This window comes from Myotis yumanensis, unplaced genomic scaffold (assembly GCF_028538775.1).
Source record: "Myotis yumanensis isolate MYYU_CA2020_CCGP unplaced genomic scaffold, mMyoYum1.0.hap1 SCAF_1, whole genome shotgun sequence".
Lineage (NCBI taxonomy): Eukaryota > Metazoa > Chordata > Mammalia > Chiroptera > Vespertilionidae > Myotis > Myotis yumanensis.
Genome location: NW_027223752.1, coordinates 83,290,269 through 83,430,379, shown reverse-complemented (window position 1 = coordinate 83,430,379; position 140,111 = coordinate 83,290,269). Strand labels below are relative to the sequence as shown.

The window sequence follows — 140,111 nt, the reverse complement described above, 5'->3', positions numbered from 1 at the left end:
CAGGATTCTGTTTGTTCTTCTGGTTGAGAATACACAGAATCAGCAGCTGCAAGCTCCCTAGCCCTCCCCAGATTCCCTCTTGTTTCTCCAGGTGTTTCATGCACTGAGGGTCATACTGCTACAGCCATCTCTCCAAGAGCCTGCAGATCTGTCTCCCTCATTTCCTCTGCCACATCAGTCATAACTGTTTACCAATAGTCTGCCTGCTCTAGGCCGAGGTACTGCGTGTGATGCCTTGGTCATCACAGAGCAGTCACTTGATAAATATTTGTTGAATTGAATTGATAGGAAAGGCTAAAGTCATTTAGGTTTTTACACCTTAACCTGTTTCCAAATCAGATTTGAGGAGCAGCTGGTCAGGGCCAGGTTGAGCCAAAAGCAAGAAGAGACCATTTATGCCTCTTTGTGCTGCCACATCCAAATCCACCAGCTAACGAACCCTAATTCATCAACTCACTGCTGTGATGCGGAGAGAAGAATCCAGACTAGAGGAGGTCATTCTGGTCAATTCTAGAGGCATGGAGTTCTGGCTTAGAAGGAAGCAACTCACTCCTCTCCTCCCCAGCCTTACACACTGACTTGGTTGTGCTGGTCTAAGACAAAACGTGATTAGTAATCTTTGCCCCCTGCTTCCCTTTTAATATGGTTAGAGGGTGCAAAAGCATTGGCCATCTGGTACCTGCCCTTTCTGGAGGTCTGAAAATCACAGGATGGAGCTGAGCAGGATAGACCCTGAGTGTTGTATCTTTACTTGGTCATTATGTAGAGAATCCAATCCCAACCCCATAACAGTTATAGTGCTGTGTCTTGGTCGTAGAAAACAGAACTCCAGGCAAAGCTTATATTCTAATACTTTATTGAAGGGCAAGGCAGCAACAGTGAAAAATAGAGAGTGAGGGAGGGAGAGCAAGCAAATTCAAGGGGGCCAGTTACAAGCCTGTCCACAGTCTCACAAGAAACACTGCCAGGTGAGAAGGGAAGAGTCCCAGGGCAAAAACTGAAGTGTTGACTTTACTAGTACAGGGGAGCACTAACAGTTATTCACTATAACAGAAGGAAAAACAGAGTTGGGACCCTATGTAGGGTCCATAATATTTTTTAGATTGCTTCTATAGTTTCTGTACAGTCGGAAACAAGATCATCAGCGAACCATGAGAAATGGGAGAGGTTGGGAGTTTGAGGGAAAAGGAGACATTATGTAATAATGGTCTATAAGAATACAAGAAAGTGAATCAACTAGGGAAGTGAAGCGGGATTGAAAGAGGACAGCACTGAAGAGACTCCTAAGGTTACTGTCCATGAATTTAAAGGAAGTTCCTTTACCATTGTTGTCCACAAGAGAATATCATTCCCTTGTCTTACCATTTTTGTACCATTTTTCCTACTTCAACTTTTTCTCTAACAAATATCATTTGCTGATGTTGCTGTCGGGGAGTTAATGGAGAGTTATACTTATGCAGGGTTGGGATTTTTCCCAAAAACTTCAAGAGAAGACGAGAAGAGCAAGGGAACAACTATACATACAGAGAAGTGACTGTAAGATGGAATGTAGATTCTAAGCCAGGTAAGATAGAAGCTGAGGATGTGGAGGGGAAGGGGACCTGAAAAATTGGCAGGTCAATGGATAGTAGATTCCATTATGGTTGAGAAATGATTGAATCGGGCTATGGGAGGAAGTGTGGTACAAGTTTAGTGAAAGAGTGGGATGCTTATCATCAGTATATCAGGGAATGCTGTTATTGGTAAGGCGTGATCTCAGGCAAGAATCTGGGAGTGGGTGGGTTGGTGGAGGGAGAAGAAGGATCACTGGATTGAGATCAGGAACTAAGAAGATCATCTCTGTGGATATTAAAATTTCTAATAATTAAGACAGGCCTAGTACTGAGAAGAGAGGCAAATAAGCCAGTGCTAAAATCTTCAAGAAACAAGGAATTATAAGCTGGAGGTCAGATGACAGCAAAAGGTAGGGTGACTCCAGCAGACTACCAAAAAAGACTGGTGTTCACAATATGCAAATAATCCTTAAAAATCAATAAGAAACAGACAAACAATTCCATAAACAGAATGAACAGGCAATTTATAAAAGAGGACCCATTAGACTTGTAAAGAGAACCAACCTCACTGGTAAGCAAAAAAATGCAAAGTAATATGAGATGCTATTTTACAGGTATCAGAACGACAAATATGAAAATGTCTGAGAGCATAAATATTAGGAATGAGGTGGAGGAACAGGAGCTCTCATACGAGTATAAATTGGTACAATGGCTTTGGAAAACAAATTTGGCAATGTATAGTAGAGATCAAGATATGTGTGCTCTTTGATCCAGCTTTCCCCTTCCAATATAAACTCTAGAGAGAAGCTCACACATGTGCGGTGCAAGGAGATGGGCATGAGGATGTTTGTGACAGCATTACATGTGCTAGGTTATAAACAACCCAAATGTCCATAAGAGGACATGGATAAGTAAATTGTGTATATGTATACAATGAGGATGCTCTGTCCTGTGCAGTGAAAGTGAATGGACTATCAATGCATGTGTGAGGTTCAATTCCAAAAACATAAAGTGGACGAACACCAGTGAGTTGTAGAATTATATTACCACTTTTGGTAAAACTTAAAAGCAAGCAACAATGTGTACTATTTATGAATGCATGTATAGTAAAAATGCAAAAACATGCCTGGCCAGTGTGGCTTAGTGGTTGAGCATCAACCTATGAACCAGGAGGAGGTCATGGTTCGATTCCTGATCAGGGCACATGCCTAGAGTTTCTGGCTCAAACCCCAGTAGGGGGCATGCAGGAGGCAGCCAATCAATGAGATCAATGATTCTCTCTCATCATTGATGTTTCTCTTTTTCTCTTTCTCTCCCTTTCTCTCTGAAATCAATTTATATATATATATATATATATATATATATTTTTTTTTTTTTTTTTTTAAGCACAGACAAGAATGATGCACACAACTTTTGAACATTGGCCACCTCTGGGGAGTGTGGAGAGAGGGAAACGGGGTCTTGAAGAAGCAAAGTCTTCTCTTTGATTTGCAATGTTGTTGTTTTTCTGAGGTCTTGACCCCTCCCTGGGCCCCCAAATTATTAGTGAAGTCCTGGTAACCCAGGCCCTCCCCTGTTTAGAAGAATCTCCCCTCTTCTCCACCCTCACTCCATTACTCTCTCAGGCAGAGACCTCTCTCTTTCTTCCCTCTTCTTGACTGGGTTTGCACTTTTACAAAAAACCAGAAGAGCATTTGGCTTTAAATGCTTTTGGCCTTCCCTCTTGTGAAAAAAATCCCAGGAAAGGAATTACAAAAGACCTAGATACAAAGGACCTGTGTAGAGTAGGTTGGGGTGAGGTTGTGTGGACGCTGATAAATGATATGGTGAGAGAAAAACATTGGTACAATTAATAAATTAACATCTCAAAAAACAATCCTGGTGCATAAACATAGCCTAATATTTTTATACTAGAGGCCTGGTGCAAGAAATTCGTGCACGGGGCGAGGGTCCTCTCAGCCCAGCCTGCACTCTCTCCAATCCTGGACCCCTCAGGGGCTCTCTGACTACCAGTTTAGGCCCAATCCTGGGGATTGGGCCTAAACCGGAAGTCGGACATCCCTCTCACAATCCTGGATCGCTGGCTCCTAATAGCTTACCTGCCTGCCTGCCTGTCACCCTTAACTGCCCCCCTTGCCAACCTGGTCGCCCCTAACTTCCCCCTGCTGCTGGCCAGGTCACTCCTAACTGTCCCCTCCTGCGGGTCTGGTCACCTCTTACTGCCCCCCTTGCTTGCCTGGTTGCCCCCACCTGCCCCCCTCTGCTGGCCTGGTTGCCCCCAACTGCCCCTCCACAAGCCTAGTCACCCCTCACTGCCCCCTTACTGGCCTGGTCACCCCCAACTGCACCCCCCAGCCAGCCTGGTCGCCCCTTACTGCCCCCCCCCGCCAGTCTGTTTGCCCCCAACTGCCCCCCCCCCACCAGCCTGGTTGCCCCCAACTGCCTCTCCCGCTGGCCTTGTCACCCCACCCAGCCTGCTTGTTCAGTCATTTGGTCATCCCTCACTAACCCCCCTGCCGGCCTAGTCATAGGCAGCCATCTTGTGAGGGCATGATGGTCAATTTGCATATTACCTCTTTATTATATAGGCTTTTCCCACCAGGACCCATTTTTATTTAGATAACTCCTTTCGTTTCAATTTCTTATTAGATAACAAGAGCCCCGGTGCATGAAATTCGTGCATTGGGCGGGAGTGTCCCTTGGCCCAGACTGCACCCTCTAGAATCTGGGACCCCTCGGGAGATGTCCAACAGGGATCGGGCCTAAACTTGCAGCCAGACATCCTTCTCACAATCTGGGACTTCTGGCTCCCAACTGCTCACCTGCCTGCCAGCCTGACTGCCTGATTGCCCCTAACCACTTCTGCCTGCCGCCTGATCACCCCCTAACTACTCCCCTGCCAGCCTGATCTCACTCTCAACTGCCCTCCCCTGCCAGCATGATCTCGCCCCCAGTGACCATCCCCTGATGGCCTGATCTCAACCCTAACTGCCCTCCCCTACTGGCCTGATCGCCCCTAATTGCCTCTACCTTGGTCCCCACCAAGATGGCTTTGTCTGGAAGGAAGTCAGATGTTTGTAAGATGGCCGGTTGACCTTGTCTAATTAGCATATTTCCCTTTTATTAGTATAGATAGATTATATAGGATAGGATTGCTTAAATGGCTGGGGGGAAGCCTTTTTCAGCAGGAGGAGATGCTCTTTGCAGACAAAAACACGTAATTCCTATATCTGGACTGATAGCCAGCCATATGCACTATATTGCCAAAGCGGTCCAGATTAGGTCCTGATTGGTTGGTTTCTATGCCAGTCAGCATCAAAAGCTCTGCCTCCTAGGCAGCCATTGGCTCCTGGCATTTCACCCAGACTAGGTTCTGATTGGTCGGTTTCTACGCCAGTCAGCCTCTCTGGGCCTATCTCTGGGCTTGATCAAAGAGGCAGGGCTGATCAGCAGCCCCCATGGAGGCCAGAGAGAAACAGAGGTGGGGCTGTTGGTGAAGCTGGGAGAGAAAGAGAGAGGCAATGGTTGATCAACAGCTGCGACAGAGGCTGTGGATCAGACCCTGCCTCTCTCTCTGAAGGCCTCTCTCCGGGCCTGATCAGCAGCCCCCTCAGCAGTCACTGATGTGGTCCTTAGGGACCCTGGCTCTTTATATATATAGACTAGTGTCCTGGTGCACAAAATTCATGAATGGGGGGTGTCCCTCAGCCCAGCCTGCACCCTCTCCAATCTGGGACCCCTCGGGGGATGTCCGACTGCCGGTTTAGGCCCGATACCTGTGGGATTGGACCTAAACCGGCAGTCAGACATCCCTCTCGCAATCCAGGACCGCTGGCTCCTAACCGCTCACCTGCCTGCCTGCCTGATTGCCCCTAAACACTCCTCCTGCTGGCCTGCTCTCCCCCAACTGCCTTCCCCTGCTGGCCTGCTCACCCCCAACTGCCCTACCCTCCTGGCCTGATCGCCCCTAACTGCCTCAGCCCCGCCACCATGGCTTTGTCCTAAAGGTCTCCCAAAAGGTCTCCCAGTCTAATTAGCATATTACCCTTTTATTAGTATAGATAGAGGCATGGTGCATGGGTAAGGGCCAGCTGGTCTGCCCAGAAGAGGGTCCCAGATCAGGGTGGGGGTCCCCTTGGAGGGCATGGCTGGCCTGGGCGAGGGGCTGGGGCAGTTTTCAGGTCGGCCACACCCCCATTGGGGTGAGGGTCCCTGCGGGGAGCATGGCCAGCCTGGGTGAGGGGCTGAGGGCTGTTTGAAGGCTGGCCACGCCCCCATTGGGCCATTTGGGGGTGGTTTGCAGGCCGGCCAAACCCCCGGCTTTGTCCAGAAGGACATCTGGAAGGTCTCCAGAAGGTCTCCTGGTCTAATTAGCATATTACTATTTTATTAGTATAGATTCTGCAGAGGCACTGAAAAATTCTGATTTTTTTTCATTGTCTTTTTTTCTAAGGATCTTTTTTGAAAATATGTTTTTATTGATTTCAGAGAGGGGAAGGGAGAGGGAGAGATAGAAACATCAATGATGAGAGAGAATCATTGATCAGCTGCCTCCTGCATGCTCCCTACTGGGGATCAAGCCAGCAACCCAGGCATGTGCCCTGCCCAGGAATTGAGTCCTGACCTCCTGATTCATGGGTCAATACTCAACCACTGAGCAACAACAGGCAGGGCTTTAAGGATCTTTATAAGCCAGGAAACTTTTATTTAAATTTGTCATTTACCCATGAACATTTATAATAATGCTTTTTGTGTGTTAATCCTCACCCAAGGATATTTTTTCCATTGATTTTTTTTTAGAGACGAAAGGAGGGCGGAAGAGGGAGAGAGAGAAATATCAATGTGAGAGAGACACATCAATTGGTTGCCTCCCGCACATGCCCTGATCATGGCCAGGGAGTGAACCTACAACCGAGGTACATGCCCTTGACTAAAAATCGAACCCTCAACCCTTTGGTTCTAGGGATGATGCTCTAATTGTTACCAGTGAAAGAACAAGAGGAGGTAATGAGATCTCTGTTCTTGTGTTCTTGATGGAAAGATTTCAATCAAGAGGCAGTGTAGAAAAGCAAGCAAGAATGTATTGCCCACAGCAAAAATATACTTAGCAGAGTAAAACAAGGAAGGGCAAAGAAGCAACAGGAGCACCTAGGCTGGGCTGCCTTAGCTCACTGGGAAGTCATGGAATAGGGGGCCTTGGAGAAAGGTTCAGGGGCTTAGCCTGGGATGAGCTACCACTGCCCATTGCTCCCCTAGTTGCAAGTCTCATGGGGTCCCTTAGAAGTTAGGGGACACATGCCTATGGGGGAAGGGGAGGTGAGAAGGAGAGAGGGAAGGTAATGCCACAGATATGCTCCTTGTAGGGAGAGTGCTATGTTTTCATTTTTTTAAAAAGATGAAGCAAATAGGGAAAATATTATTTGCTAAATGTGGGAGTTGAATATATTATGTTGTTCTTCCACATTCATTTGAAATATTGCACAATTGAAGAAGTTTATGGCATATATAGAAGGACAGACAGCACTTTCAGGAACCAGATAAACACATTTTAATCTCTCTGTTCAGTGTCAACTTGCAAGCATTTCTGGAGGACCCAAAAATTGCATAACCATGCTCTTAGTGTCAGGAAATCTGCAGAGTAAGTGGAATTTCCAAACACATGTCACAAGTATGAACATGCCATTCATAGAAACACAATTCATCATGACAAACATCAAGAAGATCTAGAAATGCTTTAGAAGTTCAGGCAACACACACACACACACACACACACACACACACGCACGCACGCAGGGCTCATGCCCACTTCCTTATCGAGGTCCCTTCTCTCTTACTGCCATCATCACCCCGTGCCCCCTGTCTGTACTGTCCCTGGGAATGTGAACCCCTGTCTTCCTCCAGGAACTTTTGTTACCAGGAACCTAGTTGGGGCAGCTTTGGAGGCAGGATATTGAGGGATTATTCAGGGACATTACAGGTGATTCTAAGGATGTCACATTATCTTAGATGTTCTCATGATTCAACAAAGGGCTTGGGAGTGTGGTGGGCAGGGAACAGGGTGAATTTAGGGGAGTGTCCAGAAAGACAAAAGGGAAGAGGATGAAGCCCTTATATACCAGAATAACAGGGCCATCAGCAGAGTTCCATGATTGCTCTGGTCCCAGGCTTCTGTTCAAGGATTGGAGACTTAAAATTTCCAGGTATATGTTGAGGGGAGGGGGGGGGGGGGGTACTATACTTTAGTGTTCATTTATATTTTGTACATAGGTCAGTGAATAAGGATGACCCACATAATTTCTGCTCTTCAGAATTTATTGAGATTTCCTTGTTAATTATTACGTAAAATACTCTATAATCTTACTTACATCTTATCCATTAAAGTGTTGATTTCAGAAAGATATATGTTAAGTTACCTGGTAACTTTATGGGTTTGTCAATTTTAAATTTATGTGTTAAGTTCTGGACGGTTTTCTCAGTGGTTAGAGCACTGGCCCTCGGACTAAAAGGTCTCCAGGTCGATTTTGGTCAAGGACACGTGCCTCAGTTGCAGGCACGTGCAGAAAGCAGCCAATTGATGTGTCTCTCACTTCGATGTTTCTCTCTCTGTGTCTCTTCCCCTCCCTTCCACTCTCTCTAAAAATCCATGGAGAGCCCTGACCGATTTGGCTCAGTGGATAGAGCGTCAGCCTGTGGACTGAAGGGTCCCGGGTTCGATTCCGGTCAAGGGCATGTACCTTGGTGTGGGCATATTCCCAGTTGGGGGTGTGCAGGAGGCAGCTGATCAATGTTTCTCTCTCATCGATGTTTCTGACTCTCTATTCCTCTCCCTTCCTCTCTGTAAAACTTCAATAAAAATATTTTATAAATAAATAAATAAAAATCCATGGAGAAAGTGTCCTTGGGTGAGGATTAACAACAACAAAGAAAGTTAAACTTATGTGTTAAGTACATAACAATAACTACTATAATTTTTGTTTTATGTATAATTTATTAATATAAATTATTAAACTGTTTTCATTTTAATACCTTTTCCCTTGAATTATATTTTGTCTAATTATAATATTATCTTACTTACTTGTCCTTTAATATTTGCCTGCTATGTCAGCATCTATTTCTTTTTTTTTAATATATTTTATTGATTTTTTACAGAGAGGAAGGAAGAGGGATGGAGAGTTAGAAACATCAATGAGAGAGAAACATTGATCAGCTGCCTCCTGCACACCCCCAACTGGGGATGTGCCCGCAACCAAGGTACACGCCCTTGACCGGAATCGAACCTGGGACCTTTCAGTCCGCAGGCCGACTCTCTATCCACTGAGCCAAACCGGTTAGGGCTGGCATCTATTTCTTTATTGTCAATCTTCCTTAGCTATTTTGTTCTAATTGTGTCTGTTGTGAATTATATTTAATTTAGCTGGGTTATTAAAAGATTTAATTTGAGAGACTCCATCTTTTAGTATGTTAACTTAACCCATTTGCATTTATTATGAACATTCATGTACATTTGGACTTATTCCTGAAATCTTATTTTGTGTTTTTCATTATGCTGTTTTTTTCTTCTTTTCTTCCTTTTATTGTATTAATCCAAGCTTTGTTTTTTAAATACATATTTTTTAATTGATTTCAGAGAGAGGAAGGGAGAGGGGGAGAGAGAAAAAAACATCAATGATGAGAAAGAATCATTGATCAGCTGCCTCCTGCATGCCCCTTACTGGGTATCAAGCCCACAGCCGGGCATGAGCCCTGACCAGGTATCAAACTATGACCTCCTGGTTCATAGGTCAATGCTCAACTAGGGAGCCTCAGTGGCTGGGCTAACCCAACTTTCTTCTGGTTTTCTTGTGGTGACCTCCCCAGGGGCTGATGCTCTTACTCAGGGGGTGCTTGACAAAATGGCAGTGATTCAGAGGAGAGTTCTAATGGCCTAGGCTCCTCCAAATGCAAGTACCCTGTTCTGACAATTACCCGGGCCCCTCCTACTCTTTCTATCTGTTCCTTCTGAGCTTCGGGGCACCTACAGCTGCTCTCACCTTTTACTGCTGTTCTCCCATGCACTTGTTTTGAACTGGGGCTTTCTCTAGAAAGTTAACTTTATCTATCTTTCAAGAATTTCTTATAATTTTATAAGTTTTTTTGTGATTTTTTTTTTTTACTGTATTGCTTTGGTTTTGTTCCCTTTCTTCCTTCTTTAAAAAGTATCTTTTAGTGGTAAAGGGGAAGAAGAGAAGGCTGAAGTACATATTTAATCTATCACTTTTATTCCATCACAGCTTATTTACTTTCAGGCTTATTTACCATATTTTTCTATATAGACATTTATGCTAATATAATTTCAGCCATGCTTTGTATAAGTTTATGTCATGATTTTTCAGTTAGCATTTTAACAAAAACATTTCAGTATTGTTACAAACTACTTATGAACACCCTTTTTAATGGCTACATATATTCCATCAAGTAACATGCATCCCATATTCAGCGTTTAAGTTTATCTATTTTTTCAACTATTACAAATTGGATGATAAAGGTCCTTATTCATAAATCTGTTTTTATATGTAAAAGATTTTAGGTGAATTTATTCACATCTTTAAAGGTTTCTTCTTAAACACAGTCACACTCTGAAGCCGTAGAGGTTAGGGATTCAACATATGAACCTAGAGGCAGGAGGACACAATTCAGTCCATAACATTTCTTGAGATCAACAGCATTGAACTTGCTTGGAAACCCAGAGATTTAGCTAGTAAGTGCATGGTTGTTTAGAGCTTTTATGTTGAATACAGATGTGAACTTGTCTATTTTCAGAGCCCTATGATTTTGTTCCTGGGAAGGGTTAGGTTAGCTTTCCATATTGTGCAACAGCTTAATAAACTGGGATAGATCACTCAGAAAATGGAATAAGGATTAAGACAAAAAAATGAACACTAGAAAAACAATGATTGGCTATTTTAGTCATGAGGGCCTAGAATAAAGTTTATGGCTCCCTGAGTGTGATCATCATTTATTTATGTCAAAATACCATTTTGTAAAAACCTCCACAAGCTTTTTTCCCTCATAAGAGAAAGTCCAAATTCCCATGGTGTTACCACACCATCCCACCTTACCTAGGCCCTCTGCTCTGTCTCTGCTGGTCACCTCTTTGTTCCACCCCAGGAGCAGTCCTCAACTAGTGACTGACAGGAGCTGGATGTGCCCCTGTGCTGGTAACCGACTGTCTGGTTTGTCTAGGACTTAGCAATTTGCTGGAATGTGGGCCTTTCAGTGCTAAAACCTGCAGTCCTAGAAACAGGGATTCTTGGTCACCCTAAGTCCAGTCCCTTGTCCTCCCTAGCCAGGTAGCTCAGTTGGTTGAAGCATCATCCCATACATCAAAAGATTGCAGATTCAATCCCAGTTCAGGGCCCATATGGGGATCAATCAATCAATTGATGTTTCTCTCTCACATCCATTTCTCTCACATCCATTTCTTTCTCTCTCTCTCTCTCTTTCTCTCTCTCTCTCTCTCTCTCGTTCTGTCACTCTCACTCTCCCTTCCTTTCTCTCTAAAATCAATAAACATATCCTCAGGTGAGAATTAAGAAACAAAACTATTACTCAGAGTTCCTCAATAAGATTGACCTTCAGTTACCAATAGACATAACTCACTTGATAATGTACCATTTATGGGCTATCTTCCCTTCTGTTTCACTCCTTCCACTCCCCTAACATTGCTTCCCAAGGCCATCTCCAAAAAAACTACTTGATTTTTTAGTGTGATTCTGAGGTAGCCACCCCAAGACAACTATTGTTCCTTGATCTCCCCATAAGATGGAGGGAAGGTTTGGGATGAAAGGTGTGGGTTTAGAGAACGTTACTGAAGAAATGAGGTATTGCTGAAACAGTTACAATGAAACAAGTACCATAGGATCTTTGGGCAGGTGGGGCTGGACAATATGGCCTGGAGTTCAAGAGATGTGAGGTATAGGCCCTATGAAAGATTTTTAAACAAAGGGGGAGTGGCTGGACTTTTATCTCAGTTGGATCAGAGTCATTTGTGATGTGGGAAAACAACTTGCCTCCCAGAAATGCTGACACATCTGGTATATCTGATGAGGGGACAATTGCTGTTGCTTCAGGTGAGGAGCTGAAGGAAGAGGAGTTTGCAGCAGGTGGGGAAGGTGACAAGAACTTGGACCTGGGTGGTTGCAACAGGCTGGGGAAAGATAAGAAGAAAGGCCAATGCAATTTCTTTGTGGAAGAATAGATGTATGGAGAGAAGTACAAAGGTGACTCTCAGAAGACCACAGTGATATTCCTTGTTAGGGGCTGGGGAGGTGAGTCAGGCAAGTATCACTCAGGCATCTACCAGGGACCCAGCATTGCAGGGAAGCCCATTTGGGGAACTGGTCACGGAAAGAACATGAGCAGCTCTGTGCTTTCCTGGTAAGTTTAAAGGACGGTAGGACACCTATCAGAGGCTTCAGTGGAACCCTCCCACGAAGGATGGGTGGAGTCAGATTCTAACATGGTTCATGATGATTGTCTTCCCAGGTTCTTCCCCAGCTTTGGGTCCAGGAGAACAGAGGCCAGACAATGACTAGCATGTTCAGGGCCACGTCTTGGGCCTTTAAGGGTCTTCAATGCTCCTCAGTCCTTCTCTCAGCAAGAATGAGCAGCAAAACAGCAGATAGAAGCTCTCCACTGGCTGGGAAATTGGCTGTGGTCACTGGGTCCACAAACGGGTGAGCGAATGGGAGTCCATGTAATGAACAGATTTAGAGTCCCATCCCAGGGCAGGGGATGTCCTTCTCACACATCCTTCCTGACACCCCCATCTCATTACACAGCTCTGGCGTTTATCATTAACACCAACTCAGTGTGTCTTCCTAAAACATCCCGTTTCTAAGTTCCAAGAATGATAGATTTGGAAAATCAACTGCTTCCGGTTCAATCAGAGCAGTGTTTGAATCTAATCTCTGCCACTTACTGGCTGGGTAACCCTAAGGTATTTAACTTACCATTATCAGGGCAGCTCTCTCTCCCCATCCTTCATGGGCACGTGGCCATGGGCTTTTAGGGTCCTGGTCTAATAGGGAGAAGCCAGAGACCTATTGGTCTCTCAGACTTAGGCATTCCATTGACTGCAGCGTGTTCACTGGCAGTAGGGCACCGGGCAAGGCAATGTCTCATGATCAGCTCAGAGAGCTCACATAGATGACCCTCTCCTGGCCACATCTCTTCCTATGTACCTCCAATTCCACTCATCCTCTAACTGCCATAATGGGCCACAGTCTTTAATGAGTCATTACCACAGGCAGGAGGGGGAATTCTGGTGTTCAGGGGCTCTGTCTTCCTTTTAGCCTTTCATGGTCAAATTTAGAACGCTTTATTTTAGAACTGTTAATATCCCAGACTTCCACATCACCATGATGTTTTATTTTTTAATATGTTTTTACTGATTTCAGAGAGAGGAAGGGAGAAGGAAAGATAAAAACATCAATGATGAAAATCATTGATTGGCTGCTTCCTGCACGCCCCTTAATGGGGTTCCAGTCAGCAACCCAGAAATGTGTCCTGACCAGGAATCGAACCATAACCTCCTGGTACATAGGTCAATGCTCACTACTGAGTTAAACTGACTGGGACCCAATGATGTTTTATTTTATTTTTTTAAATATATATTTTTATTGATTTTTTACAGAGAGGAAGGGAGAGGGATATAAAGTCAGAAACATTGATGAGAGAGAAACATCAATCAGCTGCCTCTTGCACACCCCCTACTGGGGATGTGCCTGCAACCAAGGTACATGCCTTTGACCAGAATCGAACCTGGAACCCTTCAGTCCGCAGGCTGACGCTCTATCCACTGAGCCAAACTGGTCAGGGCCCCAATGATGTTTTAAACCTGCGTGTCCCCAATGCCCAGCCCTCATCACAAATGAGTAATTCAAAACTCTATGTTGCCCCAGCAGTTTCTATAAGAGAAGGGACGTATGCCTTCTGCCCTTGATCACAGGTACTCAACCAGCCCAAGTCAAGAGTGCTTCAGACCTCCTTAAAGTAAGGAGACGGAGAATGGAGGCAGAACATGCTCTCAGCATCAAAGTTTTTAAATTGCAGGACAGAGGAAAGCTTTAAGGCTTATAGAAAGTGCAATTTACACCAGAGGCCTCTGGCTGGAACCAAGGGAGAAAACACTGGGCAGTTAAAGATTCTCTACCATTCACGCTGGATGCCCCGCACATGTACACGTGTCCTGAAGAATCATTACTTTTTAAAATTCCCTTCAATTAAATTATGAAAATTTTCTCATCCATATGATTATTATACATATAGTTGTGAGTTAAGTGGGTTAGTCTTGGTGAAGGCCTGATATATAGAAAATGTTCAATAATTCCTCTTTCCCACTGGAAAGATTTGGAGGCAGTTCTTGAACCACACTGTGGAACTCAATTTGTGTCTCATGATCAGCCTCCCAGGAGGCGGGTGGGGAGGGCTGAAGCCATCATAGCCATCTCTGCCCTCAGGATTGGCTTCGCCATCGCCCGGCGTCTGGCCCAGGACGGAGCCCATGTGGTGGTCAGCAGCCGGAAGCAGCAGAACGTGGACCAGGCACTGGCAACGCTGCAGGGGGAGGGGCTGAGCGTGTCTGGCACAGTGTGCCACATGGGGAAGGCTGAGGACCGAGACTGGCTGGTGGCCACGGTGAGGAGATGGGTAGGGTTTGGAGGTAGAAAGAGGAAGAGAGGTTATTTTAAAAACATAACCTGATCAAATGAACAAGCAAACAAGCTCAGGAATGAAGGCTGACCATGTGCTCGGCATTGGTTACTCCAGAGCCTGAACAGGTTTACAGATCTGGGTGGAGAGATGTTTTAAGTCTGATGAGGAGAGACAGCTCTCCACCCTCACTTGGTGTGGTCCCCTCCTGGATTTAGCCAGGCAGAGACCCAGGGAGAGCAAACAGGAAATACCTCCCACTGCAACAGAAAACTTCTTCTGCTTCCTGACCCTGGTCCTCATTGCCCCCTTCTCCCTGCAGGCCCTGAGACATTCTGGGAATGTTGACTTCCTGGTGTGTGTGGCAGGAGTCAATCCCTACGTGGGAAGTACCTTGGAGAGCAGTGAGGAGGTCTGGGACAAGGTGAGGTCTGGGGACACCCGGTAGGGCTGACGGATGTCATCCTCACCCTCTGCACGACCCTCTTTCCATCTCAGCTCCCACACACCTTCCCCTCACAGACTCATTGGCACAGAGCAGGCCAGGTGCCTGGACTCTGACACTCAATTCCCCATCTGTGAGATGGAGGTAGGAGTGTCTACACCAAGCATGTCAAACTCTCAGCCACCACGAGTTTGACATGCTTGCTACACTCTAGTTCTGATCCCCACTGTTCATGCGCTCCCAGTTTGCTGGGAGAGTCCAACAGAGAACCAGATCATCACAATAAATGTGGGGTACAAAGAAGGGAATGACTCCCTTCCTTGCCTAAGAATGCTTTATGTCCAAGGCTTAAAGCCTGAAATCCAGCTGTATTAGTTTCAGAGGGCTGCTGTAACAAAGTACCACAACCCAGGTGGCTTACACACAGAATTTATTGTCTCACAGTCTTGGAGTCAGAAGGCATCAGCAGGGTTTGTTCCTTCTGATGGCTATGAGAGAATCTATTCATGCCACTCCCCTAGCTACTGGTGGTTTGCTGGCAATCTTTGATGTTACTTGGCTTATGGAAAAAAGCATCACTCCAACCTCTGCCTTCATCTTCACATGGTATTCTCAGTGTATATGTGTGTGCATGCCTGTGCATGTGCAAACTTGCCTTCTTAGGACACCATTCATTTTGAATTAGGGCTCATTCTATGACCTCATTTTAACTATGTCTGCAATGACTCTAGTTCCAAATAAGGTCACATTATGAGGTACTAGGGGTTATGACTTTACCAAGAGTTTGGGTGGTACACGATTCAGCTTATAATACCAGCCTTCCGCAGACTCAATTGGCCAGTGCCTTCTCAGACTCAGATGGGGCATTTTTGTCTAACCGATACCCTTACAGACACAGGGAGACATTCTGCAGACTCTGGGTCTTATGCCTACAAAGGCTTCCTGATCCCCATATTCCTGCTTTTTCAGGATGCCTCCCCCCGCCCCCCATGTATGTCAAAGAAAGCCAGCACTCTCCCCACTTCCCATTGTCAGAAGCCATCACGCCCATGTTCTAATGTGGTGTATTTGCTAATACAGTGAGAACATGCACTGGACTGAATGTCTCTCCTCCCCCACCCTCATTTGCTCTGATTTCAGATCTTGAATGTCAATGTGAAGGCCCCAGCCCTGCTGCTGAGCCAGCTGCTGCCCCACATGGAGAACAGGGGGTGAGGGCAGGGAAGGGGAGAGGGATGGAGACATTAAGTGTCAAATATGAAGCAGAGGTGGTAAAGAGGAGCCAGGTGTTGAGTTAGATCTTTCTTCTGGGCAGCAGGCTTAGCTGAGCCAGTAACACAGGAGAAGTGAGAATGCCCATGGAATCTGGCAAGGACTCTACTAGAAGTACTATAAGGGATCTACAGACAGAAAGGTCCGGAGTCCTCACAGGTGTCCTGAATCAGAGGAATGCAAGTGGTCTCTCTAGAATAGTGAAAGTTTAACTTCATATTTCTAGGTCACAAAAGAGAAAAAAATCCAGTCTTCTTGCATGAATACCCAGTTTCTAGAGTGCCCAGAAATCAGCAGGGACTGGAAGAGAGAAATGGAATTCTAATGACAAGAAGGCCCAGAGTTCCCATCACTGTCCTGGAGTTGGGGAACTGAAAGTGGCCTCTCTTAGGCTGCATGCAGCAGGTCAGGGCACAAAGTCCAGGTTGATGGCACTGAGGCACCCTGCAGCCTGTCCATAATAAGGGTAGTGGAGTTTCCAAGTCCCACTCAACTCTTATCTCTCAAACTTTTTTTTTTTAAATATATTTTATTGATTTTTTATAGAGAGGAAGGGAGAGAGATAGAGAGTTAGAAACATCGATGAGAGAGAAACATCGATCAGCTGCCTCCTGCACATCTCCCACTGGGGATGTGCCCGCAACCCAGGTACATGCCCTTGACCGGAATCGAACCCGGGACCCTTGAGTCCGCAGGCCGACGCTCCATCCACTGAGCCAAACCGGTTTCGGCTCTCTCAAACTTTTTTACTCTTGGGCTAGCCATGTCCTTCATTATCTTCCCCATCATCCCTGCTCTGTGTGTGTTGCACTGAACAACCTTTAGATCCAGGGTGAGTGAAGAGAAGAGGTCAAAGACAAGGCTGGACAAGCAGGATGTTGCTAAATTATGGATAGCCTTGAATGTTGTAATAAGGAATTTTGTCAACATTTAGGAGACAAAGGTGAAAATTATATGATTGTTTGTTTTAATTATTTTAGGCATACTTCATCTTCTTCCTAAATTAAAAGAGAGCATGAAGAGAAAACATTTGAGGAATAATGAAAGCATCTTGATTTACGGGCCTGCACAGAATAGACACTGAGGGAAAGGGAATGAGTAGGTAAAGGGGAAAAGAGAGGCAAGAGTGCAGATTTCTCAAGAGGACCAAACAGGTTCCAGAAAGGAAATTTTAGTCTACAGTGTCTGATGTGACAGGAAACTGGAGGGTAGAGAAGTGAGGTCTGAACAAGGGTCATTAGACTTGGTGAGTGAGGGAGCACTGAGGATCCTTAAGAAAAACTTTTCCAGAGGATTTTGGGGTAGGGTTGTGGGGGGCGTGGAGCTTCTGAGATTAAGATTCCAAAGGATCCACTGGGAAGTACTTTGAATATTACTCTTAAGCATGCCTAGATAGAACACCCTCAAAGCCAGTAAATGGAACAATAGTCTAGAATAAAGGCAAATGTTGGTTGTATTTGATAAAAGTGTTCATACTAGTTCTCCTTAGTGGATTGAGCATCCAAGTGTGGATGAAAACACAAACTTGGGGATTGTAATGTATGAAACAAGGTAAAAAACAAAACAAAACATAAACTTGGTCCTGGTCCTTAGGATACTCTAGGGTCTAGAGTCTAGGCCAGAGGAGATAGGCTGAAGGAAGGCAGGAGCGGGCTCTAATCTGAACCTAAATTTCTTTCACTCACTTTCATGGACCATAGTCTCCACTTCCTTTCCTGCCCAGATGTGTCTATTTGCCTCACTTATATGTGGCTACATTGTATTTATCCCGTCTTTCTCTTCCCAGGGGAAGCTCTGTGGTTCTGGTCTCCTCAGTTCTGGCATATATACCAGAAGCTGTAAGTATAACCTTCCATGATGCTAGATGAAAAGGAAGGAAACAGCCCCATTTGCCAAGAAACGTGGAGAGGGCCAGGAAGATCCCAGAATAGGCCATTGCTGGTGGGGCACACCTACACCCACATTTGATCAATGGGTGTCTCAGACCCTCCTTCTCCAGAAAGGACACACATGGCAGGCTTTTAACCTTTCTTTGTGAGATTCTCACTTATCTCTGCATTGCTGAAGAGATATATTTATACACACAGGCCTAGGGATCCAATAGAAACTCCCCTCCTCAGTTACTTATTTGCCATCCACTTCCCTTTGTGTTCACAGAGTCTAGGGGCCTACAATGTCAGTAAAGCAGCCATTCTGGGACTCACCAAGACCCTGTCATTGGAGCTGGGACCAAAGAATATCCGGGTGAACTGCCTAGTTCCAGGACTAATTGACACAGCCTTCAGCAAAATGGTAAGGACCAAAGACAACTTCTGCTTCTGCCACACTGAGTGCCAGGGTCCCTTCCCCTACCAGGCCATGTCCCAGAGACACCTGGCCCTGTGGCCTCTTGTTCTGATGCTCTGGTCCACCACCTTTGGGATCAGCGGCAGAATCAGGATTGTAGTCCTCTGTGAGGGACGAGCCCAGAGTGTCCCCCAGAAGTCCCTCCACAAAGGTGTTTATGGGGTGGAGCCATTGTGATTCCACCTGGATGAGCAGCACTAACCTTTTGACTTTTCCTTTAGCTGTTTGAGGATCAAGCCTTTTGGAACCATATGAAGGGGTGCCATGGAATACAGAGGTAGGTTGTGCATGAGGCAGTGTCCTTTTTAGATCTGGGTTCATGTAACTTCAGACCTTCATGATGAATAAAGATCACCATCACCTCTCTGCATTCCTCTTTCTGAGATTTGGGCCCTGGAGTGAGTAAAAGTCCCTGTAGAGCCCACATATCTCCACTTGCAGCCTTTCTCTCATGACCATAGGGGTCTTGACTTCCCAGCATCTGACAGGAGTCCAGGGCTCACAGGAAGCATCATCACTCTCAGCCCATCTCCTCTTTCCATACAGAGTGGGTCAGCCTGAGGACTGTTCGGGGCTGGTGTCCTTCCTCTGCTCTCCAGATGCCAGCTACATCACCGGTGAGAGCATTGCGGTGGCCGGCTTCTCACCCCACCTCTGAAGGACATGAGCTCAGAGCTCGGGCTTGCCTCTCATTGTAGAAGCGCCCTGTGGCTCTGGGGCCACCATGTGGGGACACCTCTATGAATGATGAGCCTGTGCTTCAAATACACACTTTAAGTTCAACATAATCAGAGTATGAAACAATAAAGAACATCAGAAAAAAAGTTTACAGCATGAAACTGTCATTAATATTTTCACTTTTCTTCAGCCCTTTCCCACCTTGGTAATTAAGAACCATGGTCTGAGAGAGCATGGTTACCAGGAGATCAGAGTTCTCAGGGATGAAAGTCTGGTCCATTCTATGAGGGATGAGCAACCTAGACCAGAGGATTGCTGACCAAGGGTGAAGGGAATTTATAAAGGGTGTAGACTGAGCTCATTCCTGGCACACTGACTGCCTCAAGCACCTGCACCTACCAGCACCATGGGAAATTGCTTGGATGTATACAGAAACAACCCAGAAATACAAGGGAGTTCATGTGAGGAGAGGCAACCCTCTCCAACAGAGGAATGGAGTGGATGAATCAATGCGGAGCCTCCCCAGTTGATTTTTCAGAGTGTCAGGCAAGAATGAGACTCTGGCCAGGCCAGTGCAGTTCCGTGGTTGAGCGTCGGCCTATGAACCAGTAGGTCACAGTTTGATTCCAGGTCAGGGTACATGCCCAGGTTGCTGGCTCAATCCCCGGTGTGGGGCGTGTAGGAGGCAGCCAATCAATGATTTTCTCGCATCGTTGATGTTTCTATCTCTCCCTTTCCCTTCTTCTCTGAAATCAATAAAAATATACATTAAACAAAGAATGAGTCCCTGTTACTCACAGTGATAACCTTCACAATAATATTGACATTTTTTCTTCCTTGTCTCATTTTTCCCACTTGTTTCTTGACCTGGGTCATAGTTATATAGGCATTGGTTTTAAAATACTTAAACTCTACATTTATATTTTATTACTTTTTGTATATATATTACATTTCTCAATTAAATCTTACAATATACTAGGTGTGAGTAGGACTTTGCCTTTGATTCATTGTAACATCAATGAAAGAATTCATATTTAAAAAATAATAAATAAGATGACATATAAGTTGGAAGGGAATAAACAGAGTTAGACTACTTTAGGTTCATATACTGTCTATGTGTCAGTCAGAATCCTAGGAAGAAACAAACAAACTTTTAAACTGAGTAATTTGAGAAGGGTTTCATAAAAGTATCATTTACAAAGCTGTGGACAGGGTTTAAGGAAACCAATAGAGATATCCCAGAGTTCCGCGCTCCGCCAGCCCTTCCGCCGCGGCAGCCATGGCTCTGCGCTACCCCATGGCCGTGGGCCTCAACAAGGGCCACAAGGTGACCAAGAATGTGAGCAAGCCGAGGCACAGCCGCCGCCGTGGGCGCCTCACCAAGCACACCAAGTTCGTTCGGGACATGATCCGAGAGGTGTGTGGCTTTGCCCCCTATGAGCGGCGCGCCATGGAGCTGCTCAAGGTCTCTAAGGACAAGAGGGCCCTGAAATTCATCAAGAAAAGGGTGGGGACACACATTCTCGCCAAGAGGAAGAGAGAGGAGCTGAGCAATGTCCTTGCAGCCGTGAGGAAGGCAGCAGCCAAGAAGGACTGAGCCCCAGCCCCTCCCTGTCTGTGTGATAAAACCTGTTCAGAAAACAAAAACAAAAACAAAAAAAAAACAATAGTGGGGAGCCAGCACTACCTCTAGGCCCAAAGGAAAAGAGGAGAGAACAGATGCAGGAACCAAATGGGGTAGCTCTAAGGAATAGGCCAACTGACAAATATCCCAGAATTGGGTAGAGTCCCAGCCCACGCATTGTGGCCTAGCAGAGGGAGTTGGGGAAATAAATACCCAACCAGAGGGAAGGGGGCCAGTTGATCGATCTATTCAGATCAATCTCCTGAGGCACAGAGCAGAGAGAGGATGGGGGGAAATTGGCTATGGACAGGTAAACAGAAGCTATCCAGCTAGAGTAGGAGGATGGTAAAGTTATTAATCTTAGATTTTGACAGTTAAGCTAATGCATTGTAATTTCTAGAGTAACCACCAAATGAAACCAGAGATATTATACCAAAGTAGCAGACAGAGAAAAATAAAATGACTTTAAAAAATCAATCCAGTGTGGTGAGGGCCTGGGATGGGCAGGAGCTAGGTGGAGGAGGGAAGTGGGAGGAAAATAGAGGACATCTACTTATATAAAAACCCTGGGTGGTGTTCATCATGATCAGAACTGCAACCAAGCGGAAGGAAGTCAGTCCTATAGGGGTTGTCTTGGCAATAGCTGCACCCTCCCCCAAGCTATTTCCCAGAGCTGTTTCCTGGAAGGGCGGGGTTTGAGGCAGGAACCCGCCCTGGGAGCATGGAGGCATATTTTTATAAAGTGTGCTGAGCCAGCACAGCCAAGGGTGAACCTGAGTGGGGGGGGGCTGAAAGGCTTAGAAAAGACAGACAAAAGAATGAAAGCCAAATCTCAGTGGGACGCTGCTTCTCTGAGAGATAGTGACCACACCCACAGCCATGCCTTTATTTTATAGCAGATGCAAGAGGCAAAGTAAGGGCGTGACCAAGATGTTTACAACATTCTCCTGAGTTTCAATCCTACTCAACTACATGCACCCGAACTCTATCAAGCCTACATCACTCAGGCACATGGGGCCATGTGTTTGACAGTGTCTGACTTCCTTCCGCTTGGTTGCAGTTCTGATCAAGCTTACAACTACAGCTGTTAGCTATAATTGTGCTGGGAGGGCCCTGCCCTCCAAGCTGGGACTTGCACATGGCAATGAGAGGACTGTGCTCTTGCATCAGTCCAAGGCTTGAACCTGTCCAAAACACTGTAGCATCTCCCCACAATAAAGTTTTAATTCTGTTTCTTTGTTACTAATGTTGTGGCTCCACCCCATAACAAAGAAACAATTTCTGGAGGATGTGGCCCAGGAATCAGGATTTTACAAAGATTCCCAGGTGATTCTAATGTGCAGCCAAGGCTGAGAACCACTGCTATAGATAATATTAAAAATGTATCTGAACATGCAATTCTTTGTCCAAAAAATGAGCATGTTCAAAAATTAAATGAAGAAAATTTGGATAGATTGAACCAAGATGGCGGCATAGGTAAACACCGGAGACTGCTGCCGCAAACAACCACTTCAAAAATACAACTAAAAGACGGAACAGACATCACCCAGAACCACAGGAAAGCTGGCTGAGGAGAGACTCTTCAACTAGAAGGAAAGAGAACAGCAAACAGAGGCTCAGAGGCGGCGCAGTGTGGAAAATATAAAGGTACCGAGGTGCGCGTGCAAAGCGGGCTGGTGGCTGAGGGCGCGGTTGTCGTTTTCGGTAGGGAGGGAGTCTCAGACTCTGGGCTCCAGATCCAGGCAAGTCTCTAGGGACTCAGACTCAGACGGGAGAAGCGGGATTGTCCAGCATCAGTTGGAAACTGAGGGCAGCTTTCTCTCCGAGGTTTGCAGCGGCTGCCGGGGTTCTGAGAAGCAGAGCCTCTGGGAAGGGACTGAGAGCAGCCATAACTGCTCCCTCCACCCGCCCTGTTGATCCCCCCCCGCCCAAGCCCTGCGCAGAGCCATTTGCCGGATCGCCTCAGGCAAAGGCTAGATTAGCACCTCCCCAGAGGACAGAAGTTTTCCACACAGCTGATTCTCACAGCCAGTCAGCCTGTTGGTCAAATCCCTCAGTATTAACTAAAAAAATCAAGGCTTAACTAGAACAAGACTGCGCACAAAGACCACAAGGGGGTGCACCAAGAAAGCATAAAAAATGCGGAGACAAAAAAACATGACAGAAATGGAGGATATGGAGCTAAAAAACGCAATTTTGAGGGCTTGCAATAAACTTGTGGAGAGCCTCACAAAAACTAATGAGACCCTCGATGCTACGATAAAGAAACTAGAAATTAAGCATACACAGACTGAAATAAAGAATATTATACCCAATAGCAGACCAGAGGAGCACAAGAATCAAGCCAAAGATTTGAAATTCGAAGAAGCAAAAAACACCCAACCGGAAAAGCAAAATGAAAAAAGAATCCGAAAATATGAAGATAGTGTAAGGAGCCTCTGGGACAGCTTCAAGCGCACTAATGTCAGAATTATTGGGGTGCCAGAAGATGAGAGACAGCAAGATATTGAAAACCTATTTCAAGAAATAATGGCAGAAAACTTCCCCCACCTGGAGAAAGAAATGGACTTACAGGTCCAAGAAGCGCAGAGAACCCCAAACAAAAGGAATCCAAAGAGGACCACACCAAGACACATCATCATTAAAATGCCAAGAGCAAAAGACAAAGAGAGAATCTTAAAAGCAGCAAGAGAAAGAGACTCAATTACCTATAAGGGAATACCCATACGACTGTCAGCTGATTTCTCAACAGAAACTTTGCAGGCCAGAAGGGAATGGCAAGAAATATTCAAAGTGCTGAATACCAAGAACCTACAACCAAGATTACTTTATCCAGCAAAGCTATCATTCAGAATTGAAGGTCAGATAAAGAGCTTCACAGATAAGGAAAAGCTAAAGGAGTTCATCACCACTAAACCAGTATTATATGAAATGCTGAAAGGTATCCTTTAAGAAGAGGAAGAAGTGCCAAAACCGGTTTGGCTCAGTGGATAGAGCGTCGGCCTGCGGACTGAAAGGTCCCAGGTTCGATTCCGGTCAAGGGCATGTACCTGGGTTGCGGGCACATCCCCAGTGGGAGATGTGCAGGAGGCAGCTGATCGATGTTTCTCTCCCATCGATGTTTCTAGCTCTCTATCTCTCTCCCTTCCTCTCTGTAAAAAATCAATAAAATATATTTAAAAAAAAAAAAAAAAGAAGAAGAAGAGGAAGAAGAAAAAGGTAAAGATACAAATTGTGAACAACAAACATGCATCTATCAACAAGTGAATCTAAGAATCAAGTGAATAAATAATCTGATGTACAGAATGAACTGGTGATTATAATGAATCAGGGACATAGAAAGGGAATGGACAGACTATTCTTGGGGGGAAAGGGGAATGGGAGATGCAGGAAGAGACTGGACAAAAATCGTGCACCTATGGATGAGGACAGTGGGTGAGGAGTGAGGGCGGAGGGTGGGGCGGGAACTGGGAGGAGGGGAGTTATGGGGGGGGGAAGAAGAACAAATGTAATCTGAACAATAAAGATTTTTTTTTAAATATATTTTATTTATTTTTTACAGAGAGGAAGGGAGAGAGATAGAGAGCCAGAAACATCGATGAGAGAGAAACATTGATCAGCTGCCTCCTGCACATCTCCCAGTGGGGATGTGCCCGCAACCCAGGTACATGCCCCTGACCGGAATCGAACCTGGGACCTTTCAATCCACAGGCCGATGCTCCATCCACTGAGCCAAACCGGTTTCGGCTGAACAATAAAGATTTAATTTAAAAAAAAAAAAAAGAAAAGAAAATTTGGATATACTCGATGGAGATTTTCACACATATTTGAGTGATGATTCCATTGATCCCACAGATGATGCTGAAAAGGAAAATTTTCCCATCAAATTTCTTAATAGTATTACTGCTTCGGGAATGCCTTGTCATAAATTAAAATTGAAAGTGGGTGCAATCATCATGCTTTTGAGAAATCTCAGTAATAAATGGGGTCTTTGTAATTGTACCAGATTTATTATCAAAAGATTATGACCTAACATTATCGAAGCTGAAGTATTAACAGGATCTGCAGAGGGAGAGGCTGTTCTGATTCCAAGAATTGATTTGTCCCCATCAGACACTGGCCTCCCATTTTAATTGATTCGTCGATGGTTTCCCGTGATGCCAACATTTGTGATAACTATTAATAAATCACAAGGACAAACTCTAGACAAAGTAGGCATATTCCTACTTGAACCCGTTTTTGCACATGGTCTGTTATATGTTGCTTTCTCTCGAGTTTGAAGAGCATGTGATGTTACAGTTAAAGTTCTAAATACTTCATCACAAGGGAAATTAGTCAAGCACTCTGAAAGTGTTTTCACTCTTAATGTGGTGTACAGGGAGATATTAGAATAAGTTTAATCACTTTATCAGTCATTGTTTGCATCACTGTTGTTTTTGTATCATGTTTTTGTTGTTTTCATATCATGTTTTTGTTGTTTTCATATCATGTCTTAGTCGTTTTTATATCATGCCTCTGTTGTTGTTATATCCTTTTGTTACTGTTTATTTATTAATAAATTTACATATTATTTTCATATACATTTTACTAATTTCCTTTCATCTCTCACACTTCTATTATAGAGAAAGGGCAAATAGCAATATTAAAATATCTCTGCTAATTAATTCCCTTTTTAAAAAAATATATTTTATTGATTTTTTACAGAGAGGAAGGGAGAGGGATAGTTAGAAACATTGATGAGAGAGAAACATCGATCAGCTGCCTCCTGCACACTCCGTACTGGGGATGTGCCCACAACGAAGGTACATGCCCTTGACCGGAATCGAACCTGGGACCCTTGAGTCCACAGGCCGATGCTCTATCCACTGAGCCAAATCAGTTAGAGCAATTAATTCCCCTTTTTCTTTTTCTTTTTTGTCTCCAAAATACCTTTTTTAAAAAATTTTGTTTTATTTCTTAAAGTATTACAAAGAGTATTACACATGTCTCCTTCCCCCACCCCTTGACATTCCCCTGGCCTCCCCCACCCCCCAGTGTCTTGTGTCCATTGGTTATTCTTATATGCATGCATACAAGTCCTTCGGTTGATCTCCTACCCTCCCCCAACCCTCCCCAGGCTTCCCACTGTAGTTTGACAGTCTGCTCAATGCTTCTCTGCCTCTGTATCCATTTTTGTTCATCAGTCTATAATGGTCCTTATTATCCATAAATGAGTGAGATCATGTGGTAATTTTCTTGGCTTCCCAGGGGCCTTACAGGGGCCGTCCCAGCCTCACAGGGGCAGTCTCAGCCTCACGGGGGCCATCTCAGCCTCATGGGGGCTGTCTCAGCCTCACAGGGGCCATCTCAGCAACACGAAGTTTGGCATTCTGTCTTTTGTTGGGTGGCTCTTGCTGGACAAAATCTCCAGGCGTTCTTGCTGGCTGAATATCTGGTATGCTTGCTTGGATTTCCTTTTCTACTAAGTGCACAGACTGCTTGTCTGCCGTTTCCCAGCGTCCCATGTGAGACTGGATCTGGTGGACCTGATTGTGCATTTGCTGGTACAGTGGTTCCACGTCGCCGGCCCAGCCGGGTCCCGCTCCAGCTTCCTCCAAACCTAATTCTGCTTCTTGAGTGTGTCCCTTATGCATGTGAGAAGTTGAAATCTGCAGTTTGTTGGGTTGGGCTGCAAAAGTGCAGGAGGTTCCTTTTGTGCCACTGGCACAGCTTGGGCAGGGATGTAAATTGAGTAGGTCAGGGCCTCCGGGAATCACCAGGGTGAAGCAAGGGGCAATGGCGTCTCCACAACTCCTCGCCTCTCCACGACTCCGAGTCTCTGTGTCCCCGAGTGACGGCTAGCAGCTCCACGAGACAGCCACCCTCGCTCTCCTGCCCATTGCAAGGCTGTCCCGCCTCTCCCCATAGGGGTCTGGGACCTCAGAATCCCACCCCAAACAAGCTCAGTGGATTCGAGAGTTTGTAGCCCCTTCCAATTGAAAAAAACGCGTATCCAGTTGCAGCCCGCCTGGTGTGCGACTCCATCCCTCCATTCTTGGCACCTCTGCACATCCTACTCAGTCTCAGTGCTCTTCTTTCTTTCCTTCCAGTTGTAGAGCTTCCACTGGGCCAGCTTTCCCATGGTTCTGAATAATAGCTGTTTGTCTTATAGTTGGTAGTCTCGATGTTGTTGTGGGAGGCAGCACGCACAGGTCTATACCTTACGCCGCCATCTTGGTTCTCCTAATTCCCTTTTAATGTGCATGAATTGTGTGCTCCAGGATACTAGTCTGTAATAATGTCAACAATAAAAGGTAAACTTAATCCGACCAGCCATTGTGGCTCAGTGGCTGAGAGTCAACCTATGAACCAGGAGGTTACAGTTTAATTCCTCATCAGGGCACAGGCCCAGGATGTGGGCTGGGTCCCCAGAAGGGGGCATGCAGGAGGCAACTGATCAATGATTCTCTCTTATCATTGATGTTTCTATCTTTCCCTCTCCCTTTCTTTCTGAAATTAATAAAAAAAAAATAGATTAAAAAACAACCTTTAAAAATGAAAACAGCCCTGACTGGTTTGGCTCAGTGGATGGAGTGTCAGCCTGCGGACTGAAGGGTCCCGGGTTCGATTCCGGTCAAGGGCATGTACCTTGGTTGCAGGCACATCCCCAGTGGGGGCTGTGTGGGGGCAGCTGATCAATGTTTCTCTCTCATCAATGTTTCTGACTCTCTATTCCTCTCCCTTCCTCTCTGTAAAAAATCAATAAGATATATTTTTTAAAAAAATGAATACAAACCCTAATGGGTTTGGCTCAGTGGATAGAGCGTCAGCCTGTGGACTCAAGGGTCCCAGGTTCGATTCTGGTCAAAGGCATGTACCTTGGTTGTGGGCACATCCCCAGTACGGAGTGTGCAGGAGGCAACTGATCAATGTTTCTCTCTCATCGATGTTTCTAACTCTTTATCCTTCTCCCTTCCTCTCTGTAAAAAAATCAATAAAATATATTTTAAAAAAATAAAAATCATCATTCTTCCCTTTAAAAAAAATGGAAACAAAAAAATAATCAACCCAAAATAAAGCTTAAAAAGAAAATACCAAACACCTAGGATAAGTAGAAAATAAAAAATGAGAGGATGTATATAAACACAAATATATATATATATAATGCTCTACTTTAAAAAAATTATCAAACTGGGTAAGAAAGGAAGTACGGAATCCAACCATATGTGTCAACAATAAACACATATGAAACATTAAAAATAAAATCTCAAGTATATAAGAAGGTTGAAAGAAAAAGCATGGAAAAGGGTATAAATACTGTGTCGAGGGCCCCTAAGATCACAGTCAGGCTTGATGATTCACTAAAAGGACTCACAGGACTCAGAAAAGTTGTAATACTCATAGTTTATTACAGTGAAAAAATACAGATTAAAATCAACAAAGGGAAAAGGCAAATCGGATAGAGCCCCAGAGCAACCAGGTGCAAGCTTCCATGGGTCTCCTCATAGTGAAGTCATATGGGAACATGCTTAATTGTCCTAGCAACGGTATTAACAATTACATGCAAAGTGTTGTCAACCAGGGAAGCTCACCCAATCCTTGGGGTCCAGAGTTTTTACTGGGGGTTAGTTATGAAGCACTCACATGAATGATCTTAACTACTCAATCTCCAACCCTCAAGAGATCAAACTAATACAGTGTGTCCCAAGGCCTCAGGCACACAAAAACACTTATGAGGAAAAATACTCCCAGTTTATTCTCCAGGAGGCAGTCATGGGCCAGTACAAAAAACAGGCCAAATTGGGGAGCGTGTAGTTAGACCACACAGGCCTGCTGAGTTAACCCTTTCCTGCACACATATAGATGCTTTAAAAAAATTTTATAGCAAAAAAACATATTATTAGGTATAAGGAAGGTAGCTTCATTTAAAAAGATTCAACTCAACAAAACAATACATAAAATTTAGCTTACAGACCTGTTGAGGTGGCTCAGTTGGTTGAAGCATTGCCCATACATCAAAAAGGTTATGGGTTCCATTTCCAGTAGGGGCACATACCTAGGTTGGGAGTTCAATCTCTGATTGCAGCATGCATGGGAGTATCAATTTTCTTCCTTCCTTCCTTCCTTCCTTCCTTCCTTCCTTCCTTCCTTCCTTTCTCTCTCTCTCTCTCTCTCTCTCTCTCTCTCTCTCTCTCTCTCTCCCTCCATCTCCCCCCTTCCTTTCTCTCTAAAAATCAATAAAAACATATCCACAGGTAAGGATTAAAAAAATATTTTTTCAGCTTACATAAACATAACCTTAAAACACATAAAAGAAACTTGGACAGAAATACAACAAGAATTAGGAATCATGTTGAAAATATCCATACACTTTTCTTGGTGACTGATAGCATAAGCAGATCAAAAGTCACTATGACCATACAAGATTTAAATGATGTGATTAACAAATTTGATTTAATGGCTATCTATAAGATCATACCCAACATACACAGCATACACATTATTTTTACAAAAACTGACCATGTTCTAGACCAAAATGTAAGTCTCAAAACTTTTTCAAATTATTGAAATTATGTAGATTGTATTATTTGACCACAATGCAACCCAACTAGAAATAAATAATAAAATGAGAATTATACTGCCCCCATGTGTTTAGAAATTAAGGATATACTCCTAAATTACCTTAGCTTAAAGAAGAAATTATAAAGAAAATTAGAAAATATTTAGAAGTAAATAATAAGTAAAATGTTCACTATCTAAACTTACCGATTGCAGTTTAAACAGTACTTAGAGGGCAAGTTATATCTACCTTATTTATATTAGAAAAGCCAAAAATTAATAGAATAAGCATCACAAGAAGTCTGAAATATACGTGTATATATATATATATATATATATATATATATATATATAAAGTATAAATAAGAATATAATGAAAATGTGAGTGGAAATTAGCAAATAGAAAACATGTAATAGAAAGAATTTTTAAAAAGAGTTGGTTCTGTGAAAAGACTCAGTAAAATTGACAAAAATCTGGAGAGAGTGATTAAGAAAAAAAAGTTAGTGGAAAATAGTTAATATCAGGAATTAAAAAAAAGAGGAGTAATAAAAAGGCTTTAGACATTTGAAATATTAAGATATTATGCTAATAAATATGAAAATTTAAATAAAATGGAAAAACTTCTAAAAAAATAAGCTGACTCAGGAAGAAAGAGAAAACTAAGCAGTCCTATAACATAATCAAAATCTTCCTACATAGAAAACCTCAAGCCTAAATGCTTTCACTGATGAGCTCTACAGAAAAAAGTGCAAAGATGATGTTACTGATGTTATTAAATATAACAGAAAGAGAAAATGTCACACATTAAGAATATTTTAGGTACCAGAGCTGCAGCCACCAAGTCCGTATCCTACATCATGCGCCACCGAAGCCCGCCCACCATGCACTTCCGGTTACTTTTGGTTCTAAGTCCAAAATGGCAACACTCAAGGATCAGCTGATTGTGAATCTTCTTAAGGAAGAACAGAGCCCCCAGAATAAGATTACAGTCGTTGGGGTTGGTGCTGTTGGCATGGCTTGTGCCATCAGTATCTTAATGAAGGACTTGGCAGATGAACTTGCTCTTGTTGATGTCAAGGAAGACAAATTAAAGGGAGAAATGATAGATCTCCAACATGGCAGCCTTTTCCCTAGAACACCAAAAATTGTGTCTGGCAAAGACTATAGTGTGACTGCAGACTCCAAACTGGTTATTATCACAGCTGGGGCACATCAACAAGAGGGAGAAAGCCACCTTAATTTGGTCCAGTGTAACGTGAACATCTTTAAATTCATCATTCCTAATGTTGTAAAATACAGTCCCAATTGTAAATTGCTTGTTGTTTCCAATCCAGTGGATGTCTTGACCTATGTGGCTTGGAAGTTAAGTGGCTTTCCCAAAAACCGTGTTATTGGAAGTGGTTGCAATCTGGATTCAGCCCGGTTCCGATACCTGATGGAGGAGAGGCTGGGAGTTCACCCATTAAGCTGTCATGGGTGGGCCCTTGGGGAGCATGGAGACTCTAGTGTGCCTGTATGGAGTGGAGTGAATGTTGCTGGTGTCTCCCTAAAGAATCTGCACCCTGATTTAGGCACTGATGCAGATAAGGAACAGTGGAAACAAGTTCACAAACAGGGAGGTCAATCCAGACACACTGCCACCCAGAGGCAGAGCCACAAATTGACTCTTCTGTAAATACAGATAAGGCAGTAAGGGGAACCAATACGGTCTGCCTTAAAATCAGGACAGTGGCTTACAACACAGAGGAACAGTGTATCAGAGGGAAATTCAACATTCTCCTGAATTCCGGGCGTGCCAAAAAGAAGAGTAGAAGATCTGAAGCACCTGCATTACTGCACATTTTTATTTTTATTTTTTTAATTACTTTTTCACCTTTTAACTAAGAAAACATTTTTTTCCTCTTTTTTTTCTTTTTTTTATTCTTCTTTTTTTCCCATCACCTGAATTTACCCTTTCAATTACTACATTTTTATTTTGAACTAGTATTATTACTGCTACCATTTTACCATTTTTTAAAGTGTCATTTTATTTTGTCTTTATTTTATTTTGGGACTAATGTTCTCCATTCTATTTTCATCGTTCCTTTAGCAACATTTCTCTCTACCTCAATTTTGCCTCTGTGCTAAACCCTCTTTTCCACTTTTTCCCTTTTGTTGTCCTGTTTCTCTTACCCTACTCCAGCTTTTGATTTTCCCTATTCTTTTTACCCCCTGTCAAAATTTCACCCTACTTATATATCCTTTGTCCAATCCCCTGCTCTAAATCCTTATACACCTTTCCCTTATCTTTCTTCACTATCCAATTTTTTTTTCTTCTTCTTCTTTTCTCTCTCTATTGTTTTATTGTTGTTTGCTTGATTGACGAGTATATTGGGGGTTTTTTTTAGGATTGTTTGTGAGGTTATTCTGCTTATTCTTTTTATCTTTCTGCCCCCTCCCCCCCCCCCCCCGGGTTATTTCTGTGCTTCTGTTTTCCCTTGCGTCGCTTGATATTATTGGTTGTTGGTAGTTTGTATTCATCTCCAGGAATCTGTTGCTGTAATTTGTTGGGATTAGTGGCGGTTCTATAGGAGTTTTCTCCTCATATAAATAGTCTCTTCCCCTCTTATACTTCATTCTCTTTTCTATCTTACTTTTTTTTTCTTTTCCTCTTCTTTTTTTCCCTCCCTTTTTCCATTTTCATTTTTGCACTCCTTTTTTTTTCTTTATTCCTTTTTTCTCTTCTTTCTCTCTCTCTTCTATCTTCCTTATCTCCTAACTCTCTTTGCTTGGGTGGCCACCTTTATTTGGGGTTATTAATATCGTAAATACATTCGTGTTCAGTGCCTGGTACGTTGTGCCTTGTTGTGTTGTATTTGGTGCCTTTAAATCAATGCAGCAGATTCAAGCAACAGCGGCCTCCTAATCACCACACGCTCTGTCTGGGGAACAGTTACTGTGTGTGAAGCCTCCCTCCACCAGCCAGAAGAGCCACCACAGCTGTGAACAGCACCCACCAGAGGCCCTGCTACCAACGGAGGAGCAGCTGTTACCACAACTGCCCAAGGAGCAACCACAGCCCGAGGAGCCACTGCCACCCAGGGAGCAGCCACTGCCACCCTGGGAGCAGCCACTGAACAACTCAACAACTAGATATGTCAGTGAGATCAAACATGGGTAGACAAAGAAACCCCCAAAGAAAAGAAAAGGAGGACTCGCCAGAAAAGCAGCTAAGTGAGACAGAGGCATGCAACATGACGGAAAAAGAATTCAGAATAAGGGTCCTAGAGTACATGCACAGGACGGAGGGAAAAATCAATACCATATGCAAGAAGCTACAAGAAACAGATGAAAAAATCAACAACTTAAGTAAGTCCCAAGAAGAAATGAAGAGCGACATAGCTGCAATAAAAAACACCATTGAAAGTATCAACAGTAGACTAGGAGAAGCAGAGGACCGAATTAGTGAATTAGAAGACTAGGAAGCAAAACACACTCAAACTGTACTGCAATTGGAGAAAAAAATTAAAAGACAGGATGAGAGCCTAAGGGAGCTTTGGGACAACATGAAATGAAACAACATATGAATAATAGGGGTGCCAGAACAACAGAAAGAGGAACAAGGATTAGAAAACCTATTTGAAGAAATAATATCAGAAAACTTCCCTGAGGTGGGGAAGAAAAAAGTCACACAAGCCCAGAGAGTCCCAAACAAGGTGAACCCGAAAAGACCCACACCAAGACACATCATAATTACCATGGCAAATGTTCAGGACAAAGAGAGAATCTTACAGGCTGCAAGAGAGAGACGGAAAGTTACATACAAGGGATCTCCCATTAGATTATCAAATGATTTCTCAACAGAAACACATCAGGCCAGAAAAGAATGGACGGAAATCTACAAAGTGATGCAAAGCAAAGGACTGAATCCAAGAATACTCTATCCAGCAAGACTATCATTCAAAATTGAAAGGGAAATAAGAAGCTTCACAGACAAAAAAAGGCTAAGGGAGTATATCACCACCAAGCCAGCCATACAAGAAATGCTAAACGGACTGGTGTAAAAAGAAGAAATAAAAAGCTCAGAAAGAAAACAGCCACACACAAAAAAAGAAATGGCTACAAACAAGTACCTTTCAATAATAACTTTAAACGTAAATGGACTAAATGCTCCAACCAAAAGACATCGAGTGGCTGAATGGATAAAAAAACATGACCCATACATCTGCTGTCTACAAGAGACCCACCTCATTAGAAGGGACTCACACAGACTGAAAGTGAAAGGATGGAAGAATATCTTTCAGGCAAATGGAAATGAAAAGAAACCTGGGGTAGCAATACTTATATTGGACAAAATACATCTCAAAGTGAAGGCCATAACAAAAGATAAGGAAGGCCACTTCATAATACTAAAGGGATCAATACAACAAGAGGATATAACCCTGATAAACATATATGCAGCCAATGCAGGAGCACCCACATACATAAGAAAACTCCTGGAAGGTATCAGGGGAGAGACTGACAACAATACAATCATAGTAGGGGACTTTAATACACCACTGACATCACTGGATAAATCCGCTAGACAAACAATCAGCAAAGAAACAGCAATCCTAAATGACTCACTAGATCAGATGGACTTAATTGACATCTTCAGAACACTTCACCCCACAGCTGCGGAATATACATTCCTCTCAGGTGCTCATGGGACATATTCAAAAATAGACCACATATTGGGTCACAAGCAAAGTCTCCACAAATTCAAGAAGATTGAAATCATAAAAAGCATCTTCTCAGACCACGATGGCAAATTTGTTAGAAATAAACTACAATAAAAACAACCCAAAATACTCAAACACTTGGAAGCTGAATAGCATGTTATTAAATATTGATTGGGTTACCAATGACATCAAAGAAGAAATTAAAAACATCCTGGGCCGCTCGAATCGAAGATGGCGGCATAGGTAAACACCGGAGATTGCCGCCGTGGACAACCACTTCAAAAATACAACTAAAAGTCGGAGCGGACATCAACCAGAACCACGGGAAGGCTGGCTGAGGAGAGTCTCTTCAACTAGAAGCAAAAACAACAGCATTACGACGCTCAGCGGAGGCGCAGTGTGGAAAATTAAAAGGTACGGCGGTGCGGTGGTGAGGGTGCGCGCGCAAAGCGGGCTGGCGGCTGAGGGCGCGATTGTCGTTTTCAATCAGGAGCGAATCTCAGACTCTGGGCTACAGATCCGGGCGAGTCTCTAGGGACCCAGACTCAAACAGGAGAAGCGGGACTGTCTGGCTACGGCCCCTCCGAGGTTTGCAGCGATTGCTGGGACAGAGAGGCAGAGCCCCTAGGGACGGACTGAGAGCGGCCATAGCTGCTCCCTCCCCCCGCCCTGTTGAGCCCGCCCCGCCCAAACCCTGCGCACAGCCATTTGCCGATTGCCTCAGGCAAGGGCTGGACTAGCGCCTCCCCTGAGGACTGAAGTTTTCCCACAGCTGAGTTCCACAGCCAGTCGGCCTGGTGGTCAAATCCCTCTAGTGTTAACTACAACAATTAAGGCTTGGCTAGAACAAGACTGCGCACAGAGACCACAAGGGGGTGCACCAAGAAAGCATAAAAGATGCGGAGACAAAAAAACATGACAGAAATGGAGGATATGGAGCTAAGAATCGCAATTTTGAGGGCTTGCCATAAATTTGTGCAGAGCCTCACGAAAACTAATGAGACCCTCGATGCTACGATAAAGAAATTAGAAAGTAAGCATACACGGACTGAAATAAAGAATATTATACCCAATAGCAGACCAGAGGAGCATAAGAATCAAACCAAAGATTCGACAAAAAACACCCAATTGGAAAAGCAAAATGAAAAAAGAATCCGAAAGTGTGAAGATAGTGTAAGGAGCCTCTGGGACAGCTTCAAGCGCACTAATATCAGAGTCATTGGAGTGCCAGAAGATGAGAGACAGCAAGATATTGAAAACCTATTTCAAGAAATAATGGCAGAAAACTTCCCCCACCTGGAGAAAGAAATGGACTTACAGGTCCAAGAAGCACAGAGAACCCCAAACAAAAGGAATCCAAAGAGGACCACACCAAGACACATCATCATTAAAATGCCAAGAGCAAAAGACAAAGAGAAAATCTTAAAAGCAGCAAGAGAAAGAGGCTCAATTACCTACAAGGGAATACCCATACGACTGTCAGCTGATTTCTCAACAGAAACTTTGCAGGCCAGAAGGGAATGGCAAGAAATATTCAAAGTGCTGAATACCAAGAACCTACAACCAAGATTACTTTATCCAGCAAAGCTATCATTCAGAATTGAAGGTCAGATAAAGAGCTTCACAGATAAGGAAAAACTAAAGGAGTTCATCACCGCCAAACCAGTATTATATGAAATGCTGAAAGGTATCCTTTAAGAAGAGGAAGAAGAAGAAAAAAGGTAAAGATACAAATTATGAACAACAAATATGCATCTATCAACAAATGAATCTAAGAATCAAGTGAATAAATAACCTGATGTACAGAATGAACTGGTGACTATAATGAATCAGGGACATAGAAAGGGAATGGACTGACTATTCTTGGGGGAAAAGGGGTGTGGGAGATGCGAGAAGTGACTGGACAAAAATCATGCACCTATGGATGAACTCAGTGGGTGGGGAGTGAGGGTGGAGGGTGGGGTGGGAGCTGGAAGGAGGGGAGTTATGGGGGGAAAAAAGAGGAACAAATGTAATAATCTGAACAATAAAGATTAAAAAAAAAAACAAAAACATCCTGGACACTAATGACAATGACAACACAACAATCCAAAACCTATGGGACACAATGAAAGCAGTCTTGAGAGGGAAGTTTATAGCTCTACAGGCCTATCTCAAAAAACAAGAAAAAATGGTAGTTAATCATCTAACTCTACAACTCAAAGAATTAGAAAGAGAGCAACAAGAAAACCCCAGAGTCCGCAGAAGGAAGAAGATAATAAAGATTAGAGCAGAAATCAATGACATAGAGACCAAAAAAACAATACAGAAAATCAATGAAACCAAGAGCTGGTTCTTTGAAAGGATAAACAAGATTGACAAACCCCTAGCCAGGCTCACCAAGAAGCAAAGAGAGAGGTACCAAATAAACCAAATCAGAAACGATAGAGGCGAAATAACAACAGACCCCACAGAAATATAAATGATTGTTAAACAATACTACGGACAACTCTACTCCAACAAACTAGACAACCTGGAGGAAATGGACAAATTCCTAGAAAAATACAACATTCCAAAACTCAATCAGGAAGAATCTAAAAATCTCAATAGGCCAATAACTATGGAAGAAATCGAAGCAGTCATCAAAAAGCTTCCAGCAAACAAAAACCCAGGACCAGACGGCTTCTCAGGGGAGTTTTACCAAACTTTCAAGGAAGAACTAAAACCTATCCTCCTCAGACTACTACAAAAAGTTCAAGAGGAAGGAACACTTCCAAGCACATTCTATGAAGCCAGCATCACCCTAATACCAAAACCAGGTAAAGACAACACAATGAAAGAGAATTACAGGCCAATATCCCTCATGAACATGGATGCCAAAATCCTCAACAAAATCTTAGCAAATCGGATCCAGCAGTACATCAGAAGGATCATACACCATGACCAAGTAGGATTTATCCCAGGGATGCAAGGATGGTACAACATCCGTAAATCAATAAACGTGATACATCACATAAACAAATTGAAAGAAAAAAACCACGTGGTCATATCAATTGATGCAGAAAAAGCATTCGACAAAATCCAACACTCATTTTTGATAAAAACTCTCAGAAAGGTGGGAATAGAAGGATCATACCTCAACATAATAAAAGCCATATATGACAGGCCCACAGCCAACATCATACTCAATGGACAAAAACTAACACCATTTCCCCTAAGAACAGGAACAAGACAGGGATGCCCACTCTCACCACTCCTGTTCAACATAGTCCTGGAAGTATTAGCCATTGCAATTAGACAAGAAGAAGAAATAAAAGGCATCCAAATTGGAAAAGAGGAAGTAAAACTGTCCTTATTTGCAGACGACATGATATTATACATACAAAACCCTAGAGACTCCATCAAAAAACTACTAGACTTAATACATGAATTTGGCAATGTAGCAGGATACAAAATTAACCCCAAGAAATCCGAGGCATTTCTATACACCAATAGTGAACTTTCAGAAAGAGAGATTATAAAAACAATCCCATTTACCATCGCACCAAAAAAATTAATATACCTAGGAATAAACTTAACTAAAGAGGTAAAAGACCTCTACTCAGAAAACTATAGGATGTTGAAAAAAGAGATAAAGGAAGACATAAAGAGATGGAAGAACATATCATGTTCTTGGATTGGTAGAATCAACATCATTAAAATGTCCATACTACCCAAAGCAATCTATAAATTCAACGCACTTCCCATTAAAATACCAATGGCCTACTTTAAAGATCTAGAACGAACTCTCTAAAAATTCATCTGGAATAAAAAAAGACCCCGAATAGCTGCAGCGATCCTGAGAAAGAACAAAGTAGGTGGGATCTCAATGCCAGATATCAAGCTGTATTACAAAGCCACTGTTCTCAAAACTGCCTGGTACTGGCACAAGAACAGACATAAAGATCAGTGGAATAGAATAGAGAGTCCAGAAATTAGCCCGAACCAATATGCTCAATTAATTTTTGACAAAGGAGGCAAGAACATACAATGGAGCCAAGATAGTCTCTTCAATAAATGGTGTTGGGAAAATTGGACAGATATATGCAAGAAAATGAAACTAGACCACCAACTTACACCATACACAAGAATAAACTCAAAATGGATAAAGGACTTAAATGTACGACAGGAAACCATAAAAATTCTAGAAGAATACAGAGGCAACAAAATCTCAGACATATGCCAAAGCAATTTCTTCAGATACAGCTCCTAGGGCAGTTGAAACTAAAGAGAAAATGAACAAATGGGACTACATCAAAATAAAAAGTTTCTGCACAGCAAAAGAAACCATCAACAAAACAACAAGAAAACCCACCTCGTGGGAAAACATATTTGCCAACGTCATATCTGATAAGGGCCTAATCTCCAAAATTTATAGGGAACTCATACAACTTAACAAAAAGAAGATAAACAATCCAATCAAAAAATGGGCAAAGGATCTAAATAGACACCTTTCAAAAGAGGACATTCAGAAAGCCAAGAGACATATGAAAACATGCTCAAAGTCACTAATCATCCGAGAGATGCAAATCAAAACAACAATGAGGTACCATCTCACACCTGTCAGAATGACCATCATCAACAAATCAACAAACGACAAGTGCTGGAGAGGATGTGGAGAAAAATGAACACTTGTGCACTGCTGGTGGGAATGCAGACTAGTGCAGCCACTGTGGAGAACAGTATGGAGTTTCCTCAAAAAATTGGAAATGGAACTCCCATATGACCCTGTGATCCCACTTCTAGGAATATACCCCAAGAAACCAGAAACACCAATCAGAAAGGATATATGCACCCCTATGTTCATAGCAGCACAATTCACCATAGCTAAGATCTGGAAACAGCCTAAGTGCCCATCAGTAGATGAATGGATTAGAAAACTTTGGTACATCTACACGATGGAATACTATGCTGCTGTAAAAAAGAAGGAACTCTTACCATTTGCAACAGCATGGATGGAACTGGAGAGCATTATGCTAAGTGAAACAAGCCAGTCAATGAAGGAAAAATACCACATGATCTCACTCATTCATGGGTAATAGAGACCATTACAAACTTTTGAACAATAAAAAAAAAAAAAAAAGTTCACAAACAGGTGGTTGACAGTGCTTACGAGGTAATCAAACTGAAAGGCTATACATCCTGGGTCATTGGCCTATGTGTGGCAGATTTAGCAGAAAGTATGATGAAGAATCTTAGGCGGGTACATCCAATTTCCACCAAGATTAAGGGTCTCTATGGAATAAAAGATGACATCTTCCTTAGTGTTCCTTGCATCTTGGGACAGAATGGAATCTCAGATGTTGTGAAGGTGACCCTGACACCTGAGGAAGAGGCCTGTTTGAAGAAGAGTGCAGATACACTGTGGGGGATCCAGAAAGAGCTGCAGTTTTAACGTCTTCTGATGTCATACCACCTCACTCTCTAGGCTACAGCAGGATTTTAGTTGGAGATTGTGCATGTTGTCCTTTTTATCTGATCTGTGACTAAGAACATCAGTTTCCTAAAGACAGAAATAGTAATGGTTTATAAAACCCAGCATCCGCATCCTGATGCTGGAGGGTCGTTATCTTTTGTAGTCCTAAACTGGTTAGTGTGAAATAGTTCTACCTCCTCAAAGGCACCACTGCCAATGTTGCTCACACTACAGTTGCCCTTCAGACTAGATGTGTGTTCACTGTGTGTTATGTAACTTGTGGTTCCTTTTTCTATAATTAGCCACATTCTGGGATCCAATGTAAATCCAATATTGCATGTTTTGTGCATAACTGTTCTAAAGGCTCTTATTCTGTGTACTGTATTATCAGATTAGTGTACATTGCCATATAACGTAAAAAGAAAAATCTACATATAAATAATACAGCCCACTATCCAAGTGTCATACCAACTAAAATGCCAAGTAAACCTTGAACAGTGAAAAAATAATAATATTTTAAAATATTGTATTTCCTTATATTTTCCTCCAGTACTTTTATAGTTTCATTTTTATGTTAAACAATTTGATTTATGTATAATTGATTTAACTATAAATAATGAAGTAGTAGTCCAGCTTGTTTTTCCTCAACTCTAGCCTCTGAAAGAACTGAAAATAGGAGACTAGAGATTTTTACCTTTCATTTGATATTTTTCTGGACTATTTCTTTTTTTTTAACCAAGCATATATACATCTTTTATAATTTTAAAACTAATTTTTAAAATGATTTTCATCTTTTTTATAATCTAAATCTGAATATAGCTGACCCTGGATTTTACACTCTCCTGGGATAGTTTTTTTTTAAGTTTTCCATACCTCCTCTCACGTTATGAATCTATTATTCCCTGAGTACTGTCATTATCTCTCCTACTAACGTCAAAACTGATGAGATTTAGATGACAGAGGCCCATAACCGGGAACTCAAGTAGAGGAGAATGAGCACTGGAGCCAGAGTGTAGAAGTGCCTAAATCAGGAGTGAGAGGTACATGCTATTTCTATGGACATGAAACAAAGACAGAGCTGGAACCTTTGGCCAGATACTTTATGGAGTGAGCCCAGAAGGCCAACTTCAGCATGGCTGATTGCTCAGAGGCTGTGTTAACTCCGGAAGAAAGATGGGTCCAAGACAACTGAGAAGGTTCTCCATATGACACATAAACTCAGCTCTTCTTGATGAAGCAAGCAGCCCCATAAGACTGTGAGTCGTGGGAATGGGCACTGGGACTGCACTCAGTACCATTTGCTCTAGTTAAACACCAGAAAACACCTGATCCAAGTTAGCAGAGTGGTTCAATATATGCTAAGTGCTCCAATCAGGACTGTTGCCATGGAAGAAAGCATTTAGCCCTATTGTCTTGTTCTTCTCAGAAGCTGTTGTTGGTGCAACCTCGTCTCAGGTCACAGAGCTGAGGAAATGAATCAAGAAACTGCTCAGGTCATGGTGTCACCAGGTGTGGCCTCCACATGCAGAACGACACTGGCAAGTTGTGGACCTGTACATGCAAATGCTCTGCCAGCAAATGCATTATTGACACCAAGGACCACACCATCCAGATGAACATGGCTGAAGTTGACAAAGTGACAGGCAGGTGCAATGTCCAGTTTAAAACCTATGCTGTCTGTGGGACCTTTTGCAGAATGGGTGAGTCAGATGACTCCATTATCTGAGTGGCCAACCTTCCTGAGTTTTCAGGTCTAGGTTCAAGGATTAAATCAGCCTGCCCCTGAAGTTTTTATATTTCTACTAGTGTCCTGGTGCATGGATTCATGCACATTGAAAGGACATTAATTAGAAGAAATATTTTAATATCACTATTTGTGTCTTGCTAGTGAAAAGAAAATAGGATTCTACTGAGTCTCCTATCTACCTACTCCAAGATTTCTGTGAGGATCAAATGAGATGAGGCACAGGAAATAGCTTCACAAACATTTGGTTAAACTGTAAAATGTTTGCACCTGGTTATAAAGCAAGTCAGGTTTCTGGGCTAAAGAAACTCCAAGGAAGCTAGTTGCTAGGGAGAGGAAGCCAGGCATTGCTATGTGACGTCATTACCCTGTGCCCACAGCAACCGTTTCCGGGCTGGGCTGGGCTGTGGGCCACATTTGACACCATGGGATCTTGGCAGCGTTGGCTGTGATTTGGTGGGGTGTTCCTCACTCCACAGTAGTGGCTGGCCTGTGTCCCACTTGGGGGAAGCCAGGTGTTGGTTTGTTAGCACCAGATCCATGGTGCCGTTTATTTTTAAACTAGAGGCCTGGTGCATGAAATTCATGCACTGAGGGGTGTGTCCCTCAGCCCAGCCTTCACCCTCTCCAATCTGGGACCCCTTGGGGGATGTCTGACTGCCGGTTTAGGCCTGATCCCTGTAGGACATCCCTCTCACAATCCAGGACTGCTGGCTCCCAACCGCTCACCTGTCTGCCTTCCTGATATCCCCTAACCCCTTCTACATGCCAGACTCATCACCCTCTAACCACTCCCCTGCCAGCTTAATCAATGCCTAACTGCTCCCCTGCTGGCCTGATCACCCCCAACTGCCCTCCCCTGCAGGCCTGGTCCCCCCCAGCTTCCCTCCCCTGCTGACCTGGTTGCCCCTAACTGCCTGCCCCTGCCAGTCTGGTCACCCCCAACTGCTTTACCCTGCAGGTCTGGTCCCCCCCAATTGCCCTCCCTTCCCTGCAGGCCTGATCACCCCCAACTGCCCTCCCCTGCTGGCCTGGTCACCTCCAACTACCTTCCCTCCCCTGCAGGCCCATTTGCCCCCAACTGCCCTTCCCTGCTGACCTGGTCATCCCCAACTGCCCTCCCCTGCCGCCATCTTGTGTCCACATGGGAGCGGCCATATTGTGTGAGGACATGAGAGTTAATTTGCATATTACCTCTTTATTATATAGGATGGCCAGTGGGCATCATAGCAGCTCCTGCATTGAGCATCTGGCCCCTGGTGGTCAATGCGCATCACAGCTACTTGTCAGATGGACAATTAGCCTTTTATATAGAGAGATAATACTAGTAATTGCTTTTGCTATGTGCCAGAAAGTATTCTAAGTACTTAAGTTTGTTTATTTATTTATTTATTTATTTATTTATTTAAGTGAGAGAGGAAGAGAGAGGGAGAAAGAGAACATCCATTGGGTGCCTCTCATACGGACCCCAACCAAGGATCAAATCCACAACCTGGGTATGTGACCTGACTGGGAATTGAGCTGGCAACCTGAGGATGCATGGGAGGACACTCAACCAACAGAGCCACATTGGCCAGGGTAGCACTCTTTAAATATTAATTCTTTTAATCATCATACAACCATTTGAGGTAAATACTATGTCTAGGCAAAAGGTAATGATGGCCCAACCCCGGGTGGTGGTTCTGGGCAGGGAGAGGTGGGAACAGACGCAAAGCCTTGCAAAGCAAGATTCAGTCTTTCTAACTGTTTTGATGTGAAAGGCCAGAAACAGAGAGGGATCCATGAAGTCAGGGCTGGGTTCTAGCCTATTCTGTGGGAGAATAGAGGCATCAGCAACAAAAATGGAGAACAGAGGAGAAGGGAGGAGTTTGAAAGGAAATATGCATTCCACCTATTGGACATAGTGGTTTTGAGATGAAGGAAAGGAAGGCTTCTAACTGGACTTGCCAGCAGGCTGTTAGAAATGCCAGCCTGAAGTCCTGCTGGGGCTATGGATTTGAGTGTTATCTACAGAGATGTGATTACTGAAGCCACAGGTGTGGATAGCATTGCTAAGGGAGCAGATACACAGACAGAAGAGAAGGCCAAGGTAAGATGCTTGGAAGTTGTGCTGTTATTTACCTGCTGTCTCCTCAGAACCACAGCCACCCTATTCTGTGATGTTAGGGTTGAAAGTCTGCAAACAACCTTTCCCAGAGTCTTGCCAGCTGGCTTCCTATTAAATTCTACTAATGAAAGGCACTGGTGTGTTGCCCTAACCAGCTTGGCTCAGTGGATAGAGCATTGGCCTGCGGACTGAAGGGTCCCAGCTTCAATTCCGGTCAAGAGCATGTACCTTGGTTGTGGGCACATCCCCAGTAGGGGGTGTGAAGGAGGCAGCTGATCAATGTTTCTCTCTCATCGATGTTTCTAACTCTCTATCCCTCTCCCTTCCTCTCTGTAAAAAAATCAATAATATATATATATATATATATATATATATATATATATATATATATATTTTAAAAGGCACTGGTGTGATTGGAGGGATGTCAGGTGAAAGAAGAAACTGCCATCCTGTTTCTGGTTCCTGTCAGTGGCCCTCTGGGGTGGCTCTAGCCCAGAAGTCAGCAAACTCTTTCTATAAAGACCAGATATGAAATAGTTCAGGCTGTGGACTATATGGTCTCTGTTACAACTACTCAGCTCTGCATTGCAGCACGAAAGCAGCCCCAGACAATACACAGTGAACAAGCATGACTGTGTCCAAATAAAGCTTTATTTATGGACACTGACGTCTGGATTTTTAAAGATAATTTTTATGTCATGAAATTTTTGTTTATCAACAATTTAAAGTGTAAAAATAACATTGTGCCTGCCTGTGTGGCTCAGTGGTTGAGCATTGACTATGAACCAGGAAGTCACGGTTCATGCCAGCGTGTTGGGCTTGATCCCCAGGGAGGGGTGTGCAAGAGGCAGCTGATCAATGATTCTCTCTCATCTCCCTTCTAGCTCTAGCTCTCTCTCCCTCTCCCTTCCTCTCTGATATCAATTATATATATATATATATATATATATATATATATATACACACACACACACACACACACACACACACACACACACTAGAGGCCTGCTGCACAAAATTCATGTACTCAGGGAGTGGGGTGGTCCCTCAGCCTGGCCTGCGCCCTCTCGTAGTCCAGGAGCCCTCAAGGGATGTCCAACTGATGGCTTAGGCCCACCCCAGGCTCACCAGCTATGAGCCAGGCTTCTGGCTGAGTGGCACTCCCGCTGTGGGAGTGCACTGACCACCAGGGGGCAGCTCCTAAGTTGAGCATCTGCCCCCGGTGGTCAGTGCGCATCATAGTGACCTGTCCTTCTACTGTTTGGTAGATTTGCATTATTATATAGGATATATATATTTTTTTTTTATTTTTTTTAAATAACATCATTAGCTCACCATTCATAGAGAAACAGGTGGCAGCTGGACTTGGCCTACAGATTGTAGCTGACCCTGCTCCACCTTCTGATTCTTTGGGCTGAACTTCACCTCTTCGGAGATCCCAGCCCCAGTCATTCGGTGCCCACCCCAGAGGTGCCTCACACCAGCCACTCAGTGCGTCCCCATCAGAGGTCTGAGCAGGAGCCATGGGAGGCTCCTCTGAGCCAGGAGGTTCTGGTGACACTGTCCTCTCTCTGTTCCTCCAGCCCTGGGGGAGCAATGTTCCTGTAGTTGCCATACCTGGCACCCCATTCCCTGCACACACCCACTGTGTTTAGAATGCTTTGCATGGACTCGCTCTCCTAGCCGGACCCGACTGACACAGAAATCCTTCCATTTTAGAGGTGAGAAAGGGAAAAGGAAGCTGTAAAGGAGTCAGAGAGGTGGGAGGCAAACCAGGAGTGTCTTGAAACTGAAGGGAAAGAGGTTCAGGAAGGAGGGCGTGGTGAGCCGCAGTCACTGCTGAGGTAGGAGGCAGCCTGAGAAGAAGCTGAGGATTAGAGCAGGAAGAACCCTGTGACCTTCCAGAGGCAGCCCCCCAGGATGGCGGGGCTAGGAGTGAGCTGGACTGGATGCAGCCTCCTCTTGCGAGAATGGAAAGGGCAGGCAGCCTGAGGGCAGGGTCTGGTGAAGTGCCTGGGCCCCTTACCCACGGAAGAGAGAGACTGTAGACAATTGTGCCCATGTCAGGACAGTTGGTCACATTCTCTCTGGCAAATGCATGGAATAGCCACCTTCCCTCCAGCAATAACCCACCCTAGCCCTGCCTCTGACCACAGACCCCATCTGGGCATCAGGCGGAGGGTCCCTGCTCCTGCTGATAGCCTCCTGATGGACTCGGCCCTCACAGGTAGGCAAGCGTGGTAGGTAAGCACCAGCCACCTCCTCAGCCCCTGCAAAGGCCTGAACAGAGCACAACAGCCAAGGACACCCCTGCAGGAGCTGTCATTGCAGGTGCAGAGGGCTGCAGGTGTTTTCAAAGCCTTTGTGGCTTTTAATTCAACAAATGTTTACTCAGCACCTTTTATATGCCAGGCACTGCTCTGGAGACACAGCAGTGAGTAAAAAAGTCTGTGCCTTCAAGGACCTTACATTTCTGTGGGGGGGAGACAGGTTATCAGCAGGGCACATAAAAGGGCAGGTGCTGACAGAAGCTCCAAAGAAAAATGCAGCAAAGTGTAGGGTCCAGGGAGTGTGCATGGGGTGCTCGTTTCATACAGGGCCAGGTCAGAAAGGAAGAGGCTAGAAGGAAGTCAGGGAATAAAGAATGTTCCCGGAGGCGGGAAAAAGCAAGGTCAGAGGCCGTTTACTGTAGCTCAGGGAACAGCAAGGAGGCCAGTGTAGCCAAGTGGACAGACTTAGGGAAAAACCGGAATTGAGTCAGAGAAGGTCAGGCTTCCACGATGAGGGCTTAGCTGTTGCTCTGAAGTCTGAGCAGAGAAGTGACACATTTGATTTTCACTATAAAAGGCTTACTGTAACTACTGTATAGAGAAGAAACTGTAGGGGGGCCCATGGACCCCTCCATTGCTATAAAGAGGGATAGAAAATAAAACCCTACAAATACAGGCTGGTGTTCAACTGGCTGGGTACAAGAATTAAAGAAGAAAAGCTGTAGGTCAGAGTTGACCACACCCTAAACATGAATTAGTGTAATGCCATGTGACCAACCGAAAAGCCAGATAATCCTGGAATCTGTTGTTAGACATCTGACAGGCAGAGACTGGAGCCCTACTCTGTGCCATGTTTGGCACATACGGGGCCTTCTGCCATGCAGCTGCCTTAGGTTTAAAATGCTTCCCCCTACCCTGCAGCCCAGGCTGCGCATGGGCCTGTTCCCTCCACAAGTGCTTTCTCTCAGGGTTTCCCCTTCTCCTTTGGCAGTGCCTTTTGTGCTGTGGTTAATTCAGCAGCTACCATGTGTAAAACAATGAAGAGTGCCATGGGAGTGTCTCTGATAAGAACGGGAAACTTGAATCTTTTGTTAATTGCGCCTGGAGAGCTACTTCTGCTGTTGGCACAAATCTCTCTTGTGAGCCCTTCTGTTTATCCTCCAACTGAGGGCTTTCTTACACCCCTCACACTGCACTCTGGGTGGATTTCCTACGTATGAAGCTGTATAGGACACATACCCTGCCAGACAACGGTCTTCTCTAGAACCAGGAATCACTGGATTGCCTTTGGGTCAGGACTAGTAACCTAGTCTCAGTCTGCACACAAATGAAAGCAATCAGGACCAGGGCTGAGCAGAATCGCATAGGGCAGTGATGGCGAACCTATGACACGCATGTCAGAGGTGACACTCGAACTCATTTTTTTTTGGTTGATTTTTCTTTGTTAAATGGCATTTAAATATATAAAATAAATATCAAAATTATAAGTCTTTGTTTTACTATGGTTGCAAATATCGAAAAATTTCTATATGTGACATGGGCACCAGAGTTAAGTTAGGGTTTTTCAAAATGCTGACACACCGAGCTCAAAAAATTCGCCATCACTGGCATAGGGAGTCCAGGGGTCTTCTTTAACTCCTCCCTACCTCCCCTCCAAACAGAGCCCTTTCTTTCCTGGCAGACTCAGGCCCTACCTGGTCAGAGCAAGGACAAAGCTGGAGGGCCTCACAGCCAGTTCCCGTGCCCTTCCCTGGTAGGTAATGGAGAAGAGAGTCCCTGTGCGGCCTTGGGTCCAGAAAGAATAAAACTCTGAAGTAGCTGAGTCAGGACAGGGTCCTGAGCCACCACCAACCCTGCAGAGGCAGAAGCAGGTCCCTTCTTCCTCTTCCCAAGCTTGGAGATGCCAGCCTTGAGGATTCCCACGGGGTCTATGTCTCAGTTTCCAGCCTCCTGCTCCAGAGCCCCAGGCAGAGAACTGGGGACTAGGCACAACCAGCAAAAGGCTCAGAGAGGCCACAGTGGCTGGGGACGAGGCCCCTGGCGCAGAAACTGTGACAGAGAGCCCCGTGGAGCTCCCTGACCTAGAGAAAAGGGAGGGGAAGGAGGCCAGACCCAAGAACGACTGGGCCAGTCCTGGTGGCACTCACTCTGCCAGGCTCTCTCCCATTGTGCAATTTAATTCTAATAACCCGTGAGGCATGACTACACCCGATTCAACAGATAAGAAACTGAGTCGGAGAGGTTATGGAACTTTCCCAAAGACACACAGACTACAGACTCCGGAGCCTGCTCAGACGCCCATGCTACCAGGGAAGGGCCCCCTGAGCCTCTTCAAGGCCCCGGCCACTGTGTGGAGCCTGTGGACAAACCTGGGCCTAAGCCACTATGGTGAGGAGATGGTTACTGGAGAGTTGAATGTCAAGTGATTTCACCCCCCTCTTCGGGGTCCCCGGCCTTCTCCCTTCCCATCCGAAGGTCTATCTGATAGTAGTTTTAATGAACATGAGTTTATTTCACAGGGACAGTGGGTTCAGCCCAGCTTGGGCTACAACTGCTGGAGGCTTATCCCAGCCTCTAGAGCAGTGGTTCTCAACCTTCCTAATGCCGCGACCTTTTAATACAGTTCCTCATGTTGTGGTGACCCCCAATTTCATTGTTACAAATTGAACATAATTAAAGCATAGTGATTAATCACAAAAACAATATGTAATTATATATGTGTTTTCCGATGGTCTTAGGCGACCCCTGTGAAAGGGTCGTTCAACCCCCAAAGGGGTCGCGACCCACAGGTTGAGAACCACTGCTCTAGGGCTTCGGGCAACTTTTTCCCCCTCCCACCAACATTTCCTCTCCTTCCCCCGCCTCTGAAGCCTAGCATAAGGGACAGTCCTCAGCTCCCACCACAGTCCTGTAGGGCCCACACACACCATCTCCCTTCTCCCTGCCTGTCGCCTCCTCTCCAGGCTAGTGATTTGGCTGGAGTAGCTTAAGATTTGAATTTTAGAACAAATACAGAAACCCAATGTTCTGGTAGTCCAGTGGGGCCTGAAAAGGGGCTAGCATCCCCGGGGTCATGTGGCAGTCTTCAGCTTCTTTTTTTTTTTTTTTTAAGATGTATTTTATTGATTTTTTACAGAGAGGAAGGGAGAGGGATAGAGAGTTAGAAATATCAATCAGCTGCCTCCTGCACACTCCCTACTGGGGATGTGCCCACAACTAAATTACATGCCCTTGACCAGAATCGAACCTGGGACCCTTGAGTCCGCAGGCTGACGCTTTATCCACTGAGCCAAACTAGTTAGGGCAGTCTTCAGTTCCTTATTGCTCCTTGGCAGGCTTTGCCAGAACTGTCCTAGGCCCTGAGTCTATGTGCTGCTTAAAAAGTGATCTAGAACCCTGGCCAGTGATGCTAAATGGTTAGAGCATTGGCCCACACATGGGAGGGTCTCAGGTTCAATTCCAGGTCAAGGGCATGTACCTGGGTTGCAGGTTCGAGCCCCAGCCCTTGTCAGGGTACATGCGGGAGGCAACCAATCAATGTGCCTCTCTCACATTGATGTTTCCCTCTCTCCCTCCCTTCCTCCCTTCCATTTTCTCTAAAAGTCAGTGGAAAAAAATATCCTTGGGTGAGGTTAACAAAAACAAAAAAAGTGATCCAGAAACCAGAGAGAGTGGAAGGGGTTGAAGAGGAAGTGTGTTCAAGGGTAACCAAATGAAGACACGAGCCTGAAACCAAATCTGAACTGAGGACCAGGACCAGAAGGCCTGGTGTGTCTCTAAGAAAGGTGAAACTGTCAGTCTTTCCCAAGTTTCTCAGAGGTCTCCTGAATAGAGGCCCATCCCATTGTCAACGACTCTTAAAACCACCCTTCCTGTCAATAGCCTGAGGTCACCACTGACACTCGTGTCTGAAGTCCAGCAAGAGAAATGAGTTACTTGGCCTATGAATGTACTTTAGCTAATGCTTGAGCCATTACAGATGGAACAGTAGCTGCTGGATGTGGTATGTGTGTCCCAACATTCATGAGTCCCTACACGGCGCTTTCTGCTTACAACAGGATCACGATACCCCTCATTCCTACCCAGGACTTTATTCTGGTGGGGAGGAGGCACTAGGATCACCACAAAATATTTGTACAATTCAAGTCAACTTTCCCCCTTTTCCTTGTAGCTTATCAGCACACGGGTCTCAGTGGTACCTGAGGTGAAAGGAAACCCATCTCCAAGGATGGGATTCTGACCTTAGACATATACCCGGGGAGATGAATGCCAGTCACTCTGAACACATTCAGGGCTGCTCCTGCCTTAGCATAACAAGATGCTGTCCCAAGCAGGCAGGGCCCCACCAAGAGCCCAGTGATCAGGAGGTCAGCACAAGAGAGATCTCTCCATAGGGACCTCGGGGCAGGATCCTCAATCACTATTTGTTCTGGAGCACGAAGCCAGGGTCAGACCTGGAAGTGTAAAGGCGCACCCCTTCCCCTGCCCCCAGCAACAAGGATCACAGCAAGGCCAGCAGCCACATCGCCTTGAAGTCAAGCTAGCAAATGACAGCCATTGCTCCACCCATCCTCTGGGTAAGGCCAGAACAGCCCCAGAATTAAGGGCAGAGGAGAGGATGGGATGGTGCTGTTTGACAGATATTCCTGACAGGGTGACAGGGCCACAAGGAACAGGAGCTGGGAGGCTGGGACAAGTCTTTCCTGGTGGGGAGAAAGCTATGGGTGTGATTTGGGTGCATAGAGAGAGGCTGGCTGCCCACCTCACCCAGCTCACCCCCTCCAAGGACAGGGGTCAGGGACTCTCCATGGAGAAGTCTGTATTGAGGCAATATGTGCAGTAGTTCAAAAAAAATACAGGCTTTAGGGACCAAATGAATTGTTCTAAAGACATAACTCTTCACTTCGTAGTTGTCTGGCCTCAGGCAGTGGTTCTCAAAGTGTGGTCCTTGGTCCAGTAGCAGCAGCCTTGCCTGGGATTTACAGAAATGTGAATTCCTGGGCCCCACCCCAACTTCAGAATCTCACTCTGGAGGTGAGGTCCTGCACAGTATGTTGGATCAGCTCTCCAGGTGACTCTCTAGCGTGCTAAAGTGTGAGAACCACTAATCTGGGACATTGGTACCAACCATTTCAGTGCACAGTGTTCCCATCTATAAAATGCAGACAATGATGCTTACCTCCTGGCCTATTGTGAGGATTAAAAGAGACACTGCAGCTAGCCAGTGTGGTTCAGTGGTTGAGCATCGACGCATGAGCCTGGAGGTCTCTGTTCTATTCAGGGTCAGGGCACCTGCCCAGGTTTGGGGCTCAATTCTCAGTATGGAGAGTGCAGGAAGCAGCTGTTTGATGATTCTCTCTCATCATTGATGTTTCTATCTCTCTCTCCCTTTCCCTTCCTCTCTGAAATCAATAAAAACATTTTAAAAGAGAGAGAGAGAGAGAGAGAGAGAGATTGCAAATACAGAACTTAGCACAGGGCTTGGTAGATAGTAAGCCTTCAGTGAAGGTCAGTTATTACTGTTATATCCCATTTAATCTGTAAAACAAGAGATCCAGGACCTAGTGTTGCCCTCTTCTGGGGCCACCTAGTCAGTGACGCAAACCAGTGTTGACAGGTAGATACCAGCTGCACCTGCACCTGCGGGGACAGGGGGTATTCAGTGTGTAGCCAGGGAGGGGGATGTGCCAGGAGGTACCACGGTTCAGGCCTCAGCTGGGAACTACCAGCTGTGCGAAAGTGTCAGGTTAAAGCTTCCCTGTGCATGTCCCACACCACGAGCAGGGACATGTTGGCTGCTCAGTCTTCACTGCAAGGAGAAATTGATCTCAACTTCTCTGTGTCTCACCACCACCACCTATTCCAGGGTTGTTGGAAAGCTACGATCCAGTAATAGATTGGACAGGCAAATGTGCAAACACAGCCCATGAGGGGCTAACTAACCTCATGGTGTGAACACTCTTCTTTCTCCACCTAACATTGTGCAGGGACACGTTCTGGTCTCTATGGTTACCAAGAGCAGCCTTGCCCAGGAGGACCTGGAGTGTAAACAGCAGTGAGTCTGTGTTGCCATGTCTGGAAGAAGATATAGCACAAGAGTAAGGGGGAGAGGGTGGAGCACCTGCCGGCTCCCTGGGGCAGAGGGAAAAGCCTCTTTACCTGAAAATGAATTTTACAGATACACAAATCTCCCTGCATTTTTTCTTGGCACACAGAATTTTTTATTTTTTTAAATTTTCTTTATTGATTAAGATATTACATATGTGTCCTTATCCCCCCATTCACCCCACCCCCACCCCAATCCTGTTCATGCCCTCACCCCCTGGTGTCTATGTCCATTGGTTAGGCTTATATGCATGCACACATGTCCTTTGGTTGATCTCTCCCCCTTCCCCCCACCCTCCTCTGTCTTCCCTCTGAGGTTTAACACTTGGATTGCGGGAAACGAGTTAAGTCGGCTCGCGTGAATTGCGCGTATCCGCGGGAGCCGTCTTAACTCGGTTCATATAGATTTGCGGTGGAGTGCGGGAAACGTGTAAACTCGGGCCGATTGTAACTGCGTATTACCAAATATTTGTTTGTTTGCCGTTCACAAAGATACCTACCTGCGTATGCGAACCGTTTCATACCCATTGGGGTAATAGGTATCATAAAAATCCCTTGTAAGTAGAGAACACTTTATGGCGCTGGTCGAGTACAATACCGTTAGGGTACCAATGTATTGTTTTCTCATTTTATAACCGATATCCCTGGATATCTCACCATGCAAAGAGAATAGTTATTGAGAAATACTTCTTGTGTCCCGACGTCTTTAGTTTTGAGTTTTGTGAATATTATTACGTGTTTAAATATTTAAATATATTGTGATAAAGACATTCATATAGAATTTTTTAACCAAATAAAATAAAATCGTTCCGCAAAGTGTTCGCATAATAATTATTTTTTTATATCAGATATCTATCGGAGTACCGCTATTTTCAGTTAGTATTATTTTTATTTGCTTTAACCTAGAATGTCGCAGCATTCAGACTATAGTGATGATGAGTTTTGTGCAGACAAGTTGTCCAATTATTCTTGTGATAGCGATCTTGAAAATGCGAGTACAAGTGATGAAGATTCTAGTGATGATGAAGTAATGGTGCGTCCCAGGACATTGAGGCGACGAAGAATTTCGAGCTCCAGCTCTGACTCAGAGTCAGATATAGAAGGCGGGAGAGAAGAATGGTCGCATGTTGATAATCCACCGGTCTTAGAAGATTTTTTAGGGCATCAAGGATTAAACACAGTTGCTGTTATAAATAATATAGAAGATGCCGTGAAATTATTTATCGGAGATGATTTTTTTGAATTTCTTGTAGAGGAGTCAAACAGGTATTATAATCAAAATAGGAATAATTTCAAACTTTCAAAAAAAAGCCTAAAGTGGAAAGATATAACCCCTCAAGAGATGAAGAAGTTTTTAGGGTTAATTGTTCTCATGGGACAGGTGCGCAAAGATAGAAGAGATGACTATTGGACCACGGAGCCATGGACGGAGACGCCATATTTTGGTAAAACGATGACGAGAGACAGGTTCCGACAGATATGGAAAGCTTGGCACTTCAATAATAATGCGGATATCGTAAATGAATCAGATAGACTTTGCAAAGTGAGACCAGTACTAGATTATTTTGTGCCTAAATTTATAAATATTTACAAACCTCATCAGCAATTATCACTAGATGAAGGGATCGTACCTTGGAGGGGAAGATTATTCTTTAGGGTATATAATGCTGGCAAGATCGTTAAATATGGAATATTGGTTCGTTTGTTGTGCGAAAGTGATACAGGATATATCTGTAACATGGAAATTTATTGCGGCGAAGGAAAGCGATTATTGGAAACGATACAAACAGTAGTGTCTCCATACACTGATTCGTGGTACCATATATATATGGACAATTATTATAATAGCGTCGCAAATTGTGAAGCACTTATGAAAAACAAATTCAGAATATGTGGAACAATCCGGAAAAATCAAGGTATACCTAAAGATTTTCAAACAATTTCTTTGAAAAAAGGTGAAACAAAATTTATAAGGAAAAATGATATATTGTTACAAGTGTGGCAATCAAAAAAGCCTGTATACCTGATTTCTTCGATTCATTCTGCGGAGATGGAAGAAAGTCAGAATATTGACAGAACATCAAAAAAGAAAATTGTCAAACCGAATGCACTCATTGACTACAATAAACATATGAAAGGTGTTGACCGGGCCGACCAATACCTTTCATACTATTCGATATTGCGGAGGACGGTCAAATGGACAAAAAGGTTGGCAATGTATATGATAAATTGCGCATTATTTAATTCTTATGCAGTTTACAAATCAGTGAGGCAAAGAAAAATGGGTTTTAAAATGTTTTTGAAACAAACAGCTATCCACTGGTTGACGGATGATATTCCAGAGGACATGGACATTGTTCCAGACCTTCAACCAGTACCGTCTACTTCTGGAATGCGGGCTAAACCACCTACATCTGATCCACCATGCAGGCTATCGATGGACATGAGAAAGCATACGTTACAGGCAATTGTCGGAAGTGGAAAAAAGAAAAACATTTTGAGAAGGTGTCGCGTATGTTCCGTTCATAAATTGCGCAGTGAGACACGCTACATGTGCAAATTTTGCAATATACCTCTACATAAAGGGGCGTGTTTTGAAAAATATCATACGCTAAAAAACTATTAATTTCTATTTGTTTTGATTTATTATGAAAATTTTATTTTAAACTTTAAAAATATGTGTATATTTTTAGGTAATAAGTATTTTTTGGGTTTTTCGTATTTAGTTTATATATATCGAATTATTTATGTACTGAATAGATAAAAAAATGTCTGTGATTGAATAAATTTTCATTTTTTACACAAGAAACCGAAAATTTCATTTCAATCGAACCCATACTTCAAAAGATATAGGCATTTTAAACTAACTCTGATTTTGCGCGGGAAACCTAAATAATTGCCCGCGCCATCTTATATTTTGGCGGGAAATTCACCCGACACCGTAGTGTTAACAGTCTGATCAATGCTTCTCTATCTCTGGATCTGTTTCTGTTCATCAGATTATGCTGTTCATTATAAACCACAAATGAGTGAGATCATGTGATATTTATCTTTCTCTGACAGGCTTATTTCACTTATCATAATGCTCTCCAGTTCCATCCATGCCCTTGCAAATGGTAGGAGTTCCTTCCTTTTTACAGCAGCGTAGTATTCCATTGTGTAGATGTACCACAGTTTTCTAATCCATTCATCTGCTGATGGGCACTTAGGCTGTTTCCAAATTTAGCTATTGTAAATTGTGCTGCTATGAACATAGGAGTGCATGTATCCTTTCTGATTGGTGTTTCTAGTTTCTTGGGATATATTCCTAGAAATGGAATCACTGGGTCAAATGGGAGTTCCATTTTTAGTTTTTTGAGGAAACTCCAAACTGTTCTCCACAGTGGCTGCACCAGTCTGCATTCCCACCAGCAGTGCATAGGGGTTCCTTTTTCTCCACATCCTCACCAGCATTTGTCATTTGTTGATTTGTTGATGATAGCCATTCTGACAGGTGTGAGATGGTACCTCATTGTCGTTTTGATTTGCATCTCTCAGATGATTAGTGACTTTGACCATGTTTTCATGTCTCTTGGCCTTCCTTATGTCCTCTTTCAAAAAGTATCTATTTAGGTCAGTTGCCCATTTTTTGATTGGGTGTTTATCTTCCTTTCAAAAAAATTTTTTAATTTTTTTTATTGATTTCAGAGAGGAAGGGAGAGGGATAGAGAGATAGAAACATCAATGATGAGAGAGAATCATTGATTGGCTGCCTCCTGCATACTCCCTACCGGGGATCAAGCAACCCTGGAATATGCCCTTGACAGAAATCAAACCCAAGACCCTTCAGTCCTCAGGCTGACACTCTATCCACTGAGCCAAACCAGCTAGGGCAGCACACAGAATTTTGAACTGTCGTTCCTGTTTTTCTTCTAAGATGTCACTTTAAAGATATTTTTTCAATTTTTCTGTTTTCATCAGGCACAGTCAACTTGATGTTAATCTGTCTTTAACACATGCTAATTTCCCCTTTAATAAGGAAGCTCTGTGATAATTAGCAATTGCAGCTGCAAGAGGTGAAATTCCTCCCTGGAAAATAAAATGGGTGAGCTACTACGTCCAGAGTGAACATCAGAGATGGAGAAGCGTAAAGCTGAATGTCCTGTATTCACATACATCCTGTAACTGTAGCTTAACCACTAGGTCTTGACCAGCAGCTTCCAAACAGGGGTGTGGGTAATGACCGCAATTTGCTGTATCCTCCGGTAATCTTTTTGTACAAATACAAACCGTTATTGTGAGATGAAACAGATTTGTCTCTTCATATCTGATGTTCTGGACGACTCTGGCCTTGACTCTCCAAGCCCCAGCTCCACTTTCTGCTGTGGGAGCCAGGCCTGCACTGCTTGGAGAATCTCGGTGTCCTAACCCCACCTCCCACCCACATGTGCACAGGGGCTATGACTTAGAGCAAGTTGTGATAAAATAGACTTACAGCAGTGCCCTAGCAGTGCTCTTGAGCTAGGTATGGGCTCCTAGACCACTGGCCTGGAATCAGCCTCTCTTTCCCTGATCCTCTGATCTTCTGCTCCCTGTGCCAGTCCTTTAAAGCACACAAATAAGCTCATCTGTGTGAGGCAGGGCACCTCAGTGCACGCCCAAATCCAGTACAGCCCCATGGCTGCCCGGGTGGTTAGAGTATTTCCCCACCCCAGGGAGCATCCAGGCTCTTTCTCTCACCTTCATTGGGTGATGCAGAAGGCCCAACCCCTTAGCCTAACCCCCAAGCCACCCCTGTTTCAATCACCAGCCTCCATAAGCAAGTAGACTTAGGAGGGAGTAGGGGGCATCAGAAGATGCTGAACTTTGAAGGTCATGGATACCCACCGCTTTCAGAATCTCACAAAGCTATTGTCCTTTCCCCCCCGGGGAGGGGGGGGGGGCAATGGGTGGAGAATGGACATCCATGCCACATTTTCTGAGGATTCACAGTTCCTAAGGCCCATCTTTGGGTCCCTCAGTCCATGAACCTCAGGTTAAAAATCCCTGTTCCTGCCTTAGTTTGGCTCATTGGTTGGAACGTCAGCCTGCAGAATGAAGGGTCTCAGATTCGATTCTGGTCAAGGGCACATACCTCCGTTGCAGGCTCAATCCCCAGCCCTGGTCAGGAATGCAAGCGGGAGGCAACCAATCCATGTGTCTCTTTCACATTGATGTTTCTCTCTGTCTCTGTCTCTCCCCCTTCCCTTCCACTCTCTCTAAAAATCAATGGAAAAGCCCTACCCAGTTTGGCTCAGTGGCTAGAGCATCAGCCTGCGGAATGAAGGGTCCCAGGTTCAATTGCGATCAAGGGCACATGCCCGGTTGGGGGCTCGATCCCCAGTAGGGTGTGTGCAGGAGGCAGCCGATCCATGATTCTCTCTCATCATTGATGTTTCTATCTCTCTCTCCCTCTCCCTTCCTCTCTCAATAAAAATATTTTTTTTTAAATCAATGGAAAAAATATCCTGGGTGGGGATTAACAACAACAAAACCCCTGCTCCACAGTGGGCCTAGTCCCACAGAAAGTGTAGCGAAAAAAGCGGAACCGAGTTCCCAAACGCCCTTTCCCTTTCAGCAAGCCAAACCTGGGAGCAGTGAAGAGCCGGGGTGGGGCAGTGAAGGATAGCCATCAGAACATTCTGGAATCATGATCTGATGAGCGGAGGGGAGCTATGTCCAGTCAGCAGTGGCCAGACAGAGGAAATGGAGTGTCTGGCTGCTAGCCATTCTTACCCTCTCTCCTACCATCTGGATCCCTGGCCCATCCTGACCCCTGGTGGCTGCCCATGGGATGAGGCGAGAGATCTTCCCAAGCTCCTCCCTGCTCTACAGTCAAGGGGAAGCCAGCTAGTCCCAGCCCAACAGGAAGATGAACTCCCACCCTCACAGGTCCCGCTAGGGTCCCCAGGAGGCACAGCATGTTTCCTAGGGGTCCTTCAGGAGGGTTCACTCCACTGCAGTCACCAGATGCCTTTTCAATATAAGTGCAGCAATCAATCAACCGCATGTACATGAGAAAGCATTTTTTTTAACCTGTCAAGTTGGCAAAAGGGATGTGTGTGTGTGTGCGTTGTTGTTGTTACAACTGAAGATCAATGCAGGTCAGGGTGATAAAAAGTGCAGCACAGGAAATATAGTCAATAACATTGTAGTAGCTGTGCATGCTGTCAGATGGATGCTAGACTTATCGGGACATCCCTTCGGAAGTTACATACTATGCTGTACACCTAAAACTAATGTTGTATGTCAACTGTAATTTTAAAAATGTTTAATTTTTTAAATAAAAATTAAGCCCAGCCAGCGTGGCTCAGTGGTTGAGCATCAAACCAGGAGGTCACGGTCAGGGCACATGCCTAGGTTTCGGGCTCAGTCCCCAGTGTCGGGTGTGCAGGAGGCAGCCAGTCAGTGATTCTCTCTCATCATTGATGTTTCTGTCTCTCTCTCTCTCTCCCTTCCTCTCTGAAATCAATAAAAATATTAAAAAATAAAATAAATAATAAAAGGCAGGTCAGGACTCAGTAAGACCAGCACTCTCATGCACATTGGTGAGAGTACAAATTTGTACACCCAATTCTGGAAGTGATTCTAACAAAGTAAATCCAAAATCTTACAAAGTGTTTCTATCCTCTGACCCAGTAATTCTGCTGTTAAGAATCCAACTTCAAGACGTCAATAGACTGAAAGAATGTTGTACCTGGAATTTGAAATAAATGGCAGAAGAGAAAACAAGGTTAGCCAAAAGTGATCATTGCTGAAGCTAGGGAATGGGTACATGGGAGTTCTTTGTTCTATTTTTTTTGTCTACTCTGGCATATGTTTGAAATTTCCATGATAAAACATTTTTTAAAGGAAAGCATCAGATATGCAAAGATTTGTATAAAAGACATCAATTTTTAATAGCAAAAACTGTGCCAATGGCATAAAAGTGCTATGCTAGAATGGTTAAACAAATTATGCTGCATGCAAATAGTGGAATATTATGTAGTTGTTTAAAAATTCAAGGATGTTTTAATGTCAGAAAAATGCTTACAGTGTAATGCAAAGTGAATAAGTAGGATACCAATTGTATATGCAACATTTAACTAATTATGTTAAATTAAAAGTACATAAAAGTGAAGACTATATGAGAACACACTAAAGTGTTTTTTTATGGAGTAAGACTATGGGTGATTTTTACTCTTAATATTGTGCTTTATTTTCCTAATTCTACAATGAGCATTTTACTTTTATAAATAGACTCAATAAGTTGCGTTTGTTAAAGTAATACTAACGTAGGAATCTGATATATATATTCAAAACCAAAGACTGACATATATTAGCTGTGCAACACTGAGCAAATTAACTAACTTCTAGGTCTCAGATTCCTCAACTATAAAACTGGCATAATGCCATCATATTTTTCACGCCACCATTTACTGGACATTTACTATGCACTAGGCAGGCGCTATGCCGAGTGGTTAACTGCCCCCCCCCCCCCCCATCTATTATCATACATACTACTCTCACATGAGCATTTCAATCCTCACAATAAACTCTGGAGGAGCTTTTAGTATTCCCGCTTAAAAGTATACAAACTGGCTCTAACCGGTTTGGCTCAGTGGCTGGAGCATCAGCCTGGGGACTCAAGGGTCCCAGGTTCGATTCCAGTCAAGGGCATGTACCTTGGTTGGGGGCACATCCCCAGTAGGGGGTGTGCAGGAGGCAGCTGATTGATGTTTCTAACTCTCTATCCCTCTCCCTTCCTCTCTGTAAAAAATCAATAAAATATATTTTTTAAAAAGTATACAAACTGCAGCTCAGACAGTGCTCAGGCATAGGTGTGGCCATCTTTGAAAGCCCAGCTTACAGGTACAGTTTTGTTGTGAGGACTGAGCGAAGAAATGTAGGTGGAGTGCCTCACACAGTACCTGGCTCCAAGCACAGAGCTGCTTCATTTAATGTTGCCTACCTTTTCTATGACCCCTGGGCATTGGTAAATTGTAGCAAAACAAACCAATATACTCTCAGAAAAAAAAAAGGTTCTGCCCAAAAAGAAGAGATTATAGCCCTGGTTGGGTGGCTAGGTTGGTTGGAGTGTCGGCTTGTACCCCAATAGGTTGCGAGTTTGATTCCCAGTCCTGGCATATTCCTAGGTTGTGAGTTTGATCCCTGGTCGGGCCACATACAGGAATCAACCAATCCATGTTTCTTTCTTTCTCTCTCTCTCCCCTCCCCCCCTCTAAAAATCAATAAAAACATATCCTCAGGTGAGGATTTAAAAAAAGAAGCCCTAGCCAGTTCTGCTCAGTGGATAGAGCATTGGCCCAGTCAAGGGCACGTACCTCTGTTGCAGGCTCGATCCCCAGCCCCGGTTAGGGTGTGTGTGGGAGGCAACCAATCGATGTCTCTCACATCAATGTTTCTCTCTCTCTCTTTCTCTCTCTCTGTGTGTGTGTGTGTGTGTGTGTGTGTGTCTCCCCCTCCCTTCCACTGTCTTTAAAAATAATCTTCGGATGAGGATTAACAAAATAAAAGGAAGAGGGGGGGGAGGAGGGAGGGAGGAGGAAGGGAGGAGAAGGGGGGAGGGGGGAGGGGGAGGGGGAGGGGAGGGGAGGGGAGGGGGAGGGGAGGGGAGGGGAGGGGAGAGGGAGGGGAGGGGGAGGGGGAGGGGGAGGAGGAGGAGGAGGAGGAGGAAGAGGAGGAGGAGGAGGAGGAGAAGGCAAAGGCGGAGAGATTATAGGACCTGTAGGAACACATTAAAGAGGAGCTGAAAGGCTACCTTACTCAGGGAGATATGGGGGGCTGGGACTGTGTGCCCCACAAGTTCCAACATAGTTCTGTCAGTTACTTATTCAGGGATTCATCAGACCCCACACCTTGATTTGCAGCTGATAATTCACTGTAGAGTTACTCTACCAACAAGGCATCACTCCCACCTTCCACTCACCCTGCCACCCTTCCTGCCTAGAGAACAGGGCACACCTAACCGGTTTTTGGCTCCGTGGATAGAGCATAGGCCCCGTGAACTGAAGGGTCCCAGTTCGATTCTGGTCAAGGGCATGTACTTTGGTTGCAGGCTTCATCTCCAGTGGGGGGGGTGCAGCAGGGAGTCAATTGCTGTTTCCATCAGTGCTTCTCTCTATCCCTCTCCATTCCTCGCTGTGATATCAATAAAAATATATATATATTTTTAAAGGCACAGGGTCTCACCAGGCCCATAGATTGGTCCTATTTTTTTTCTTTGTTTTCCCTTTTATTGGAGAAAAGCAGAATATTAAGGGCTGGACAAGACAAGGCACTGTGTGAAGAAGGAAGGCTTGAATACCTAGGGGTAAGTGATGTGAAGCAGCTTGGCCTGCCCCAGAATGCCCTTGGATTCATCTTAAATGCCTCTTGCCCTGAGGAGCCAGCCTAAGTTAGGTTGCATCCCTATGCCCTATTTCCGGCCCCTTGAACCCATCACAGCACTAACTGCATTAGAATTGCTTGAGAGAAAGCACCGATGTTCACCACTGTATCTTTCTAGCTCCTGGCAATGTGCCTGGTACACAGTAAACGTGCGTCAATGTTTTGAGGAAAGAAGGAAGGAAGGAAGGAAGGAAGGAAGGAAGGAAGGAAGGAAGGAAGGAAGGAAGGGAAGGCCAAATGGACCCATAGCTGCCTTGCTTCACACTAAGCACTAAGACATAGTCCCTGCCCTAGAGCAGCGGTTCTCAACCTGTGGGTCGTGACCCCTTTGGGGGTCGAACGATCCTTTCACAGGGGTCGCCTAAGACCACTGGAAAACACATATATAATTACATATTGTTTTTGTGATTAATCACTATGCTTTAATTATGTTCAATTTGTAACAATGAAATTGGGGGTCACCACAACATGAGGAACTTTTTTAAAGTGTCGTGGCATTAGGAAGGTTGAGAACCACTGCCCTAGAGGCTTAAAATGTACATGTTTCTCCAACCTCATATCTACCTTTAGGAAAACAAATGTAAGGGAAAATCCTGTTGATTCCAAACCTCATGCTCTTTATTTTACCAAAGTATTAAAAATGGAGCTCCTGAATCCAAGGGAGGTTCTCGAGCACACAGAATTCCGAGAGGGATTATGGGACTGAAAAGGTCTGAAGTCTAGTGTTCTGATCCTGGCTCTGCAACCTCTGCTGTGTGACCTCCGGGGAGTGACTTCCCCCTCTGGGCCTCAGTTCTCTTCTCTGTAAAATGATGGGGTGACCTTGTATGAAAATAAAGGCGCTTGACTATGTATGCGGTTGGGTGTAACTGGACAGTGTCCTCTTCCTAGATGCTTAGGGGCACCCGAGGGGGCAGGGAAGACAGCATGTGCCTATTCCAGCTGTAAACAGTGAGGCCCGCCATGCACCATCCCTCTGGAAAGTGGGGGGGCCGGTCGTAGGCTGCAGGGGACCTCTCGTCAGTAAGGGCCCACCCAAACATGCCTACGTGCCTTTGCCTCTAGGTTTTCGAAAAGAGAAGACTCTGAAGCCCCAGTACCTTCAAGGCACCACCAAGCGTGACCCCCTGTTCCCCATTCAAAAACAATACTCTCTCATGCCAGCCCTCCCCCTTTGGAGGGACTACCCACGAGAAATAGCTGGTGGGGGTGAAGAACATGGAGGTCTGGAAAAGCACTGGTGGAGCCAGGCTTCCTGGCAGGGCCCCATTTCAAGTTTCCCCAGCAAGTGCTGTGGGGGAGCCCCCTGGCCCCCCTGCAGTGGTTTCTTAGGGAGGACAGTGGACTTGGTGGACACAGACATCAACGGTTCCTGGCTTCAGTCCGAGCAGCTGGCAGGTTCAGCCTTCTCCCCAGAGCCCCACACCACCACTGCCAGCCCTCCAGCCTCTGCTCAGACTCTTCCTGCTGGATTCTATGCTTCCCCATCCGCCCTTCCCTGCAGCGCTTTCCCTCTCCCTTCACAACCCTTCTCTCTCTCTCTCTCTCTCTCTCTCTCTCTCTCTCTCTATATATATATATATATATATATATATATGTGTATGTAAATTTTTCTTTTTCTCCCTCCTTCTCCTCCTCCCCCGCTTCTCTCCTCCTCGCCATCCTTCGCCAGCCCCAGAATGGGTCTCCCTCCCTTCCTCTCTCTCCGCCTGTATCTCCCTCTTCAGCTCTAACCCCTGCACCTCTCTCTTTGTATTCCTCTGGCCCTCTCCGAGCCTTGCCAGCATCTCTCCTCCCCCGCCAGGCTTCGGCCTCCCCCCAGCCTCCCCATCTCCAGCTAGTCTCCTCCCCCTTACTCCTCTCCCCTCCCCTCGGCCTCGCCCCACCGCCTGCCAGAATCCCAGGGGGTTTTCCCACCGTGGGGGTCTCTGTGCCTCTCATCCTAAGGTCTACCTGCCCCCTCCCGCGGCAGGTTTATCAGGCAGCCATCCTTTTCTGCCTGTGCATCTCCTACCACCGCTGTCGTCGCCACTGTCTCTTCTTCTATCTCCTCTCCCCACCCTCGCCTCGCCTCTCTTCTCCCTGCCCCTTTAAATCTGCCTGGCCCAGCCTCCCCCGTGATGCTGGGATGGAGCAAACATTGATTTGTGCTGGGATGGAATCGGAATTTTGATATTTTTTCACCTCTCCCAACCATAAGAAGAAAAAAACATAATAAAAACACCCCTTCTTCGTAGCCCCCTCTCCCTTCCCACCCAGCTCCCAGCTCCCAGCTCCCCTTCCCTATCTCCATCCGAGGCAGAATTTTTCCCCTACACTGTTCTCCCCGCTTCCCTCGCCACTACCTCACCCCCCCCACACACACACACACACACCCCGCCTGGTCTTCCAGCTGGGCTCCCCCACCTTTGCTCTCTGGGTTGGAGCAGCCTCTCCGGAAGGGGAGGGGGCTTGGTTTGCCCGGCGAGGTCGGCGTGGAGGTCTCCAGCCATGGACGCCGCGCCTGGGAGGCAGCCTGAGCCCCAGCCCACATGGTGAGTAACCTACCCACTCCCTCCTGCCTGCCTGCCCACCCCCACCCTCGCGTCTGCCCCGCAGAGCCTCCCCATCCCTATCCTTTCCCCACCAAACCCTCTGCCCACCTTGCTCAGATCTCCTCCGCTACATTTCCCCCTTTGCCTGGGAAGCCGGAGAACCGAGACAGATAGGTCCTGACAGCAGCCAAGTCAGCGTAGGGCCTCAGACTCTGCCCAGCCCCCTCTCAGGACCCTCCTCCCCAAAACTGCCATCCACACTGGACACGTTGGGGGTCTAGATTGGAGAAGTGGGACTCCCGCTTGGGGTTGGGACCCAAAGTCCTGGGAGGGGTCCTCTACAAGAACAGAGAGGCGAGGGAGCCCCCGTGCCTCCAACGCTTAGAGCTGCTGTAAGATGCTACCGAAGGTGGGGGGTTGGGGGTGGTGCTAATGCCCCCGAGCCACTGGGCCAAGGAGCCGCGGGCAAAGAGGAGGGGCCTCGCTCATCACCTCCCCCCCCCTCTTTCTCCGCAGCCACTCAGGATGAGGGTCCGGCCCTGCCAGCCCGCGCTGGGGCCCCCCCGCCCGGCCCCAGTCTAACTGCCCCCGCCCCCAGGCCTCGCCCGGCTCCCAGGCCCCCAGCCGGCTCTCCAGCCCCAGGATGCGCTGAGCCGCCGGGGGGCTGAGGCCGCGCCAACTACATGCATGTCCCCCGGGGGCAAGTTCGACTTTGACGACGGGGGCTGCTACGTGGGGGGCTGGGAGGCGGGGCGGGCACATGGCTACGGCGTGTGCACCGGGCCCGGCGCCCAGGGCGAGTACAGCGGCTGCTGGGCGCACGGCTTCGAGTCACTGGGCGTCTTCACGGGGCCCGGCGGACACAGCTACCAGGGCCACTGGCAGCAGGGCAAGCGTGAAGGGCTGGGCGTGGAGCGCAAGAGCCGCTGGACGTACCGCGGCGAGTGGCTGGGCGGGCTGAAGGGGCGCAGCGGCGTGTGGGAGAGCGCGTCCGGCCTGCGCTACGCCGGGCTCTGGAAGGACGGCTTCCAGGACGGCTACGGCACCGAGACCTACTCCGACGGAGGTGCGGGCCCGGCCCCTGCTGTCTGTCTGCTCGTCCGCGCCTCCCAGTCGGGCTGGCCCGCGTATGCCTTTCCCTGCCATAGCTCCCCCACCCCCACGCCCTGCTCTTTCCCCATCCCCATCCCCATCCCCATCCCCATCCCCATCCCCATCCCCATCGACATGCACTCCTGCGCCCATCTCCCTGCCCTCTCCTGCCCCGATGGCACACGCCTTACTCGTTTGTCAGCCCCCTGCCTGCTTTTCCCTCTCCCCAGTCTACCTGTTCCTCGCTCTCCCCCCGCCCCCTCCGTCTACTCGACCCTCACACACCCCGCCTGCCAGCCCCTGATCCTCCTCTCTGCCGGTCCCACACCTCCCCTCTGCACCTGCCTGTCCCTAACACCTCCGCTCGGCCTGTCCCCTCGCATTTCCTCGCTCGGCTTGCCCCTCCTCGGCCTGTTTGCTTGTCACATGGCTGCCTCATACACTCCGTCAGCCTGTCCCTTACACCCTGCGGACTGTCTGTCCTCCACACACCACAGCCTGCCTGCGCCTCTCCCCTCCCTCGGCTACCTACACTGCCCAGATTCACACCTCTGCTGCTTGTGGCTTTCCCACACCTTCCGACCCAGCCTGGCCTGTCCCCAGCCCTATGCCCTTCCCCGACTTCCACGCTAAGGCTTCCGGGGGTGCTGGGGCCTGGGGTCCAAGGAGCAGCAGGTCCTGATTCTTTCTCCCCCTCCTGCCCCGCCCGCAGGCACCTACCAGGGCCAGTGGCAGGCCGGGAAGCGCCACGGCTACGGGGTGCGCCAGAGCGTACCCTACCATCAGGCGGCGCTGCTGCGCTCACCCCGCCGCACCTCTCTGGACTCCGGCCACAGCGACCCCCCGACGCCGCCCCCGCCCCTGCCCCTGCTCGGCGACGAGGGAGGCAGCCCGGCCTCCGGCTCTCGGGGCGGCTTCGTGCTAGCCGGGCCGGGGGACGCTGACCGCGCGTCCTCCCGCAAGCGCACCCCCGTGGCCGGCGGCTTCTTCCGCCGCTCGCTGCTGCTTAGCGGGCTCCGCGCGGGCGGGCGCCGCAGCTCCTTGGGCAGCAAGCGAGGCTCCCTGCGTAGCGAGGTGAGCAGCGAGGTGGGCAGTACAGGGCCGCCGGGCTCTGAGGCCAGCGGGTCCCTGGCCCCCGCGCCGCCCGCCCTCATCGAGGGCTCGGCCACTGAGGTGTATGCGGGCGAATGGCGCGCGGACCGGCGCAGCGGCTACGGCGTGAGCCAGCGCTCCAACGGGCTTCGCTACGAGGGCGAGTGGCTGGGCAACCGGCGGCACGGTTACGGGCGCACCACCCGCCCCGACGGCTCGCGTGAAGAGGGCAAGTACAAGCGCAACAGGCTGGTGCACGGGGGGCGCGTGCGCAGCCTCCTGCCTCTGGCCCTTCGGCGGGGCAAGGTCAAGGAGAAGGTGGACCGGGCTGTCGAGGGCGCCCGTCGAGCAGTGAGTGCTGCCCGCCAGCGCCAGGAGATTGCCGCTGCCAGGTGGGCATCGGGTGCAGAGGCCAAAGCTGGGCTAAGGCGAGAAGGTACCCTGGGGACAGGGGAGGGGGTTGGTGCCCAAAGGAGGACCCAGACACGTGGCCTCGGGACTAGTGGGGAAGAGCAGGCCTAGGGCCAGGCAGTTGTAGCGCTGCTACAGGTGGATGTAGGTGTGACTGTGGGTGGCTGGGTATTTGAGGGAAGCCGTGTTAGGATGTGAGTGTGTCTCGGTGTCTTTTGTGGGGACATGTGTCATTGTGTATGGGATTAGCAACGAGCACTGCCTTGTGCAGGCCCAGAAACCTCTTAGAACTCAGATATGTCCCTAGTCTTACTCTCCTTGCACCTAATCTAGCCTTCAGGCCTCAGGTGGGGGAGCTGCAGCCCTGGGCAAGGAGACAGAGCGGGCATTCCTAACCACAGTTCAGCCTGCCCACAGGCCCATAGCATTTCAGCCTGGGGCCTTGGGCTGACTTATTCACCTAAAAGGACCGTATTTTCCAAGTCCCTCTCAGCTTTGCCTCCTCTGCCTCCTGTTCTTTACCCACTGATAAAGATTTGAAGGGAGGAGGCTTGCTGGTAAATGAAATTTTTTTCTGCAAATCAGATTACATTTTCATCCCTCAGGAACCTTGTTATTCAAAGCAGAGCTGTCTGGTATAATGTAAGGCAAATACATGATTTTAAATCTTCTAGTAACCATATGAAAAAATAAAAAGAAACAGATTAGGTGCACTTGAATAATATGTTTTTATTTAAACCAATACATCCAAAATACTGCCACTTCAAACCATGGTCAATATGTAATTATAAATGAGATATTTTATATCCCCTCCTTTTTTTTTTTTTTTTTTACTAAATATTTGACATCTAGTATGTATTTTACACCTATGGCACATCATTTCAATTCAGGTTAGTCATGTTTTAAGGGTTTAATAGCTACAGATGACTTGTGATGACTGGAGTAGGTAGCCCAGATCTAAAGAGAGCCAAACATCCATTTGTAATGAAATCCACAGGCCCCTGATTTATACAACTCACACATATGAATTTTTTATATTAGATTTTATTTAAAGGGGAGGGCACAGTTGAAGGATTTTGTTTAATATTGAGACTGATTCAGAGGATCAGAGATCAAGATATGTCTAAATATACCTCAGTGGATTTGTATAATGGGTGACAAGGGATGTGTGTGTACATGTCATATCCACACGAGATGCCTGAGCCAGAGAATGTCTATCTGTATACATGTGTGAGCATCTGGAAGGTTAGAGTCCAGGGCCTTAAGCCAGGGGAGGGGGAAGGCAGAGCACCAGGGAGCACTTTAGGCTAGATGGGGAGTGGGCATGTGCAGGGAAAACAAATGGATCTCAATAGCTGGAAGATCAAGCAGTGGGAGGAGGCTGGTTGGTCTCCCCAGCAACAGGCCTGGCAAACCTGATTGGCTGTGAGCTGCCATGGAAACAGCAGAGCCTTAGCAGCAAATGCCTTTGCCAGGTAGCCTGAGCCTGGCCTGATGCCTAAGCACAGACTGGGTCTACTGCCTGGACTTGATCGTCCACACCCTCCCCACTCAAAAACATAGTCAGTATTGCTGGTTTTTTGCTGGTTTTTTCTTTTACCACCAACAGAACTCAATGTATCATGAGACTGGGATCCTCATCCCCTGCCCTAAACCCTGAGACCAGCTCAGTTTTAGGAAAGGACTGGTCATATAGAGTCTCAAAGCCCTAAGATGGAAAAATAGCATTATCTGAGGTCCCTCCAAGCAGGCTCTTACGGTCCTTGACCCACCAGGTTTGATGGGAGGAGGCTGACCATATTTTCCAAGGTATAGGCAGAGCAGGTGGACCTAAGTCTGCAGCGGACACCACCATCCTTCTCCCTACCCCCATACTTAGACTGTCTTCCTAGGCCAGATTAAAGGGGCCTGGGGCCAGAGCGAATCATGGGTCTTGATCCATTCAAACGTGTGGCAAGTATATCAGTCAGAATTACAGAACTAATTTAATGATTACAAGGCATCTACCATGAACAACAGAGGATGAAAGGGAAGGGAACATTTTAAAAAGTGTCTGATATCAGAGAGAGAACTGGGAAACAGCAGCAGGGGAAAGATTGATAATGTTTCAAGGTAACCTGTCCCTAAGGAGCAGGGCGGGATGGGAAGCGGTCTGTAGAAGGGGGACCAGGAGCTTACCCAGAAGGTAGAATGTCCCAGTGGTGAGAAAGCATGCCTGTTGGCAGGGAGAGAGAATAGATGATAGCAAAAGGGGGGACCCACCCTTACTCCACTCCCAGCGTTCAGAAAGGATGAGATGGGTCAGGGGGTGGTGGCAGTGAGGAAGCAGAGAACAATGTAATAAATGAAGAGGCTGAGGAAAAGCAAGATGTGAGATTCTCATGTCAGGAAATCTGCAAGGAGAGGCAGGATTCAGTAAGGGCTAGCGGCGGTGGGGGAGGGAGGCAAAGGCTCCTAACATGGGGAGAGGGTGGCTTAGAGCAGAGGTCCGAAAGGTTGGTGACCACTGGCTTAGAGTAAGGGCTAGGTGGGGGGAGGGCAACGCTGTCAGAAGGGCAGAGGTGAGGTACAGAAAAACATCCTGGACCCCACAAAAAGCTGTGTGATCCCAGGGAGGGTGAGAGGAGTTGATAACAACAGGAGGGCCAACAGTAAAGAGGGCAGGCAGGCATAGCTTATAAGCACCAAGCAGGTGGGACTGCAGAGGGATGTGCGAAAAGAGTAAGGTCTCCATTCTCGGTAGGAAGGGAGCAGGACGGGAATGGAATACTGTAATAGGGCCGAGGGCAGCAGGGGAGGGCCTGGCCTGGCATGTAGCTTGAGGAAGGGAAGTGTCACTACAGGATGTGATGGTGGAAGGGTGTGAGAGGACCAGGAGGGTGTGAGGACAGCAGGCACAGCCCAGGTCTAGGAGAGGAAACCAAAGGGCCGCTGCCCTGCGGGACAGGGGATGTGCTGTGGTGGGGACTGGGTTGGGGGCTGGAGCGTCTGAGCAGATCTGCTAAAACCCTGTCCCTGGAACCTGACAGGGCAGCAGACGCCCTTCTCAAGGCAGTAGCAGCCAGCAGCGTTGCTGAGAAGGCTGTGGAGGCTGCTCGAATGGCCAAACTGATAGCCCAGGACCTGCAACCCATGTTAGAGGCCCCAGGTGAGGCATGGGCAGCTGGGGGTGGGGGTGGGCCCCCTGGGGAGCTGGACGGTGGGTTGTGGGGAAGGGGAAGGGAATCCCCACAGGAGGCTGGGGATGGGAGAGCCAAGATAGGAGGGTTTGAGAGGACAGAGGGTGGCAGGGTAGGGAATAGAACTGAGAATTGATGAAACAGGGTAATACGGACAAGGAGTTGGGTCTTGCGATGATTGGATGTAAGTTTGAGGATACCGAAGTCCTGGGAGGTGTCCGGTTGGAGGGATAAAGCAGTAGCTTTTGCAGTCCAAGGCAGGTTAGCCCCTCTGATTCTTAGCTGTCCCTGCCCCAGGCCGCAGACCCAGGCAGGACTCAGAAGGTTCCGACACAGAGCCCTTGGATGAGGACAGCCCTGGGGTGTATGAGAACGGACTGACCCCCTCAGAGGGCTCCCCTGAACTGCCCAGCAGTCCTGCCTCCTGCCGCCAACCCTGGCGACCCCCAGCCTGCCGGAACCCACTGCCTCCTGGAGGGGACCGGGGTCCCTTCTCCAGCCCTAAAACTTGGCCTGAGGAGTGGGGGGGCCCGGGTGAGCGGGCAGAGGAACTAGCTGGCTATGAGGCCGAGGATGAGGCTGGGATCCAGGGCCCAGGACCCCGAGACGGTTCCCCGCTCCTTGGACGCTGCAGTGACAGTTCCGGAAGTCTTCGTGAGGAGGAGGGGGAAGATGAAGAGCCCCTGCCCCTCATAAGGACCCTAGGGGCCTCGGAGCCTGAGCCCCTGGCCACACCAGTCCTGAGGGGCCCCTCCTCAAGGGGTCCTGAAGCTGGGTGCCTGATGGAAGAGCGTGAGGAGCCAGCTGCCACCGAGAGGCCAGCCCAGCCGGTGAGACAGACACCCTTCACCCCGCCTTGTGTCCTCTGAGTCTCACTCCCTTCTACCCCTCTTCTCCCCAAAGCCTTGCCTCTCCTCCTTTCCAGTCCTCCCTCTGATCCCGGAGGATTTTGATTTGGATTCAGCTTTCTCTGTGCCTGCCCAGTCTTACACCATATTCTCCCTCAAAAATATTGAAAAACTTGAGAGCTGGCAGAAACCTTAAAGACCTTCATGTCCAACTCCTTCTTTTGACAGAAAGGGAAACTGAGTTACAGAGCACTTAAAGTGACTAGCCCAAGGTTACCAATGAATAATTAACGGTAGAGCCAGAACGTCTTTCCCTGTTCTCCTTCCATATCATTTCCAGCTCCCAGTTTCCTACTCCACCCCCACCCCACCTCCACACTTTCTCTCTTTGGTGCCCAGAAATAAAAAAGGAAAAGTTTGTTCCCTCCCTACCCCAATTCTCCCTCCCTCTTCTGGGAAGAAGGGAAATAGGAAAGAAGGCAGAAAACTAGGAGGGGTGGAGTTTCCCCAGAACCCTCTGCTCTGATTGGACTCCAGGCCTTCTGTTTCCTAGCAACCACATCCTCATCCCTTTCTGCTTTACTGCAGTACCAGCTGCTGCTGCCAATGTATGCTACTAAGGCCAGACACCTTCTGCCTGGGCCATGTGACATGCTGGTGGGAGTAGAGTGGAAGGAGGAGGGAGGAAGGGTTATTCCTGACTTAAAGGAGCCAGAGGGAAGGCGAGGCCCTGGCTGGGAGAAGAGGAGTGTTTTGTAATCCAAGACAAAAGTAGGTGATCCCCATGCTCTGGCCTCTAAGGAGAGGTGTCTGGGATCCTTCTGCTTTGCCACCTTGGCCAGGGCAGGAAGGTGGGACCTGTCACTGGACCTGGTGCTCAGGGACTGAGCCTGCATTTTCCCTGTCTCTTTAGGGAGCTGCCAACCCCTTGGTGGTGGGAGCCGTGGCCCTCCTGGACCTCAGCCTGGCGTTCCTGTTCTCCCAGCTCCTCACCTAAGGCTCCTGCCTGGCCTAATTCTGGCTTCGGTTGCTGCCTCTTCACTCCTTTGATCTGCCTTTTTCTTTTTTCTTTTCCTCCTCCTGCTTGTGTTTTCTCCTGTCTTTTTTTTTTTTCTCTTCTCCCTTTCCTTTTCTGTTTCCCTTTGTTTTTGTCTCTTGCTTTTTCTTTCCTGCTCTCCTTTCAGATTCTCTCACTTATTCTGGATCTGTCTCTGTCTTCCTCGCTCCCTTTCCCACCCCAACTCTTTCTTTCTCTAGATTGTTTACATATGAAGGGCTTTTCTTGCTCAGAGTTGCTCTCTTCTCTGAGACACACAAATCTAAGTCAGACCATTGCCCCACACCCTGCCCATCTTTTCTTTAGACCTGAACTTGGATGAGGGTGGGTTTTTGGTGTCCTGAGGAGTCTCCTGGAAGGTGAGTGGAAAGGAGGAAGAAAATGGAGGACTGACTATACTGGTCAAGGCACTGGTCGAGCTCTGTGGCTCCCTAACCCAACGCCCTGTTGCCCCTCTGAGGCCTAGTGAAAAAGCTGGAGGAGGTACAGTCACCATCTCTGACTTTGGAGGATCCTATCCCCCCTCCAAGCACTGAGATAGGTTCTTCCCTAATCCCATCCTTCCCTGAAAAAGAGATATGAAGGGAAATGAAGAGGGAAGACTCTTAGCATCTCCCACTTTCTTTCCTCAACTGCCAGCCCCTCATCCAGCCCCCTGGGGTGGCATGCCATGCCAAGAGCAATGTGTAAAGGAAAGAAAGAGCCCAGTGCAGCCAAGTCCGCCCACTGACCTCTCCCGTCCTTCTCTCTCCCCTGAGAATTTATTTGGTTGGTCTGGACTCACTTGTGGCCTTTGATGAAATTTCTAAGGGGCCTGAAGAAGACATTCCTACTGCAGAGGGCTAGAGGCACTTGAACGAGGACACCACTCCCCAACTCTGGCGGTTGTGTTGGGGGAGGCAGTTTTGGGGAATGGAATCCGATCAGTTAGTTGACAGGAACTCACAGGGCAGCAAAAGTTGTGACAAGCTTAATCTCTAAGTGGGTGATATCTCTTCCCGCGTCAGATCAGAATCTTGTGAAATGGGTAAACAGAAAAAGGGGATCACTGGAAGCCAATGTACCATACACTTTCCAGGCAGGGCAGAGGTGGGCGGAGAGCCCTGTTTGAGGTGGTGGCTGATCCCTGGTACTAACTTTTCCCCTGGGGGCAGGAAGCCCTAGGAAGAGGGGACTGTAAGGTCCCCAGGGGATCTTTCCTCCCTCCCCTGCATGAGGCAGAGGCAAGCTGCCTGCCAAACCCCTCCCTCAAGGAATGGCCTTGCCTGGGAATGCCCACCATACACACACACACACACACACACACACACACACACCCTCTTCTTTTTTTCTAGTCAAACTCTGTTTACTCCTTGGCCTGCCACCTTCCTTCCTCCCCTCTCAGCCTTTACTTCTGATTTCTATTTCATGGAATTTGGGATTGAAGTTAAACTACAACAGTGCCGCCAACACCAAGTCTTGCAGGAAAAAAAAAAAAATACAAAGAAATTTAACAAAAAAAATATATTAATAAAAAAGTTCAAAAAAAGGGGGGGACTGTCATCTCCTTTGGGGTGCGATGTTTTCAAACCTACGCTCTCCGAGGATCCCCGCGTGGCGCCCGCCTGGGGAACCTCGGGCCTGCCAGCAGTCTCAAGGCTTCTCTGCCGTTGCGAGTTCTTCCCCTAAACTCCAAAGCCTGAGGTCAGAGTACCCAAGACGGCTCAGCAGGGCGGCCCCCGGGGGGCGGGGTCCCGTGATGGGGGCGGGGAGAGGGAAGGACCAGCCCGAGCACCAACCCCCGCCCGGCCCTGCACCAGGAAACGCCTGGGGGAGCGGAGCGCAGTGGAGACCGAAGCCAGGTGAGGCTGGCGGCTGGTGCTGGGGGAGCTGGGCCCTGAGATGTGAGCGTTGGGAGGGGTCCCGCGGAAGAAGCAGCGCGGAGCCCTGCAAGGAAAGGCATGGCTGAGCTAGGGATGGGGAGCCAGGTGGGGCGGAGGGGGGCAAATAGGCGGGGCTCCGCCGCATGCTCAGTAGGAGCGGGTGCAGGGCGGGGCGGGGACGCATGCGTAGTGGGGGTCGCCTCCGGCGGGGAGGAGGGGGCGGGGTCTGGAGACTCACGTGGGGAAAGGTGACTGCAGTCTCGGTGTCGGAGCAGCTGTGGGACCCCGGCCTTCAGGATCGGGGCACCCGGCAGGCCTGGGCAGAAAGGCCCGGTGCGCCCGGCCAGAGAGGGTGAAAGCCCTCTCCATCCCCGGGCTCTGCTCCCCCCGCGCCACCCCCAGGATGGTGATGTCTTCGCTGAAGCTTCAAGATCTCATCGAGGAGATTCGAGGGGCCAAGACCCAGGCCCAGGAGCGGGAAGTGATCCAGAAGGAGTGTGCCCACATCCGGGCCTCCTTCCGCGATGGGGACCCGCTGCACAGGCACCGCCAGCTGGCCAAACTGCTCTATGTCCACATGCTAGGCTACCCCGCCCACTTTGGACAGGTACTGCTCAGGGATGCCTTCCTTCTGAGTTTGGTGAGGGAGGCTGCTGGGATAGGGTCCTGGACCCGCTCACCTGTTTGTGCTGCCCCTATTTTCTTAATTCTACAATGTTCCAAGCCCTCACAGCATGCAGCACAGACCTCCTTCCCCATCACAGCCCCCATTGGTCATCAGGTGGACTGAACCCTTCATTCTCTGGCCAGCCCCATCCAGGGCACCTCCTCCCCTCTCCCATTCTCCTCAACTTCCTTTTCTTGAAACTACCCACCAGCTCTGAATTTCCTAAGCCTCTCCTTTTGCTGAAGGGAGAGTGACGGGATATGGTGCCCTGAGAAGTTAACCTGGTGTTAAGGAGGAAGATAGAAAAGGGATGTTGGTGCCTCCAGTTTCACTCCTGTCCCTTCCTGGTCTACCTCTTTCCCTATAGATGGAGTGCCTGAAACTGATCGCCTCCCCCAGGTTCATAGACAAGAGGGTGGGCTACCTGGGGGCCATGCTTCTACTGGATGAGAGGCAGGATGCCCACCTGCTCATTACCAACAGCATCAAGAAGTGAGAGCTTCTGGGAAGCACTCGGAATCGGGGAGATGGGAGAGGGGAACCGGGAACTCCCAGGGGGCTGCCTGCTGCAGGTACTGGAAGGACTAGAGGCTTCACTGACGGTCCTCCCAAAACTCTGCAGCGACCTGAACCAGGGTATTCAGGCTGTACAAGGCCTGGCCCTGTGCACTCTGAGCACCATGGGCTCTGCTGAGATGTGCCGGGACCTGGCCACTGAGGTGGAGAAACTGCTCCTGGAGCGAAGCCCCTATGTGCGTAAGAAGGTGAGACGGCGGGACTCTAGATACTTGTCCCTCCAGAAACGGTCCTGTTTGCCATACGGCAGAGGCGGGGGGCCCATCCTGGCAGACCCCTGCCCTCTCTGAGCCCCCTGACCTCTGCAGGCTGTTCTGACTGCCGTGCACATGATCCGAAAAGTCCCTGAGCTCTCCGACACCTTCCTCCCGGTTTGTGCCAAGCTGCTTCACGAACGTCACCACGGTAAGACCCCGGGGCTCCCCATCCCCTCCTCAAATCTGGCTGTGGCCAAAGGTGGAAAATGGGACCGGAACCTTAGCTCATTGGAGAAGGGTAGTATGTCCACACACACAGTAGACCCTCCTGTGCCCCTGGCCCACCATTCACTTCCCCTGCCCTGACACCAGGCGTCCTGCTGGGCACCATCACGCTGATCACAGAGCTCTGCGAACGAAGCCCTGCAGCCCTCAAGCACTTTCGAAAGGTGGGCTGGTGAAGGGACAGGCCCTGGGCCAGGAAAAGAGGGGCAGTGGGGTTGGAATGGGGCTGATGGTGGAGAAGATTAAGAAGACTGCCCAGATAAGGCTGTGCCCTCCCTCCAGGTGGTGCCCCAGCTGGTACAGATCCTCCGGACTCTGGTGACAACGGGATACTCCACAGAACACAGCATATCTGGAGTCAGTGACCCCTTCCTACAGGTGGGCTGAGCCTCTCTGCTGGGGCCCCGGAACAGAGAGCTTGGCAGTAAGCCCGTGGCCAGTGCTCACCTCCCGGAGAACACTTGGGCTCAGTTAGTGTCTTGGGCAGGGTAGGGTGGCAGGCACAGGACTGCCCAGGTCACCCGAGGACCAGTGCAGGGAAGGGATGCCTAAAGGTCAGAAAATCCAGTTTACTGACAATAAAAAAAACAGCCTGTCCCCAAATCCCCTGGCCTCACCTATCTCTGGGTCCCCTCCCAAGGCCTAAGGGACCTGTAGTGCAGAGGCAGGGGGACAGGGAGGCTCTAGGAACCCAGCCAGACCCTCCCAATGCTCTCCTCAATGTCAGACTTTCCTCCTCAGCCCCTTCACTCCTTACCCTAAGAACCTCTTCACCTCTCCACCTTTAACCCAAACGCAGGTCCAGATACTTCGTCTGCTTCGGATTCTGGGCCGGAACCACGAGGAGAGCAGTGAGAGCATGAATGACTTGCTGGCCCAGGTGGGGGACTGGGGAGGGGCGCCGGTTAATTGTGTTGTTCTGTGATCCCACCTGGGCAGCTCTCACATGGTAACTCCCCGTGAGGCGGCCATATAATCAGGTCTCCGTTTCCCTCCAGACTGTGATATCCGTGAGGGACAGTCTGCCTTAGTATGGTAGCCCCTGGCACACAGTGTGTGGGGCTTAGGGAACTTTGTTAGCTGGTTGAGGACTGGATGACATTGTGGAGACCTTCCAGAGACTTGAGGAGAGGACAGGGCCCATTTTACATGCATCTTCTGTCCCATCCGTTCAGGTGGCCACTAATACAGACACCAGCCGAAATGCAGGCAGCGCGGTCCTGTTTGAGACTGTGCTCACCATCGTGGACATCCGCTCTGCAGCTGGCCTGCGGGTACCATCTCATACACCTCTCCCACTGTGGCCCCACCCACCCACCCCAGCCGGGAAGACAGGTCCTGCGGCAGGCAGTCCCCACTCCTGAATGAGCAGATTGCTCCTCCCCTAATTGTCCCTGACCTCTGCCTCCCATAGGTTCTAGCTGTCAACATTCTAGGCCGCTTCCTGCTCAACAGTGACAAGAATATTAGGTAAAAATGCCATGTGTCTGGCTGGGTTGTGCCACCGAACCCTGGCCCTCTGCCCTGCTCCTCCCAGAGTCTCCCAATTCATTCTTATCCCTGAACCCAGGGCAGAATGGTGCGGGGAGGAGGGCTGCTGGCCATGGCGTGATGGGGCCTCTCCCATTCTGTTCAGATACGTAGCCCTGACATCGTTGCTGCGACTGGTGCAGTCTGATCACAGCGCTGTGCAGCGACACCGGCCCACTGTGGTGGAATGTCTTCGGGAACCTGACGCCTCTCTCAGCCGGTGAGCAAGACAGAAGGCCCAGCTTCTGGTGGCCAAGATATGGACCGGCTCAGAGCAGCTGGTGTAAGGGGACTAAGACAGGTGCCTGGGGAAGAGAAGGGCCTCAGTTACCTCATATGGACACATCTTTCTCCTGGCAGGCGGGCCCTGGAACTGAGCCTGGCTCTGGTGAACAGCTCCAACGTGCGAGCCATGACACAAGAGCTTCAGGGCTTCCTGGAGTCCTGCCCCCGTGATCTGCGGGCAGACTGTGCCTCAGGAATCCTGCTGGCCGCAGAGAGGTGAGGTGACAGGTGCCCAGGAGGCAGAGAGGGTGGAATCTGGGGAGGGTCAGTGCTAGGACTGGAATGCCCTATGTCCCCTAGGTTCGCCCCAACCAAGCGATGGCACATAGACACCATCCTGCGAGTGCTGACAATGGTGAGGCAGGGGCTGGTCTGAGAGAACCGGGCAGGAGTAGGCAGGGCTCGCCACACTGACTTGGCCATGTACCCTACTCCAGGCGGGCTCCCATGTCCGGGATGATGCGGTGGCCAACCTGACCCAGCTGATTGGTGGGGCCCAGGAGCTACACGCCTACTCTGTGCGCCGCCTCTACAGTGCCCTGGCACAGGACATCTCCCAGGTAATGTTTCCACCACCCAGACTCCAGGCTGCCCAACCCTCCCAGCCCTTCCTAAGTCAACGACTCCTGACATCTGGTTCCCAATGGTTTTTCCCTCAAAGTCATAACTTTCTTCTTAGTGGAGGACATCCTCAAGGGCAGAGCCTTGTTTTTAGTAAGAACATCTGGACTTCTGGTTCTGGTACCTACTGGCTGTGTAACCAGATGACGAATGTAACTTGCTTTATGCTTGGCACACTCAACTTTCTACCCTGCCCACCTCCTGGAACTGTCTTGCGGATCAAATGAGATCAATAAAAGCTCTTTCTGCATGTATTTGGGTTTTTTTATTACTTAAATGCTGAGTGAATTAATGGATGCCAGTCAGTATCTGTAGCCCTCTTTCCATATATTAAGTAGGGACCCTCACTTCATCCTTGCTGCACCCTTTGTGGTTAGACCATGTAGTTCTGATACTTGGCCACCAGAGGGCAGAGGAAGCCCAGGAACCAGGACAGTGGGGGAACAAACAAACATAACTTCCTTGTGCCGAGGCCCCTCCTTTCCTTACCCACCCCTCCAAACCCAAAGGGATGTCACAGGGTTTGGAAGTGAGGGACACTGGCCCAGCATGTTTCTTATCCTACACAGCAACCGCTGGTGCAAGTGGCAGCCTGGTGCATTGGGGAATACGGGGACCTTCTGCTGGAGGGGAGCTGTGAGGAAACTGAGCCACTTCAGGTGAGACCTGCATTGAGGGTACACTGAGGAGGGACTTGTCGGGGAAGGCAGGGCTGGCCCAGGGTCACTATCTATGCCTCACCCCCCAACCCCCCCACCCCCGCCTTGCAAAGGTGGAAGAAGAAGAAGTGCTGGCATTACTGGAACGGGTGCTGCAGTCCCACATGTCCCTGCCAGCCACCCGAGGATACGCCCTCACAGCCCTCATGAAGCTTAGCACCCGGCTTCGTGGGGACAACAAGTAAGAAGGGGTCCTAGCCCCTCCCAGAGGCCCTCTTCTTGGTGCCTCCAGTGACAATGTCCCTTCACTGTGCCCACCAGTTTCTGAGTTCCTCTCCAGGCACATCCCCCCCATTACCCCCAATTCTTAGGTTCTTCCTTTTGAGCCAAGTATCATGGGCATCGCCCTGCTCTGTGGGGCCTCTCCCTTCCCTGCCACATCCTGGAGTTGAAGGGCAAGGCAGACTGCCATTCCCACTCACACACCACCCTCTGGCCCAGCCGCATCCGCCAGGTGGTGTCCATCTACGGAAGCTGCCTCGACGTGGAGCTGCAGCAGCGGGCTGTGGAGTACAACACGCTCTTCCGGAAGTACGACCACATGAGGTGCGCCGGCAGTCTGCCACAGCATAGAACCCCACTTCCTGCCCTCTCCCCAAATGCCCTCTCCCCAAAGTCCCTTTCTGGGTGCAAGTGTCACAACCTCACTTGTGCCCTCCTCATCACAGTCAGAGCCTCCCACCCACAGCTCATTGGAGCTAAGCTGGCTTCCAACCCTCCTTGCTCATCTGGAAACCATCAGTCGTGTGCCACCCTGGGAAGTCAGAGGGGCACTTCCAACCCACCATGTGCCCAGGGCTCCATGTTCTTACTCCTCCTGCCACATGCCTCTTGCAATAAGTGCAGGGTCCACCCAGAGGGACACACCTGCGTTCCATCCTCTCAGGGCGGCCATCCTAGAAAAGATGCCTCTTGTGGACCGAGGTGGCCCGCAGGCTGATGAGGAAGTAAAGGAGAGCAAAGAAGCAAACCACCTTTTGGAACCAGCCCCTGTCCCCACAGAACCCCAGGTAAGGAGGCGGAAGCCCCAGGGGGAAGAGGACTTGGTGGGGCTTCCATGCCTAGCCCTGATCCTTCTGCCCTTTCCCCACAGGCCTCAAAGCTCTTGGATCTGTTAGACCTCCTGGATGGACCTTCTGAGGATTCCCAGCAGCCTCCCCCTGTGGATCCCTCCCCAGAAGGCACTTTAATACACCTGCTCGACCTTCCCTGTGCTCCCCTAGCCCCAGGTAAGCCTCAGTAAAAGGGAGATGTCTTGGGGGGAAGGTGTAGAAATGTGTTTCTTCTCTTTAAGCACTGAGGTTCAGGTACCCTCTTCCCTGCTGTGTGCCCCCCATAGCACCCCCATCTTAGTAGGTAAAAGGGTTCTGGCATGTACTCCCTTCCTAGATACCCTTCAATGTCTTCCCTTTGTCCCAGATGTCTTATCCTGGCCTGAAGACCCTGTTCCCTCCCTGGCCATCTCATATACTTTCTTACTACCCACTCCACTGACCCCTCTTAGCTCCTCAGACCCTCCCACCTCAAGCCCGTGGCAATTCATGTTCTTTTTACATGGAATATTCTTTCCCTAGCACATCAAATGACTAGCTTATTCTTACTCTTCAAGCCTCAGCTAAAATGTCAGGTGCTTCCCCTACCACTCCTCTGTTAGTTCCTCCCAGTTATCCTGGCCTAGTTTATTTCCTTCTAGCACCAATTATAGGTTGTGATTATCTTGCTTTTCTTGTTTATTCTCTCCCCCAACTAGACTGTCGGCTCCAACTTCTTGCCCACTTTGTCACTAGCATCTCAAGCAGTGCCCTGCACCCAGTGGATGCTCACTTAAATTTTGTTGAATGAAAGAATGAATGAACGAACTCATCTTTGGTCCATAGAGTAAGCTGCTTCTCTCTTCCTTCTCTAGCTCCCATCCCAAACCTCAAAGTGTTTGAGCGGGAAGGACTACAGCTGAATCTGTCTTTTGTTAGACCGCCTGGAACCCCTACTTTGCTCTTAATCACTGCCACTGCTACCAATGCCTCAGAGGGTGATGTCACCCACTTCATCTGCCAGGCCGCTGTGCCCAAGGTTTGTAGAAGACCAGGATTCACAGGTGGCCTGGACACTCCTGGAGAAAAGGCCAATAAGCAGAGGAGGTGGATGGGAAAGAGAATGAGATGAGAAGGGAGTGCCATGCAGAGACGATCACTTGGCGAGTTATGGGAAGAGGGTTTGAAACTATTGGGTGTGCAGGGCTTGCCTGAACCTGCCCAATCTCCTATGTTCAGAGTTTCCAGCTGCAGCTACAGGCCCCCAGTGGGGACACAGTTCCAGCTCAGGGTGGCCTTCCAGTGACCCAAGTCCTCCAAATCCTCAATCCTAACAAGGTGAGCCCCAGGAGCCTCCTGTGAATAGGATCCAGGGAAGGGAGAAGCCATCTGTGCTAACCCTGGTTTCCACTCTCCTATTCCTAGGCCCCCTTGCGGTTAAAGCTGCGCCTCACCTACAACCACTATGGCCGGTCAGTGCAGGAGATCTTTGAGGTGAACAACTTGCCAGTGGAGGCGTGGCAGTAACTCGGCCTCCACCCGGCCTGCAATCCTCTTGGGTCCCAAACCCCTGGGTTCCCAGGTTCTTGGAGCCTACATCTGAGGACTACCAGCAGGTGGCGCTCTGGTCCTGCGCTTGCCATTGCAAAAACTGGAGGGGGCCCACCCTCTCCCCCACAAATAATGAAAGTCCAATAAAGCCTGAGGGGGTGAGTTATATTTGTATATATTTGAGGTAGAAAATATATGAATAACAGCAAGGAACAAGTCTTAACAGGAAGTCTGTGTCTTCCCTTGGTCTCAGGAATCTGTTTCAACAAAGAAGGGTTTTCTTTCTACCCCTCTCTGGGCTGGGAAACAAATATGACCCCACAGGAGGCATTTTACCATGTGGGCCAGAGCAGGGCATAGTGGCAAAATCAACCCAGAATGTCTAGGTTTCCAATAGGGATTCCCACCCGTATCCCCAACCTGCCGCTACTCCCCATACCCCAAGGCAGGGAAATCCCTCCTGCCTCCCCTCATCTCTAACTCAGCTGTAAGGTGGTTTAGGAGCCGCTGGCAGAATCAATGGCATCGACCAAGGGAAGGGGGGTGGCAAGGGATTTTCCTGTGCTTAACTACTGATCACGGCTAAGTGGAAATCCTATAAACACGAGCGGAAATCAATGGAGGCTGCTTAGCAGCCAGGGGAGAGGGGCGGCCCACAGATTGCATCTGACGGATGAGGGAGAGGAGGCAGCCTGGGAGGGCTCCACAAGGATAGCTGAGGGTAGGGTGAAGGAACAGGCAGAGCTGGTGAGAGAGGCGTCACGGTGGACAGGGAAGCCAGGAGAACAGGCACAGTGAGGAGAGGAAAGGAATGAACCCCATTAGGTTCAGAGTTCTCTTCTCTGTTGTTGAGGAAGTGACACCTTAGCCCAGGCTACTGTCAGCATCATTAGTCCCCTCTGGCTTCTCTCTGGAGCTGTGTACTTCTAGCAGGCGCTGGTAGTCCTGAGGCCGGAAACGCTGTAGGTACACGATCAGCTTGGCAGGTGCCCGCTCCTGTGCCAACACACCTATAGGCAAAAGGAGAATAAGAGAACCAGAAAGAGCTACAAATGCTTTGAGTCTATTCCCTGCCCACAGAGCCGGACCCCAAAGTTGTCTCCAAGGCAGCCCTGGGATTAGGAATGCCAGCCATCCAACCAGCTTGTGTAACCCAAAGCCCACTCCCTGATTTTGGAAGTGGGGCCTAAAAGGGCCACTTCTGGCAGGAGTGGGACTGGGAGACCAAGCATGAGCTCCTCCTCGAGCAGGGAGAAATGGGCAAGAGGCACGTAGGCACCATGGAGACAGAGGGTGCCCGAGTATTGACTTATTTCAGTATATTGCTCCTGTCCCCCAACTAAGATTAAAGTCCACCTAGACAGGCCAAAGCTCATTGATTTGATAATGAGGCACATATAGAGATACACACAGAGAAACTGAGGGGTGTAGAAAGAAAAGGAGAGCCCTAGCCAGTGTGGCTGGAGCATTGTCAGTACACTGAAGGGTCACAAGTTCAATTCTGATCAGGGCACATATCCAGGTTGCAGGTTCCATGCCCGGTTGGGGTGCATATGGGAGGCAACTGGTCGGTGTTTCTCCCTCACCCTCTCCCTTCCTCTCTCTCTAAAATTTAAGAGAGAGAGAGAGAGAGAGAGAGAGAGAGAGAGAGAGAGAGAGAAAAGCAGCTATAGCCATGGGTTGGGACTCACAGAATTCTAGCCTCTATGTGGTGGAGCCATGATAAGCCAGTGTTTTATTGGGAGTGCCTGCCAGCATACTGGGCACATAACTAGGAACTCAGTGTATGTTTGCTGAGGTGGTGAGAACAGCTTTCAAGAGCTGTAAGGCCTCATGGGATGCACAACCCCATACTGTGTGGATGAACTGTCTACAAGGGCACTAAGCTTAGGAACAGGAGAAACAAAAGCCTGCCAGTGCTTGCCCCAGTGGTCTCTCATAAATGCATTATTGCTTTGTACTGAAAGCTAACAGGACAAATTAAATGAAGATCTAGGTAGCTGTAAAAACGAGGGGGTAGGAGTTGGGAGAGGGGAGGATGGATTGAAGGACTGAAGCAGAGAACTGACAAATGGAACTGAAGGCTAGAGGTATGCGAACTAAATCAGAATGCCTGGAATAGAGTAGAGACACTCGGCAGAATTAAATCAAGATTAGAGCACTACTGCAAAAGAGGAAAGGGGATTGGCTAGAAACCTAAGAAAACTCAGTCTTCTAGAAAGTTGCTAAAACAATTCCCATTAGAGAAATAACGCCAAAACCCTCCCTGCTACCTGGCCTGATGGGTACACCGGAAGAGGAACAGGGAAAGCACAGAGGGTCTGTCTCCCTCACCAAGCATGCTGCCCAGCTTGTTGATCTTCTCTAGGGCAGCGGGGACTTCGGCCTCCTCCTGCACCAGGGCCTCTATTTCACCCACAGCGTAGCCAAAGTCGGCTGTGTCCAGGTCCACCCTGAGCGGAGGCTCCTCTCGATCAGCTCTGGAAAGCACCAGTTTCCAGGCACTTCGATTAGTCACAAAACTAGCTACTTCCTGCAGTCCCAGTGGGCCCAGCACAGCAGCCACACCCTCAGCCCCCGGGGCTTCAGCCCCCAGCACCTTATAGAGCTGGGCCACAATTGCAGGCTCAGCTGTGAGTTCCAGGTACTCAGTGTGGGGTCCAGAGACACCTGCTGTTCCGGGACATTTGAGCTCCCAACCACTATTTTCTCGCTGTCGCAGCCAGTAGTCAGTCCGCATGAGGTTCAGCTCAGGGGTGTCGTAGTAGCTGTCTCGGAAGGTGACCCGGTGCTCCAGGGTGCCCCCCAACTCCTGCAGCCGTTCTTCTGTTTCCGGCCCAGGAACGAACTTTCGCTCCACCTCAATCAATCCCTGGGCCATACTACCTGCAATCAGTCAATCAAAAATCATTTGCTGGCCTCCCAAGGGTGCTCAGCCTTGCAGCGTGACAGCTCAGCAAAGACACGCCCCCCCCCCCACACACACACACACATACACACACCACCACCACCACCACCCTCCCCCCCTTGGAAGAACTTATGAGACACAAACACTGTCACGGAATCTGCTGGTGCTGCAGCCCTTTCCCCCCGCCCCCCGTCTGTCTGATGTTTTAAGACTGTGACAGTGACAGGTCTCCAGTAAGATCCCTTGCACCGCTGAAGATGTCCTCAGTCCAAGGGGCTCCCTCGAAAGCAGGCCGCATGGCCGGTGTCCTCTCAGCGCTCCCCACACACCTCGTTACCCTGCAGGCCAGGGCTCACTGCCCGGGCGACCCCGCCGACCAGCCCTCCCCAACCACAGCGCGGTCCAGAGGAGCCTCGGGTGTCGCCTCGAAGCCCGAAGGTCTCCCTCTCGCGGGACCTGGAGGTGGCGACGAGAGCCCACGCCACGCCGCGAGGGATGCCGGGAACAGTCCCTGGCCCTCGACCTCGGCCCGGCTCTGCACACCGGACCAGTCCCAGCGCGAGCGGCCATGTTAGGCCGAAGTAGTAGTGCCGCGGCAGGCCGGCCCGAGAGGCCTGCTGGGGCTTAAAAGGCCGGGACCTCCGTGAGGAGGGGACGGGGCCGGCTCCCTGTGCTCTGCTCTTCACCCCGACCTTTCCCGGGTCCGGGAACGGCCCGGTCGGCGCTTCAGGAGCCTGGCATCCTGGGGCCGGGATGCATGATGGGAGATGTAGTTCCAAACGGAGACTTTGCACCACCACCACCATCACATCGCTATGGTGGCTGCGAATAGTGCCAAGGAGACTATCTAAAGTTGAGCTGGGGCTGTGGGGAGAGTAGGGTGGGAGGAGCTGAGGCCCCAGTCTGGTCTCCAAACCCCTCCTCCATAAGCAGATGGGCCTGGAATACAAGCCACTCATTGGGACACTGTCCAGCAGATATGTTCTTGACTATTAGGGGGGCACTAAATGCAGGCCACTGGCAATGGGCTGATAAAAGCATAACTAAGAACCCTAGCTGGTTTGGCTCAGTGGCTAGAGCGTCAGTCTGTGGACGGAAGGGTCCTGGGTTCGATTCTGGTCAAGGGCACATGCCTGGGTGTTGGGCTCAGGGTGTGTGGATTCTCGCTGATCACTGATGTTTCTATCTCTCCCCCTCTCCCTTCCTCTCTGAAATAAAAATTTACTTATTTACTTAAAAGCATAACTAAGACAAGCTTAGCTATTCTGGGGTTTTTTCATGCCTCGGCATGAATGTCCAGGGTAAGGGTGGGTGGGAAACTTTCTGTCTGAGGAGGAAGTGATATTTTGGATGGGAATTAAAGATGTGATGGGATTTCAACAGTTGGAGACTCAGATGGAGACAGGAACAGCCTGAGCAAAGACCCAAAAGCTGGAAAGCACCTGGCCAGTGTGGAAGGAGATGAAGTTAGAAGTAACTTGTGGAGCAAGTTGGCAAAGGCCTTGAGTGCCAGGCTGAGGAGTATGTCACTGAGTGTCCAATGGACACTGAGCAGGTTTTGTCAGGAGTGGGAGAATACTCATGGTCATTTAAAATACAGGAAGACATGGGGGTGGCCCTTTGACTGCTTTGGGAAATAAATAAAGACCCTCCTGCTCCCTCGTCCCTCTGAGGACTGTGGTCACCTGGAGGAGTCACTGCATGCCGGACCCTCTGGATGTGGTGGCTTGTGAGGAACAGTGGCTCTTACCAACTCCTGGTTCCCTTCTATGATTGGCGAGAAGCGCTAGGTTCTCAACACGGTCCTCTCCCAGCATGCTGCTGAAAACACATGAACAGTGGTGAGTACGGGGAGGACACTGGATTACAAACGTGGTGTGTTGATCTGGGATGTCTTGGATGCATCCACCCCCCAGCCCACCTGCCATGACAAGTACCAATGGGCAGGGAGGGGGCACCCCCAGCCACTAACTCCTCTCACTGGCCTGCTTTTCATCTGTCCTTTGCTTTTCACGTTTGTTGTTGATGGGAAGAAGATCTAATCTCTTCCCTGAATTACAAAACCCAATCCCAGTGGCCAGAGGCAGCTTAACGGACAGGAAAGACCAGATTTGGGAGCCAGATAGACCTGGGGTAAACCCCCAGCTTCACTTTTTTTCTTTTTTGTTAATTCTCACTCAAGGATATTCTTTCCATTGACTTTTAGGGAGGGTGGAAGGGAGGGAAGGGGGAGAGGGAAGAGAGAAAGAGGGAGGGAGGGAGAGGGAGAGAGAGAGAGAGAGAGAGAGAGAGAGAGAGAGAGATGGATATGAGAGAGACAAATCAAATTGATTGGTTGCCTTCTGCACTGACCCCGACTGCCCCTGACCATCCTACCGGGCTGGGCCGAGGATGGAACCTGCATTCGGTTCCCTTGAATCAAACCCACAACTCTCTGGTGGTCAGGCAGACACTCTGACCATTTGGCAACACCGGCCAGGGTGCCAGTTTCCATTTGGAGGCGTTTGGCTTTGGGCAAGCTACTCTGCCTCACTATGCCGGGGTCCAGCCCCGGCGGTCCAGGGGTACCCAAAGGTGTGGACGGAGTCGGCGAAGAATGTTTTACACGGAGACAGCGTTCAGAACTCTCTAGCTCTCTTTAATCTCCATGGATCTTCCTGTGCCTGGCTGAGGCCACAGAAAAAGATCCAGAGGCAAACTGAGCCTTTATTTTTATAGTCAGAGGTAAACAAGGTAGTGGTTACCAAAGTTACACTGTTTTTGTGAGTTTCACTTGTTTTTGTTCTTGTTCTTGCTGCACTTCCCTCAGCCCATTAGCTTCCCAGGTAAGATCTAGGGAGCGTCATAAGGTCAAGCCTAATTATACTTAAGAGGACTGTGCCCTCTAAGCTGGGACTTGTTTGTGGCTGTGCCAACAGGTCAGTCCGAGGCTTAACCCTATAGCAGCTCCCCACATCACTAAACCTCTGTTTCTCGTTGGCAAAATGCAGACTGCCTCACAGTTACGTGTGAGGATTCATTGACAAGGTCACATACTTGAGATTCCGAATGTTAGCTTCTCCTATGAACTCCAGGGTTTTTCTTTTCTTTTTAAAGAGTAGACTATAGCAGCTACGGGGGGGGGGGGGGGGGGGGGGGGGGGGGGGCCCTGGAGCCAGGGCACTTGTCACTTCTTGACCCACCATGTGATCTGGGGCCGGCTAATTAACTTGTTTGTACCATGGTTTCCGCAACTGTAAAATGGGGACTAGTTGTGAGGATTAAATAAGTTAATATAGCTAAAGGTGCTTGGAACTGTCCCCGGCCCTCCATAAATCTTAGCAATTATTGTTATTATAATATAGGAGAGCTTATGAGCCTCCCCGCCCCACAACTCTGGGGACTCTGTGACGTGTGTGTGTGTGTGTGTGTGTGTGTGTGTGTGTGTGTGTGTGTATGTGAGAGAGAGAGAGAGAGAGAGAGAAAGAAGGGGGAGGAGAGAGCTCGCAGAGACCTCAGAGTAATTGCTGTGGAAGAGAATGTTCTGGTATCCAGTTGGAAGGGAGGGGCTCATAAGGCAGGAAGAAGGAATGGAAAAAGAGAAGCCTCGGGCGGTTCTGGGAAGCCGGTAGAAGCCAGGGCTTGCTCTAGAGACGATTTAAAACAAAACAAAACACACATATGGTTTCGTAACCCGAAAGAAGAAGAGAAGATGAAAAAGAGTTTAAAGGAGCCTGTCCTCTTTGCAGGCTCGGACCTGGCGCCAGAGTCCAGCAGGTGGCCAGGCCCACTGGCCGGCCTTGCCTTGGGGCCTGGGGCCCCTCCCACGGCTCAGCGAGGCGGACGGATTCCGCTCGGGCTAGCGGGCGGGCGGACTACAACTCCCGGCACGCACCGCGGCGGGCGGACCGCTGCACCTGCTCAGTGGGGTCGCCCTGGGAGCCTGGGTATTGATTATTCCATTGTGTGGGACGCCTCGGCTCCAGCCAGTGAATGAGGCGGAGGAGTGAGGGCGAAGAGGAGGAGGAGGTGGGCGAGGAGGAGGAGGAGGAGGCGGAGGAGGCAGGGAACGAGCGAGTGCCCTGGGTGAATCAGTGGAAACCCCCTCACGAAGCCGGGAAAACACTTCAGCCGCAGCCAAATAGCATTGATTATTTTCCTTCACTTCCCTCACCGCCGTGAATATATTTATTTATTTTTTCCATCTCCATCCCCGACGCCCCGGAGTGAGCGCTGGAGGGAGGGAGGAGGAGGGGGGAAAAAGGAATCAACACATCGGAGAAGTCCCTTCCAAGAGCCGCCCCCTCCCCTCCCCGCCTCGCGCTGCTCGGCGGCCGCGGTTCGACTCCCGTCCCTGCTTCCAGCTGAGGTGTAAGTGCATCGATTTCCGATGCTGCTGGGTTGGTTGTGTTTTTTTTTTTTTTTTTCCTCTCTCCTCTCCCTCTCTTCTTCCCTTCCTTGCTCTTCGGAAGCCTGAGACGGAGGAGAGAGGAGGCGCTCGGACACTGCCGCTGGAGGGCACCGAGAGGGACTGGAAGGGGCTGGGGGAGGGGACACGGACGGACGGACAGACAGACCTAGAGCCTGAGGGGGGGGAAAGGAGCAGGGTTGTGGGAGGGAGAGGCTTGCGAGCGGGGATGGGGGAAGAGAGAGATGCAGGGGGTAGCGGGGAGACGGGGAAGGGAAAGGCACAGAGGCTGAGGCTGGACTGGGAGCCGGCGGGACAGACGGCGGGTAACGCGAGCCTGGACGGACCGCGCCGAGCAGTGTGGGGAGCGGGGATCCCTGGGGGAAGGGGCGGCCGGGTGAGTGCGAGGGCGCGGAGCTGTCAGCCGGGGCGGCCTGGGTCCCGGCGCCCCCCGCCGGCGGCAGGATGGGGGAGAACCCGTGGCAGGCGGGCGGGCTGATGGATGGCCCGGCGCGCTGTGGGTGGGGGTGGTGGGCGGCGGGCTAGAGACCCTTAATCTTTGATCTTCGTTTTTTTTGCCTGAAGTTGAGTTGTTTTTTGTTGTTTTGTTTTGTTTTGGGGGAAGGTGCGAGGGGAGGGGAGGCCGCTGCTACATTCAAGGTGCAGCGCGCCTCTCCCGGCCCCCTCAGCCTCCATCCGCTCTGTCTGCCCCTCTCTGAGTGGCCCCATCATTTTTGATCACTTGGCCACGCGTTGTCTCGCTGTGCCTGTGGCACAGCTGGTCCCTGTCCATGTGTCCCTACCTCTGGGTTTTGCCATCCTTCACCTCGTTCATTCTCCCCACCCATCCATCCCTGGGTCTGTATGTCGCTGTCTCCGCATGTGGTTTTCCCATCCAAGTGACCCCCTCCCTCCCTGGGTGTCCCTGCCACTGTGTGCCATGCCTGGGCTGCCTGGCCGTTCTGCCCATTTAGGACTCCATGCCCTCCCCTTCAGGGTCCGTATGGATTTATTCCCCTGGCCTTTTCAGGCTACTTGAGAGTTTGCTTATCAGTCATGAGTGATCATCTCTGGTCAGGGGCCTAGAAGAGCAAGGGATGGAGCAGACATGCCTCCCCTAAGGACTCCTCCCAGCGGCCTTTCAGCGGGGCTGGGACAGCCTCCATGGCCACCTTCACTGGGAAGCTTTGGAACTTGCTAGCCTTGACTCTCCCTTTGCCATGTGTCTGTCTCCCCCATCAGGACCTCACCTCTGGCCTGTCATCGGCCTCTCCAGGTGCTCCCCACCACAGACCTCTTCTTGCTGACTTGATTTTCTTCCGCACCCTCACTTTACCATCGTATGTTTTTTTCATTTCCCCATTTTGTTTCACCCCCTTTATTCCTTCTCCGTCTCCCATGATCTCTCTTGCCTATTCTCCACCTTTGTTCCCATAATCTGTGGTCTTTCTACCTTTTCTCCTTGGTTACTCTAAGTTCCTTTTATCCCTTATCCTCTCACCCAGCATTTTAATCACCCCAGCCGCAAAAGGTACCAGAGAGCAAGGGTCTGGGAGGTTGGGAGTATGGTTTGTGAAGGCACATAAACAGGCCAAGAAATCAATTTAATGGGTTTCCAGGGGCATATAACCCCCTTCACCAGTCCGGGTCATTATGTCCGTTAACTGTCAAGTATGATTTTGGAAGGGGACTCTGAGCTCCACCCTGCTTGGTTGTCCCTTTTCCTTCCGTTTATTCTAGTGGCTTCTTCACTTTGCAGCCCGTCTTCGTTCTGCAGCCCTGCTATGATCATGTTTGGATTCAGCATGGTTTCTTTTGGAGGCAATTTTCATTAGTGTGACAAAAGCTCTTATGCAGAGAGCCAGGTTCATTCAGCCTAAAGAATGGGAAAGGTGGATAAAGAACCTGGAAAGTTCGCCTTGTTTTAAGCCTATCATTGTTTTCCAGACATCAGGATCTTAGAAGGATAAAAGGAAAAGGTAGATATGGACAGAAGATGGGAGATTTCAGAGATGAATAGAGTTACAGAAAGGAAGGAGAGGCCGGCTGCAATAAATGCGTGGGGTAGAAAAATGCATGCCATGAGGAATGTGCAAAGGAAAGGAAGAACATCCATGTGGAATGAGAGGCAGGGGAGGAAGCAATGGGTGATTAATGAAAAACTAGGAGAATGAAATGAAAAATGATTTAATAGCAATACAGATGGAAAGTGGGAGAGAAATGATAGAATATTCCTAAAGAGGAGGTCACCAGAAAAAGCAATATGAAATGAATACAATGGTAAAGTGGGGGAAGGGAGAAATTGGAGAATAAGACGAGTGTGGTACAAAGCAGGTAAACGGAAGGCAGAGGAGGAGTGCTGGAGCAGATCAGAGCTGTACAGAGCTTGGTAGGAGGAAAGAGGAAAGGGTGAGCTATCAAAGGAAACAAATGCTTCTGGTGTGAGAAAGACACAGCGTGACGGATGCAAGGAGAGCGCTGCAGGAGGGGTGATTTGGAAAAAAAAGGGCAGAGCAGAAATACCACTGGGCGAAGCCCCAAAAGAGAGAGATGCCAAAGGAGAGGGAGAGAGAGGACACAAAGCTATCTGGTGAAGAGAAAGGGAAACAGAGCCTCACAAGCATTATTCCTTTGGCCGGATCATTCCGTACCCCACCAAAGGCCTTTGCGTTTCATTCCCAAGCCAGGGGAACACAAGCAAAGAGATGAAAAAGTAGAATTCCCTATTTACTTTAGCTGACAGGAACTTGAATCTTTCTAACCCCCTGAGAACCAAAGACCTCAAGCCTCTGATGTCATAAATTGCTGGTGTTGCCTTGACAACCTGACAGGGTTCCTCCCTCCATGATGTCAGAGCGGCTGGTGTTATCTGGAGGCACACAGAGGAACAACTTGCTGCTTTGCTGGGGAGCTGTACACTTACAGGGCCGGGGCCTGAGTCAGATCTGTAGGATTTCTGAGTCTGGTAGCGTGACCTTGCCCTCCTGGAGCTGTTCCTAGCTCAGAATGAGGTCTGGTTTGTGAGTGCTTGAGGTTCGCTGGGGCGACGGGGACATGGAGAATAGGATAGTAGGATTGAAAGGCAGGCAAGGAAGAAAACTGGAAATGGCAGTTACAGAATGTGAAAGCAGGGCTTTGTGAGCAGGAAGGAGACTTATGAAAAATATAAAATGTACCTCTGGGTTTAGGAATGAAGACTGAAGCTGGAAATGCAGAGGAGCAGGGATCAGAGCTGTGTGAGAGTGTAAGCTGATGCAGTAATAGAGAAAAGGGAAGGGTTCTGAATTACCAGGAGGCACAGCATGGTGGAATTTGACTGTGGAGAAAGAGGAAAAAAATGGGACTCTGAGTCAAACAGACAAAGCTGTCCGGTAAGAGACCCCGGGTTAGTCCTGATGGCTATATGAGCAGGGGCTGCATCTGTCTAGTTTCTTACTGTTTTCCAGCACCTAGCATGGTGTCACCTGGAAGATGCTTAGAAAATGTCTGTTGATCAAATATAGAGTTAAAGGAAGAGGCTAAAGGAAAAAGTTGCTTGCCTTACTCTCAATCCACCCTTCAGGGCTAAGTCTGAGTAAATGGGCAAGTTGGGAAATCAGAAACTGGAGGAAAGGGCTGGAGGAGAGTTAACTGAGCAGCAGTGAGATCTGAGAGGGCAGACTGGGTTAGGAGCACAGTTGGAGGCAGCCAGAGTGGACTCTAGGGGCTGATGTGGGAGTCTTTATGGAAATAGTGGGAAGAAACATGAATGAACAGTCTTAAGGGCCCAAGAGAAAGATGCAGAGGAGGGTAGAAAAAGAAGGTGGTTTCCAGAAAAGGTTGAGAGTTATTTCCAAAGACAGAGTTGGCAGATTTGAATTCAGAGTAGCATCCCCACCCCATCCATCCCCAATCATGGAACCACAATTGAATCAGTCATACCCATATTTATAGATTGGTCACAAATAAAAAGTTCGTAAATTAATACTAAGCCCATCCTAAACACTCTGCCTCAATCCAGGCAATTACAAGGAAGTCAGCGTTGGCCAAGTGGGCCAAAAGGCAGAAAGAAGCACAGGCCTGGATGTAAGGAACCCTGTGAGGGATGGCCTTGACACTGACTGCCTGTTGAGTGAGTTCAGAAGTATCTAGGAGAAGAGGGGGAGGCAAGAAATGTAGAACTCACCACAACTCAGTGAAATCTGAAGACAGAGGTGAAGTATAAATAAACAGAAGCCACAGAGAAGAGAGCTGCACTGGGTGGGGGATTATAACCTGTCCAGTTCCTCCGGTGATGAGTCAGAAAGACCCTGAATGGGTTGAGGACTCTAGGAAGAGCAGGAAGAGAGTGAGTGAGCTGGGGCAGCTAGAGAAAGGGCTGGTGGTTGGGGGCCTGAAGGGAGGACAGTGGCGGCTGGATGCACTGTCAGCGGCCGCCATGGACTTAGGCAACTCATATTTTGCAGCAGGCGACAGGCTGTCGACACTGCGGTCCTTTACCTCACCGTTAGAAACTCATTTCATTGATTTTTCCATCTTTCTTCCCTGGCTTCTCAGTCATCCCACCACTCACTTTCCCAGAGCCCCTTGCCTCTCTGGGGAAAGCCCCAAGGGACCACCTGCCCCCTCTTCCTCCACCCCAGGCTGGCCAGGCAGGAGTAAAAGATTTAGAGGTGCCTTCTGGCACTCTGAGATAATCCCATTGGGTCTCAGCGCCCCCCTCATGTAGGAACTAGTCCAGAGCTAGGGCCTCCGTGTATGGTTGTTTAGGGTGTCCAATTAAAGGGTGACAGGGCAGAGGTCCACCTTCCCTCCTGTCACCAAGGTGTACCACTGGCATGTGAGCTGCATACCCCTGGAGGAAGACTTCTTTTTCTAATTCCTTCTGAGACAGCTCAGCACCCCTCAAAATATTTTTTTTCAAAGTCAAAGGAGAAAGCAGGAACTCGCCTGCGATTTGGGCAGGAATATGGGATTATGCTTCCAGCCTAGAAATTATAGCAGGGCCACCCACTGGAATGGTCCTTATTAGCAGGGCATAACTAGCAAGAGCTCTCTTCAGAGAGAAGAGGTCATAGGTTTGCAGCTTCTGTCCTGTGCAGCATGTGCAGTCAGGGGGGCAAGGGAGGTGTGGGTCAGAAACTTTTACCTCCTGTGTGGACATTTCCCCAGTGCCGCCGCCAGTCACAGCCAACAACCCTCAGCTTCTCCCACTGGGGCTGGGAGTGGGCCGAAGGTCAAGAGTCAATTGCCCGTCATTTGGCTTCTCAGTGAAGGAGGGCAGAGGGTGGGACAGGAGTGTTAGACTGTTTCCCTGAGGAACTGATGTGCCAGCCTCCAATTTTTCATTCCTTCTTTTGTTGGTGACTGCCCCCCACCGCCGTCTCCAGCCCAGGGCCCTCTGGGCTGTCCTTTCCCTCTGGTCTTGGGGAAGCTGTTTAATCTGGAGCCCAGAGTCTTGGGTCTTGGTTGTCTGAGTCTGGATTCTGTTGCTTCCCCTGACGTGGCAGTTATTTTCCTTTCTCTCCAGCCACTTCCATGTTCTGCGTCACTGGCCTGCTTGGGTTATAAATGCCTCCAACCTCTAGCTTTTTTTCAGGCTACGAGGTTTCTGAAATCTAGAGTTAAATCCTGGTGCTTCAGGGAAAGGAGTGCATTTGAGGTTAAGAAGAGAGAAAAAAAGAAAGGCCAAGAAAGAGGTTCAAGATGGATGGGGCAGAGAGGAGTGGGAGAAACCAGACAGGCAGAGGATGACAAGTAGAGGGAGTTTAAGGTAAAAACCATGTGACTTCCAGCCGGGAGAGAGACTGAGAGAAGGCCACCATTTAAATGGAAAAGGAGAAGAAAGGGAGGCTGTGAGGATTGCAAACCACTGGAAGAGAGGGTCCCAGAGCCTGAGCCCCTGCAGGGAAATAAGACCAGGAGGAGGAGGACCTGTGTTTGCCGGGAGGCCTGAGGCAGCCAAGGCAGGCGGTGGTCTCAGCCTCCTCGTCAGTCCTGAGTTCAAGCTGTGCTGGCTTTGACCCTTGTGGGAGGAACCGAAGTGGCAAATTAACGACAATAATGAAGTCACTGCTCCTTGTTTGTCTTTGCTGGTTTCCCCCTTGAGATTTGTCCTTTGGCTTGACGGGGCAACGTGGGGGTGGGGAGGGACAGCCGCGGAGAAGGGCGGGGGAGGGGCACGGAGATGGGGGCGGGGAATGAAGATGGGAGACCAGATAGACCTGCGGTAGGAAGAGGGAGGTGCTGAGTGAAGGGAAGAGGGTCAGGGATGGAGAAGAGAGACAAGGGAGACGCAGAAAGAGGAGGGAAGGGGAAAGAACAATGGGGAGCAGGAGGGAAGCCTGGAAGGAGCAGAAGAACAGGGGGAAGACGAAGAGGTGGACTGGAAGAAGAGGTGGAAATGGCAAACGGGAGGGAGAGAACGTGGCCTGGGCAGAAAGAGCTGCAGCTGGCGGGGCCAGGGGGCGGGGCCTCATCTCCATCTCTAATGGCTGTGAAATGAGGTTAGCTCCATTAGAGGCGGTGAGAGTGTAACGAGATCACACTCATTAGGGCTGGGCCATCCCAGTAATTACCACCACCCCAAACACGCCCCCGCCAGCCGGGCCTCTGAGCACAAACAGGCACTAGGCAGCACACCCACACAGGACACCCCAGGGTACCCCACCGCTGAACGGAAGCCCAGAGCCCACACGATTATAACAGGGCTTCGGAGGAAGGCCCAGCCCCATGTCTGAGAGACAGCACCTTCCTAACCTGGAAGAGATACAAACAGGGCTACACCCAGGCCCTCGGCCACAGGAACCATCAAAAAGCAATAAACATACACGGACACCCTAACTCAGGAAATAAGGCATGTGGTTGAATAATTATTGTTTTTATTAATCACATACAACGTGCCAATCTCAATAATGATCATCTCAGTGGACACAGCTCCATGAGGAACTATTTTCCCATTCTATATGAAGAAACAGGCTTTAGGTAACCTACCCGAGGTCATTTACATAATAAGGAATAGAACTACATTTTTTATTCCAGATCTGTCTGGCCCTTAAGGGCTGTAGTTTTATTTTTATTTTATTTTGTTTTTGTTAATTCTCACCCGAGGATATTTTTCCCATTGATTTTTAGAGAGTGGAAGGGAGGAGCAGAGACAAAGAAACATCGATATGAGAAAGACATATCCATTGGTTGCCTTCCACATGTGCCCTGACCAGGGCCAGGGATTGACCCTGCAACAGCTGTATATGCTCTTGCCCAGAATCGAACCCACTACCCTTCAGTCTGTGCTCTGAGCAAACTGGCTAGGGCCTAAAGCAGCCGTGGGCAAACTACGGCCCGCGGGCCAGATCCGGCCCGTTTGAGATGAATAAAACTAAAAAAAAAAAAAAGACCGTACCCTTTTATGTAATGATGTTTACTTTGAATTTATATTAGTTCACACAAACACTCCATCCATGCTTTTGTTCCGGCCCTCCGGTCCAGTTTAAGAACCCATTGTGGCCCTCGAGTCAAAAAGTTTGCCCACCCCTGGCCTAAAGGCTGAGTGTTTTATACCACACCACTTGTCTGATGAGGTTCATATTCTGTTATGGATACACACTTGTAGACTTTCAGCTTTCAGAGACATCACAAATGGCCCTAATCAGTTTGGCTCAGTGGATAGAGCGTCGGCCTGCAGACTGAAGGGTCCCAGGTTCGATTCTGGTCAAGGGCATGTACCTTGGTTGCAGGTACATCCCCAGTAGAGGGTGTGCAGAAGGCAGCTGATCGATGTTTCTCATTGATGTTTCTAACTCTCTATCCCTCTCCCTTCCTCTCTGTAAAAAAAAAATTAAAAAAAATCAATGAAATATATTTTTAAAAAAGAGAGAGACATCATCACAAATGAATATACAGTGGGGTCTTGACTTACGAGTTTAATTCGTTCCGAGACCGAGCTCGTTAAGGAGCTTGTTAACTCAAATTACTCCATCAACTCAATGCAAAAAATCGGCCGAGACAGCTGGTATCTCAAAAAACTCATTAGTCGGGACACTCGTAAGTCAAGGCCCCACTGTACCAGTGATGGCGAACCTATGACATGCGTGTCAGAGGTGACATGCGAACTCATTTTTTTGGTTGATTTTTCTTTGTTAAATGGCATTTAAATATATAAAATAAATATCAAAAATATAAGTCTTTTGTTTTACTATGGTTGCAAATATCAAAAAATTTCTATATGTGACACGGCACCAGAGTTAAGTTAGGGTTTTTCAAAATGCTGACATGCCGAGCTCAAAAGGTTCGCCATCACTGGAATATACGCATCATCAGTCAAATAACTGAATCTTTTGTATCTGTCTCTACTCACCTCAACCCAACACACGATGGCCATGGCACCTGCATAAACTATAATGTGGATGGCGCCCACTGGAGTTGCATAAAGCAGTGGGCCTGTTCTGGCCAATCTTACACTAAGAAACTAACAGGGAGACTGCCATCTAACACCTTCAAGCTCAAAGAGTAGCATGACAGTACATATGCATAAGGGCAGAGTAACAAACTCAAAGTCTGCATTGAAAATGCATGCCAGCCAGACTTTAGAAGCTTACACATTAACCTAAGAGCAGAGCCCTGGAGTTGGGCTACCTGAGTCCAATCTTTTTATTCATTTTATTATTTATTTATTTTTTGTTCCGAGTCCAATCTTTTTTTAAAATTTATTTTATTTTATTTGTATTTATTTCAGAGAGGAAGGGAGAGGGGGAGAGAGAGAGAGAAACATCAATGATGAGAGAGAATCATTGATCAGCTGCCTCCTGCACATCCCCCACTGGGGATCGAGCCCACAACCCGGGCATGTGCCCTTGACCAGAATTGAACCTGGGACCCTTCAGTCCACAGGCTGATGTTCTATCCACAGAGCCAAACCAGCTAGGGCATGAGTCCAATCTTGACTCTATTTCTTTCCAAGTGTGAGACTTAAACATTACTTAACCCGTCTAAGTCTGTTTCCATGTTTTTAAAATGGGAATGAATAACTATATCTATTTTATCAAGTGTAGTGGAGGATTAGGTGATATGATGCTTGCATGGGGCTCAACACAGTGCCTGGCATATGGTAAACATTTAAAGATGTTATTTTGTTACTAATATTAGTTGTTGTAAAATACAACTAATACTACCATCACAAGGGGTCATGTAGAATCAAAGAACCAGGATGATTTATTTATGTACATGGTCACTTACAATGGTATCCTTCCAGATAATTCTAGAAGAATTGCATGTGATTCCTTTGAAGCTCAGGGAGATCAAGGTCTTCTACAGAGGTCCCCGTGCCAGGATCAGATAAGATCCTGAATTTGAATTCAAAAGTACAACTTCCTGTCCCTCACTCCCAAATGCTTATGTAGAAGAAGGGTTCAGAGTTGGCTTTGTGTTGTTGCCTAAGCCTGAGTCTCTCCAGTGCTCCACACTGCTGTCCTAACACTGCTGGCCTCATCCAGGGAGATGCATGGGCAAGGTTCTCCACTCCTCCCTGGAGCATACCTCAACAAAGCCATGCCAATGTGGATGGATGTTCAGATCTCAGGTTGTGGTTTTAGCCCATAGCTTCCCTTTCACCCTTGTCTGCTTCCCTGTCTACTCCCTACCCATCACCCATAGTCTTCCTCTCAGCCTCTTCTCTCCTCGCACCTCATCCAGTTCCCTCATGCCTTAAGCATCTTGCAAAGTATAAGACACAGCCTCCTTGCTCCATCCCTCTCCTTGGGGACAGACAACTTGTCCAGTCTGATGCCAAAGCAGGGAGGCTTCAATAAGATTCCATAGTCACATATGCAGATCAGGATCCAGCAAACCTCCATATACACACACTTACATACCTCTCCCTTTTCCTCCCTCTTCTCTGCCTTGTCTTTCTTTACTCTCCGTGACACTCCTTTCCTGCCATTCTCATTTTCTCTCATTTGGACAAAATTTATCTTGCACAAAGTAAGCACTCCCCAAATATTTTGGGGGGAGGGGAAGAGGTCTAGGAAAGATAGGTAGAATTAAAATGGAGGAATAGGAGTACTATCTTGTGTTTTCTTTTAAATATAGAAGGTAAGATTTAGAGTCAGAGAAAATGATAGTCTTAAATGCAGGGAGAGATCATACTATTTTTAAAAATATTTTGATTGATTGATTTTACAGAGAGGAGGGGAGAAAGAGAAACATCAATTTGTTGTTCTACTTCTTTATGCATTCATTGGTTGATTATATATATATATATATATTTCAGAGAGGAAGGGAGAGGGAGAGTGAAACATCAATGATGAGAGAGAATCATTGATTGTCTGCCTCCTGCACAATCGCATATGCCCTGACCTGGAATCGAACCGTGACCTCCTGATTTATAAGTCGATGCTCAACCACTGGGCCACCGTGGCCTGGGTTTTGGTTGTTTCTTGTATGTGCCCTGACTGGAGATTGAACCCACAACCGTGGCATATCTGAAATACCCTTCAACCAACTGAACTACCCGGCCAGGGCCCAGGTCATACTAGTTTTGATGCAAGTGTTAGCTGCTTCTGCACCCAGGCAAAGTGCGAGCTTGGGCAAAGCTTTCAATCTCTGCTCTAGGATAATGGGGTGTCTATAAGTCCAGCAGTCAGGAGGGCCAAGTGAGAAATGAACTCTGCTGCTCAGTAGACTAGATTTAAATCCCGCCCACCAAAGAATCTGCCTCGATTGAAAAGGGCAGCAATTAGAGGAAGAATCCTGATGGAGAAGGGGCACGGCAGAAGGAAAGGTGTCAGCCTACCTGCATGTGGGAGGAGATAGTCAAGAGAAAAGGAAGAGAACTAACCCGATTGAACACTCTGTATGTGCACTTTCACAGGTTGCCTAGTCTAGTCTTCACCACAGCTGGTTAAGGAAGTCATCCTTATCCCCATTTTCCCAGGTAAGGAAACAGACTCAGAACTAAACAACTTACTGAGGTTGCACAGCTGGTGAGAGGGGGAGCCAGGATTGACCCCATCTGAGTCTGCATGAATCCAAAGCCCACGTTCATCCACTGCCTTAAAAAATATAGCTCATGGCTCAGTGGTTGAGCATTGACCTATGAACTAGGAGGTCATGGGTTTGATTCCAGGTCAGGGCACATGCCCGGGTTGCCGGTTCGGTCCCCAGTGTGGGGCATGCAGGAAGCAGCCAATCAATGGTTCTCTCTTACCATTGATGTTTCTATCTTTCTCTCCTCCCCCTCTCCATTCCTCTTTGAAATATACATATACATATATATATATATATATATATATATATATATATTAGCTCATCTAGCTAGAGTTTGTTTGCTTTTTATACCAAACACTCCCCCTACGCAGTGTGCACACTATCTTTTCTGTTTCTCTCCCCCTCCTCTCCATGGTGGACTCCTCTTGAAAGCATCAGGTTGAGTCAGAAAGGGGAGAGAGGCAAGGGCAAAACGAGTATGGGAGAGAGCAGTACCTCAGGCAAGAATTTCAGCGAGGAAAGAGAAAAGATCCCAAAATTTGGCTCTGCTTTAGGGAAAGAGGATAGACGGAACATTGGAAAAGTGAAAGGCAGAAAAAATGTTTGGAAGGCTCTGACGTGGACGTCATTGTGTGCAAATTTTAAGCTGATGTGTTGGTGCCCTCTGGCAGACTTTGCTGGGAAAGCCTTTGCCTTGTCCGGTGTGGAAGGGGTTTTTGTTTTAAGAAGAGGAGTCCAGCCGAAACCGGTTTGGCTCGGTGGATAGAGCGTCGGCCTGCGGACTGAGGGGTCCCAGGTTCGATTCCGGTCGGGGGCATGTACCTGGGTTGCGGGCACATCCCCAGTGGGAGATGTGCAGGAGGCAGCTGGTCGATGTTTCTCTCTCATCGATGTTTCTAACTCTCTATCTCTCTCCCTTCCTCTCTGTAAAAAATCAATAAAATATATTTAAAAAAAAAAAAAAAAAAAAGAAGAGGAGTCCAGAGGAGAAAGGCCTTCTGTCCCCATTTGGCCTGTCCTCTCCTGTTCTTTTCCTCTCCCTGCGGACAGAGGAGAGGGGGGCGGTACCCAACGGTAGTCCTGATCCTACTGGGGGCTCCAGAGGGTGAGCTCCTCCCTAGCTTTGCCTCCTGTCCTGCCGGCCAACCCGAACCCATGCCCTGGCTCCTCCTAAGTGGGGCAGGCTCCTTCCTCAGACCTCATGGTTTTGGTCCTTCCTGTGTCCTTTCCCCTTTGGCTTCTGTAATTCTCTGGTTCTGAAGCTCGCAGTGATCTCCCTGGCTGTGTGGTCTCAGAGCCTGCCTCTCAGCTGTCCACACATTGAGCCTTCCTCTCCACCTCATAACAGCTCTATCTCGGCAGCTCTCTGGGTCCTGCTGTGCATCTTAGAGCCTTCTGCCCCCCTTGTTTCTCCCTGTTCTAAGTACTGTGTGTCTGCCTTCTGAACAGGGAGTGCATATCAAGAAATAGGGATTCTCAGCCCGGCTGGTGTGGCTCAATGGTTGAGCATCAACCTATGAACCAGGAGGTCACGGTTCGATTCTGGTCAGGGCACATGCCCGGGTTGTGGGCTCGATCCCGGGGGTAGGGTGGGGGGTGGGAGGGCAGGAGGCAGCCGATCGATTATTCTCTCATCATTGATGTTTCTATCTCTCTCTCTCGCTCTTCCTTTCTCTCAGAAATCAATAAAAATCAATTTTTTAAAAATTTAAAAGAAATAGGGATTCTCGACCAGCTTTTTACAGGGTACCTTTCTGTCCACCTCCAAAGAAGAATATTTGCAGTGCAGTGAAAGTAGCCCTTCCATACTTCCCATCTGGAAGGTGGGAATATACCAAAGCAAAATAAAAATATCTCCTATTTCTCTATAGCTTTCTCCTCCTCCCCTCTGTGAGGGTAGGAGGCATAAGGAAGGGAGATGGAATGAAGGGACAGCCAGGGTGCTCTGGAGACGAGGGCCTTTTAGGTTAGGAGCTGGAAGATTCATCTTGGGGGATGACTATACCCTCAGAACACTCCACCCTCCCTTGGCTCCAGGCCTGCCTCCTCCCATCCCCCTCGGTGGCAGCAGCCTTGTAATTTAAAGCTCTCTCTGTCGCCTCTAATGTGATCCTCTCGTTTTATTGACTCTCTCTGCCGTCTGTGGCGCCCCTTCACATCAATCTCCGTTCTAATCACACCGCCGCCACTGCCTGCTCGTCTCCCCTCACCCTCTCCTCGTGACCCCGCCCCCCAGCCCTTGCCTCTACCAGCTCTTTCCTTTTGACTGTCCCCCCCCCCCCCCCCACCCTACACCTGACCCATCCTCTTCCTCCTTCCCTCCCAGAGGCAGGAACGCCAGGACCTTTGAGGGGGTGCCTTTTCCCTTTTCCCCTGCTAAGATGTGCCCAGAGGGAGAAGAGGCCCTTGAGGAAAGCCCAGAACTGAGAGAGAAATGGCAGAGGTCTGAAGAACAGGACTCTATGTGGGGGTGACTTAGGCTTGTCATCTGGGTCTGCATCATCTCCAGAAAGAGATGAAAACTGAGTTCAAGGTCGGAAGGGCAAAGAAAGAGACTCGGAGATTCAGAGAGAGAAGGAAAGAAAGACTGAGGAGGAGGGAAATGGAGGGGAAAAAGTGAAAAAGTAATTGCTGCAGTTAAAGGTTTGTGATCAATAGTGGGTGATGGGAGAAGCACCGAGAAGGAACAGGGAGGAGGAGTTGGGGGGGGGGGGCACTGAGGCAGAGATAAATTTGCAATTGAAATTCTTTCCTGAAGAGGAGGAGGGGCAGGGTGGGAGGTGGGGAAGAGATTTGCAAGTTTAAACAGCTGCCGACCTACCGAGTAGAGCTGGGTCTCACACACAGGCTAGCGCTAGCCCAAAGCTCAGCTCCTTTGCTTTCTAGCAACGAATCAGCTGGGTCTCCCCCCCCACCCCCAGTATTGGGAAGTAGCAGCTTTGGAGAGAGGATTTGGGGCTTAGGTCTTCCTAGCTCCCCTCTGAAGTTTGATCTAGAGTTGTAAGTCGGGGGCCAGGGAGAAGGAGTGCAGCTGGTCGATGTGATACAGGCAGGGTGGGCCAGGGGAAGACGATGCACTCGCTTCTGGCCTTGGTGACAGGGCCCTGGAGAGGCCCCTGTTCTTCCCATTAGGTGGGGCGGTGAGTGAATGGCACCGGGCCCTGCTGTGGGAGTGGGACAGTGCAATGTCAGAGCCTCACACACTTCTCCCCCCTCCCCCATCCCCGGATTCTGTAGGAAGAATACCTTCTCCCACAGCGTTAGGGCTTCTTTCTGGTCATTTCTGGAGGATAGACTCCCCTCCATCTAATTCCTTTACTTCCTTTTTGGTTCTCCACACCACCCTCCCCCCCCCCCCCCCCCCCCCCCGCCCCATCCCCATTCCTCCACCCCTGCACAGGTGCTTATTTGCATTTTCATTAGCATGCAGGTCCAGCCCCATTCGGAGCGCCTTAATGGCTTTGACTTCACGCCTGGCTAGCCCCCCAGGAGGGGGACAGAATTGGGCCTGCAGGCTGGTGGGCCAGACCAGGGACCCATTCCCAATTCAGGAATCTGGAGGTGATGGTTAGAGGTGGCTCAAGGAAGGAGAAGGCCATACACCTCATCCCTTCCTTGAAGCACCCTGGCCTGAGTGCTAAAGATTTAATCATTAGAGATCTGCTGATATTAAGAACTAGAGAGGTTGTAGACCACTTGGGACATGGAGAGAAGTATAGGATGGTGAGGCATGGGGATTGGTGAGTTTTGGGGGTGTAGTATCAAAATAAAATGGTCGGGAGCAGCATGCCAAGGCTTGGTACTTCTAGACCGCTAGAGGGAGCCCAGGAATCCTGATTTCTAGACCTTTGGAGGCCCATGTTGCCTGTACTGTGTCTGAGGGACAGTCTGACTGGATGGAGGAGCCCAGGCCACAGCTTTGGGATATAGCTCTGCCCTCCAGTCCTTTTCTAGTTTTACCACTTGGAGCTGAGTGACCATCAACAGCTTGCTCAATCTCTCTGTTTCTTGGCTGACACGTGTAAAATAAGGTTATGAGATTAAATGAGATGATGTAAAGCATTTAGCACAGTGCTAGGACCAATCATGGTATATGTACCTTAATAGCTATCAGTAAGATTATTACTATTTTTTATTATCTCTTTGGGGAGGAGGAGGCTAATCAGATACAAGCTGTTGTCTTTCAACTGACCAGAGATGGGTCTGGAAGGTATCTTCGAGCAGCACGGTGCCTATAGGCCAATGGAAATTTCACTGTAGCCTCTCTGGCAAGAGGACCTTGACTCAGGGAAGTTACCTCCTAACGGGGGTTGTTTAGCTTCTAGAGCAGCAGTTCTCAACCTGTGGGTCGAGACCCCTTTGGAGGGTCGAACGACCCTTTCACAGGGGTCGCCTGAGACCATCGGAAAACACATATATAATTACGTATTGTTTTTGTGATTAATCACTATGCTTTAATTATGTTCAATTTGTAACAATGAAAATACATCCTGCATATCAGATATTTACATTACGATTCATAATAGTAGCAAAATTACAGTTACGAAGTAGCAACGAAAATAACTTTATGGTTGGGGGTCACTACAACATAAGGAACTGTATTAAAGGGTTGCGGCATTAGGAAGGTTGAGAACCACTGTTCTAGAGAGAAGGCCTGTTGAAAGAGGATGTATTTAAGCAGAGACTTGAATGACGAGCCATCAGGAGATCATTCCAGGCAGAGTAAACAGCTTAGGCAAGGCTCTAAGGTAGGAATTAACTTGGTGTGTTTGAGAAACAAGGCTAATAGGCCAGAGCTGGCCAGCCAGGCAGTGGTGGGAGGATAGGCAAGCAGGTGTCAGATCAGATAGACCCTTTTGCAAATTAGGGAAAGAAGTTTGGATTTTATTCACAAAGCAGTGGGAAATCATTCATGGATTTTAAGCAGAATATAGTATGATGTACATTTTAAAAGATGATTCTTTATGATGCCTGAAATTTGCTTTGAAATCATATAGGAAAAGGGGGAAGTGGGTAAGGATATAAATGAAACAAGATTGGCCATGAGGGCCATGAGTTGGTCACTGTTGACACTGGGTGAAGAGTACAAAGATGTTCCTTATTTTATTTGGTCTACTTTTATATATGTTTGACATTTTTCATAATTGAGAATTAAATGAAAGCTCAATTGGATGCTGGTTGGGAGGAAATTGGGTTGGAGGGGCAGTGGTGGAATCCATTGCATTAGCTCAGGAGAGAGATGAGGATGGCTGGGGCCAGGATGTGCTGGTGCAGATGAAGACAAATGGAGGGATGGGAGGTTTGAGAGGTTGCTGTCAATTGCATATTGTGGAGCAAAAGCAATTTTTAGGTTTTTACTTTAAGCAACCAGATAAATAGTTGTACCAAATTCTGAGATAGGAGATGGGGGAGAATAAATTCAGGGGAGGAATAAAGAGTTCTGATTTTAGACATGTTAAGTTTGAAGTGCCTGTTAGACACGAAGTGAAGTTTCAATGTGGCACATGGGTGCCTGAGTCTGGTGCTCAGGGAAGAGGGTGGGGCTGGAGTAGCAGGAGGGTCAGCTGCTGTCTCCCCGGCTACCTGACAACACTGCTCTCTCTGTGTTTCCCCTACAGGGTCCTGGCTGTCACGCTGAGATGAACCCCCAGCACTCCTCCGTCTGCCATGGCCTCCCTTAGCTCATCCTCTACTGCTGGCACCTCCCCACCCCCTGGGCACAATGCCCTGTCCCCACCTCTGGACACCTCTTCCCCCAGCATCCCCCCTGATCTTGTCACCAAAGATCCCCCTGCTGCCCCCTCCACCTCTGAGAGCATGAGGCCCTCAGAACCAGGGGGACAGCCTCTGGAGTCGGGCTGTGGCCTCATCCCACCAAAGGAGATTGGGGAGCCCCAAGAAGAGCCTGGCTGTGGTGGCTTCCCACCAAAGGACTTGGGGGTGGAAGAGGACAAGGAGCAGAAGGAAGAAGGAGGAGGGCTCCCTCCTGTGGACCTAAGCAACCATTTATTCTTCACAGCTGGCGGTGAGGCCTGCCTAGTGGCCAAGCTGTCCCTGCCAGGTGGCAGTCAACTGCTGTTACCAAAGGGCTTCCCCTGGGGTGAGGCGGGCACCAAGGAAGAGCCCAGCCTACCCCACCCGCCCCCTACACACCTCACTGCCCTTCACATCCAACATGGCTTTGACCCAATCCAAGGCTTTAGCTCTTCTGACCAAATTCTGTCCCATGATACCTCAGCGCCATCTCCGGCCACCTGTGAGGGAAGGGATGGAGCCTTCTGGAGCTACCAGCTAGCACCAAACCCACCGGGAGATCCCAAAGATGGCCCCATTGGGAGCAGCGGGGGAGACCACCGGGCACTGTTCTGGCTCTGCCTCCTGTGCCGCCTGGGTTTCAGCCAGTCCCAGGCCTTCATGGGTCATACACAGTCTCATGGGGTGAAGCTAACCTCTGCTCAACACCAGGGCCTACCAGGCAACCCAGCTGTGCTCCAGGAGGGGGAGGAGGGCTGCGTGGCCCTCCTAAGCTTCCTGGAACCAAAACCACCTGCTTGCCCCCCTTCAGAAATGCCCCTTGACAACAGCAGCACAGGGAGCCCGGAGGCGAATGTAGCCCAGACCGAGGATGGCTGCCCTGAGGCAGAAACCCAGGCCCTAGTTCTGCCTACAGAAGATGTCATAACCCTCAGTCCGCCTTCCCCATCCACTACCCCAGCCACCTGGGGTCCCAGCCCAACCCAAGCCAAAGAATCACCAACGGCAGTAGGGGAGGCAGGCCCAGATTGGTTCCCCGAGGGGCAAGAAGAGGATGGAGGGCTCTGCCCCCCACTTAACCAAAGCTCACCCACCTGCAAGGAGGGGGGCACTCTCCCCGTCCCAGTGGGCTCCCCTGAAGACCCCAGTGACCCACCCCAGCCCTACCGCCTAGCCGAGGACTATACCCCAGCCCCCGCAGCCTTCCAGGGCCTCAGCCTGTCCAGCCACATGTCTCTGCTTCACTCGCGCAATTCCTGCAAGACGCTCAAGTGTCCCAAGTGCAACTGGCACTACAAGTACCAGCAGACCCTGGATGTGCACATGCGGGAGAAGCACCCTGAGAGCAACAGTCACTGCAGCTACTGCAGCGCTGGGGGGGCCCACCCCCGCCTGGCACGGGGAGAGAGCTACAACTGTGGCTACAAGCCCTACCGCTGCGACATCTGCAACTACTCCACCACCACCAAGGGCAACCTCAGCATCCACATGCAGTCTGACAAGCACCTGGCCAACCTGCAGGGCTTCCAGGCCGGGCCTGGCGGGCAGGGAAGCCCCCCAGAGGCACCGCTTCCGCCCTGCTCTGGGGACAAGGAACCCAAGACCAAATCGTCCTGGCAGTGCAAGGTGTGCAGCTATGAGACCAACATCTCTCGCAACCTGCGCATCCACATGACCTCTGAGAAGCACATGCAGAATGTCCTCATGCTCCACCAGGGGCTGCCGCTGGGCCTGCCACCTGGGCTTGTGGGGCCAAGCCCTCCGCCCCCAACAGGCGCCCCTGCCACTCCGCCTGAACTCTTCCAGTACTTTGGGCCACAGGCCTTAGGGCAGCCCCAGGCTCCCTTGCCTGGCCCGGGGCTGAGGCCAGACAAGCCCCTGGAAACCCAGCTGCTTCTCAACGGCTTCCACCATCTCGGAGCGCCTGCCCGAAAGTTCCCCACACCTGGTAAGCTCCTGGCTCTGCTCCTCTTCCCCTTCGCTCCCCCTTCAAGGGTCAAACTCAACTCCCTGCTCTCTCCTAAGGGCCAGCTCCCCGCTTAGGTAACACCTGTGCCCACCGCACTATCCTCATTTACCCACCACCCACATTCCCACAGACCAAACTGACCCTGCTCCATTCCTTCCTTGGGCCACTAACCTGTCTCTGTCCCCCAGCCCCTGGCAGCTTCTCCCCAGACGCCCACCTGCCTCAAAGTCAGCTCCTGGGCTCCTTGTCCGAGGGCCTGCCCACCTCGCCGCCCCCAGATGACAGCCCATCTCTGAAGGTGTTCCGCTGCCTGGTGTGCCAGGCCTTCAGCACAGACAACCTGGAGCTGCTGCTCTACCACTGCAGCATGGGCCGCAGCCTCCCGGAGGCCGAATGGAAGGAGGTGGCCGGTGACACCCACCGCTGCAAGCTCTGCTGCTACGGCACCCAGCTCAAGGCCAACTTCCAACTCCACCTCAAGACCGACAAACATGCTCAGAAGTACCAGCTGGCAGCCCACCTGAGGGAGGGCAGTGGGGCTACGGGCACTCCCTCCCCCATCCCCCTGGGAGATGGGACTCCTTATGGGTCTGTGCCCCCCCTGCACCTGCGCTGCAACATCTGTGACTTTGAGTCCAACAGCAAGGAGAAGATGCAGCTACACGCCCGGGGGGCAGCCCACGAGGAAAACAGCCAGGTCTACAAGGTGAGGGGTAGGAAGGCCTCAGGTGAGGGCAGAGCAGGCGCCTCAGGGAGAGGGAAGTGGAAAGGGATGGGAAAGCCCGAGGTGGCAGAACTGGAGAAAAAGGCATGTATGGCCCAGTCAGCGTGACTCAGTGGTTGAGCATCAAGCTATGAAGCAGGAGATCATGGTTCGATTCCCTGTCAGGCACATGCCCAGGTTGCGGGCTCGATTTCCAGTGGGTTGTGTAGGAGGCAACCAATCAATGATTCTCTCTCATCATAGATATCTCTCTCTCTCTCCCTCTCCCTTCCTCTCTGAAATCAATAAAATTTAAAAAAAATTTTTTTAAAGGCATGTACTATGCACAGGATAATACACTGTTTAGAAAAAAGATGCGGAGAAAGAGGCAAAGGATGGTAGACTTAGTCGAACAAAGTGAATCCAATATTTTACTCCGCTTTTCTGGTGGTTGGGGCTGGAGAGAGGACTCTGTCTCTATTCAGCCCATCTCATCACCAGAAGTTTGAGAAGAGAACCAGATTCCACTCACACACCAGGAGAGCCCAGGATGGGTAGGAGGAAGAGGAGATGGGGGAGAAAAAGCAGTAACACTCAAATGGCCTTAGGAAGGAATAGGGGAGCTCAAGAGGGTGGAAGGGCTGGGTGGGGGTGCTGCTGGTGAGGCTCCCTTGGGGAAGGTAAAGGAGCCCCCGAGATCTGGAGGTATCTGTTCCTTCTGGGCCTGACCTGCCTTTTTCCATTTTTCCAGTTTCTTCTGGAGATGGAGGGGGCAGCGGCAGGGGCAGAGCTGGGACTGTTCCGCTGCCTGCTGTGTGCCTGGGAGACGCCCTCCCGCCTGGCCCTGCTGCAGCACCTGCGAGCACCCGCCCACCGCGATGCCCAGGCCCAGCGGCGCCTGCAGCTGCTACAGAGTGGCCCGGCAGCCGAGGAAGGGCTCTCAGCTCTTCAGAGCATCCTTAGCTTCAGCCATGGGCAGGTCCGGACTCCAGGTGAGGCGGAGGGGATTGAAGGGGTAGGGCTGGGCAGAGAGGGCAGCTGGCATGGAGCTGAGGGCTGATGAGAAAGTGATACAAGGGGGAACAGGTCTGCTCCAGATTTCAGGAACAGTGGGGCTGCCGAGTGAAGGGGGGGACAAGAGGCTGTTGGAGGGAGGAGGCAGAGAAGGGCAGGGACTTTGCTGGGTGGAAAACAGAGAACAACCCTAGCTGGTTTGCTCAGTGGATAGAACATTGGACTGTGGACCAGAGGGTCTCAGGTTCTATAATGGTCAAGGGGGCACGTACCTTGGTTGCAGACTCCTCCCCAGCCTGGGCTCTAGTTAGGGTGTGTGCAGGAGGCAACCAATCAATATGTTTCTCTCACATTGATATTTCTCACTGTCTTCCCTCTTTCCTCTCTCTAAAAATCAATGGAAAAATATCTTCGGGTGAGGATTAAAAAAACAGAGAACAGGAAGAGAGGTGAGGAGGAGTCACCCAGTGGTTCCAAGTACTGACCAGTGTCCTAGCAACGCTGGGTAGGGAGGTGGGCAGGAGCTGGTCAGGAAGGACAGAGGCAGAAAGAAAAGAATGGGGCAGGACATATGGGAAACTGATGGGATCTGTGGGCATGGTCTGAAGGCAGCCTAGGTGGGAAGCCCTTGACAAGCTCCCCAGCCTTTTCCTGTCTCCTAGGAGGTCTTCAGCCTGAAGGCTGGGCTGAGGGTCCCCCAAGGCAGCTCAGTTTGCAGGGTGTAACTGCAGAAACTGGGAAGGGCCCGCCAGGGGGTGCAGGAGAAGGGCATGGAAGGGGCTGTCAGAGGTGAGCACAGCGTCTGTCCAGGATTCACAGAGACCAGTGCTGGGCGAGGCTGGGGCTCGGGCAGCAGGAACCAGGAACAGGCAGCATTGACTGTGCTAATTGAATTGCCAATATGCTGGCTGGAGTTAAGTGCTGGAGGGGCCCAGATCAATAGCTAACGATCCTGGCGCAAGGCTGAATGGAGTTAAGGAACTTTAACACTTTAATTAGGCCGCCACCGAAAATAAATTCCTACACATCTGTCAATTCTTACTTGAGTGGTAATCTCCTCTCCCAGTTAGACCTGCTGCCTCCTGCTCACTACAGCTGCTTCCATGCAGCCTCACCTTCCTTCTTCAGCACCTCTCCCTCTACATTTCTAGGCTCCTTGCTTCCAGGATCACTCATGACAAGGAGCTGAGTTTGGTCCTGTTTCTGTCACCTACTGCTGGACTTATTTGCTTATCTTCGAGTGATAGGGACTGGACTCCCAGGGATGATTTCGTAGGCTCTCCTCCTCTGTATTTCTTTTTTGTCCTCCCCTGCCTGTTGATTCATCCATCCATTTTCTCCCTCATTGCCTGGCTGCTTGTCCTGCTTTCTTTGCCCTATCTCTTCCCTTTCCTGACGCTTCAACCTTATAAGCTGACTCTCCCCTCTACACAGGGAAGGCTCCTGTTGCCCCCTTAGCTGAGCCACCCACCCCTGAGAAAGATGCCCAGAATAAGACAGAACAATTAGGTGAGTTGCTCATCTGGTTAATTTTCCTCCATCCCTTGCCCTCCCCATCCCTAACCCTAATACATTCTGAGATGCTCATGGGACTTTGCAGTATCCACACACCCTGCAAGGCCTGGGATAAAGGAGCCAAAGTGATCCAAAGAAAGGACACAACAGAGGGGAGGGAGGCAGAGCCACAGGAGGCTGGGTGCTTCTGTTCTCTTCGAGGACCCAAACCAGGCCATCCCACTAACCTGGGCTCAGCCCTGCTGAGCCAGCCTCCCCTCGCTGTACTCAGTATAGCTCTGTACGTTTCTGCCCTTTCTACCTTTCCCCAGAGCCCAGCCCCCTACCCTGGAAGCTCTGTGCTACAAATCAGGTCATCTTAAGAGCTGAGGGTCTACGAAGGGAAGAAGGGGGCCTGGGGAGTCTCTTAATCTCCTCTCCTTTCATCTTTAGCTTCTGAAGAGGCAGAGAACAAGACTGGCCCTCCTGGAGACAGTGCCAACCAGACCACGGTCAGAACTGGGGTAACTGGGAAGAGCTGGGGGGGGGGGGGGGGGGGGGAGATCTACTCATGTTCTAAAAGCTGAAATTCTAATCAGCAGCGCTTTACAGAGATATCAGACCAAGGGTAGACCTAATTTTGTCGTGCTTGTGACTTATTTAACTCAAAATACATGATTAAAGAAATCCCACTTGGGCCCAGTTATGGCTGTTCTGGACTAATGGGGCAGAGCTGGCCCCCAGGGGTGGAGCACAGAGGGAGATGACAGGAAGGATGGCAGGAGTTTGAGAGAAAGGTGAAGAGAGAACTGTATTGAGGGCAGGAAAGATTGGAGGTAGGTGGAGGGAGGAGGGGAGGAAAGAAGTGAAGAAACGAAGCAAGGCAAAAACAAAAAACTAGCTGCCGCCGGGCTCTTTATTTCTGTTATGAACAGAAAGGCAACTAGATGTGGATGTTCATCTCCAACGGGAAGCCCTGATCCTGGAGGGAAGTGTCCTGGCACCCCCTCCCTGAGGGTAGAGGCACCAGCCCAGATGATTCATCCAGACAGCAAGCTCTGCAGATCTCTCAGTCTCTGGACCCAGGCCTCTGCCTGACCTAGGCAGGCCCCAGTAGTCTAGCTCTGTGGCCTGGAAGTATTGATTTTGAGTGCCTCACAGCTCTCCAAACTGGAACTGCAATATGCAGTATTTATCATGACTGCCTTCCTTCAAACTGCTGCAGTAATGGCTTATGTCCTCAGCTTCCCCTCCTCCTAACCTGTACTCCCTCAACAGACCTACTCCAGATGTCCGCTCCTAGGCCTAGGTGCATGCAGATGAGCATCCCTTCCTGCTGTGCAGGCCTGGACTGATGGCACAGGGGGCAGGAGAGGGAGTGCGCCAGGGAGACAAATGCAGGCTGGAGATCGGGTACACAGGGGACTCGGGGAAACAGAGGGGCGCCCAGGCTCCCCAGTCCCATCCTCCAGAGGTGTGGGCAAGAAGGCACTAACAGAGTCAAGCCAGAATTTCCTGAGCCACGGAGGGAGCTATGGTTATTGTTTGCATTAAGAAGGGAAGAAAAATAAAAGAAGGAAAAGAAAGTGGGAACTGCTGAGCCTCTGAGGGAGAATGAGCTGACTTCTGAGCAGAGAGGTAGGGAGACACTTAGTTCAGGGACCTTGGGGAGGCACAGTGGGCCAGGACCAGGGAGACTCTGGGTGCAGGAAGTGCCAGAGGGAAGGGGAACCATTTCAGGGAGACGATACAGGCAGTGTAAGGGTGGCTAAGAAAACTAAATCCCAGGGAGGGCGGTACAGGGCCATACTGTCAGCGGGAGAACTGAATAGGGCAGCAGAGACAGGGAAAGCCAGACCAAGGAAAGACAGAGACCAGGATGGAGCACGAGGGCCAAAGAAGGCAAGGTGGGGCCTAGCTTAGGCCTTCGTCCCAGTCCGTGGGAAACCAGGGAGGAGCCAGCTTTCAGGACTGTGGCTGGGTCCACAGTGATGCCTTCCCCTTGGGCTCGCTTCTTTATTGGGAGTGGATATTGTGCAGGAGCGTAAAGGCTGCGTGATGGCAGGTCCCACCCGTCCCTGACACCCCCTCCGCCCATGTGCCCCCAGGTGTACTGCTGTCCATACTGCAGCTTCCTGAGCCCAGAGTCGGAGCAGGTGAGGGCTCATGCACTCTCCCAGCATGCAGTGCAGCCTAAGTACAGGTGCCCGCTGTGCCAGGAGCAGCTGGTGGGCCGGCCTGCCCTGCACTTCCACCTTAGCCACCTTCACAACGTGGTGCCTGAGTGTGTTGAGAAGCTGCTGCTTGTGGTGAGTACAGGTTGGGTGAGGACCCGTCCAGGTAGCCCTGTCAGGCTGGGCAGGAGGGGTCAGAGGGAGGCAGAGGCAGGGGTGCCGGGCAAGTGTGTGTGTTGGGGGGTGGGTGTTGGTGAAGGAAACAGCATTTCACAGATTTGAAGGTGGATTTTAGAGTTGGAGGGAACTGAGTGGAGCTTATCTACTGCCTGACTCTCCTGGGAGGCGGCTAAGCATTTCCTTCACTCACGTTAGGTCCCGAGAAGAGCTGTTCAACAGCAGGCCCGGCCTGCCAGGCCCTCTCCTCTGTGGAAAAAGCAGAAGTTAGGTGGGAGGTCTGTCCAGAGACAAGACTGGAGCCGTGCAAAGGGGCTGGGCATAGGCATAGCAGTAGCCAGAGGGCGAGAAGGAAGTCACTGGGATTTCTTCCATTACAGGCCACAACTGTAGAGATGACCTTTGTGACCAAAGTGCTGCCTGGGCCCTCTCTCAGCCCTCTGGGGGATGGCCCAGTGCCCCTGGCTCCCGGGCCAGAGCCTGCACCCAGCAGAGACCAGGCAGCAGGTAAGGAGGGGGATGGCAAGCCTCCCAAGGTGGCAGGAAAGGGGACCTGGGCTTTACAGACCAAAAAGGTCTGAAGGAACTGAGGCAGGGATCAGTTGCCCTTGATAATGAGTGGGTGGGGTCTGACTTAAAGTTCCCTTCTCATTGCAACCCCTTCTCTCCCTTAGAAGGCCCTCACCCGCCTCCAGAAGCCAGTCCCGGTCCTCTTCCTGAGCCGCCCCTGCCCTCAGCCGAGGCCCTAGACAAGCCCACAGGAAGCCCTGACCAACCCCCCTCTCCAGCCCCCTCTCCAGCCCCTCGACCTGATGCCCAGGCTGAAGAAATGGCTGCTCTGCCCCTCATGGCTGAGGAGGAAGAGGGGACTGCTGGGGAGCCCCGCCCTGCAGAACCAGCCCCAGCGGACTCGCGCCCCGCTCTGACCTATCGGAAGACCACCAACTTTGCACTGGACAAGTTCCTTGACCCTGCCCGGCCCTATAAGTGCACTGTGTGTAAAGAGTCCTTCACACAGAAGAATATCCTCCTGGTCCATTATAACTCTGTCTCCCACCTGCACAAGATGAAGAAAGCTGCCATTGACCCCTCTGGCCCTGCCCGGGGAGAGGCTGGCTCAGCGCCTGCCACCACTGCGGCCACAGACAAGCCCTTTAAGTGCACGGTCTGCCGAGTCTCCTACAACCAGAGCTCCACCCTGGAGATCCACATGCGCTCAGTTCTGCACCAGACTCGCTCACGGGGGGCCAAGACTGATGCCAAGGCTGAGGGGCCAGAGCGTGGGCAAGAAGAGCCCAAAGAAGGCGAGACTGAGGGGGAGGCGGGCACTGAGAAGAAGGGCCCTGACCCCAGCGGCTTCATATCTGGGTTGCCCTTCCTGTCCCCTCCTCCCCCTCCCTTGGACCTGCACCGATTCCCAGCCCCTCTCTTCACCCCGCCGGTCCTGCCCCCCTTCCCTTTGGTGCCCGAATCACTACTTAAGCTCCAGCAGCAACAGTTGCTCCTGCCCTTCTACCTCCATGACCTCAAGGTGGGGCCCAAGCTGGCACTGGCTGGGCCTGCACCCCTGCTGTCCCTGCCAGCTGCCGCCCCTCTGCCCCCACCCCCACCCCCAAAGGCTGAGCTGGCTGAGCGGGAATGGGAGCAGCCCCCCATAGCTGAAGAGGGAACTGAGGCAGGGACGGCCTCACCCCCCGAACCAACACCCAATGAGGCAGCCCACACTGCAGCCAAAGCCCTTCTAGAAAACTTTGGTTTTGAGCTGGTGATTCAGTACAATGAAGGGAAGCAGGCTGTGCCCCCTCCTCCCACCCCACCCCCACCAGAGGCCCTGGGGGGTGGGGAGAAGCTGGCCTGCAGGGCCTGTGGGAAACTCTTCTCTAATATGCTCATCCTCAAGACACACGAGGAGCATGTCCACCGCCGCTTTCTGCCCTTTGAGGCCCTGAGCCGTTATGCTGCTCAGTTTCGAAAGAGCTATGATAGCCTATACCCGCCCCCTGCAGACCCCCCCAAACCTCCTGATGGGTCTCTGGATTCGCGTGCTCCCCAACTGGGTCTGCCCTTCCTGGTGCCAGAGCCCGAGACAGAGGTGGCCCATCCCCCTGAGGAGCAAAGCCGGGCGGGACACTGGGCCCCGGAGGAGGAAGACAACGCCAGAGGGAATCTTCCTCCCCTGCTGCCTGCAGGCCGCCGATTCTCCAGAACCAAGTTCACAGAGTTCCAGACGCAAGCCCTGCAGTCTTTCTTTGAGACCAGTGCCTACCCCAAGGATGGAGAGGTGGAGCGGCTTGCAAGTCTCTTGGGCCTGGCTAGCCGTGTGGTGGTAGTGTGGTTCCAGAATGCCCGCCAGAAAGCACGCAAAAATGCCAGCGAGGGCGGGCCTGTGCCAACCGCCGGAGGCACTGGGGGCGTCTCTGGCTGCAGGCGCTGCCACACCACCTTCTCCTGTGTTTTTGAGTTGGTGCGACACCTTAAGAAATGCTATGATGACCAGCCCCTGGAAGAGGAAGAGGCAGAGAGAGGGGAAGAGGAGGAGGAAGTAGAGGAGGAAGATGCAGAGGAGGAACAGGGCCCAGAACCCCCAAAAGGTCCCAAGGGCCCATCACCAGAACCTCCAGACAGGGAAGAGCTGAGCCAAGCAGAAGCAACAAAGCCAGAAGGCAGAGAGCCTGAAGGGAGGGCTTCTCCCTCACCTGCCCCAGCCCACACCTGTGACCAATGCGCCATGTCTTTCTCCAGCCAGGACCTCCTGACCAGTCACCGCCGACTACATTTCCTGCCATCTGTGCAGCCCGGTGCTGCCTCCCACCTCCTAGATCTACCCTTGCTGGTGTTTGGGGAGCGAAACCCCCTGGTGGCAGGCACTCCACCAGTGCCAGGGCCACCCCTCAAACGGAAGCATGAGGACGGTAGCCTGTCTCCCACGGGCAGTGAAGCAGGGGGTGGAGGGGAAGGTGAGCCCCCCAGGGACAAGCGCCTGCGCACCACCATCCTGCCCGAGCAGCTGGAGATCCTGTACCGCTGGTACATGCAGGACTCCAACCCAACACGCAAGATGCTGGACTGCATCTCCGAGGAGGTGGGGCTCAAAAAGCGGGTGGTGCAGGTCTGGTTCCAGAATACCAGGGCCCGAGAGAGGAAAGGCCAGTTTCGAAGCACCCCTGGGGGAGTGCCCAATCCAGCGGTCAAACCCCCTGTCACACCCACCCCTGCACCCTTCCCCAAGTTCAACCTCTTGTTGGGCAAGGTGGATGATGGGACTGGGAGGGAGGCCCCCAAGAGAGAAGCACCTGCTTTTCCCTACCCCACGGTCACCCCGACTGCAGGGCCCCTGCCTTTCCTGCCTCCTGGGAAAGAGGCCGCCATCCCAACACCAGAGCCACCTCTACCTCTCCCTCCTCCCCTTCCCCCCAGTGAGGATGATGGCCCAGAGGAACCCACAAAAGCTGCTCCAGAGAGTGAGGCTTGCAGTCCATCTGCGGGTGATCTCAGCGATTCGTCTGCTTCCAGCCTGGCCGAACCAGAATCCCCTGGGGCTGGAGGGACCAGTGGGGGACCGGGTGGGGCTGGGGTTCCAGATGGGATGGGGCAGCGGCGCTATAGGACCCAGATGAGCAGCCTGCAGCTGAAGATCATGAAAGCCTGTTATGAAGCCTACCGCACCCCCACCATGCAGGAGTGTGAGGTGCTGGGGGAGGAGATTGGGCTGCCCAAGAGAGTCATCCAAGTCTGGTTCCAGAATGCTCGTGCCAAGGAAAAGAAAGCCAAACTGCAGGGGGCAGCAGCTGGCGGGGCTGGGGGCAGCAGCGAGGGCCCCTCGGGAGCCCAGCGCACTGACTGTCCCTACTGTGATGTCAAGTATGATTTCTATGTCTCCTGCCGAGGCCATCTCTTTTCCCGCCAGCACCTGGCCAAACTCAAGGAGGCGGTCCAAGCCCAGCTGAAGAGTGAAAGCAAGTGCTACGACTTGGTCCCAGCACCTGAGGCATCTCCGGCTCCCAAGGCCCCACCTGCCACCACACCTGCCTCTATGCCCCTGGGGGCTGCCCCAGCCCTGCCTCGCTTGGCCCCGGTCCTCTTGCCCAGCCCAGCTCTGGCCCAGCCCCCCTTGGGCAGCCTAGCTCCTTTCAATTCAGGTGAGTGGAAGGTTGGGAGGAGTTGGAATTCAGAGAGTATTTCCCTCTAATGACATGCCCTTCCTTTTCCTTCTTGACTCTTCCCATCTCCAGTCACCTGTGGTCTTCTTTGCTTCAGGTTCTTGGGGGAAAGGAGGAAGGAAAGGGATCATGGAGGCTAGTTGTGGGAATGGGTAGGTGAGGCTGGAGGTGGCCTATAGCCGGAAAGAGGAGGGGCCAAGAGTTGGCTAATCCTTCATCATTCCTTTCATCTTCCTAGGCCCTGCAGCCTCCTCGGGCCTCCTTGGCCTCGCCACTTCGGTTCTGCCTGCTACCACAATGGTCCAGACTGCTGGCCCAGGCTGCCCCTTACCTCAGAGATCTGTGCCCGACCAAACCAACACCTCCACGGCAGGCACCACTGACCCTGCCCCAGGCCCGCCTACTGAGCCCTCTGGGGATAAGGTCTCTGGTGAGCGAAAACCAATTGCAGCCCCCACCAACTCCTCCACTGATGCCCTCAAGAACCTCAAAGCATTGAAGGCCACTGTCCCAGCCCTGTTGGGGGGGCAGTTCCTGCCCTTCCCACTGCCCCCTGCAGGAGGAGCCACACCACCGGCTGTCTTTGGCCCCCAGTTACAGGGAGCCTACTTCCAACAGCTTTATGGCATGAAGAAGGGGCTATTTCCAATGAACCCCGTGATACCTCAGACCCTCATCGGACTACTCCCCAATGCCCTCCTCCAGGCACCACCCCAGCCCCCTGAGTCCACAGCCACAGCACCTCCAAAGCCTCCTGACCTGCCCGCTCCAGGGGAGGGGGAGACCGGGGAGGCGGACGAGCTGCTGACAGGCAGCCCTGGCATCTCCACCGTGGACGTGACCCACCGCTACCTGTGCCGCCAGTGCAAGATGGCATTTGACGGGGAAGCTCTAGCCACTGCTCATCAGAGATCCTTCTGCTTCTTTGGGCGGGGTCCTGGGGGTTCCATGCCCCCCCCACTTCGGGTGCCCATCTGCACTTACCACTGCCTGGCATGTGAGGTGCTGCTGAGTGGGCGTGAAGCCCTGGCCTCCCACCTGCGCTCCTCGGCCCACAGGCGAAAGGCGGCCCCAGCCCCAGGGGGCCCACCCATCATCGTCACCAACGCCGCCACTGCTGCCACCGCTGCCGTGGCTTTTGCCAAAGAGGAAGCAAGATTACCTCACACGGACTCCAACCCAAAAACTACTACTACCTCTACACTTCTAGCTTTATAAACAGATAAAAGATAAACCAAGATCTGGGAGCGGGAGGGCCTCAGGGCTCCCTCTCTCACCCCAAGGGGTGTTTGGTGGGAGCTCAAATCCCTCACCCCAACCTTTAGTTCGCCCACCTCCTGGGAATCTCAATTCCCACCCTCAGTGGGCTTCACACACCCACTTCTAGCAGAGTCCTGCCTCCTCCCCTGCCCAGACACACGCCTCCACTCCTTGCCCTGTGACTTCACAGACATCCTCATCTTGTCACCCTTACCATTCACTCATGTCTGCTCTGCTCAGCATACACAGAATCTGTCCTTGATCTATCTTCCTACAACTTTTTCCCCACTGAATTCCCAGTCACACCCCAGCTCCTATAAACACACACATGAGTACATGTTCTCCCATGCTGTTCCACTGACTGAGAAAACACCAAAAAGAAGAAGAAAAAGAAGAAAGATGAAAAAGATGAAAGAAAAAGGAAATCCCAAGACAGAGAAGGGGGAAGGAAAATAAACTATCACTTCCCCTCCTTCCTGCCCCCTTGTCTAGAGCGCCATCTGCTCAAAAACTTTCCAAATACCCAGTTGCTCCCAATGTTGGAGCCTGGGATGGGCAGGGAGCCCACAAAACTAACCAAACTTTAGGTTGGCGGGGAGAAGTGCTCCCAGCTCACTCTCCTCACATCCCTCCTAACCTCCTTGTCTGGCAGGGGAGCCCCTGTGGCCTGGACTCTAGGGGAAGCTGCCACCAGGGATCCCTCTGCCAACCCCCACCCTGCACCCTGAGAACTGCAGTAACTTATTCTCAAAGGCTTTAAACACAGAGATCCTCTCAGCAGCCGTGGGCCTGCCCCTTGTCCCAGCCCTGCCATGTGGGGGTCCAGCCTCTGGGACCGGCGCTGCCCACCAACGGCAAATCCAAAGTTCTTTAAAAAACAAAACAAAAACTGAAACACACACACAACCAAAAAAGAGAGAGCGCACACATGTGCACAGGAGTGGGAGATGGAGAGGAATGAACTAAAAAGAAACAAACTTGGAAAATACAGAAAAAAAAGAAAAAAAAAACCCTGAAAACTCTCCCATCAAACAAGTGGTTTTTTCCTGTTTGTGTCGCCTCCCCCCATTTTAAGGGTTTCTTTAAAGCACCTCATCTTTGGAAGGTCATATGGCTTTAAGTCCTTGCATGGGTATGGTGACCCTGGGGACAAAGTAGTGCAGCTTTGCCCTGGTCATGTGGGGTTGGGGCGCTGGAGATGGGGAGACACATCCTTGCCCCTGAACTGAGTATTTGTCAGGAGAGGTAACATCCGCCATCCCCAGATGTGGGTCAGAAAAGCCGGCGCTGCCAAAAATATCTTGGTAGTGTCAGGAAGAAAGCGGTGGACGGGCAGTTGATTTCTGAGTCTTGGGTATGCTTCCTTTTCATGTAGCTAATCACCATTTCTCATTCACAACTTTCAGAAACCCCTACTCCTTTCCCCCTCCCTAGTGGCCCTTTCATATTTTGGTCACTTCTTAAACCTCCTTGCCTTTGGGGACCCTTGTTCCCCATCTGTATTCTTCCCCCTTGTATGCCCTGGCACCTGTTCCCTTCAGCCCAGCCCCTCCAGTAAGCAGCACCTGCTGGGAGCACCCCCAAAGGAGTCAGGGTCTGTGAGCCCCATGGGGGCCAGAGCATGATTGCAGGGTGATGGGTGGGCAAGGAGATGACTAAAGCACAGGTGAATCTCTGATAGGGTGATATTACCAAGAGGAATGAGCTGGGACAGGTTCCCCCAACTCTATCCCAGTTTTCTCTGTAGTCATCAGGTGGTAAGTGCAGCAACCCCAAAGCCCAGCTAAAGTGAAATAGGGTGGAGAAGCAGGTATTTTATTTTAGCACAGAAAAGCCCCCAAAGCTTTCCCAGTCCTACAGATTGTGTCTCCTACTACCCTTGCCCCTAAGAACTCCCCTTGCGAGGGAGCCTGCTTCCAGACTCTCCTTCCGGCTTCCTCCACTCCCATTCTCTGTTTCAGATGCACACACATTCAGCCAGCCCTGTATTTGGATTTCCCAGTCTGTCCACTCTGTGGAGATGTCAATACCGAACCAGTGGCTTATATGCAGAAAAGATGGAAGGGGAGAGGAGGAAGGAAAATGGCTGTCCCTAGTCCCTGTCCCCTTCATTTCTCAAAAGCTCCAATGCTAACCAACCAGGGTGGGGTGGAATTAGTTATTCTGACGATGCCAAAAATGCCAGTTATAAATGCAGGCAGGAGGACAGAATTGGCCTACTGTGGTCTTGCTCTTGCTGCCCTTCTTTCACCTCTCAACATCTCGCATCCTTCCCTTCCTCCCTATCCCTTTTCTCTCTCGTGTTGAAATTCTGTGTATAAAACTATTTTCTTAGCAGCATGTGTATGAAGAAAGAAACTTTTTCACTCTTTGCTTTCTGGGAATGTGACTTATATATAAAAGTTGAAAACAAACCAAAAGAATTTTTTGAAGAATAGGAAGAAAAGAGGAAACATTTTAAAGAAAACCTTGGCAAGACCTGGCATGGGATGATGAGAGTTGTGCTGGCGTGCACATTAGAGATTTGCAGCCAGCATAGCTTGGCTTTAGTTAGAACCAGGAATGTGTTCACCAGGAGTTAATATAGCCAGAAATCCCTCCTCCTCTGGCCCCCCAACATCACCTTTTACGCCCAGATACCCTGGCCTGGAGATACCAGGGACACTCCCAATTGTAGACAAGAGCAGCTGTCCTTACCAGGAACAGTAACTTGGGGGACAAGAGCCTGGCTGCCTCTGCTGACTTGGGTCAATCATGCTTCTGGAGGGTACACCACTCCACGTTTCCAGTGGCTGGAAGCATTCCCCCACCCCTTTCTCAGACCAGGAGGCCTCAGCACTCCCACTCCAGAGATGCGCAGTGAGCAATTCTGATGGACAGAAGGCTGAGTGAGCACAGCCCTACGCAGAATGCTAGAAGTGAACACCTGGGCCAAATCGTGTTGCTTCTGTGCAGTAGGAAACCCAACTCAAGCTCCTGACACAGCAGCACCTATTTTGTAGATAATGCCACGGCCCTAAAGTGAGCCTAAATTGGTTCCTGAGATTGGTCTTCCACGGCTTGTGGCATAAACCTAGGGTTTTTGACATCGTGGGTCCTAAAACATCAAACTTCTGGTCCACTCTACTTACTGCCAGAGTCAGTTCCAGAAGACGGGGTGGACATGATCTTGGCTGTCTTTGCTCTAAATCAGTCTGGGTAGGGATGGCTTAAGGTGCCCAACTCTCAAGTGGGAACAAAATCAAAGTCTGTCTACAGAAGAATATGAAAATCTGAAGCCTTAGTGGCCAAATGGGGCAGAGTCTGCAATAAGACCACAAACAGACACCTGTTCCCCGACTCTCTAGCCCCTGAGTGGACTTATGAAGCATGCACAAGAACGAAAAAAGCCAATTATTCCAGGCACAATAGCACCTACCTCCTTACTTCCTTGTATTTGTTCCTTAACCACTTTCAGGGCTTATAGACCCAATCACTGATTCCCCAAATCGTCACCATCCTGATCTGCTTTAAGAGACATTCACTCAGGCAATCACTCAGTCACCCCTGTGTAATATTCACACCTGAAGCACAGAGCTCTGTGTATGTCACTGCACCAATAAAACAAGCAAGCACACCCTCAGGAACAGCAGCAGAACCGTGTACAGAGAGCTGCAGGGATACCCACAAATGTAGCAAGTATAGGGCACAAGGGACATGTCCCAGACCCATCACCAACACTCCCCTAAGTAGAAACACCCCCCAATACATATTAATTTTCTTCACACAACAATAGGTAGGAAAAGCTTATACACAAGGAAGTGTAACGTGCCAGGAAAAGTAACCAAGTGCTGAACATTAATCCATGGGGCAAGGACCTTACATTCCTTTGAAGTGTGACACTAGGGAGGGAAGGGAAGTAGAAATCAAGAGGAAACTTTGGGGAAAACTTACATGCAACACCGGTGTGAACTGGGCCAGGTGCCGGGGAGCATTTCTCTCCAGGTTGTGGTGGGGAGCTCAAACCACCAGTGGGGAGCAATAGTGAGAAACTTATAAGCCAGGAGGATGACATTTCTAGAAGACTGAGTAAGGAAGAAATGCCCCCAATACCAAGAAAGCTCTTGCTACAACAAGGGTATAGACTCCGCCCTAGCTGGTTTGGCTCAGTGGATAGAGCGTCTGCCTGCACACTGAAGGTTCCCAGGTTTGATTCCGGCCAAAGGCACATGCCTGGGTTTCGGGCTCAGTCCCCAGTAGGGGCGTGCAGGAGGCAACTGATCAATGTTCTCTCTCCATCATTGATGTTTCTATCTCTCCCTCTTCCTTCCTCTCTGAAATCAATAAAAAATATATTAAAGAAAAGAAAGGCATAGACCCAGCCTCAGGGTCTATAGCATTACAGCTTGGATACATTATGAAAAGATTCAGATGAAAGAGGACATGGGTAGAAGACCTAGATTACGCTCATCAAGTTTTCAGAAAGATGGGGAGTGATCCCCAGGGAACACCTACCTCCCAGGGAGAGACTAACTTTATGGGAAGAACATATACGTGGTATGTATTCTCCATAAAGATGACCCAGAAAGCCTTCCACATAAATGACAGGGGTAAATGGCAATATTCCTTGTCAGTGAGCCTGGTGTTTCTTGGCTCCCCAGCCATGGAGAGGTTACCTGGCTTGAAGCTAGTGGGGAAGCATATGATTATCAGTGGACCAGAAAGAAGGTGAAGGGGAAAGGTGACCCGATATTGACTCATAATCCTTCCCAACCAAACACACATTCCTACACAAACAAAGGCTAAAACACCAGAACAAGTACCCAGCAGGCGCTGAGACTGCCCCACATCTACTGCCCCTCCCTGAGACCAAACCTGCACCATGTCTTCTCCACTGGAAGTATCTGCACTGTGCTCACTCCTGGACAGTCCACCAACTGCTCAAACGACAGTATCATCTACAACTTGCCGAGTATCGGCAGCAGGCTAGGCCCAGCCTATGCTCACTTACTTCTGAGACCGGGACCCTGACCTGCCTTGAGAGAGAAGTGTAACCAGGACCCATCCTGTACCGAGCCATAGAATCCACACCAAGCTGACCAGATCCCAGAGAGCAGCTTCCTGATAACTCCTCACCAGTAGTCCTTAGTGGTGAGGTTTTAGAAACACACAATAGCCAACCACCAGAATCTGGGGTGAGGGGAAGAGGACATTTTGAAAGAGTTCCATAAGGGAGTCTTCTGTGATAATTACTGTCAATGGGAACCATAGTTCTCACAGGTTAAATCTGCCTGATTTGACCTCACAATCACCCCTTTCCTCCTGCTGCCCCACTTAAAACACACATCCCACAGCACATATATATTACATATGTGATGACATAAAGACACGACTATGGTTGGGGAGGAAGAAGAAAGATGCAAAAGGCATAACTCCAGACTAGATCAACTGTCCCACAAGGTGACTGACATCGCTTTGAATAGTGTTTCTCGGCATTTCGGCCCCCTGTGCCGTGGTCACTTGAGTGCTTGTTTAAAATGCACATTCCAGGACCACGCCCACCGAATCAGAAACTCCTGAAGGGACTCTGTACTCTCTGGAATTTGAGAAACACTAATTTAGACTACTCAGCCCCATACACATCTTTGACCTGCCCCCAACTCTCCAGGACCCAGGGCCCAGCCCTGCTACACCAGGGGCTGTCACCCAGGGGCTGAGCATCACCTGAAATGATCTTCTTCACTGTCCTGACATCAGCCCGACCTCCAATATTTTGGAAATCTGACAGTGTCTTCTGCTTATGTTGGCTGTTCTTGAGCAGGAGAAAAGTTACAACCATTGTCCACTCATTCCCTTGGCTGAGCGCTTCACTGTGTCCCCTCTGCTATGGAAACTCCTTGCTTCTTCTGAAGTTTCATTCCACTTCCAGAGATGCTGAAAGCAGAACTCCCCCAGCTCCAAGTAGCTCAGCCCAGCACAAACAATGGCTTTACTTCTCTCTGGGCAGGTCCTATCCCTCATCAGAGCCACCTAACATCACCCAGAGCCAATTCTACCCAAACAGCTTCTGAGTCACTGCCCACAGTCTCTGGCTACCCAGGAAGCAAGGAAAATCCAACTGCTAGAAGTTCTTCCAGGTGAAGGCCCATGGTCCAGTTTTGTGGGACTGCGGCTGGCACTGCCTCTGGAGGCCTAAGTCTGGTCTGAGTGACCAGAGGCTGGGGACTCTGTCCCGGGCCTTCCTCTCTACCAGGGCTCATTGCTGATCCACGTTCTCCCTTCCAGGGGTGGATTTCAAAGATACAGACATTTATCCAACTCTAATTGGGATTCCATTGAGAAATTCCTAAACACAAAATCTCCTTGAACAGTTTTTCTGCAAGGACAAATCCGAGGTGCCTGCATGTCTAGACCCAGAGCACCTCTCCGTCTTTCTAGGACTGTTATGAATATGGGCCTTTGAGAAAGGGAGAAAGAACTGGTCCATCTCAACCACAGCTCAGCCAATTACAAGGCACAGGGCAGAACGAAATCCGTGCAGGAACAAACCACTTCACACCCAATAGCGAGGCCTGCGGGTCTCTCCTTTCTACTTCCCTTCCACTCTCTTCTGGCACCATCTCTGTGAAAACAGCTGGCTGGCCTCTCTCCAGGATGTTCATTTCGCTCTCCTAGGATTTTCTCCTATCCTTGCTGACCAAAAATGTAGAGCCCACTGGCCTGGAGCCTTGGGTATGGCTCTCACCTATGCCCTAGTCCCTCTGTGCTCCAGCTTCTGTTGGAATAGCTGCTTAAACCGAGTGTGCCACCATCTAAATCCCTTTCTTGGGGCTGTGAGGGTAGGTAGGAGACGGCTGCCTAGTTGGAGGAAGGCGGAGTTGGGATGGGCTAGAGAGTGCTGATTCAGCCCCCTGATGGGGCATCAGCCTCTGATGCCAATCCCCAGCAGAGCTCCACCCCACGCCTGGCAGTGCTGCCCCCTCTTTCACTGCCACCAAGTGGCGGTCATGAGCATGTTTGGTGGCTTTGGGTTTGCCGCAGTGCCAGGATCTGAGACACTGTTCACGTGCCAGTGCAGCACTGCCAAGCGTGGCAGCATCTAGTTGGTTGGGTGCCAAGCAATAAGACTCAGGTGGCGACAGGGTGATGAAAGAGAGGTCGAGTAGAGGGAGGGGGAGGAGAGAAAGGCCCCAGGGAGAAAATCAGACACCTCACTTGTTAGAGTGGAGAGTCCAAATGGGATCCGCAGAAAGGTGCCCTTCCCATTCTAGACCCCAGTTCAGCAAGCAAGCCCTTCCCTCCCCACCACGCCCGCACAGTAACATATACAGACCAGGCACGAGGGTCTGGCCATCTTCAGCAGGAACTGGCTGGGGGCCAGGCAGGACTGCCAGCTTCTCCATCCTTCTTCCTTGGGGTCTTGGCAATGGCGTACTTCCTCCTTTGTGTCCTCATGCCTCTCTCCTTCTGTCGCCCCACTCCCCATGCCTAAGAGGGATTGGGAAGGAGGTCCTGGCAGAAAAAAGTCTGTTCTCCCAAATAACTCACACACACGCATACACACACACACACACGCACACGCACACGCACGTACACACAACTCGCCTCCTCCCTTCTCACTTCTGGCACAACTCTCTCAACCAGGTTGGCAAGAGGCACTGCCACCCTCCCCCATTCCTCACACTGCCAGAGCCTATGCCAGGCTCCTTGGGCAGTGCCAGCATCCACCCACCTCACACCCAGGTCCCCCTGCCTCTCCTTAGTGCTCTGACAAAGGGCCAGACTGCCAACCCCATTGGGCTCTCCCTGGGGAGCTGTGGCACAGTCCCTCTCCTGGCTCTTAGATGCTTTCTTGGCACTTCCCTGGCTTCTCTCCACCACTTTACTTTCCCAGCCTAGAAGAGGACTAACTACCCCACAGTCCAACCGTTTCTCAGAGCTGAGCGGTAAAGGAACAGCAACACCAGCCAATATCCCTGCCCCTCCTCTCCACCTCCTGGGGCCCATTTCCACTGTCCCAGCTCAAGGCACCAACCTGATGGATGTGATGCCAATGGCTCCCGGGTACCAGCCTTCCTCCCAGAGCACCAGGACTCCTGCCGCTGCTCCTCCCTACTCGCCTCCTTCCATCTCCTCGGGCACAAGGGTGGCAGCTGTAATGCCAATGCCTATAAGCAGGCAGCATGAAGCAGCTCATGTTTCCTCTTCTGCCCTCCCAGGCCCCACACCTCTCCCCTCCTTCCACTCCATCCCTCTGTCCTTCTGGTTGGACACTAGGTTGGCAACCGCAGTGTCAACCCCCACCCATGCCCAGGAGGCTCACATACAGCACGCACTTATGCATACATGTACATGCGCGCACACACAGGCACACACACACGGCCCCATGAGTGCCAGGCAGCGGTGGCAGACACACAGCAATGCATAGTGACTGGTATACCCGAGGAGTCACCCAGATTCAGCACCTGATCCAACACCCATTTGAGATTGGGTGGGTAGGCGGGCGGGCAGGCGGGCGGAGGGGCGATGGAGGCAGACGATGGCCCTAGGTTGGCAGCCGATGGAGCCCGGAGAATGGAGGGAACAGATGCTCTTTGCCCAGCCTCCCTCCCTCTCTCTCTGAGATCAGTGCCAAGCTGGGGGGATGGGGAGAGGGGAGGATGGGGGAAGGGTGGCATTTGGAAAGCTGGCAGGCGGGGGTAGGTGGGTCCGCCCAGGCTGGGCAGTGCCGGCACTGGCTGCCGCCTCTCCACTCTGCCATCTGTCTCGCTTCTCTCCCCACCCCTTTTCTCTCTCTTTCTCTCTCTCCTTCATCCACAGCAAAACGAAAGAGGAAAGCAGGGTCCTCATTCAGCACACCCCCAACCTCTACCAGACCCCCTCTCCTCCTTCCCACAACTCACCACACCATACCACCACCAAGCCATCTGTGCTCTCTCCTCCTGGCTCAGTCACCTTCTTTCATTCGCCTTTGCCCTCACACCAAAATGGGTGCAGTATTTTTTAAAAATATATACATATATATTTTAAAAAGCAACTTAAAAGAAAAACTCTTTTCTTTGGGGATGTCCTATCCTTCTGCGTTTGGGTCCTCGGTGCCAATGTCTGTGGCAGGCAGTGAGGGGACCCTGTCCTCAGCTGGTGCCCATGAATCCCATGCCAGGGAGGAGGGGTGGCTGGGGTGGGGTGGGGGTGGGGTGGGGTATCGGGAGAGCGCTCTTCTCTCTGCGCCTGTGGTGGCTTCTTTTTTTTCCTCCTCTTCCACTTCCGGAGCAGATTCAAATAGATCTAGAGCCTCCCCACCCCCAGTTCCCAGGGCCCCTGTGCCCTTCTCTCCCCGCTTTTGATTTTATTCCTCGATCACTTTTTCCTCTGTGTGTGTGTGTGTGTGTGTGTGTGCGCGCGCGTGCCTGTGTTTGCATCCATGGCGGTGGGCACCGTGCCAGCCACCGCACAGCCATCTGCGATGCCTTCTGCAGTCCGCTATTTCTCCCTGCCACCTCCAGCCCCCAACTCCCCTGCACCCCAGCTCCCCACCCCCAGTCCCCAATCATTAATTAGCTACTGAATTAATTAAATCGAGAATGCTAATTAACATTCCTAAAGGGCAGGCTGCCAGGTTTGGGGGGGGGGGTGGCGCACATAGAGGGTATGTAAAGAGGGGATTGGGATGGGGGAGGAGGGAGAGCCTGTCTGCTGAGGAGAAGAGGAAGAGATGGAAAGAACCCAAAAGAATGAAAGAGAAAGACGTGTCAAGGCAGGGGCATGGAAAAGGGTAAAAACTGCCTGAGTCCAAATGAGTGGAACCCAGCCTTTCCCGCCCAAAGAAGATACAGCCAATTCCTCCTGCCCAAGTTCACCTCCCTCCTGGCCCCACCTGGAAAAGGATACATTCGTAGGGTGGGGAGCTCTGGCAGCTTTTTTCCTGTCTCTCATAGAAAACAACCCCGAGCCAGAGAGACAGCAGCTAATCTCCATCAATCCAGCCACAGTGACTCTCAGCCCAGGTCACAAGAGAAGGGTCCGGCTCAGAGAAGCCCATTGCCTGGCCCGTCGCTCCCCCTTTGCCAAGGTGAAGAGGGCATTCTGTGAGCATCTGCTGCAGAGAGACACGGGGGATCGACATGGGGAACCATGACAGGTATCAATTCAATAAGGACTCAATAACAATTAGTAGAAAATCACTGACAAGGCCTGCGGCTGCCCAGGAAGGCGGTGAGTAAAGAAGTCTGCCTCTGGGACTCCAGAGTAGGAGAAGTGGACACTCCTACCTCAGCTGGAAGGCCAAGAACTTCAGGAAAAGTGAGTTGTTGTTTTCAAGAAAGTGAGGTGCCAGTAGAGTAAAACTTATTTTGGGAGGTGCCCTATGAAACACGCTTCTGATGAGATGCTCCTCAGAAAAATGGATCCCACGATCAAATTAATTTGGGAAATACTGTGTATTCCATCTCTTGAGTTTCAAAATGCGTATTGGTGAGAAGTGTTGTAAAAAAAGAAAGAAAACCTTAAGTGTGTTTAACCCACTGATTCTCAAAGTCATTGGGCCACGGAACCCTCATTTTTTAAATTTCTAATTTAATTAATTCTATTCCCACAGGAGCAGTGTTCTGCTATGAGGAAAGCTCTCCTGAGTGATCAGGGTGGTTCTGGCCTGGAAGCTGGCAGACAGAGGAGCTGGCCCCAGGTCAGCTGAATCTAATGCTTCATGAGCAAAGGGACAGCACCAGGCCCTGGTCTTCTGACCGTAATGCAGGAAGGCACCAAACCAGCTCCTGGTGGGGAAACCAGACCTGTGCTTAGAAACACAGACCTACACTTTCAGAGCTGGAAAGAGACCTTGGCAACCACCAATTTTACAGTAGAAGCAACTGAGACTCAGAGCGGCGAAGGGATTTGTCCAAGGACACAGAGCCACAGATGACAGCACTGACATTAGGACCAAGACTTCCTGACCTCTAGCCCAGCTCTGTTTCTCTATTTTCTGTTATTAAAACTCCAGGACATGCCGAAACCAGTTTGGCTCAGGGGATAGAGCGTCGGCCTGCGGACTGAAAGGTCCCAGGTTTGATTCCGGTCAAGGGCATGTACCTGGGTTGCGGGCACATCCCCAGTGGGAGATGTGCAGGAGGCGGCTGATCGATGTTTCTCTCCCATCGATGTTTCTAACTCTCTATCTCTCTCCCTTCCTCTCTGTAAAAAATCAATAAAATATATTTAAAAAAAACAAACAAAAAAAAACCTCCAGGACAAAGCCAGCATGGGATTTATCAGTTACACTGGCTCTTAAAGAGCCTTATGGAGACCCCTTTCCCTCTGCTGACTAAGGCTGGGCCTTGCCTTTTCCATTTCCTGCCCTTTGCCTCCACCACCTTTGGAAGCCTGAGGCATCGACCTGCCTCTGGAGAGTCTATTCTGTACTCCCGGTGGGTGTGCGTAGAGAAGGGGGCAGGAGTTTCACAAAATCTCCCCAAGTGTCCCTGATATCTGGATTCAGAACTTCAGTTCTAATGCAGCTCCGCTCTCTCTTCTAGGATGACCCTGCCCCCAGTATATATCATTGCTATCAACCCAGACTTGTACTCCCATTACAACCTCAACCCATTCTGTTCAGGGAACTCCAAATTCCTCATGGGCCAACTCCGCTGATTTCTAGACTTTCCCTTTCCTATCCTCTTTTTGGCATCTGGAATCTGGAGTGCCTGAGCCCGCTTAACTGCTCCATCAGAATCCTCAAGAGGATAGGCTTGTAGGCACAGGTGACTCACAAGAGTGAGATTGGAGAGCTAGCCTCAGAGACCTGCCAGGCCCCAGCCTCCCTGAGCTGCTAAACATCCATTTTCCTGCCACAGCCTGAGGCCATCTTTTCTCCCGATGCCATTCGGAGAGCTGGAGAACAATGGAGATAGGTGGAGTCTAGCTCATTTCAAAGGTTAAAGAACATTATTCAATTGCTTTTGCTTTCTGGATCCTACTGTGTGAACCTACACCACTTCACACCCACAATCCCAGTACACAAACCCGCCACAACTTCACAAGAATGATGACTCTTCACAAGATAATTGGCCACACCATTTAAAAGAGAGAATAGTTTTGCCCTCGCTGGTTTGGCTCAGTAGATAGAGCATCAGCCTGCAGACTGAAGGGTCCTGGGGTCTATTCTGGTCAAGAGCACATGCCTGGGTTGCGGGCTTAATAGCCCAGTGTGGGGTGTGCAGGAGGCAGCCAATCAATGATTCTCTCTCATCGATGTTTCTATCTCTCTCTCTCTCTCCCTTCCCTCTCTGAAATTACATATATCTATAATGCCTAAGCGACCATTACAACCGGTCAACCAGTAGCTATGACATGCACTGACCACCAGGGGGCAGGCACTCAATGCAGGAGCTGCCCCCTGGTAGTCAGTGCACTCCCATAGCCAACCTCCCCTGGCCCACCAGCCCCAATTGGCCCCCAATTGCCAGCCAGGCAGAGGGATCCCACCTGTGCATGAATTCATGCACCGGGCCTCTAGTAAGTATAAAGAGAATAGTTTTGAAATACAATATTGATTTGCCAAAGAGCTCCACATCCAAATTTCTGGGAATGATGAGGTCCCCCAGAACTCTACACGTCTATAAATGCCCCAGGACCCCATCTCCCCTTCTCTCCATGTTCCTGATGGGACAGCCCTATGGCATTGGGATGGCAGAGCCACTTCAGAGTGGAACCCTGCTGGCCACTCCTCTGGCTGAGGAACCATCTGACAGACGGGGGCAAAGTGGAGTCAGCTATCCAACCAGAGAGTAAGAGGTAACACCTGGATATTCTCACAGGACACAGAAATAAAGCATTTTAGAGCTGCTTTTATCCTTGGGCGACACCTTTGTTAAATTATCCCCTCTCAGTGGTCAGTAAGAGAGGCCAAAGTCCAGATTAACAGGGTCATGGATTCCAACCCAGTTAACTTTCCCTTGTAGAGCCCCTTTCTCTCTCCAACACCCAGGCCCTGAGCTGCTGTCAGTAGCAGAGGCCCTCCAGAGCGGCAATATAAATGATGATGATTCTATTATCAAATAACATTGCCAAGCCTGGCCGGCTCCCCACAATGGTGGCAGCAGAGGCGAGCTACAAAATCCAATATTGATAAACTGTATATTGTCTTCTAGAATCATCACTCTGCCTGACAGCCACTCTCTAAGGCTCCCATCATTAGCAGCAAAGAAGAGGGAGAGACTGGTTAGTAATGGCCCCGGGGGTGGGACTAGGCAGAGAGAAAGCCAAAGGCAGCCAGGAACCCTGGGGGAAGATGGAAAGTCCTCCATGCCCACCACTTCCACCCCCCTACTGCCCCCCCACCCCCACCCCAACCTGATTCAGGCTGTGCCTTCTGAGGGTTAGTCTCAAACAAACTGCCCAGAAAAATCTAACACCATTGAGCAGGAAAGGGACCTGCAGTCTGGTCCCATCTCTGCCATATCTTTCAGCGTGGAATCCATTTCCCTGAATTTCTGATAAAAAGAAGAGAATGTGCCTTCCAGCGCCAACCTTCTCTGATTATGTACCTCAGCCCGTCTTCTAAGGCTACTGTCAGATTTCCTTAAGGCCCTGAACACTAAAAGAAGTAGGGTCATGGCAATAAGTTTTCTAGGAGAATGGTTTAAGGCCTTGAGCCTGACTAAAGGTACACAGCCTGCTCCCCTCGCCAGGGCCTTTGTGCTATGTGTTCTCTGGGCAGGTGCACATTTTCCCAGAGAGCTGTATGGCCAGGCCCCTGCCCTCCTCCTGCTCTGTTCTCAGGAGGCCGACCCAACCTCCCTATTTAATACTGATACTGCCCCCACCTAGCCCCTTTATACTGCTCTAATCTTTTTTAAAAATATATTTTTATTTATTTCAGAGAGGAAGGGAGAGGGAGAAAGAGATAGAAACATCAATGATGAGACAGAATCATTGATTGGCTGCCTTCTGCATCGGGATTGAGCCCACAACCCGGGCATGTGCCCTGACCGGGAATTGAACCGTGACGTCCTGGTTCATGGGTCGATGCTCAAACACTGAGCCACGCTGGCTGGGCATACCCTGCTCTACTCTTTCCTGAACATGCCATTCAGGAAAACCAGATGTTTGTGTGGAATATTTTCTTCCATTACACGAATTACCTACTAACATACAGGGAGAGATGGGTCATCACTTCCGTGGTCTCTCTACCTTCTGGCAACATGGCTGGTGAATGCCCCACATCCTCTTCCGTCTCCATCACAGCCTCGAGAACATGCCATTCAAGGAGAACCAGATGTCTATGTGGAATACTGTCTGCTGAATCCAAGCAGCTTCCTGACTTCCCTTCAGTGAGGTTGCTTAGCCTTCCTCGGCCAACTTTGGTCCCCTGCTGCAGGCTATTCGAGACTAAAAAAACAACTAAAGCCATGATTCTCCAACTTACGTAAGCATGAGAATAGCCTGATAAGCTTTTACAATGCTTATTCCCAGGCCGCCTTCCAGAGACTGATTCAACAGGGCAGGGGAAGGACCAGAACTATGCCTCTGAATAACTCTCTCCACTCCTCAAGGAGATTGCACTGGTTAGGCCACACCTTGAGGAACTTTGGTGCAGACACAGTGAGGTGACTTATTAAGTGAGCCTATTGCTGTCTCTTCTCTGAATCTACCTATCCAGTGGCTCTGCCCAGGATTAGGACCAGAAGGAATGGACTTTCCAATGGGCTTGTCATTTTCTTTTCCACCAGAAGTGAAAAAATTAAAACAGCACTGGAGAAACACGGACAGAAAGCAAGGAAGTGGAGGGCAATGGTGAAGAGCTAAGATGAAGTCCAGCTCATATCCCAGAGTGTCTTGATGCTATACCTTATATTTTTGACAGCCTCTGTAGAAATTAAGTTTAAATATGTCATCTTAAAATGTAAACAGATATAAATGAGCATGTCTAGAATAATGTAAGCATCTCTTTCTACCCATTTTATATGAAGAAATTCAGCATGTATCAGGGGAGTAGCCTGGGACTGCTCAGCTGGAGTGCTTTCAAGTGCCAGGCCCAATACAGACTCTTGCCCTGACAGGCTCTAATTAACAGAATTGATAGGGAATCAATATGCCAACCTCTAAGGACACCACCCCTTGAGGCAACTCTGTCTGTCCAGGAAGGGCAACTACTAAGCAGATGTTCCCAAAGGGATGACACAATGACTATCAGTTGAACCCCAGCACAGAAACTCCTGGATTCTCTAAGATAAAGGCCTAGGAGAATGGAAACAAGTAATGAGCAAGAAGGGATATCCTGTCTGTCCCAGGGTCATAAGAGCAGCTTGCTAGAGGCAAGCATTATTCTTACCCATTCCACAGGTAGGAAAGAGTTGAGTTACTCTTTAATTTGCTAGGTCAAATCCCAGGACTACGGGTTGAAAAAAAGCCCTGGGCTCTCTCTACCTCTACTAGGTTAACCTCATAATCATTAGTTATTTGGAAGTCTCCCAAAGCTAACTATCTTTCCTACAACAACAACAATGGTAATAGCGACCAACATTTACTCAGCACTTCCTCTATATCAGGCACTATATTAACTCATCTGATTTAACAACTGTGTGAGATAGGGACTATTATTAAACCCATTTTATGGATGGAGAAACTGAGGCAAGAAGTGGTTAACTACTGAGAAGAGCAACTGGAGTAACAACCAAGCAGACTGGGTTCCAGAGCCCATTCTATTAACTGCCTTGCAGTGATTCTGGGCCTAGAGATGGGATGGGAGTTGACCTCAGGTGACAGATTTAAAACTAGGTATGAGTGTCCTGAATCCCAAAGGAACTCGAGTCCCTTACCACAAAACCAAGAGCAGAAAAGAATTCTATAGTCAGTAGGGCTCACACTAACTCTCGGTCAGGGGAACTTTTAGGCTCTCTATCTAAGTTGTTCCCTAGTATCCTATTCTAAAAGCTCAGAATCTGGAATACTTCTAGTCCAGTGGCTCTCACGCTTATATATCCCATTATCATTCAACTAACAGGCACCTATTCTATGCCAGGAACTGTGCTACGCCTGCAAAAGAGCAACAGTGAGCACAGGAACCATGAGCAGACTGTTGCTGCACAACATAAAAGTATAAGGCAAAGATATGCAGGTGACAGATCTGGAAGGGCCTTCTCCATAAACCACTGTAGGAAATGTGAACATTACTCTGAAGGCCATCAGGAGCAACTAAAGGATTTCAAGCAGGGGAAGGATGGTAAGATTTGTGCTTCAGGGAGATTACTTTGGTGGCTCATTGGAGGCTAGATTTGAATGGGGATGAAACCTAAGGGGGTTTCAGGAGGTTGTGGCTGGTTGAGGTTAGAAACAGAAGAAAAACAGTGGTAATAGGAAAGGGAAGTAATATCAGCTTTCCTTAACTGATGCTATGTAGGGGTGAATGGAGAAAAAATCCAGAATAATGGTCAGCTTTGGCACTTGGAAGATCAGGAAGATAATGAAACCACCTACTAGGAAAGTGACTAAAAGAAGTAGATGTGATGAGAAAATAATGGAACTGGCTTTGGAAATGTTACGTTAAAGTTTGTTAGATCATCCAGGTGAAGTATGACCATCAAGCAGATGGATATAGGAGTTGGAAGCTCAAGGAAGAAATCTGAGCTGAAGACAGAGGCTTAGGAATTACTAGGAAACTGGGGGAGATGAAGCCTGGGGAATGAATGGTATCCCCCAGGGAGAAAAAGCTGAGTGAGAAAAGAACACTAAAGGGATGGGAAGGTCTTTGAGCCAAAAGGAAGGGAGAGATACAAAGACAAATGGGAGAGTGTGGGTCATAGAAGCCAAGGGAGAAGAGGCTCCAGGGGAGAGATCAATAGGGCAAGTGCTGGGCCCACTGGCTTTGTGCAAAGCCTGAGATTTTGGGAACACTCTAATCTATTTCATCCAGGGTGCTGACACAGAACACTGCTTAGAACTGCTGTGTTTTATGGTCCCCTTTTAATGCCACTGAAAAACAAAAACAATTTATTCATTCATCTTGAAGCTCAGTAGAGACTCATGCCAGGAAAAGCAGTAGTGCTCCAAGGGACACCCAGGGCAAGGTCTCTTGAGTGCCAAAGACCCTGAGGAAGGAGCTCATGCCATAGACCCAAGACCCTGAAAAAGTTACTGACTCTGAGGACAAATCCCCGTGAGCCTCAGATCCCCCATCTTTAAAACGGTTGTGAAATGGTCCAAGTGGTTGTGACGGTTACATGAGCTAATTTTCCTGATGAAAATATCTTATACTGTGGCTGGCACTTAGGAGTCACTCAATAAATACTAATAAATTTTCATTTCCTTCTTTCCTTTATTGACTTTAAAGACTTTTAAATCTATGATTTCACAGGATTCGTACAAACTAGAGAGAAACAAGGAAAACCAGCTTTAAGAGAAGTGCCTTATCAATAGATACCCAGAAAATTAGCTGCAAAGCCAAGATTGGAACACAGGGCTGCTAAGTCTTAGTCCAGGGTTTTGTCATCTACAGCACATAAATGCCCAGAATCTTTGTATAAGTGAATAATCTCTCTTTCATTATATCTTGCATAAACCTGGAGTTTTAATACAGAAGCCTTAGTCACAACTGGATAAACCTATAGAATTTGCTCTAGGGCAGCGGTCACCAACCTTTCGGACCTCACAGACCACCGGTTGGCGACCACTGCTCTAGGGAACCCGAGCACTCAGAACCCTCTTGGTCTCCCCCAGCATGACAGAGTCCAGGAACCCAAGAGTTCTATTTCCCAGATCTCTTCTTCCAAACATTATCTACTATTAGCTTTATCCTCGATCTAGAAGCCAAACCCAGCTAAGCAGACTTCTAAGATTCTTGTACGTGGCAGAATCCCTTCTCAGCCAGAAGACAAGGCCCCAGACCCATAATATCCAGGGCTCACTCTAATCACTATACTTCATGCCTCTGCTTCTGAAATGCCAGCCTAAAATGTACCATAAGGCAATCTCCAGTAGGTAAGCCATCTCTAAGTATATATATGTTAAATGGTGATAATGCTATAGAGCAAAATAAAGCAGGGGAGATCAGGGTGTGTATAGGAGGGGCAAAGGTCAATTTTAAATGGGGTGGCTACAGAGGTGACATTTAAGTAAAGATCTTTCTTTGAAACAAAGATGAGACCAGCTCAAAACATTATCTGCAAGTCATTTAGCCTTTCTAGACCTCAGTTACTTCACCTTGTCCCGCTATGAGATGTATGCCACCTATGGCTTCAGTCCAGGCCACATGGGGTCGAGAAAAGCACCCTTGACCATGACCTGGGCTCCAGTCCCACTTCTGCACTTACCAGAGGAGTGAGTTTGAGAGAGTCAGCCTGTCTTTCAGTTGCTTCATCACATCTATAAAGAGGGAATAATATCTACTCTACATTAATGTATAAATATATTATAAAATGGGACAAGAGTTTCCCAATGGCATGGACCAGACTAATGATGGCATTTTGCATTTAGTTCGCCATCTCCCTCCAAGGATCCTAAAGCACTATATATTTATACGCATTTAAGAGTTGAGATGGAGGAAAAAGGGGGACACATGTAATACTTTCAACAATAAAGAATAATAAAAAAAAAAAAGTTGAGGGAGTTTTCTTTTAATTCTTCAAGTGATGCAATACCACTTCACCAAGACCCTCAGACATGTCTTTTCTTTCATTGACAAATCTTAGTCAGTAAAGTATTTATCAAGGGCTTTGCTAAAGCAGCTAGCTCCAAGCAAGCAGCTATGAGAATACCTATTTTAAAATAAATAAATAAAATTAAAATGATGTAATTATTGGTAGCTCAATTCCTGCCACTAAGTAGTTTTAAGAGTAATTTCTAAATCACCTATTCTTCCCCCTTTTTGGCCCTACAAGCTTTGTTTTGAACCTTGACCATGGGCTTTTGGGATCAGGAAAAGAATCTACATGGCTGATTCCCATACCTTCCCTGCACATGGTGGTGCTCAAAAAAAATTATTAACTAATCCAGCTCTAGGTAAGAGAACTGGATAAAAGCATGTAATGATTGTCCCTACTCCTAGGTGGGACCGAACAGTGCTATCAAGGCTTTTGCTCCATCAAGAAAATTCCTCTAAGATACAAGTCTGTGTTTATTCCAATAACAAACTCTCAAGAGTTCTGACTCCACCACAGTATTAGGTTTCCATGAGATCCTAAGACTACAGACAACTAAAGTGTGCAGGCCCCCACAGCTACTACCCAGGCTGGGACTAAGGCCCTGAAATCTCCACATGTCCAATGAATTTGCTCAGTTGATGTTACTAAAACCTTATACAAATGGTCTGCCCCACAGCACAACCTCTATTATAATGACTATTTGAATATGTCTGACTCCCTTCCAAACTGAACTCCTACACAAGAGGCTCGTGTCTTATCCCAGCACCTTGCACCTTTCAGTACACCGAACCAAGTTCAACCAACTGAGCCACATCAACCAGGATGACTTTTGCATCTCTTTGCTGAGGTTAGTCTCTTAGCCTTGGACCTTCCAGTTTCACCTCCTCTTCCCTTCTTCCCTCTGCAGATTACAGAAAAATCCCAAAGGCCAGCCAGACATTTTCCTCTCAGTAGCTCCTATTAAAAGGAAACAGTTGGCCAATAGGATACTGGCTCAAATCAGCCTCATCCATTTGGAAGTCCTGCCCAACCAGAGCCTGCAAGCACAGTAGAAAATAAGGGGGAAGAAGAGGAAAGTGGTGGCAGCATTTTTCTTTTATTTATTTATTTTACTTTTTTTATGTGTTAATCCTCATCCAAAGGTATTTTTCCATTGATTTTTAGAGAGTAGAAGGAAGGGGGAGGGTGGGGGGGGGGGGGGGAAGAAGGGGAGAGAGGGAGAGAGAGAGAGAGAGAGAGAGAGAGAGAGAGAGAGAGAGAGAGAGAAACATCGATGTGATAGACACATCAATTGGTTGCCTCCTGCACACACCACAACTGGGCCAGGGATCAAGCCTGCAACCAAGGTACATGCCCTGGACCTGAAACGAACCCTGGACCCTTCAGTCTGCAGGTCGACACTCTATCCATTAAGCCAAACCAGCTAGGACTCTTTTCTTTTTTAAATACAGAATGAATGAAAACCAACTGTATTGTGGGGTGGTAGAAAGAAAACTGGGCTAAAAGTCAAGAAATCTAAACCCAACCCTAACTGGTTTGGCTCAGTGGATAGAGCGTCGGCCTGTGAACCGAAGGGTCCTGGGTTCGATTGTGGTCTAGGGCACATGCCTGGGTTGTGGGCTTGATCCCAAGGAGGGGGTGTGCAGGCAGCCGATCAATGATTCTCTCTCATCATTGACTAGAGGCCCGTTGCACGAAGATTCGTGCAATAGGCCTTCTTTCCCCTGGCTGCCAGCACCCGTTTTCCTCTGGCACCCAGGACCCAGACCTTCACTCTGGCCACCACCTTCCATCTTCGCTCTGGACACAGTCTTCGCTGCGGCTGGAGCCTTCAGTCTTTGCTCCTCACTCGGCCGGAGTCTTCAGTCTCGGGCCAGAGCTGCTCCTGTAGCTCCTTCCGCCCCCGACCCTCCCCCTCATAGCTTGATCGCTGCTTTGCCTGCAGGCCTCGCCGACGGGCTCCTGGGTCCCGGGGGGCCACCTTGCCTGAGGCCCGGCTTTCCGATCACGATCATGATCACGGGCCGCAGGCAAGGCAGCCTCCTGGGTCCCAGGGGGCCGCCTTGCCTGAGGCCTGGCTTTCCAGGCGCTCCTGGGGTTGCACAGCGGGGCCTGGATGGCAGCTCCCGGTGTCCCACCCTCCCGCAATATGCAAATTAGCCGCCATCTTTGTTGGCAGTTAATTTGCATATCATGCTGATCAGCCAATGGAGATGGTAGCAAAGGTATGGTTAATTACCATGTTTGTCTATTATTAGATAGGATATTTCTATCTCTCTCTCCCTCTTCCTTCCTCTGAAATCAATAAAAATATATTAAAAAAAGAAATCTAAATCCAGGGCCTGGCTCTGCTACTCACAAGCTGGTGAACTTGGGCTGTCCATTTCACTTCCCAGAGCTGGTTTCCTTATGCAAATTAGGATGTTGGCCCATGTGTTAACCACATGTACTAAATATCTTTTATACACTAGGCACTATGAGAAATGTCTTATACTTATTTTCATTTCTCATAAAAATCCTATGAAGCAGTTATTATCTTCATTTTGCAAAAGAAGTAACTGGGGTTCAGAGAGGATAGCTGATTGGCCTTAAGCTAAGTGGTTGAATTTCAAGGTCAGTTTTTGTTTTTGTTTTTTTCAGAATTCAAAACCTATTAAGGCATATGCCATTGTTAAACAACTACCAAACTCCCTCTTTCAGCTTGAATGCTCTGGAATTTCTTGAATGATCCCTTACTGTCACTTTTTTCTTTATCAGTTCATGGCATCAAGGTCTTGATGCTAAATCACCCAACTTGTACTTTGTATGGCCCCAGAGTCAAACTCTCCAAATTAGTCAAGGATTCTAGGTCCCTGGCACTGGAGGTTTCTTCCATGTTTACTCTTTCATCACTCACACAGGAGAAAAATCAAGGAAGGCCTAAAGGAATAGAAGGCTTCCCAAATTCATCTATCTCCTTTCTTTCTTTCTCAAATAACTATTAAGGCAACTGAACCTGTTAATGTAGCAAACAACGTTTACTTCTTCTGATACTTAAATTTTAATATTGTTTTTTTTTTTTGTTTTTTTTTTTACCTTTAATCATTTATTTTATTTCTCACAAATAAACCTCTGGGCACGTTACCATGAAAAAGAAAATGTGCAGAATCAAACTATTTTGACTTCCTTTTCTGATATCCTTAGCCCTCCCCAAATTAATTCAGAAATGCCTATAATTTTTAGCCTCATTCTAGAAATGCAGCTCTTCCCACTGGCAGATTTGCCATGTGTGGTGGGTTTGCACTGATGCCTCCCCTCTTTGTTTATTTTTCGGTGAAGTAAGGGGCACCTGGTTTTGAACTTTGACTAGGGCTGACGTGGCCACAGTGTAGTCTAAGGTATGATACAGCTCAGAACTCACTCGCTCTCATGAAGACCACATCCATTGGGTACAGCAAAGGTGTACTAACTCCTGTAACTCCTTCCCCTAACAGGAAGCAAGCGATGAAGCCATCCTGTTGTTGGGGGTGGGGGTTTAATATTGTTTATTTATTTTTCCTTCTTTATTTATTCCTATGTGTGTGATCCAAAAGTCAGTAGGGCTTGAAGCTGCCTGTGCCCGTATCATCAGGGCAGGCCCACTTTCACTCTGGTTGCTGCCAGCACTGCCCTGTCACCGGGCCTCTTGATGATCTCACCCTTTAGTGGCTTTCACTCAACGTAGCCTGACACACATTCTGAACAGATGGCAAAGAAGGAAAAATAATAGCTACTAAACAAAGTATTAAAACAGAAAATAAGCACTATGTTGTAAAACAAAGTATTATATAATTCTTCAACTTGCCTCTCCCTGTGCCAATAAATAAGAGAAGTCATTCTGGCTGTAAACAGGGTTATACCTAAGTCATTCCAGGCATATTAGCGACTGCAAAAGGGAGATGTGCCAGAGAGACAAGATTTAGACAATTAGACTCTTTAAAAAAAAAAGTCTATGTATATCAGAGAACAGGTTCAGGACAAAGGTCAGAAATAATAGGGGAAAAGTTACCCTAGAGTTTAATCAAAAGAGATCTGTCAATATTTGGCTTGTTCTGCAAGAGA

At 49.0% G+C, this 140,111-nt stretch overlaps 7 protein-coding genes across 16 annotated transcripts; 6 read left to right on the top strand and 1 right to left on the bottom strand.

The window, feature by feature from the left end:
- Positions 1-12,119: 12,119 nt before the first annotated feature.
- On the top strand, positions 12,120-18,967 carry LOC139004039 (dehydrogenase/reductase SDR family member 2, mitochondrial-like). Its single transcript, XM_070406676.1, has 8 exons — positions 12,120-12,268; positions 14,054-14,231; positions 14,569-14,670; positions 15,832-15,902; positions 17,750-17,801; positions 18,121-18,255; positions 18,531-18,586; positions 18,856-18,967. Exons 1-8 carry the CDS (start codon positions 12,120-12,122, stop codon positions 18,965-18,967), a joined length of 855 nt encoding a protein of 284 aa, XP_070262777.1.
- A 1,299-nt stretch (positions 18,968-20,266) lies between these two features.
- LOC139004034 (large ribosomal subunit protein eL36-like) lies at positions 20,267-20,586 on the top strand. The gene has a single exon (XM_070406661.1). The coding sequence runs from the start codon at positions 20,267-20,269 to the stop codon at positions 20,582-20,584; it is 318 nt and encodes a 105-aa protein (XP_070262762.1). The 3' UTR covers positions 20,585-20,586.
- A 9,459-nt stretch (positions 20,587-30,045) lies between these two features.
- LOC139004026 (L-lactate dehydrogenase A chain-like) lies at positions 30,046-39,358 on the top strand. 2 transcript variants are annotated; one of them, XM_070406639.1, is made up of 2 exons: positions 30,046-30,753; positions 39,221-39,358. In XM_070406639.1, exons 1-2 carry the CDS (start codon positions 30,067-30,069, stop codon positions 39,356-39,358), a joined length of 825 nt encoding a protein of 274 aa, XP_070262740.1. In that variant the 5' UTR covers positions 30,046-30,066. The 2 variants fall into 2 exon arrangements, with proteins under 2 accessions (XP_070262740.1, XP_070262750.1); XM_070406649.1 differs by having other exon boundaries at positions 30,046-30,769; positions 38,953-39,263.
- A 24,777-nt stretch (positions 39,359-64,135) lies between these two features.
- JPH4 (junctophilin 4) lies at positions 64,136-72,828 on the top strand. The gene is given in 6 exon segments (XM_070426746.1): positions 64,136-64,146; positions 64,148-64,518; positions 65,257-66,028; positions 69,077-69,195; positions 69,524-70,056; positions 70,988-72,828. Coding segments are annotated over 6 exon segments (1,890 nt in total). The 3' UTR covers positions 71,072-72,828.
- Positions 72,829-72,891: 63 nt separating this feature from the next.
- Positions 72,892-80,684, top strand: AP1G2 (adaptor related protein complex 1 subunit gamma 2). Of its 2 annotated transcripts, XM_070426728.1 has the most exons (22): positions 72,892-72,972; positions 73,396-73,600; positions 74,028-74,152; positions 74,283-74,424; positions 74,545-74,641; positions 74,806-74,882; positions 75,001-75,096; positions 75,518-75,598; positions 75,894-75,992; positions 76,133-76,188; positions 76,355-76,468; positions 76,609-76,749; positions 76,834-76,888; positions 76,971-77,093; positions 77,724-77,813; positions 77,927-78,054; positions 78,315-78,419; positions 78,760-78,883; positions 78,967-79,102; positions 79,780-79,943; positions 80,144-80,242; positions 80,330-80,684. In XM_070426728.1, exons 2-22 carry the CDS (start codon positions 73,397-73,399, stop codon positions 80,429-80,431), a joined length of 2,358 nt encoding a protein of 785 aa, XP_070282829.1. In that variant the 5' UTR covers positions 72,892-72,972; position 73,396; the 3' UTR covers positions 80,432-80,684. The 2 variants fall into 2 exon arrangements, with proteins under 2 accessions (XP_070282829.1, XP_070282837.1); XM_070426736.1 differs by lacking the exons at positions 80,144-80,242; positions 80,330-80,684 and adding an exon at positions 79,624-79,751 and having other exon boundaries at positions 79,844-79,919.
- On the bottom strand, positions 80,614-125,633 carry THTPA (thiamine triphosphatase). Of its 7 annotated transcripts, none has more exons than XM_070426763.1 (4): positions 125,432-125,633; positions 124,730-124,908; positions 82,790-83,341; positions 80,614-81,465 (listed from the first exon to the last, which is right to left on the bottom strand). In XM_070426763.1, exons 2-4 carry the CDS (start codon positions 124,797-124,799, stop codon positions 81,320-81,322), a joined length of 768 nt encoding a protein of 255 aa, XP_070282864.1. In that variant the 5' UTR covers positions 124,800-124,908; positions 125,432-125,633; the 3' UTR covers positions 80,614-81,319. The 7 variants fall into 7 exon arrangements, with proteins under 7 accessions (XP_070282864.1, XP_070282880.1, XP_070282886.1 ...); XM_070426779.1 differs by having other exon boundaries at positions 124,730-124,884; XM_070426785.1 differs by lacking the exon at positions 125,432-125,633 and adding an exon at positions 85,114-85,181 and having other exon boundaries at positions 124,730-124,810.
- On the top strand, positions 87,410-119,724 carry ZFHX2 (zinc finger homeobox 2). Of its 2 annotated transcripts, none has more exons than XM_070426717.1 (10): positions 87,410-87,520; positions 104,331-106,414; positions 106,624-107,141; positions 107,890-108,130; positions 109,587-109,661; positions 110,100-110,158; positions 111,755-111,955; positions 112,378-112,504; positions 112,672-116,136; positions 116,396-119,724. In XM_070426717.1, exons 2-10 carry the CDS (start codon positions 104,380-104,382, stop codon positions 117,373-117,375), a joined length of 7,701 nt encoding a protein of 2,566 aa, XP_070282818.1. In that variant the 5' UTR covers positions 87,410-87,520; positions 104,331-104,379; the 3' UTR covers positions 117,376-119,724. The 2 variants fall into 2 exon arrangements, with proteins under 2 accessions (XP_070282818.1, XP_070282810.1); XM_070426709.1 differs by lacking the exon at positions 87,410-87,520 and adding an exon at positions 87,685-87,713.
- Positions 125,634-140,111: the final 14,478 nt, after the last annotated feature.

Bases quoted from the DNA above. Each gene is read 5' to 3' on its own strand.
- LOC139004039 (XM_070406676.1), top strand. From the start codon at position 12,120: ATGACTAGCATGTTCAGGGCCACGTCTTGGGCCTTTAAGGGTCTTCAA. The intron at 14,671-15,831 runs GTGAGGTCTGGG...CTCTGATTTCAG, and splicing joins GTGAGGAGGTCTGGGACAAG to ATCTTGAATGTCAATGTGAA. The intron at 18,587-18,855 runs GTAGGTTGTGCA...CTTTCCATACAG, and splicing joins GGGTGCCATGGAATACAGAG to AGTGGGTCAGCCTGAGGACT.
- LOC139004034 (XM_070406661.1), top strand. From the start codon at position 20,267: ATGGCTCTGCGCTACCCCATGGCCGTGGGCCTCAACAAGGGCCACAAG.
- LOC139004026 (XM_070406649.1), top strand. From the start codon at position 30,067: ATGGCAACACTCAAGGATCAGCTGATTGTGAATCTTCTTAAGGAAGAA. The intron at 30,770-38,952 runs GTCAATCCAGAC...AAAAAAAAAAAG, and splicing joins ACAAGTTCACAAACAGGGAG to TTCACAAACAGGTGGTTGAC.
- AP1G2 (XM_070426728.1), top strand. From the start codon at position 73,397: ATGGTGATGTCTTCGCTGAAGCTTCAAGATCTCATCGAGGAGATTCGA. The intron at 74,425-74,544 runs GTGAGACGGCGG...TGACCTCTGCAG, and splicing joins GCCCCTATGTGCGTAAGAAG to GCTGTTCTGACTGCCGTGCA. The intron at 76,889-76,970 runs GTGAGGCAGGGG...ACCCTACTCCAG, and splicing joins TCCTGCGAGTGCTGACAATG to GCGGGCTCCCATGTCCGGGA.
- THTPA (XM_070426756.1), bottom strand. From the start codon at position 85,291: ATGGCAGGTGGGCTGGGGGGTGGATGCATCCAAGACATCCCAGATCAA. The intron at 83,342-85,113 runs GTAAGAGCCACT...GACTGATTGCAG, and splicing joins TAGAAGGGAACCAGGAGTTG to GTAGTATGGCCCAGGGATTG. The intron at 81,466-82,789 runs GTGAGGGAGACA...TTTTGCCTATAG, and splicing joins CAAGCTGGGCAGCATGCTTG to GTGTGTTGGCACAGGAGCGG.
- ZFHX2 (XM_070426717.1), top strand. From the start codon at position 104,380: ATGGCCTCCCTTAGCTCATCCTCTACTGCTGGCACCTCCCCACCCCCT. The intron at 106,415-106,623 runs GTAAGCTCCTGG...TCTGTCCCCCAG, and splicing joins CCGAAAGTTCCCCACACCTG to CCCCTGGCAGCTTCTCCCCA. The intron at 111,956-112,377 runs GTGAGTACAGGT...CTTCCATTACAG, and splicing joins TTGAGAAGCTGCTGCTTGTG to GCCACAACTGTAGAGATGAC.